The sequence below is a fragment of the Drosophila hydei genome, unplaced genomic scaffold (genome assembly GCF_003285905.1).
Source record: "Drosophila hydei strain 15085-1641.00,03,60 unplaced genomic scaffold, DhydRS2 tig00000283-arrow-arrow-pilon, whole genome shotgun sequence".
Classification (NCBI taxonomy): domain Eukaryota; kingdom Metazoa; phylum Arthropoda; class Insecta; order Diptera; family Drosophilidae; genus Drosophila; species Drosophila hydei.
This window is the reverse complement of record NW_022045702.1, coordinates 596,949-741,127: the sequence shown is the minus strand read 5'-3', so window position 1 is coordinate 741,127 and position 144,179 is coordinate 596,949. Positions and strand designations below refer to the sequence as shown.

The 144,179-nt window shown below is 37.9% G+C and overlaps 3 protein-coding genes across 4 annotated transcripts in view; 2 read left to right on the top strand and 1 right to left on the bottom strand.

Annotated features, from left to right (window-relative positions):
* Positions 1-8,740, top strand: part of LOC111600486 (protein bric-a-brac 2) — a 38,051-nt gene extending 29,311 nt beyond the window's left edge. The window contains exons 3-5 of one of the 2 annotated variants that reach the window (XM_023316613.2): positions 6,019-6,085; positions 6,214-6,641; positions 7,404-8,740. In XM_023316613.2, the coding sequence (XP_023172381.1) occupies positions 6,019-6,085; positions 6,214-6,641; positions 7,404-8,393 (1,485 nt within the window). In that variant the 3' untranslated portion in view covers positions 8,394-8,740. Of the gene's footprint in view, positions 1-6,018; positions 6,086-6,210; positions 6,642-7,403 lie in introns of both variants that reach the window. The other variant, XM_023316612.2, reaches the window with a different exon arrangement.
* A 58,387-nt stretch (positions 8,741-67,127) lies between these two features.
* LOC111591921 (protein bric-a-brac 1) lies at positions 67,128-139,872 on the top strand. The gene is made up of 5 exons (XM_030223761.1): positions 67,128-68,691; positions 68,746-68,934; positions 137,705-137,762; positions 137,855-138,282; positions 138,750-139,872. The coding sequence occupies exons 1-5, from the start codon at positions 67,405-67,407 to the stop codon at positions 139,815-139,817; spliced, it is 3,030 nt and encodes a 1,009-aa protein (XP_030079621.1). The 5' UTR covers positions 67,128-67,404; the 3' UTR covers positions 139,818-139,872.
* A 2,666-nt stretch (positions 139,873-142,538) lies between these two features.
* Positions 142,539-143,606, bottom strand: LOC111591935 (oxysterol-binding protein-related protein 11). Its single transcript, XM_023303874.2, has 3 exons — positions 143,321-143,606; positions 142,869-143,265; positions 142,539-142,812 (listed from the first exon to the last, which is right to left on the bottom strand). Exons 1-3 carry the CDS (start codon positions 143,406-143,408, stop codon positions 142,605-142,607), a joined length of 693 nt encoding a protein of 230 aa, XP_023159642.1. The 5' UTR covers positions 143,409-143,606; the 3' UTR covers positions 142,539-142,604.
* Positions 143,607-144,179: the final 573 nt, after the last annotated feature.

The following is a 144,179-nucleotide window of genomic DNA, read 5'->3' as shown; positions in this document are numbered from 1 at the left end:
ACGACTAGGAAATACCCTGTAGCATAAGCTGCTCTAAATACAAGTAAATCAATGAGATATGAGATATGAGATATGAGATATGAGATATGAGATATGAGATATGAGATATGAGATATGAGATATGAGATATGAGATATGAGATATGAGATATGAGATATGAGATATGAGATATGAGATATGAGATATGAGATATGAGATATGAGATATGAGATATGAGATATGAGATATGAGATATGAGATATGAGATATGAGATATGAGATATGAGATATGAGATATGAGATATGAGATATGAGATATGAGATATGAGATATGAGATATGAGATATGAGATATGAGATATGGTATATCAAATATCACTTACAAGATCTCAGATATCTCAGACATCAGACATGAGTAATGAATCAGATTTAGTCGATTCGATTTTCGAGTTTCATATGCACATCGTGTCGTATCTGAATAGCTTTGTCTATATTATATTATCTACGAATACTACCCTTAGCTTCGCCATTTCAGTAACCTGTTTTGACGCTGCCAAACATTTCTCAACTATTATTCCCTTTAGCCCTTGTGTTCGAGTGCGAGTTCCTTTAGCGAAGGGTTCGCAGCTTGACTTGCATAAGGGTTTCCAGTATATGTCGTGGTATTTATATATATATATATATATTATTTTTTTTTTGGGCTTGGCCCTTTGTAAGCTGCCCCCATTTGAATGTTTTATTGTAATTTGAGTTGTTCGGTTGTTCGGTTTTGTCGGCTGCTGGTTAGTTGGCAACAACAACAACAACAACACCTGCCACACCTCAATGCGCGCTCCACTCAACACTTGCTGTATAATTATTTATTGCATTTAAATTATTGTTGCATGGTGTTGTTCTTGTTGTTGTTGTAGCAAACAAAATGAAACGAAACTTTCATTGCGCGCGCTACGAGACAGACGTGAAGTGTAGTGTTGTGTGTGTGTGTGTGTGTGTGTGTGTGTGTGTAGGAGCTGCATGCACTCGCACTTGATTTTATGATTACTACAATTATTGTTGCCATTGTTGTTGTGTTCGTAGTTGTTGTAACAATTGTTGTTGCCGCTGCATTAACTGCTGACACATTGCGTTCAAGTCCAGCTCCTTTCGCAGAAATTGCCACTGCAATTGTTTTTGCCGTCTTCTCTGGCATTTCCATACAACAAATGCAAGAAATAACATATATATATATATATATAGATACATATATTTTATTTGTATATAGAGTGAGTCGCATACAACGCACCTACAAAATATTTCCCTCTGGCAGCTCCTTCTTTTGCGGCTTCGCCCTCAGCGCGAAATGTGTTTTTCACATTATTTCATGAATAATGCATTTGGCTAATATGCATATTTTATGTGAAATTCGTGCAATAAAATACTATTAAATATTTAGTTGTTGGCAACGCCAACTGCTGTTGCTGTAGCTGCTGCTGGTGCTGCCGGTGCTGCTAGCATTGCCACCAACGTGGCCTCTGCTGCCACCAAAGGAGTTTCATAGTTAAGCAAAGAACTTGCATACCTAACGAAAGATGAGCCCGAACGGTTTTTTGTTTTTGGTCAACAGCTGTTTGAGCAATGCCAAACAATGAGAGATAACAGATACAATAACAACTAATCGATAGAGGTATATAAATGATAGCTGCAGAGCAAGACTAAGATATAGATAAATTAAGAAATTCGGAAATGAATGAATAAATGAAAATAAAAATGTATTGAATGAGGAAACTTTGGATTGAATAAAAGAAAGATAGACTTATAAATAGTAAAAAAATATTTGCTATATAAATATATATTTCTTTCCATTTATCTTATCGATAGAGTATTAGATAATTGGATAGATAGAGATCGATTGATAAATAGATAGATTGATAGATACATAAGTATACAGACAGATATAGATAGACAACAGATAGATAGATATGTAGAAGGATAGATAGATAGATTGATAGATAGACAGATATAAGGATAGATAAATAGATAGAAGGATAGATAGATAGATAGATAGATAGACATATAGATAGACATATAGATAGATGGATAGTTAAGGGATGTACAGATACATGGGAACTATAAACAGTATAAAAATATCGATGGATAGGAGTTTATTTCCTTCAGTTCATACTTAATTTTCGAAATAAGGTTGCTAAGACTTTTTCTAAATATATACTCAAATTCTTGAAATACTTTATTTTATTTCATTTTTTTTATTTATTTTATTTCCTCTACTTTAAATAAAATTAAAATAAAATCTTATTGATTTTGAGGCATTTGTGTGTTTTTTGGTATTTTGGCCCACTGTGCGATGACTGTGTGGTGCGACAAGCTGAAGCACTTTAGAGCGAACTAGGAAGTAAGGTCCTTGAGGATGTTGGGGACTTTGTCGCGTATGCGCAGGCAGAGGAGTTGCCATTTAAATTAATTATTTATTATGCCAAGCATTGCTTCTTATAAAATTAATGAATGGCATGAGCGCAAAAACTATAAAACCGGGCGCGGATAAAAGACGCGACAGTCGGGCGAGCGACAAGGAGACAGACAACTTGTAGAGGGGGCGAGCAGCCAAATGAGAGGGGGCGTGTGCGTGCGGTTGGTTGAGTAATATAAATAAATGAATGAATGAATGAGCGTCGAAAGCAGCAGCAGCAGCAGATAGAGAGGCATAAGAAACGTGGAGGACGGCATGTCTGGAAGGAGATGGCCATATCTAGTAGTTGGCAGTAGTAGTAGTGAAGGCTAAAAAGCAGCAGGCGCACAGCACACGCAGCCAGGGCCGAAAAAGGAAGCTCAAGAAATGGCCAAGAGCAGAAGGCAAAGCAGGTGGTGCGACTGTTCCTTAAGAGCGAGAGAGAATGTGAGAGAGAGTGTGTTTGTGCGGATTGTGGTTGCAGACAAGAGAAATAACAAACTTGAGACGCCGCTGTCGCTGCTGGCGTCGCAGCTGACGTCGCTGCAGCAGTAAAAGCACGAATCGAAAATGAATAATAAATAAAGTGTTATATAATATAAGAAATATAGTCTGCTAGCAAGCTAGAGTGAGAGAGAGAGGCTAAAGGGGAACGGTGTGGGTGCGTGTGGCAAGAGGAAGCAACAAACTACAGCGAAAAGTTCTAAGGCAACAAATAAGGAAGAGGTGGGAGAGGACACCGCGACGCGTCTGTAGTTTATAGTGTAAGCCCTTCCTTCCACCCACAAATGCTATTGCTATTGCTATCTGTGATGTATGAAGGGCTGAATGGGCATGGTAGTTGGTGGGCGGGTGGCTGGCTGACTGGCACTGGGTTTTCGGGGGCTGGTGTTGAGTTTATGTGCTCGCTTGAAAAATAAAATTAAAATTGCATTAGGAATCCAACGGGTTTTTATGGCCGCGTGGTTGGGGCGTGGCAGACGCAACTTGAAGGCTGTTGAAAGACGTGTGTGTATGTGTGTGTGTGTGTGTGTTAGTTAGGATTTAAGTGCAAGGGATTGATAAGCCCACTCTATACGTGCCATATATTTATATATATATCTGCCAAAATCAATAAAAAAAAATTAAAAGGAAAAATAGAATAAAAAATAATAATTTCTTTTTATAGAAATTTTGTAGCGCATAAAGTTAATTAAATAAATTATTATGTGAATGGGGCGTGTGCACACGATGAGTAATTGGCAAGAACAAGAAGACGATGAGCCGCAGCAGCAGCGGCAGCAAAGCAAACGTTGACGTCGACGTCGACAGCGAAGCGCCGCAAATTAAATTAAATGAGTTGAAAGAAAGTTGAATGCGCGCACGCTTCAAAATTGTTGTTGTTTTTTGCTATAGTCAGAGCTGCTGTTGTTGTTATTGCTGCTGCTGCTGCTGGCGGGAAATTGAAAATTTAATTAATTAAACATTTTTGAGCACAGCAGCAGCAGCAGCGGCAGCGGCAGCTATATTTTATTATATTGTATGTCGTATGTATTGTGCCGAGGCGAGTCTTATAATTGTTAGACGTGACTTGGCTAAGTGAGGGGGATGAATGCTTAGATAGCTGGGGGATGGGGTTATATAGCTATGAAGGGGGAGAGGGTTAAAAGGTCGTCATAATGCATTGGCAAAATGACTGGCGAAATGTACAATGTAGAAGTGACTAATGGCTGCCCTCGTTGTAAACAATTATATGAATTGATATGTGAGTCTTGGAAGAACTAGTGTGAATAATTCGAATTATCTTGCACATGCTATCCAAGTAAACTTAGTTATATACAGTTAAATTATTATGATCATATTCATTTCAATCATCATCATCATTATTATTATTATCATAGGATTTAATGTTGTCTTCACAATACTTTTTTTTTGGTTACTTGCTTCCAATTGTTTTTATCATTATCATTGTCATTGACATCGTCTTTAGGATCACCATCATTACGATTTTTAATCCACATCATTTTCATTGACCAGTATCATCATGATTCCCTAATATTAATAACATTATTAGCAAACATTTTAGTCATCATATTGAGGTTCTACTCTCTTCGCTTTAACGTATCCGCCTCTCACTACACCCCACTGCACAGCCATTACAAAATATGAAATGCATTAAGACAATGTATAATAACTCGTAAATACATTTATTCATTCTGCAACCGATCTCCCAACCCTTTCGTGCCTAGTTAGCTGGCTGCCTGGATGCCTAGCTAGCTGCCATGCCAGAGCCTAATTACGTGTTTTACATAACTCCCGACAATTTTTGTTACTGGTCCGGGCCAATTCTCATTAAAAGTGGAGCAACAACAAGTTGCGCCGACTGCCCTGACGCTTTGCCATTAACAAAATGCTTAACATAAAAAAGCATTTTTAACGCCATTTTGCGCTCGTGGCGCGGAGGCCTTTGGGGGCCAGCGCGACGTGCCGCGTAGTCTAGTGTAGAAGAAAAAAATTGTGAAAAAATTCTACTGACTTTTCAATTTCAATTATTCATACATTTTATGACCTTTTTCCTTAACATGCAGAGGCTAACAGTCTAACAAATCCAATCCAAACATGGCCCAAAACCCGTTTCAAATATTTAAGACTTGCACTTCCAGACACACACATATATATATATATATAGATTTATATATAACTATATACATATAGATATGTATTAGTATATGCTGTTGCACATAATTTGTATAGCGCTCTTGCCTGTTGGCCATATAAAATGCATGGCTCTGTGCAGTTGGGGCTCCGCTGACGGCTGACGAGCTGTTGGCCGGCCTGAAAAACTAAAGATATGGGCGGCGCTACGGCCTGGTCAGCGTTAGCCAGTGCATCCTGTAGAAGGTGCAACCGTTTTTTTTTCTCGCGAAATTAACGACGGCTTTGCCTTCATTTATTTAACACTTGACGTTTTGTTTTTTCTAGCTTTGTGCTTTTATTAATAAATATTAAGAGCTGTTGCAATTGCCTGTGCCTCAAGTTGCGCTTTGGTTGGCGCTCATTTTATGGCTACACTGGCAAAAAAAAATTGTTTTTTTTTTATTTTTTTTTAGTTCACTTTGCTGTCTTATTCAAAAGCCTTTTATTTGGATATCTTTAATCTGTAATACCAAAAAGCTACACTCAGCGAAAGTTTGGTCAAAAGGAAGTTCTTTGTGAGCGACTTCCTCTACTCGCCCATTGATTAATTTTGGCTTGAGTGTAGTCAAGATAGAGTCATAGCGGATGGGAGAGCGGGCGGTATACATATCTAATAATAGCAATAAATAAATAGCTGTTGTTGGGCCATAAAAATGCTGAAGACAAAAGCGGCAGCAAATCGTTGTGCTAGCCAAGTTTGTATACTAATTCGCATTGGCGTTTGCATACCAAAGCGCTTTGGGCCCAGCATTTATGGCATTAATAAACTTTTATGGCCAACATTTTCGCAAGTCGCTGCTCTGCGGTCGCTGCCTTTGTCAACGGCAACGCCGTCGTACAGTACAGTGAAACATACTGTAAACCTTTGAAAAAGTAAACGACAATTTTGCTTATCTTCCGCTTCTCCTTCTCCCGTTGCAGGCCAAAATGATTGAGACGAGCGGACATGCCTGGATGGGCGCACCGGCAACAGGCGCATCTGTGGCGGGTAAGTCAAAGAGCGATAGAGAAAGGGCGTGAGGGAGGGAGGGAGAGCTGCCGTCGTGCAAACCAATTAGCATAGTCCGGAACAGGGCAACTAAGTTTTTGTATATGTTTTTGCCTTTTCTCCAGCAGACAGCTATCAATACCAGTTGCAGTCCATGTGGCAAAAGTGCTGGAACACTAACCAACAGAATCTGGTGCAACAGCTGCGCTTTCGTGAGCGCGGCCCACTCAAGTCCTGGCGCCCGGAAGCCATGGCCGAGGCCATATTTAGCGTCCTAAAGGAGGGCCTGTCGCTGTCGCAAGCGGCTCGCAAATACGATATACCCTATCCGACATTCGTGCTCTATGCGAATCGCGTGCACAATATGCTGGGACCCTCGCTCGACGGCGGCAGCGATCCGCGGCCCAAGGCACGCGGCCGACCTCAACGCATTCTGCTGGGCATGTGGCCCGACGAGCTCATACGCAGCGTCATCAAGGCGGTTGTCTTTCGCGACTATCGCGAGATCAAGGAGGACATTAACGCGCATCCCTATGCCAATGGACAGTCGCATGGCGTAAGTTGTCAAGAATACCTCAAATATTTCTGGTATATTAATAGATTAAAGCGCTATAATAAAGGACAATCAATGAGTATTATAGAAAATTCAGCAATTTCTTTATAAAATCCACAAAAGTATCTGTTCTTCGAGCTACTATTTAGAAATTTGTCTGCTTTTTGCTGAAATTTCCTTAGAAATTCTGCGTCGTTTAAACTACATATTTTGAGCCACATTAGAAGACTTCAAAAAAAGAAATAGATTTTTAGACTCAGTCTTATAGAACTATCATATGATAAGACAACTTGTTGTTGATCTAAGCTTATAAATATATCAAAGGTAAGCTAAGACTACAGCGCTTTCAGTTTGATTGAGATATTTTTTTATTATACGAAAATCATGATTTTTATCGAAGACTTCTACGATAGCTGTAGCTTGCAGCGATAGTTTCTATATCAAATTTAAGCAAAATTTTATTAATATAGCCAGCTACACATCTAGTTTGCATATAAGCTGACGATTATCTATATGTTACATAAATACAGTTCGTTAATCGTGAAGATCAAACAAGATAAAACAGAAAACTAGAAAATTAATATATGCGATTGTTACAAGCTCGTCTAAGGGCCATCAAGATATCTTGAACAAACTTTTACACACAAAATTTAGCTTTCGATATTTATATTTACCTGAACTATCGCTATCGATATTTACACGAGCTTCAATCGATCTTAACGCACTTTCTTCCCAATTTCTCTTCACCTTCTATTCGACTTATAGTCGCACTATGGCAGCAACTCGGCAGCTGCTGCCAATGGATATCACAGCGCAGCCGTCAAGATGGCACCGCCCGATGGCAGCAATCCGCTGAGCACCATGACAGAGACGCTGCGACGTCAGATACTTTCCCAACAGCAGCAGCAACAACAACATCAGCAGCAACAACATCAACAATCGCCGCACATGCAGTCGATGAACATGTACAAGTCGCCAGCCTACTTGCAGCGTTCAGAGATCGAGGATCAGGTGTCGGCGGCAGCAGCTGTGGCAGCAGCCAAACATCAGCAGAACGAGCGACGCGGCTCCGAAAATCTGCCCGATCTGAGCGCATTGGGTCTGATGGGCTTGCCTGGCTTGAATGTGATGCCCACGCAACAGCAGTCGGGCGGGCACCAGCGCAGCGGACCGGGCAATGGAGGCAGTGCCGGTGGCGCCATGCATCCCAATGCGGCCAGCTATGCTCGTGAGTTGTCGCGCGAGCGAGAGCGTGAACGAGAGCGAGAGCGCGAGATGTCGCGAGATCGCGAGCTGAAGGAGGCAATGCATGCCCGACAGTATGGGAATCATTCGCGCGGTTCGAACTCTTCGGCGGGCAGCAAGTCGGCGGCATCGAGTCGTCCCGGTGCCGCTGCCTCACCCTACTCCGCGCACTATGCCAAGCACGCCAAGGAGCATCCCAGCTATGCGTATAACAAGCGCTTTCTCGAAAGTCTGCCAGCGGGCATAGACTTCGAGGCAATAGCAAATGGCCTGCTCCAGAAGTCGGTGAACAAAAGTCCGCGCTTCGAGGACTTTTTTCCCGGCCAGGATATGAGTGAACTGTTTGCCAGTGCTGATAGCAGCGCCGGCTCTGGCGCTGGCTCAGCGGCGGCGGCAGCAGCAGCAGCTGCAGCAGCGGCTGCCTATGCGCCGGCGGGCATGCGTGAATCGCCGCTGATGAAAATCAAATTGGAGCAGCAGCAGGCCGCTGAGCTGCCGCATGAGGATTGAGTGGAGAAGATGCGGCCAGGCCGCTGGGTTGGCGCTTTTGAAGAGGCCAACTGTAATCAATTTGGACTGCTATTTTAAAATGCCCCCAACAAAAAAAAACCACCCCCACCCCCTTAATGTTTAGGTTATTTTAACGAGGTTCCAAAGACCGAGTTTTGAGAATGCTTGCAACATAGGCTTAAGGCACTAGAATTATAAAACGGTACGAGTATTAACGTTACCCCACCACCAGCCCCAACACACACACGCAAACACACCGACACATACACATGCACTTCAGAACTTTCCTGTAAGGATAAGATCTCGCCTATTATTTATTTATGCATTTCGTATGCGCCTTATTTTCTTTGCCACTAAAAAAAGAAGAAGAAAAACAGTTAATCCAATTGTTTAACATTTAAATATATATATAAATATATATATATAAAATAACATATATATAATTACTTGATACAATTAACAGTTACAATTAGAGACTTGTGCATTTCTTAAATGTAGTTTAGAGTTTAGTTTAGCCACACGCACACACATGCGCACACCCGCACACAGACACACTCATAAATATTCATATTACGCATACGCAATGTTGTCTTTCAAGTAATTAGATTATAGTACATATTATATATATACACATAATAAACACAGCCACACACACACACACACAGACAGCAATTGTATTTCCAAATGTAAATGTAAATAATGTACAAATTTCCATAGCTATAGGGTATATACAAACTGTAACGGACTTAGTCTTAGGCACGCACAACTTTTCTCTATATTGTAATAATCCCCCGAAAATTAATTAAAGTAAATAAAGCAAAGTCCCCGATAAGTAAATAGATATATAGATATTATAGATATGAGTATGCGTATGGTATGTGTGCTAATTTTATGTAATACAAACACACACACACACACAGGCACACCAAATCCCAGTGAGAGGACACACACACACACAAACATACACAGCTATTTAAATGCATATGTATTTGTAAGATGTTCTTAATGAGTGAATTATCCATTAACAAATAATGAGCGTAATGCATAATTCATTATTATTATTATTATTAATTATTATTATTATTATTATTTTAGTTAAACCTAAATTATATGCAACTGAAACAGAAATAAAAGTGAAGAAGTAAATGTAAAAAAATAATTTATCTTATGTGATTTTATTTGCTTGGCTGGGCATGGAAATAAATTGCAAATAGAATTGGAAAGGGTATTCAAGTAGTACTAATTTAGACAGTATATAAAATTGATAAATGAAAGAAGTTCTGTATATAAATAGAAACTTAATTAAGTATGCTTAAAAGCTGAGAAGAAATAAAAGCCTGACTTCTAAGCTCATAGATAAAACAAAGATTCGACAGACTTAAACATGACTATATATCAGTTGAGTATTATATGCTGACTAAAGCGATATATATAAAGCTTGAGGAATTCTTCTAAAAGTTATAAATAAATTGCCACAAAAGAATTGCAAAACTTAGGCCCCTAAGCTCATACAGAGATAGATAGACACGTCTTTGAACAAAGATTAAGATTAATTATATAATTTATAGCGTCAGATATTACTGTTTTAGCTTTGAAGGTGGATTAGATTTACTATAATATACCTTATTTTCGCGAGCAGAAATTGAAAGAAACTGTTAAATTATTGCTATAGTGAGCGCCTACTTCTCAGTAGCTTATGATGTTAGAAGAGTTTGTATGGAGACAGCACATAGATGAGGACGACGAGTTGGAAAACTGATTGATAGAGAGGCAAAAAGAGCGAAAGAGAGAGATGCCGAAAGACGGATAACAAAACAGACAGAGACAAAACGAAAGAATGAGAGAAAAAAGAAAGTGAAAGACAGACAGAAAGACGAGAGGGCGAGGGAACTAAACAGAAAAAAATGAGAGAGAGAGTCCGAACGAGGTGGACAATAAAGAAAGCAATATATAGAGAAAGAAATAAAAAAGTTAAGTAGAGTGAGAGAGAGGGAAGGAGAGTGAGAGACAGAGAGAGAGAGAGACAGGCAAAAAGTAAGGGAAAAGAGACAGATTAAGAGTATCAGAGAAAGATGGAGAAAAAAAAAGAAAAAGGGACAGAGTGAAGCAAAATGTTTGAAACAAAAAAAATAATACGAACTTTAAAAGAAATTAGTCTCAGTGCCTCAAGTATGCCTTAGCAAATTAGAGAATGTAACGAAAAAAGACGAACGTGATATATGGAGAGAGCGGGAGACAAAGGCAGAGTATGAGCAAGCATACTGTTCTCCAACTCTGTCCCTCCCAACTCCTAGAGTAGCCAAGCAGATAGTTGAGAGGCAACATAATGAAGAGATTGTTAGGTATCACGCTCTAGTAGCTCTGCTAGCAAATTATATGAGCTGCCAAGTTAATAAGCAGTCTGCCCAACTGTTGCAGCCAAAGTTAAAAATCTACCAAAATTACAAGCAACAGGCAGCTGGCACAACAAACAAGTTAAACAGCTGCCAACAGGCGCCGCCCAGCAACATTCAAGGTCAAGTGCCAAGTGAAAGGGATGTCAAAGTTGTTGTTGCCGTTGATGGTGAAAGAAAACACTTACTTTGGCACTTAACAGCTTAACACATCAGTTTACACGAATGCAAAACTCGACTCGAGCAGCTGCAGCTGCTATGGGGGGAGTGGCCAGAGCCAAACCAAAGCCAAGGGCCAAGAGCGAAAGCCATAGCAAAGCGGGCGCTTAGCCAACTCGAAGGGGATGCTGAAGATAGAGCCATAGGGAGACGACCCTCAGAGTGTGCTGCCGTCATGACAAACGTTCAACTGTAATGCTCAAGGTCATTTGGGCCAGGCCGCAGTCAAAAGGAGCTCTCTTGTCCAGGAAGCAGACATTGCGGCGGAAGCAGCCAGCACCCTGTGCAGCATGCACAAGGCAGGCCAGGACTGACTGGTTGGCTGGCTGGCTTGCTGACTGGCTGGCTGGCTGGCTGGCTGGCTGGCTGGCTGGTCGGCCATGAATGGCAAGTGGCTTTCATCTTGCGAGAAGACACCCACAGCAGCAGCAGCAGTAGCAGCAGCAACATCAGAGCGAACAGCAACAACAACAACAGCAGACTGGGCAATAAGGACAATAATCGCCTGGCAAAAGGGTCCTCGGTCAGCCTTGAATGGGAGGCGAGGTGAAGGCGAGAAACGAGGCGACCCACAAACAACTTCCTTCTGGCCAAAAGGACTGCATCTGATTGCCTTCAGTTGGCTGACGTCCTTGCCAGCAATGCGGCTGTGGTTGAGCACAGGCTGCCTGTTGATGTCTATGTGTGTGCCCGCTGTATGCGTGTGTGTGTGTGTGAGTCTGTCTGAAGTTAAGCACTTGCGGCTGCTTCAAGCCCAAATTCCCGGCTGCCTCTCAGACAACGAGGAGGACAACGACAACGACGAGGACAAGGACAAGGACGTTAAGCAACGAGCAACCACTGCTGCCGCTGCTGCTGCTCTTGCTATCCATCTTGACAAGTGGCTTGAGCATGTGTGTGTGTGACAACATGTGTGTGTGTCTGTGTGTGTTTTGGCTTAACTGTTTGCGACGGACAGACTTTTGGCTTTTGGGGTTGGGTGCAAAGATGGCGACGTTTGTTCGGAGAAATTACAGATAATTTGTTAAATATGGCACAGAGTAAGTGCAGTAAAAGAGGGGGCCAAGTGAAAGTGCATACAGTGTGGGGTGAAGGAGAGACAGAGAGAGAGAGCGTGAGAGACAGAGGGAAAAAGAGAAGTAGCCAGGCTAAGCTACCACATGCCACACCACATGCCAAAAGCAAAGTGAAGTCAACTTGAATTGAGTCCGCGTCGAGAGTCGAGACATTTTGCCAGACAACTCTAGCTGTGTGTGTGCCCGTCTCTCTCCCTGTGTGTATCTGTGTGTGTGCGAGACGGCATTCCTCAAGGTTGTTGCTTGCGACATGATTTCAATTTTATTTTAGCTGCATGCCTGTGTGCGAGCAAGTATGTGTGTGTGTGTGTGTGTGTGTGTGTGTGCGTGAGTGTCTGTCAGTGTCTTCTATTAAAGAAATTTAACCTAGCTTGTGTGCTTCGCTCTCTTTTTCGCACACACGCCTAGCTCCATCTCGCTCTGGCATTGGGCTGCACAGCAGGAAGCTGTTGATTTGTCGTGTAATGTGGCAACATTATTTGCTTGATTGCTTTATTTTACGCAAAAGGTGTTTGTGGCTTGACACCCATACACACACTCACACACACATACACTCATGCAAATTTCAGCTATGAACATCTTGTGAATGTTTTTGCTTGAGCAAATGTTTGCCTGTCGAAAATTTGTGTGCTTATTTATTGGCTCACTTATAGACTGGCTGGATGTCTCGACTGCCACGCCCCCTTTCATGCTGGCCTCCTCTAGTGTGTGTGCGTCTCTTGGCCAAGTGCATTTTGGGCAAATCTAAATGGCAAAGAAAATATTTTGTGTAAATAGCCTTTCGATTCATCTGCAATTGCATAAGAAACTGCATTTTGAGATTTATGGCCAAATACACTTGTGGCTTGGCTTTTTGGTCAGCACACACACACACACAAGTTACCACACTTGTGGCAACGTGTGAAAGTGTGAATATTCCTTAAGGATGCTTTTGCTTGCATAATTGCATGTGATTTATTGAGTTTACAGCCGGCTTGAGGTGAACTCAACTCAACGCCTAGACTAGGCAAATACCAAATGCAGATTCACATCGAAAGTGAAATTCCTTACAAATCTTGCTGCAATCCTGATGCAATTCTGTTGGCACTTAAATAAATTTATCAAACGTGTGGCAAAATTATTTAAAGTCTCTGCATAACTTAGATAAGTCAAATTAGACATGAATTGTTTGCCATTTGCTGCCTGAGCAAAGTCTTTAATTGTTTGCCAAAAACAAGACAGTATGGGTTCAGCATGGGGCAGCTTTAGTAGCTGGATATGCTGAGTTGCAAGCTGGGTGAGCTGATATTTGGTGTCTTGCTGCTTGCTTTGAAGTTGTTCCTGCGTTGCTTCTGCTTGAAGAGATTTTAAGTGAAATTAAATTGATTTTACTTACTTTAAAATCTATAAGCTGTCTGATGCTTCGTATAGAAGCCTAAGCTATTTCTTTCTTAATATATTTTGCTTAATTTTAACTCTAAGCTTTCATAATTTTGCTGCCATATGCTGCGTAGTTTGACCTTTAATATGCTGCCTATGCAGCTTCTTTCTTAAGAGCTTTTGCTTACTTTTAGATCTATAAGCTGCTTCCGGCCTTGACCTCTCGATAGCAGCCTTTGCTGCCTTTTCCTTTAGATTTTTCATAGGTGCAACGCAATTGACTTTGCTTACTTTCAAATCTATATAATGTCATAGCTTTTCTAGATTGATTAGTCTTAATCACATTTGCATAAAAATATTTCCCTTACTCATTTACGAAACTTTCTTTATAAATGCTTCAATTTCATCTTTAATTCTTTGTATATGTCAAACTAGCATTCAAGGTTATATAAGCTTGCTAAGCAGACTAAGGAGTTTGATAAAAGATTTCTTGATAAATCATAACAAATTCTTATAACTTTGCCCAAACTGTGAATCATGATGCACACCGTTTTCATCGTGATTTGTCAGCCTCATTAATAAAGATTTTAAATTTCTCAAAAATGATCTTTTTTCACAATTTCTTTATATATTCAATGTATTTTAACAAATTTTATTATTTGATGTTCATTCTCGTAAGCATTTTATTAATTTTCACACTCAGGAATCTTTTCGTTTTCGTCTTCTCACCATAGGCAATAAAAACCCAAGTATTATTTAGATATTTTTTATTGTTGGCTTTAAATCTTCGTACTTTGCTGAGAATTGTTTTGTTGCAGCATTTGTCGAGCTGCTTATCAAATCTTTTTTAATTTCTTAATTGTTTATGAATTTCTTGCCTCTTTTTTTATGTATTTTATGGCTTAAAGGCAAAAGTAATTCGCTGAGCTGTTGAAAAATAACAAAAAATTTAGTCAGTTCTGTAGAAACTTCAAGAACTACACAGCAAACAAATAAACAAAACTTGGGCAGGGACCAACACACACAGACACACACACACACACACTAACGTATACAAGCACAATATTTTAATTAAAAATTCAATTTTAATCAATGCATTAGCAAAATGTCTCGCTCTCAGCTCTTGGCTGGCAACGGAAACAGTAACGAGCTATGTCCCAGGGATCGTTGCTAAAGGGGCAAGGGATGAGCAGGAGCAGCAGCAGTGCCACAATCCACTGCAATAGCACAAGGCAGCAAAAACACAAGTTTTATGCGACGTCGAGTTTGAGAGCATTGAAAAATAATAAAAAATCGCAGCAACAAAAAACGTCTGTTGTATATATGGTTATACAACAACAACAACAACAACAGCAGCAGCAGCAGCAGCATCACGAATAAAAAGTTGCGCCACTCCAAACCAATATTGAAGGAAAAAATCTATGGAAAGTAGCCAGAGAACCAGAGCAAGGGTCATAAGTGAGCGCCTCCTGCAGCTATGTGTGGCCACACTAATACATGCCAATATATGCATATATATAAATATATATATATTTAGAAATGTATATACACATGGTCGCATGTCTGTAAAATGTGTTGCATTTTTATTATAACTTGAAAACCGTTGATAACTCCGCCTATTTCTAACGAATGTTACGTATACGTTACGTATACGTAATGCTGAAGTAGTCGAGTATGGCAAAAAAATAAATAAAAAACCAGGAAAAAATAGAAAAAATATAGAGAAACGAAAACGAGAATGAGCATGAGAACGAGTGCAGAAAAAAAACATCGAATCGAAACGAACGCAGCGTATAGAGGAATATCGAGTATAGAGAATACATTCGATTGAATTTAATATGCATGCATACAATGGCACACACACTCACACACACACACACGCTCAGACAGAGACATGCAAATATGGATGAGGTGGTGTTTGGCTCGACTCGAATTGAAGCTGGAATATTGGCGACTCCTCGCACACACAACCTCCTTTTGAGGCTAGGAGTCGGTATCAGAGCAGGCAGCTAGGCCGTGATTGTGTGTGTGTGCAGCTGCAGAGTTTTGTGCGGGCAACTTGACGGAGTGAAGGTGGTGCTGGGCAGCCACATACATGAGCAGCACCCACTCTCGCAGCAACAGCAGCATCAAATAGCAGCTACGGCAGCAGCGGCTTAGCCAAAGAGCAAGCAGAAGAAAGGCAGAAATACAGGCGACATTGCAAACATTTCGACTGCACCCACTTTTAGGCAACTTTCGAGGCGCTACAGCGTTACAAATCGTAAATAAATAGTTGAAGGTGGCCTAAAGATGAGATAAATGCATTACTATAATAATATCATAAATCAACTGAGATTTGCGAGATAAGCAGTGAGACGTAAGATGAGATTCTTGGATTAGTGCTTGAATATAAATTTTAATAATATATTTAATATATTTATTTTATATTTAAAGGAAGCAAAAATATGTTAATTAGTTTAATTATTGATATATATATATATCTATTAGATCCACTATCAAATTTCGTCCAGTGCAGTTTATCAATAGACGACGCATAAAAGGGGTGCCACCGGACGCTCGAATGTTGTTTTCTCGTCAGCGTGGACAAAGTTGTTTTTGGGGAAGGCAAATTCGACGAGGTCCTATGCCTGTGCCTCAGTCGATACCTGCTGGCTAAGTGCAGCAGCCAGAATAGACACACACATGCACAGGGAGCAGAGGACACATTGATGCAAAAGCATCAAAAGCCGCACCCGCTCAACAACAGCAACAACGTGCAGAAGAACAAGAGCTATTGGAGTGGGTAGAAGCACAACGGCAAGGGAGCCGCAGCTGTCCGTAGTAATAGCCATAGCGACGCGGCCTGTTGATGACGACAACGACGACGACGACAACGACGCCGATGACGACGACGATGGCCGATGGCAGAGAAATGACGACGAGATGGCAACGACTACAACTACGAGGCGAGCAACAACAACAATGACGATGACGACGATGGCGACGCCGAATTCAGTTCCGGATGCGTAGCGTGCGGGTGGGTAGGCAGCTGGGAGTTGGAGTTCTACATGTTCGCAACGGGCACATAACTTTTGGGGGCTAGTGTGTGTGTGATAGGCGCAGAGCGTTGCCCATTTGCAAAATTTCTAATATGTAAAATGTTCAATAGAGAAAACTATGTATGGGCCACAGGACGAGAGATGTGGGAGATGAGCAACTGGGTGGCAAGTGGCAGGCAAGCCGAAATACAGGCGCAGGCACAGCAACATGGCAAAAACAAACTAAAAACGATATATGGCCGCACACACATACATCATGTGTCTGTGTGCGTGTGTGTAGATTGAAAAGTATGGCAAAGAAAATGCCGCCAAAGGCGAGGCACTGCAGAGGCGAGCATTGAAAAATTTGCTGCACGGGCTGAATGTACGCACATAAGGCGGCTGCAGTTGCATGCATATAGATGAGTGTGGTGTGTGTGTGGGTGTAAGTGTGAGTATATGTAACAAGAAAGCAGAGTTGTGTAGCGAAGAGCCGAAGTGTGCACATGCTAACAACTGAATCGAAGATTCGCTAGAAGTTTCGACAGGCATCTGGAAAACAAAAGAGTTCTTCCGACAAGAACTTAGATTTAAAGTTTACTGGGCAACTATATGATGGAGCTTTTTTCATATTAATAACATATTTGTAATTTGCATAGGCTGTTCGCAGATTCTGCAATATTTTTTTTAAGTTTAACTTGTTAAATATTTTATTAACTCTCTTTCATTGTAATAAAATTTGGATGAGATTTGCTCAATATCATATTTGCTATATATCATCTTCTAAAAATCTTTAAAAATGGTATATAAAAAATTAATAGATTTTTAATTTATTATATTTATATAGCATAGTAGTTAAGTATAAGTATGCAATTTTATCAAAAAACATTTTATGAAATAAAATTTATTTACTTTTAGTTTGTTATTTCTTGGTTTAGAGTCTTAGTTTTTATTATTTCATATATTGATATTAAAAAAGGTTAAATTAAATATTTAAAAAAAATACTTTCAATGCATTATGCTTAAATTCACTTAGTACAGTTGGCATATGCCTATAATATAGTCATTTTATATTGATAAGATTGTCTTTTTATAGAAACAATAACAAGTGTAGTTAAGATTTCTGAACAGAGAGATAAGTTTTATCGACTACAAGTCGACTGATGTCTGCTTTATGTTATAGTAAGCTAATCCGAAGAAATTTAAAGAGAGAGAGAGTGCTAACTAGCTGGTAGGCATAGAAAGAAATAAACAGGCTTGTCTATAGCGACTCTAGAGTACATTTATTAATATAATTTATAATTATAATTTAAAATTATAATTTATTAATATATATATATTAATATATATATATATATATTATTATATATTATTATTAATATAATTTATAATTATAATTTAAAATTATAATTTATTAATATATATATTTATATATACCCACATCAACTAATGACACATCGGGCATCAAAACATATATACCCCATGCAAAGTGCCATAAAAATTGGTTGCTACGAAAATTGAGCTGCAGGCGCCCCTGCGCCGGGAAGGCGGCTGGGCCAGCTGGTGAGATGACAAAAACCTAATCACCCATTCGTCATATCACCTTAGTTGCATTAATGCTACAGGCTTCGTCGAACAAGCTGTGTAAAGCAGCGTGGGCTGGGGGCGTGGCTAGGCATAAGATTTCGCAGCGCGTGTGTTGAGCAGCGATAACGAGCAGCGGCAACTGCCTTTGATCGATGGGCTCAAATGCGTGGCTAATGTCAGATCTGGCGGCGACCAGCATTTCAATTAGGCAATGAAAGAGACGAGAGTAAGAGCGAGAGCGAGAGCGAGAGCGAGAGCGAGAGACGGCGAGCTGCAGGTGCAGCATTACTTTGGCCCGGCGCTGGCCAGGACATCAGTCGAGCGCACGCACACTGCGCAATAATTGAGTTTTCATCAAAGTGCAATCAGGCGAAATTTTGCACACCGAGCGCGTTCTTAACTAAAAGCCTGGCCAAGGATGAGCACCAGGATGAGCTAAAGGACAGCAAATTGAAGGCCCTGTGTGCTGCTAGCTTGCAGCATTTGCAACGTGAGCATGCACCAAATGCACCGCTATAAATTTACCAAAGTGGAGAACGAGCAAGAGAGGCGCATCGACTGCAGCAAGTGGAAGGCGCCGAAATGGTGGCATAAAATAAAATTTAATTAGAAACGTAGCCATAGGAGCAAACATAGCACAGCAGATGAGCTAGAGAGAGAGAGAGAGGGAGAGAGTGGATGCTGTTGATGGATCCTCGGCTATGAAATATTTTTGGCCAGCAGCAACAACAATGCATGTGCAACACAAACTGCAGGCAAAAGGCGCAAAGTCCGAGCTGCTGCAGTTTTTGGCCAACGCATGACCAACGAGGGAGGTGTGCTTGTGTGTGTGTGTGTGCGTTGGCGTGTGTGTAGTATATGAGCGCGACTGCTCTAGGCGTGGCAGACACACGCACACAACACACGAAACTTTCAAATTCGAACCAAGTCGCAGGCTTTTGACAAGATGAAAACTGCGTGGCAGGAGGCCAGTTGAGTTGCATGGAAGTCGGGGAGGCTCTAGCCTATGTACTATCGAATGTGTAGAAGAAGATGAAGCTGCAGAAGAAGTTGATAGGCAAACCACGAAACTAAATTGCAATGGTGGACTTTGGGGGCCAGTTAACGACGAGATGAGCTGCGCTGCGCCGTGATGCGTTGCAACACAACGCGACGCGACTCTCAAGGCGTGCGAAAAAGATAGCGCACTTTTCTGCGCAGCAGCCAAATGGATCAGGATGCCACTGAGGAGCAGCATATGAGCAAAAGATGCATTTCGCTGATACAACCCATGAGGCGTCCAGCAAGCCGCGGAGACAGCGCGTACATAAAGCGGGGCTGAGCAGACGATGCATGTATATGAGAGACATATGTGAAGAAAAATATGCCAATTTGTCTACCCTAGGCTAGGACCAGGGCCAGGGTAGGCTAGATGAGAGCTTGTGGAAGATTAGAATGAAATTAGATAGACCGATTCGTTCGTTATGGAAATACATAATTTTATTTATATTTTACTATTTTATTTTATTTTTATTTTTAATTTTTTTTTTTTTTTTTTTTTTTTTTTTTATTGCAGCGTATTGTCTTAGACTCTATAGCGCATTTAGCTCTAAACCTTATCTAATGGGAGGGCAGATATGCAAATAATTCTGTGCTTATTGCTATTATCTCAAGTAGTTCTAAGATTATCTAGTGGATGCAATCTCTTAAGTCTTCGCCTGTTGTTTATAGCTAGGTTGCTTGCGAGATGGTTAGGATGCGCTGCAAGTCTGTCCGCGTATCTTGAACTGTGTCGCCCAATGAGTTCAGCGACTGTGGGAATTGCTAAATCTATTTTATTTAGACTACGAACGAAATAAGCCGAGAAATTCTTTAAGTCATGTATGCTCCATTTGTTATCAAAGTTTATCAATTAACACATTTATAAACTGAAGATTATGGAACGAGATTGAAATCAATGCAACAAATCAAAGTTGATAGATGAGTCTGTATTATCTCTCTGCGTTGATATCTTGCTAAACATTTTAGGCACTCAGCAGCATTATATAAAGTAGACGGTTTGATTAAGAAAGAAAGAGAAGAGCATTTAATAAAAAACTCATTCTTCAAGCATTTCTGATAAATCACTTTATCAGTGAAATTATAAATACAAAATGTTATCAATATAATATAATAAATATAATATATATATATACAAAGATTTCTCTACAAGAAATATAGCGTTATTCCCTAAATCCCAAGACAATTATATAGTAATCTGATCTAACAGATTTTTACTAGATGCCAACTACAAGACAAATTCAATATTTGTAGATAGTTGTTAAACAGTTGAGAAAGTCAATCAAGTAAATCACAGCTGAAATTGTTATCAAATCTTTCATTCATCTGCTAGACTATATATTCACTTTTATGTACCTCTTGATTTCCCTTTGATCTCTCTTGCCATTTTTAATTAGAATCGAGAAATCCGCAGTCAAATGCAATTTAGATATAGAAACAACGTCAAACAGTGACACAGTAGTTGCTTTTTATTGAAATTGATTTGGCCAATGCATAAATTGAAGAAATCGTTTCTAATTACAATATATCTTTCAGTCCAAGAGCTATATGGGTGCCTGGCAGCAGGACAATAGGGTTATCCTTGTGCTACACCTCTCTTTCACTATCCATCTCTCTCTCTCTCTTTCTGCCTCGATTATATTTTTCACTTTGCTTTCGTTGGGGGTTGTCGCTTTTGCATAAATAACTCTAAGTAAATTTTGAACACACACACATATGCAAAAGAAGGAAACGAATAGGTGTAGTCGCTTAAGCATAGTATATACGATTCCATACTATATGTATATGTATATAAATTGCCAGCTTTCTTTCTTCATCTGCTTCCTCTGCCATTCCTTGCGTTATTTTTTTTTTTGCGCGCGCTCGAATTGTTTTTTGCTGCGTTCATCACGTCTATTGGCCCATCTATTTTGTTACACCACACACACACATGTATAGTAGGTAACTGTAACGCCCACTTTCCTATAGTTTCGCCATATGTAAAGCTGTGAGTTTGTGTGTGAAATATACTTTTTCAATATTTCATGGTTCTGCTTAAGTCCAAATATATGGTCAACTATATCTTGAGAGATATACGATAAAAAACGTCGACAAAAGGAAAATTGAATATGAAAAAACTTTCAGTGTTGTATAATGGCAAAGTTTGTTTAGGCGCGCATACACGAAAAGCACATACGTTTAGTAATTGCTTTAGAAATCTGTTAGAAATTGGTTTTACTTTAAAATTCTGTTGAAGTTTTACTAATGCACTTTTCTATGCAGTGTTGTGTAACGATAAAATATTTGTAGCTAATTTATAAACTGCGAAATATTATAATAATTACTGAAGCTGTGTTAAACACTAATTATATGCAGTGTTGCAAAACGTTGCAAAAGGCTGGAGAGATAGAATTTTGTTGTAGATTGAGGCTGGGTTTGTTGTACGTGGCAGTTCTGGCGCCTACATTTAGTGTTGTATAACGTAAAAGTTTTCTAAAACCAGGTCATATATGTATGGAACTCATTTTAACTTTATAGTAAATTATATTATTGTAAACATTTTTTAGATGAATTTTAATAAATTAAATTTTTATATTTTATAATGTTATATTGCACCAAATTGTTAGAACTAGTTTAGTTATTCAAGCTGTTCCATAAAAATATTACCAATTTGTGTATAAGTAAAAAATTTTGACGAAAGCGTACCTTGAAAATCTCTTGAATTTTAAGTTCCTTTGAGATTATTTTAGTTACTTCCATATTGAAAATTTACTTTTCTATGCATATTACCCGGCCTTGTCCGGCACAAGTTTATTGTTTTATAGTATATGAAAATTTAGTTGTTACTATAAGTCATTTTACAGGTTTGTTGAAGACTGCAGAGGTAAAAACCAGTTTGCAACGCACCCTCATTACACTCAACGTAATTGTCTGAGCCTCTGTAAAAGTTTTGAATTTTTTTAAATTTATTTTTAGTTTTATTTTGCTTTTACGTCGTCACTTTTGGGCCCTGTGGGCAACTGAAAGTAATGGATGTTTCAGAAGAAAAAAACTAGCATGCAGTTGGCAATTAAGTGCGTGCGCCCCCAAGCAACTAACCCTGCACCACACTTGCAGCAAGTGCACCAGCGGCACCACCTGCACCACTCTCAGTCGCTTGACACTGGTAATTTGATATTAGCAGCGCCTTTGGCCAAGTCACAAACCGTTGCCACTCACAAAAGCCCAATTATGCCGAGGCTTTTACGGCAAAGGATCAAGCAAAGACGCAGCGAGAGAGAGAGAGAAAGCAAGAGAGAGAGAGTAGATAAACAGGAGCTGCAGCATTTTAGAAAATGAAGCAATGGAGGCAAAGGAGGCGGCGAAGTGCACCAATTACCTGTCATGTCAATCCATAAAAATCCATTTGCTTTGCTTAGCTGCCAATGCTCCATTTGTTGTTGTTGTTGTTGTAGTTGCCGTCGAGGTGTGACAAATGCACTCAAGAAGCAGCCAGGTGGAGGCTGCAGGCAAAGCTTATAGCTCACAACTCACATCTAACATCTCACAGCTCGCAGCTCTTCTGAGCTCTCTCAGCTCGTAAAGCATTTCACGCAACGCTGCAGCTTTCAATGGAAATTTGCTTTCCCTTTGATGCGCAGCCTTCAACTAAATAACAGTGACACTGGGCATGGGGGCTAGGGGAGTGGTTACCGAGTCGGGAAAACAATTTTCTTGCCTACAATTTTCTTTTTCTTCTTTGACTTCGCTGTTTTTTTTTTGTCTTTTTGCATGTGTGTGTGTGGCATAACTTACAACATGGCAGCTCAGACATTGACATAAAGCCTGCCTCCTGCTCAGGACACATCATGTGGCAGGTCCGAGAGCTGCAGGCATGCGTGTGTAAAGAGGGTGACCAAGCACATACACACACACTCGCACTCCCGCTCGCCACAGTAGCCAACGCTGATGTATGTATATAAAAAGTAAAAACTAAAAAATGTATATAAAAAAGTTTCAATAAAAAGTAAAAGAAAATGCAAGTAAAAGGCAAACATAGAACCAATGTCGCAGTTTGAGAAGAGACTAAAACACACACACACACACACACACACACACACACTCACACTCGCACCCAACCAAGGCGCGACGTGCTTCGATTGGTCCAGCTGCTGGCATATTCAAAGCCTTTTGGATAGCTGTGCGTGTGAGTCTGTCTCTGTGTGTGTTGCTGCCTTTTACACACACCCACACACACACACACACATTTCCGCACCCACATGCTAATGACTTTTTTGTTATGCCTTTTATTTGGGATATACTTCAGGCTGAGGCTTTTAGCTGCGCGCAGCTTTGTCGCATGCAAATTCATTTAGTTGACTATCCATCATGCTTGAAAAACTGAAGCCTCGCAACACGGGTTCACGGACCTCCTACTCCGCCTGCCGCTCCTGTTGTTACTGCTTCAGCTTCGCCAGCCAAAAGTCCATTCACACAGCATAAGCAAAAATTTCGCATTATCTAGCCATATGCAGCAGCAGCAAAAAGAAAAAAAAATAAAAGAAAAAAATAAAGAAAAAATCAAGCAAGCAGGCAACAGCTAATAATAATATATTATAATAATTTGGATGCTGAAAATATCGTATGATTGCGGCCTGCTACACGACACGACTTCTAACAGCAGCTCGAAAAAAATAAGAAATAAAAAAATGCCAGGCAGATAGCCAGCAGCAGCAGCAGCAGCAGCAAAAGCAGCAGAAGCCGAAGCGAGAGGCTGCCATCGATCAACGTTGGGGTCTACGGCTCTGGCTCCTGCGCAGCGCCGGCGCAACGCCCCGAAAAAAATGAGAAAAAAATTAGGAAACGCAGTGCACCTGGATCAACATGACTGCGCAATACTCGTTCAGTTTAAGGTAAAAGCTAAACTATGTAGAGAAAGTTGTTTTTTGAGAACTTTGAAATGTGTCAACTGTTCAAGATTTTGTTCAAGATATGGATGTAAGTCAATTTATAATGTTTCAGCTTTAATATCATTAAAATGTTGACAATGGAAAATTGATGTCTTGGTAAATACAACAATTTTCTTATGTAACTTCAGCTGTATTAAAATTTCTGTCTATAGATTATGGAAAATCCAGAATTTTCCTATTTTCTTACGTCATGTGAAGATGACTTTATAAAAATATACCTTCATATTTATTTATATATACCTTTTTATTATTAATATCATTCTATTAAATCTTAACAGTCAAAGATAGACTTGATTTAATACTAGATTGAGGAGAGATACAAATAATGGCTTCTTTACTTTTATTTAAAAAAAAATGAACTGATTTGCTAATTTATTTAAGTTACATTACTATATTATAATATTTATTAGTTGCAGTTGAATATCTAAAATAATATTTCGATATGCAATACTTCAGCTGTGATAAAAATTGTAAAAAATGAGCTCATTTCACTTGTAGCTTTGCTGCCTTATAGATATTTTTAGCCATATAATTATATAATTTCATAATTATACAATTTGAATAGATTTTTCTTGTAGACTTCATACAGTAACATTTACAGATTTATGACACAGCTCTGCTGCCCATAGCTACATTATCTTAACAGACTCCTTCAGTTAACTAGCGGCAAGCAAACACAACAAAAACTAATATAACCTCATTTAAATTTTTGAACGCGCATAAAAAGAAGGAGGAGAAGAAGCAGCAGCAGCAACAGCAGCATCAACAGCAGCAGCAGAAACTGGACTACTGTTTGACTGAGCGGAGCCTGCAAATGAGCTGCCGTTCAAGTCATCTTTTGCAGTCGCAGCCACGGTCAGACGGCTTCTGTTGTACGCAGTAATTTTGCTGGGGCATGCAGCAGACCCAACTCCTCCTCAACTGACTCCTTAACCCGCTGCAACGGCCACAGGTAGGCAGCAGCCAGGTACGGCCTTTGTTTTGCTTTGGCGCGCCAGCAACTGCTTATTACCATTAATTTTGAATTGTTTTTCGTGATCTTAACGATTGCCGCGATTTGCAGCTTAAGAAAAGGCAGCAAACAAAAAAAAAACTTCGAAGAGAAGCAACAGGCAACAAAAAATTATGAAAATATATATTTGTGCGCCGTGTGTGTGTGCGTGTGTGTGTGTGCAAGCGAATCTGCCGCAGCAACTCGTGAGCTCCACTCAGCAGCTGCTTTGCATGCCACATTTCAATATTTTATCTGTTGCTCAACACAATTTGAGCACTCGCACAAAAGTCTCAACTTAAATAAATTTCGAATAAATACAAATGTTACCTAAATGAAGAAGATGCTTGAAATTTGTGGGCAAATAAATAATGAATAGATAAAAAGTTTATTTTTTATAAAAAAAACTAATTGAATTGTGAGAAACTTACACAAATGAGACGATCTTTGGGCTTATTCACAATAAATTGTTATTTCCTTTTCATATTCATCTGGAATTGAGAAAAGAAAACATATTTAGAATATAAAAACATTGAACAAATTATATTTAGTTTATTTTTTCCATTTTAAGCAGTGCTCAAAGCTAGCTTAAGATGAATCGTTTTCGATTATCACATTTATTTTGCTATTTAGAGACAATAAGATCAAACTATTCTCGCAATTTTTTTTCCGACTATTTTTACTTTTACTGCAATCATTTTTGCTAACATTTTCACAATTTTGTTTTAAAAATTTAAATAGTTTATTTATTGCCCTTTTGCAGGTTGTATTTATTTTATTAAAATATTTTGTTTCTCATATATTCATTTTTTAAAAAAATTTCGATATCATGAATCGCGTATTTTGACTTGAAATCAAAATTCGATGATTTCTAAACAAAAAAATATAAAATTGTTAACAAAGAATTATAAAAATTAAAATTAAAAATATAAATAGTAAGCAAATAAATTATAAAATTAAATATAAAAATAAAATAATATTTTTGTATTTTTTTTATGAAAGCTTGAAACAATGTTCACTTTGAAAGTTTTTAATATCGAACGTTCTTTACATTAAAAATCTCATAGTCTGGCCAAAGCCGCAAACATTTTAATTAATATTAATATTAGAACAAAGTTCAATTTTGTTTATAAATTTTAACTAATTTTCTGTTCTCTATTATTTATACATTGATCACATTTATATTTTGAATCTTATACAAATTATTTTAAATGAAATATTAGCTTTATGAAAAATTAAATATGAGCTTCAATGTCTCTAGCGGGCAAAGTCTTTGAGTAAGATTCCAAGTGCTTATATTATTCATGTTAAATAGACTTGTAAGTTAAGCAGGTGCTGCAGTCTACGAATCTTGCAGAATCTTACAATGAATACATTTCTACTTCTCCTCTTCCCACTTGAAATTGTAGTTTCGACTTTATGCGATCCTTTCAACACATTTTGCATAATTCTGCAGCTCGTATTCAAATTGCAATACAAAATTTCTCTCTCCTTCTCTCTCTCTCTCTATAATTTACTCACCGTTTGCATGCGAGGCGACTGCCCCCGACCCACGTTTCATGTGTGATTGTAATGGCTTCGTTTTGGTTTTTATGAGTTTCTTAAGAATTATTTTGTGTGTGTTTCTTTTTCTTGGTTGTGTGTAATTACAGTAATGCGAGCAACGGAAAGGCAAATGCAAAAAACATTAAAAAAGAAAAAACGAAAAAGAAAAAGAAAAACGAATCTCAAATTGAACGATCCGCAGCGATCGAAACTCGCAGTGGGCATCGGCGCTCATTAAGAAATGAATGCAAAAGTTTGCGCGTTTTTTTTTCTTCTGTTTTTTGTTTTGTTGCAAATTATCATGCAGCCGATTACACTGCAACAAAAAAGAGTAGCAAGTGCTGCATTGGCGTAAAAATTGGTCAGCAATTTGAGAGGCCGACGGCAGCGGCAAAGGCGGCGGGGCAAAATGCGTTTTCAATTTAATATTTATTATCGACAATATTACGAGAGTCCAGGCATATAAGTAATGCAGGCGACGTCCAATGCGGCGTATGCTCTATTTGAGCTATTGAATATTCATGCTGGCAGTATGGCTGCAGCCACCCAAGCCACCCAAACCACCCGAACCGCCCGATCCGCCCGATACCCCGACTATTTCGTCCAAAATGCAGTTTGTTATATAACACACATAATTATAGGCAAATCGAGGCAACGAATTCTCGCCACGCACACTGAGCGCTCGCGCGCCCCTAATGCAAACGAGGTGGAGGACGACCACTCACACCCACTCTCAACCATCCTGGCACCCCGGCACCCATCTATGCAGCGGGCACTTATGTGGCATTTGCAGCATTTGCTGCTGTTGCCCCGTTCGAGGCCGAGGCGCACTGCGCACACGAAGCATAGCTGAAAGAGGCGTGGCAGCAGGGGGCGGCAAGAGGCGAGTGCCGTGTGTTTGGGGGCGTTCGGAATACCCACCCAACCCATGCTGTCGACCCTCTGCTGTGGTCGCTTCTAGGGGCTGTGGGTGGACGAGCTCTACAGCATTTCTAAGTATGACTATTATATTGCACACACACACACAAAATATATATAGATGTGTCCGTGTGTGTGTGTGTGTTTGGTTGTACATAGCTATGCGTATGCGTGTTGACCATTATACATGATTTCGCCTATGCATGTGTGTGTGTGTGTTTGTTGTTTTTGTAGATGTTTGCTGCAGCTGCAGTTGCTGTTGCTGTTGCTGGGAGTCCGAGCTCCATTCCGTCCGTCCCGATGAGATCGTTGTGTGACACTGAAGAGGATTTTCAATTCAACAAAACGATTTGATGTACATTAGAAACAGTGGATTAAAATAAATACGTGAGTGAAATGTAGAGTATTAAGGAAATTACATTTATCTCTTTAAGTCAAATGGAAATTTGAGTTGAAGGCTAAAAGACCCAAACAGACTCAGACAAATTGTTAGAATGGAGTGTGTGTGGATACATATCTGACTTGATTTGGGCTGTCAAATCAGTACTTTAGTCTATGAATCTTTAAGTAAGGTAATTACTCAATCAATCAATTAGTTTTCCTCTGTCTGTTACTCAACTTATATGTTTGACTGTCATTCAATCAATTTATCAGTTAGGCAGCCAGTCAATCAGTTATTTACTGTATTTATTAATAAGTTATTCAGTAAGCCAGCTAATAAATCAAGCATTTAAACGATTATTTAGATAATCAATTGGTCAATCACGCCGTAAGCCAGTCAGTCAGTCAGACATTCTGTAATATATCCCATCAATCAGTCACTAATTCTAATGTACAACGTCTTCGTCCGTCAATTGATTGTGGCTAAGTCATACAGCCTGTCAGTCAGTCAATCAATAATCAGTCAATCAATCAATAAGCCATCATATCAGTGCGTCAATCAATCAATCAGGCACTCACAAAGTCTGTAATTTCTTAAAAAAGTTGACAGTTATTCCGCAGTAAGACTTTAAGTCCCTCAATCAATGTCAATCAATCAATCAACCAAGAAGTTAACAAATAATTGCGTATATCTATCATTCAACCATAAAAATAAAAGTACATAAGTTTTAGGTACATCAATCAGTGTCAATCAATCCATCAATTAATAAGTCAATCAACTATTAAAATCACCTGTAGTTAAGTCATGAATTTACCAGTGCGTTTTCAACATTTAGTTGGCGATTCAGTCAATATGACTATCATTCAATCAATCAAGTTCTCATAAAGAGAACATGTTTTATAAAAAAACTCTCGAATGCCTGCATATCTGACATATCTAGTCTCTATCACATACTTACATTCATTCATAGATAATAACTAAAACATATCGCAACCACTGTAAAGTACCATAAGAATACCGTTATATGGCTATCGCTCTAATGCAGATGGCAGCACCTCGGGAAAAACTGCAAATCGGGCATTATAATTGAAGAGAGCATTAGAGAACTAGCTAAAACCGAAACAGAACACAAAAACCGAGTGATAAATAACACACGTGAGAGAGCGAGAGAGAGAGAGCTAGTCTGGGAGTGAGATGTGGTTTTTAGCTGTCTAACGGTAACAGCGGAACAGTGGGCAGAAAACGCACATTAAGTTTTCTGCCAAGCGCATTGTTCGACCCACCTTTGTTGCTGCTGTTGTTGTTGTTGCTCTGCCTGCATATGGTGGCAAAGAAAGCGCAGCAGAAGCAGCTACAGGGATGCAGGATGCAGGATGCAGCACACACACACGGAGCCGCACACAAACATCAACAGGCGAATCAAAGTCAGCGCATCATCGATATAGCTGCAGCGGCAATGGACGCTGGTCAAAAGCAGCAACAGCAGCAGCAGCAGCAGCAGTCGGGGCTCCACTGCAACTGCAACTGCAAAGAGGAAGAAGACATACAGGATGCGTGCGTGTGTGTGGGTGAAAGGGCGGGGGCGCTGGGGCAAAGAGGTGCACTGCACTGGTCTCCACGTAGCAGCAGAAATTGGATGCGTGTGCAAAATGCAATGCATTTTCTAACACAGCGACGCGAGATGCAGATGCAGATGCAAATGCAAACGGGGCACAGGCACACACGCACACATGCAAGCCGTCTGGTTGGGTGTTAGGAGTTGCAGCCAGAGTTTGGGCTGTCGGCTAGGGTAGCAACGTTTTTGTGATTTATTTTTAATTGAAATTCTAGAATGCGTGCAAAATACGCATGCAAAGTGTCTGGGGCACCTAGAAAACTTTCAACCGGATGTGCCAGTGTGTGTGTGAGCGTGTGTATCGGTGTTTGTGTGTACGCACATAGAGGCCTCGAGGCCAGCAGGCGTAAATTGCATAGGCCAGGCACAGCGAGAGCGGCTGGGGTAGGGACAGCAGCAGGCAGGCAGGCAATGGGTGCTGCGTATTTTTGGGACAGAAATTGTGCGTGTGCACGAGAGTCCTGTTCAAAGTCAACGTTGTCGTTGTTGCTGTTGCTGGTTAGCCCAGCGTCAACGTCGCCGTCGCCGTCGCCATTGTTGTTGCTGTAACGTTGGCCAGCGCCGAAAATTTTCTACAAAAACAAAAATCGGAATTAATTTTGTTTTAGAGAAAATTTGTGCAGTCGCATGTGGGCTGCGAAAGGAGCGCCTAAAAATAGAGAGAGAGAGAGAGAGAGAGAGAGAGAGACAGCAAGAGAGAGGTTGGGCGTGCATATATGTGGGCATGGCTGCATATTTGCTGATAATAATTAAGTGCAGACTAGGCCCATAAAGCGCAGCAGCACCCTGTACAGTGGGCCACAGGACAATGGACGCAGCAACGAATTTGGTGCGGTATCGATAATGAGCCATTGGCTTACATATGTATGTAGCTGTGTGTGTGTGTGTGTGTGTGTGCATGCATGTGTGTGTTGCAAGCTTGTGGCTGTGCACAATTTGTGCTTTGAACTAGAAAACATTTCTTTTTGACGTTAAGTTTCAAATTTGCTTGAATGCAAAAAATGCAGCTCAAGCATGGAATTTGAAGAAGAGAAATATTTATCAAGTTAAGTACAAACACTTCTTATATTATGCTACACAATTGCTGCAGCTTAAGTTTAAGTCTTAAACTTAGCATTCTTAGCTACTTTGAACTTGAGCTTTAATATTTTATGTATCAAATGTGCTTGGAGTAAGGAAGCAGCTCAATAAGTGTTTAAGCTGCAGCTCATAGTTTCAATACTTGAGTGGGTTATACTATATATAATACTATAAGTAAGAATTCATAAATTTTTATTTTTCTGTATAACCGAAACAAACTAAAATGCTTAAGCCACGAAGCTGTTAATTCTTGAAGTGTCTTAAAAGCTTAGCCAATTGCTTTTATAAGTCCAAGATTTACTGTTAATATTATTAAATTAATTATTAATCTAAGCAAGAAAAAAAACTAACTAAAATCTAGTTAAGTTCTGCTTAAATTGGTTGCAGTATTTGAAGCGTTTCTCATTTGCCTAGGTTGAGGTAAGCAAATGTTATGCATTGAAATTTGCTGCTGCTCCAACTACTTTTTCTTGTTCTAGCTGTTGTTGTGCTGGACAGTTGCTCCCCAACATCAACGTCAACGTCGCCATCGTCGTCGTCGTCGTCGACGTTGTCGTCAACATCGTCATCGATAACTGCGTTGGCTGCGAGGACTGCCACACAGAAAACTTGCAGCGACTTTTCTCTATAGTTAAGAACTGGCAGGGGCTTGATGTGTGTGCCTCTTGGCATGAGTATGTGTATGTGTGCGTGTGTGTGTCTGTGTGTATGCACACCACTTGGACTCACACAAGTTTTGGGTTTTAGGCCTGGCCACGTTGTGCAAATGTGCAAGCTGGCATCCGTTGCTGCCATTTTGAAAGATTTTTGTTTTCGTTTTCCCCATGCACTCTGCCTGCAAGCAGACACACACACACACGTACACAGTCGCCCACACACACATATATGTCATATATACATAGGCACGCACGTTTGGCCAGGAAACGGAAACGAAAATTCTGCGAAAAACAACAACAGCAACAACAACAACAATGGACATGTTGGCAAGAAGCAACGTAGCCTGCCTGAGCTGCAGGCAAGGCTGTGCCACAGGAAAAGCAAAAATAACGGCGCAGCAAACAGCGCTGATGAGCAATGGGCAATGGGCAACGTGCAACATGCAACGGACAGCGGGCAAGCGCATGTGAGCGTACTGCAAAACAATCTCTTGCACAGTGGGACAAACTATTTGTGCTTACTTAGCCAACTGAATCAATCAACTAACAGCTCTAATATGGCTTAAAAGAAAATTTTCTAATTTTTACAAAATTTATTAACTTTTAATTGAATAAAGAATTCTGCAAAATAATTGTAAGATATGGGGAATTTGATCAAAAGATTGAGTGTAATTTAGAATTCAATAAATATATAAAATTTAAATTATTCTTAAGTTATTTAATAATATAAATTTAAGCTATAGTATTTTTCAGATGTGTAGTGATATCTCTACGGCCACATGCTTCACTCTATTGTCCGTTAACTGGATTTCAAACTGATAACAAACTCAAGTTTGTCTTAAGTTCCGAAAGGACAGTCACAAAAATAATTCAAATAAAATTCAACTCAAAAAGTTTTTACTCAGATTTCACATTGCAAATTTGCAAATAAATAGAAATTTTACAAATTTAAAAAATAAGAATTTTGAGCTAATTTCTCATCTCATTTCTAAATTTTCCCTGGTGAAAACTGATACCAGGGAAAATTTCAATTAAATAAAAACAATTTTTGCTCCATTTCTTATACAATTCTCCGAGTGTTTGCATTAATATTTAAGCTCATATTTATTATGATCAACCAGAAGCTACATAAATTATACATGAAATCAGAAAAATATTCATGAAATCAACCACAATCCATATATATTCAATATTCAGTATAAGAAACTACAAACTCGCCCGCGTATGAAAGGCTTCGACGTCTTCTTGCCGCATGCAGCGATTGAAAAGCCTTTTTTGCCGAAATTTCATTCGCCGCCTTTTTGCGGCGCTGCAGATGCCAAACTTGCTGCACGTTGAGGCTGCAGTAGAAGAAGGTGGGCATACGACGCTGGACACTGGGTGCGTATTGGGTGGCGACGTTGCCAAATTGCCGATGACTGCGGCGGCCGCCATTTTGTGACTTGGCGGAAACGCACAAAAACCACGCAGGAGACGACCTCACTATGTATGTGCGAGTGGATGTGTGTGTGTGCATGTGTGTGAGCTGCCGCTCGGAGGTGTCCAAAATCGTCGAACGTGGCCCCGAAATGCCATTACCGCCACCTTAACGATGTGCCGTTGCTTTTTGTTATTCCACTGACCAGCAGCAAGATGGACTGTGCGTGTGTGTGTTGATGGGTGTGTGTGTGTGTGTGTTTGTGCTTCGTTTCGTTTCTGCACATTTGCATTTTACGAATATCCTTGCGCATTAGAAGCCGACCAGACGCAGCCTCGAGAGCTGCTCGCACGAAAGGAACGAGTCGAAACTTTCTGCAGCTGATATGCGGCTAGAGTCGGAGATGGAAGCATGGGCTTGTAGTGCACAGTCCGCAGTCCGCAGTCCACAGTCCAGGCCGCTGTCCGTAGTCCCTATCCGTATCCGTGTTGGCTCGCTCACACACTCAGCAGAAGGACGCGCGCGCGCGCTTTCATTTCATTTGCCAGCACCCAAAAGTTGTTGTGCCTTCTACTTTTGGGGCAGCTTCTCGACGGCTATGGCAATGGCAACGGCTAACGCATTTTTCGCCAGAACATTGACGAACGGCCATTACCCCACACACACCCACCCACACACACACAGTGAGAAGGAGTATAAGCTTGCTGGCATTTTGAATTTCAAATTCAGCAGCAACTTTACACACACACACACATGGTCATCTAATGTCCATGTTGGCTGCCTTTGCCTTGTGCGTCGTATTCGTTGGCAAACCGCCCAAACCACTCATCCACCCACTCGCATAGTCCTGGTCATCGTCGTCGTCGTCGGCCGCGCCTTTTTGTGCGAAAATGTTCAACTTTTTCGCAACAGTAAAGATTTTTGGTTGGCTGACGCAGCCAATCTCCAACGAGCAGGCGTCATGCTGTGTGTGTGTGTGTGGGTGGTTGTTACACACACACAGCTACACGCACATATATATATAAATATATATATATATATCTAACTCTTTATATATAGATATAGCCATGGCAACGTCCTAAGCACAAGTGTCGACTATAAAATGTGCGTTCGCCTCCTGCTGCTGTTGCGGCGGCTGGTGCCGTGCGAGGCCCACATGGCGTATGCGTTATTTATGCATAGTGTATGTGGCCGGCGCACAGGATGAAGTGCAAACAATTATTTATGTGGCCGAGCCCATACATAATCCATTAAGAGACTTCAAATGAAATTTGCGCATTACGCAACTTAATCACAAAATTGAAATCGAACCAAACAACAAAAAGTATTTTTCAATTTCGGATTTTTTCCACAGTTAAATATGCTTCAAACATTTATGATTGCTGTTCACTGTGAGCTTAAAATATTGTATTAATTAAATTGTTCAAGGAATAGCGATAGAGTGATGCTTCAACTTACGAATTATTTATTTGCCGCCAATCGAACTCGAATTGCATAGAAATGTTTTTACTTTGCCTAGTTTACTGAAAGCCTCAGGTGTCATTTGTACCTGATTTCTATATTTATGCACCTTGCTGCTCGATTATATTTTATGTAAATAAATCAATGAAACCTTTAACAAAATGCCAAGCCTAGCGTTAAATTAGTTGCGCCTTAATTGACTCATTAAAAAGTGAATAAATCAAAAAATACTTAAACTAAGTGTGAAACAGGTATATTACTCTAAGTATTAAGAAGCAGAAAATATGTGGAGCGTAACGATTTAGATACACTAAGCTGCTCTTAACTCAATCAAGTGCTGTTTAGCTCTAGCTGGAAATAAGTATAGCCAGGCGAAGCATTAATTAGAAGGTACATTTTGCAGGTGGACTGGGACTTTCGACTCAAGTGCCTGAACGAGAAGAAAAGGGAAAAGGAGATCTAGACAGAGAGAGAGAAAGAGGAAAACTTTTAAAGTGGAAACGAGGTGTGTAATAAATATAAAATAGACTGCAAATTTTTTAATTTATTTAATGATCTTTTCCATGGCAGAAAGTTTTTCAAACATGATCATGCTAGTAGCAAAAAGTAATATCTAGCTAGGTAGGAGAAAATTATACCCAGTGCTAACCAGCAAGTCGGTAGTACCTAGTACATAACACTTACTTTCTGTGACGTGGTACCTAGTACTTAAAATCTAGTATCTAATCTCTTTTATCTGGCAGATAGTACCTAGTACCTAGTACCTAGTAACTAATACCTACTATCTAACATTCGTAGTTTGTAGCTGGTATCTTGTAATGTGTTTCTTGTACCTAGCATCTTGTAACGAGCACATTGTACCTTCTACATTGTAGCTAGTACCTTGTACCTTGTAGCTAGTACCTTGTACCGCGTAGCTAGTACCTTGCATCTCGTAGCTAGTTCCTTGTACCTTGTAGCTAGTACCTTGCACCTCGTAGCTTGTACCTTGTACCTCGTAGCTAGTACCTTGTACCTCGTAGCTAGTACCTTATACCTTGTACCTCGTAGGTAGTAGTTTGTACCTCGTAGCTAGTACCTTGTAGCTAGTACCTTGCACATTGTAGCTAGTACCTTGTACCTCGTAGCTTGTAGCTAGTACCTCGTAGCTTGTACCTTGCACGTCGTAGCTTGTAGCTAGTACCTTGTACCGTGTAGCTAGTACCTTGTACCTTGTACATTGTTCGTAGTATCTTGTACATAGTATGTTGACCCTAGTACCTAGTACTTGGTACCTAGCAGTTAGCATCTAGCACTCTATTACTCTAGTATAAAATACGTTGAATCTAGTACTGTTTACCTAGTATCGAGTATATATTACATTGTATATAGTACTGTGTACAATTAGATAACACGCTGTATATAGCTACTTAGTACTGCAGAGTACCTAAGGCCTACACAGTTGCTAGTTCTTAGCACCTAGAGCTGTTTAACACCAATAAACAGCCAAGTAATTCTTCGGATCTACCCTCACATTTCACTTGCTGAGTACCTACTGTCTAGAATATGGTACATTGGATATTTCTTTTAGCGCTGGCAGTATCTGGAGTCTAGTTACCAATGCTAAATAGCTATTATGTAATCCCACACCAAATACCTTGTTAAACAGCTGCGCTATACTATTCAACAGCGAATCGGTCTAAGCTGTAAGACATCTACAAGGACAGATTAAGGTATAATTGTCATCTATAAAAGATTTTCGGCTTCTCTTTTGAGAATTTCTTGACTTAGAATTTCTTATTTATTTATTCGATTAATTAAGGTTCAGCCAGCTTATAGCCAATTTAAGTTATCATATATCTTTTGTAATTAAAAATTTCATTGAAAGCACTAGCTTCCTCAGCCTCTCATTCTATCTCTGTCTTTTCATTCTATCTCTGTCTTTGCTGCAGAAAGAGGTGAAACAGTTTAAACACCTACAGCTTATGGCCAGCTGACAAACAGCAGAACTTGAATATCAACATTGCCTGTTGCTAATGCATCATAATAAATATATATATTTTATGCATATTTACATTTCTCTCTCTCTGGGGCTCTGTTCTCGTTGGCTTGTTTTGCACCTCATCGATGGATGTGGCAGAGTCATCGACACACGAGAACTAAAAAGACTGTAAGTAAAGGCAATTAATTAATTTGTTTACATTTGTGCAAATGCCACAAGAAGTAGGAAGTCGTTGCAAGATCAGACGCAGATGCAACACAAGCAACAGCAACAACAACAACAACAACTGACATGCATTGACCGGCAAAGCGTGCAGTAAAACATTTTCAATGGAACTGCTGCAGAAAGAGGAGCGAGAGAAAGAGGGAAAGAGGCAACTGGTCTCTGGTCTCTCGAAGTCTGCGTTTGTTGCTGCTGCTGCCACAGAGGGGCAAATAATTAACTGCAAGAATGCAATACGAGCAATGCGAAGTTGCAGCAACTGTTGTTGCTGCTGCTGCTGCGGCTGCTGTTTGTTATTATTTTTAATATTAAATTGCAATTGCTTCGTTGATTTAATAAAAACGAGCAACAAAGCCAACGCCTGTGCAATAAATGTGGCAGCCACCATCGGCAGCAGCAACAACAGTAAACAGCACGTTGCAATTTTAATGACCAAAAAGAAGCAGAAGCAGAAGTAGAAGCTGAAGCCGCATCGAACGCTGATCGCTGATTGCCGATCGCTGATCGTTGACTCGCAGATGTCTGCCCCAATATGTGGCAGATATACATATATATACTTTTACAATGTTTAGCTAAAGCAAACAACAGAACTTAAGCAAACAAAGCAAGACATTGCACTCTCTATCCTCCTTCTCCTTGTCCCTCTCTCTTTCTCTTTCCATCCCCCTTGGCTGCCACAAGCTTGTGGCACATAAATTTTGGCGACTGCACAAAATAAACTAAACACTAAATAAAATATTTTATTATGTTGCAGCGGCAACCAGTTTCGTTTGTTGTTGTCGCCACACATTGTTGCATGCCCCTTGCCATACCCGCGCGTCGTCTTCATAAACAACTGTCAACGCTTTTTACATTATGCGCACTATTTTATTTATCAATTTGCAATTCCATAAATTTCATTTCAGCCTTTACTTTTTATTGATATTTCTGCGTTATAAGGAAGTTAACCGCAAGAGTGTCTTGTGGCACATGCAGCACATGCGGCACGCACCGCCGTTCATTGACACACGCGTGCAACGGATATCATTTAGACGCGTCAAATGTATTTCGTTTTATTTTTCTTTTTTCTTTCATAATATTCATAAGCCAAAGCTGTCTGAGGTTTGATTGGTCTTTAATTAAATGACAAAATATGTGCGGAGTGTAAACAACTTGCAACAAATACAAACTTGCAACAACAGCAACGACTTGTGACAGCTGTGACAGCATGAATTATGCCACTAATTGAGACAAACATGGCCAAAGAGCTAAACAAACTTTGATTTGTATATCATGTGGGCAGAACCACTTCAAAATCAGCCTCGACTTCAGCTTTCAACTTCAGTTCTCAGCTTCAGCTTCAAAGTCGAGGCAACAGTGCAACACGGATCAACTCTCTGCCACAACATTTGGGTTAATGTAACAACAACAACGACAACAGCGAACGCCTCGAAAAGCAGATGCAGAAAAAAATAAATACAATTTGCAAGCGAGACAACATTCGATTTGTTAACCGTTATTAACTTGGCCAGTTAAGTTCTTTGCATTTGGCAACATCTTACAACAAATTGCTGCGATTAAATGCGACAATACACTGACAAATATGTCTATCAATCAACTGATCGATAACGCTATAACATCCGACTTAAAAATAAATTATTATTAAATTCTACTTAGCAATTTAATATATTAAAGAGCTTTAGCTTTAATGTTATCGATCAGCTAATCGATATCAATTGAAACTTGTTTTCAATTGAAATATCTAATGCTGCCCAAGTCACATGTAATTATTTAGTATTTTGGTTGTTTAATTTTAATTTTTAATTTAAGTTATCGATAACATTCAAAATCATTTGAATATTCTAAATATTATTAAGGTATTTGGAGTTATATTTGAGTTGATTGAAATTTACTTATACTACATTTCACTATTAAAAGAGGATGCTTAAACTAGGTCTGATAATCAAAATGCTAATATCAACAAGTTTATCGATAACATAAAGATTATTTAAAGCTTTGATAATAATTGCAACAACATGTGCTCTATGAACTCACTATAACTAGATAATCAAAAATGAAAATATTTCTCAAATTTTTCAATATTGATATATTTATCGATAACACTTGTATTAGCCCAAAGAAAGATAAATTAAATGAGAATTGCTTCAGTTCATATAAACATAACAAAATAATCGATAAAAATAGCTGTCAATTTATATATTATTATTAATGGAAGTTATCGATAATAGCAATTATGTACCTAAAGCTTAAGGAATTTATTAGTGTTCTGTTTGAATGGAAGATGTACAATGAGATACAGAATATATTAATATTTTAACATCATTTTAATATCGATAAGTTTATCGATAACAGCATAAAAGTTGGGTTCATTTTTAAAATGTTTCAGATAGCATTTCTTCAATCGATCGTTTTTTATCTTCTACTAAATGTTTTCTGTACACAGTCATTAAAATTCCATGCACATTCTCTTCATTAACTTTTTGGTATGATTCTTTCTATTTTTGGAGTAAGTATTTACCCTCGAAGTATTGTATTATTATTGTACTTTTGTCGTTATCTCATTTCAGTTGTTGCTGCTGCTGCGTACTTTGGTTGGTTTTTATTCGTTGCTTTTGCTTTTGTTTCTGTTTTTGTTTTTGTATTTTCATATCATATCAGAAACGCATGGCAAGCAATTAAAACAAGTTTATTTTACAACAATATAATTACTAATTATTATTATTATCATCGAACGTGCAGGTTATCAATATCAGCGGCGCGTCGGCAAATGGAAACTTAACATAAAACGGACAAAAAAAATAACAATATTTCTGGGCGAGGAGAGGGCGGAGAGCCTAACAAACGCAACAAGTTTCAATTATGTGTAGAAAAAGGCAAAAACAAAAAAGAAGAAGATAGAGAACTAGAAATAAAGGTGAGACAGAGCTAAAACACTTTCGTAAGAAATGTTGTTGTTCCAATTGTTGATGTTGCTGTTGTTGTTGTTGTGGTAATAATTAATTGACTATTTGTTGCGTTTGTCGTGCGCTCAAGTGCCGCCTTCTGGCCTTTGTTGCAGGTAAGAGGACGGGAGCGCCACGGCGTGACAAATGCCTACCACATCACGTTATATTATTAAATTGTAATTTTATTTATTTTAAGTGAAAGATATGATAACAGCTCCAACTTGTTGTCCATTGCTGATGAGCACTTGACGCTCCAACACTTTAAACTTAGTCAAAGGCTGCCGCCAAGTACCTGAGCGTAGAGGGGAGTTGTGTCGGCCAGGGGGGCGTGGCTGCCACTCGACGACAAGTTGCTGTTGCTGCGTTAGCTGCATTTCTATAAAGCCATCTACTTTATATTTGTCTAAACTTAACTGGGTAACGGTATTTTGTCTGCTAAATGGAAATCAGGCAAGAAAGAGAGGGAAAGAGATGTTGCTGTCTGCTCTTAGCTCAACAAGTTGCTGCAACATTGTTGCCAAGAGTCTGGCAAAAAAAAAAAACAAAAACTAGAACAAACGCATTGCCAAGTAGATAGCAGACGAAGAGAGGCAGCGTGTTAGAAGAAGAGAGAATCTGTTTTGGCCTTGCATAAGCTCTCAGACAAAGTGGTTTTACATCCAGTTTAATAAGAGACGCTTCAATTAGTTAAGCACGACTTTCGTTCTAAACACATCCAGTCAGACGATGAAAAGTCTTTGCTTAAACCATTTAAATGTATATTTATGTAAGCTGTCTGAAGATCATAGCATAGATAAGGCCCATAAAGCAAATAGTTATTAACTAAACTGTTAAGTAAACTACTTATTTAAAGCTGCTTTTAAGTAAGCCAAATCATTTTGATACAGGTGTTTCGAGCACGAAAATCAGCTGAGGAATTTTGGATATCAGAAAAGATTCTCAGCTAAGGATTGAAAGAGAAGAATATGTTTTAGATAATGAATTTTTAATTTTAAATTTTGATGGGAATGAAAAAGGGAAGGAAGAGTTTACTGAAAAGCTGAAGGAATAAAATAATAATGATAAAACTATAGGAAAAATGATCTGAGACGGAAAAAAGAAGCGTCAATCAAGAAAGGGTAATTGAAGTAAAAGAAAACTTCCTTAAGAATTTTAGAGTTATGCGATCTGCGATCAATTATTATTATTTATTTTTTAGATTTTTAAAGCAAGGAAGGCATAACAAAGACTGAGAGATTAAGAGCGGGTATAAGGCAGCTGATCCGTAAATTCAACAATGAGAAGAGAGAACTTTCGGACAGCCCAACAATCTCCTTTCGTATTTTCAATCAGCAGTTGAGAATATAGAAACTTATTCTTGATTGCACGACATTAAATATAATTAATATTATTATTATTTACAGTCAAAACAAAGTTGAAAGTTCAAATGCATTTGAAAACTTTGTTATTTCAGCGAATTCGATAAACTTTATATGACATAATATTTGATGCAGACCGTGGCCGTTCCGCTAGACAACATTGTAAGCAGTTACACTTGCAGCAGTTGGATTGTTGAGACTGAAGGCAAATAGCGAGCGAGTGGGTCATAATCGTTGGCATAAAAAAGTGTAAACCGGAAATGACATGAATAAAATGCGCGACTATTTGCTCTTAACATAATTTCGTGTGGCGAAATCTCTAGAGTGGGAGTCGGCTGCTCAGAGAGAGGGAGAGAGCGGAAGAGAGGATGGGTGAGTGGTCGGCCACCCACATGCGAATTATATCAATATATAGTTGCAATAATGACCTCAGTCGTTGCAGTCGCTGCCCAATTGGGGCAGCTGCACTTGCCGTCCCCTGCTCTACCGATCCAACCATTCGCCGAATGCCCATTGCCCGTTGCCCATTTTCATTTTCATTTCCATTTTCGCGCAACTACAAGTATATGGAAGTACAACTCCAGATGCGGGCAGAACTTCGCCCCCTCTAGAGCCCCGCCTGCCCCCTTCAGTCCCGTTGCGTCCATAACATCCGAGAGTTTATTACGTCTGCACTTGGGTTTATTTGCTTTTACTGCGCCTTTGCCGCAGCGATTTGTTCTTTCGATTTATGGTTGGGGCTGATGCGAGGGGCGTAGATGGAAGGGGGTCGAGAGAGTGGTGGGGTATAGGAGCGTAGGGGCATAGGGAAGGGAATTGCAACGGGGCGAACATCATTATTATCGTGCGGCAACATGATGATTATTTGTGGCAACATTGTTGCCTGCAACAGCGCCTGCGAGCGTGCGCAAAAGAGCGTATAAAACGTATAAATAAAAGAATTCAAATAAAATTTTTAATAAACGAGTTGCCATTAAATTTATACATTAACTATAATTTTTATAGTTGGCGACTTTGTTTTCTATACGACGACGGCGACGGAGACGACAAAAGCTAACAAGAGCTGAAGCAAGTGGAAGGCGCAGAGGAAGAAGGGAAGTTCAGCTTTAACGATCCGCTTCACATATTTTTTGACTTCATTGTATTGCTCGGCTTTATTATTATTTCTTTAGCTTCTTCTTGCTCTTTTACTTCTTTTTCTTTTTTTTTTTTTTGTATAATTGTGTTTAGAATTCAGAGAGCTGCGAACGAAATGTTTGTATAAAATACCCTTGAACACATTATTAAACAACTCGTGAGATCTTAAAAGCTTGCTCGTTCGGTTTTCAATATTGAATATTGATTATTTATTGAATATTTATCTTTTTGATTCGCTACTTTGTATGCTGTTGCGATGCTTGGCCAAGAATTAAAGGAGAGGGTTTTTAATCAATATTGAAGAGGCGATTAGTGCAATTGTTTGTTTTGCAATGAGAGTACATATGATATTAGTTCGACTTGATAGGCTTTACCAATAGCATTGAGCAAAGAAAGATCGATTGGGATATTTTTGAGAGCGTAGGGGGAGAAGGTCAGGTAAATGTCATTACAGTTTTAAAGAGCAGAGCAAGGCCAATAGATAATAGAATGATTACAGCTTAGCAACAGTACCTAAGCTAAGATAGCGAAGTCTGCTGGAGAACGGGAGGCTCTTGAGGCTGTACAGACAAGCTGCTCATATTTTGCTTGTCAAACCTTGACACTTGGTTGATTGGTAATAATCAATAAATACCTTTACAAAGTTGAGCTTATTGAAAATTTATTACCCAGCTCACAATATTATATACCAGAAATGCATACAAGAGCGATCTGTGCTATAAAAACTATATGATATAATGAGACAATTTCTTCAATTTTATTGTATTGCAACAGAAGCTCTCAAATTGAAGTACTAGGTACTACTATATTATTATATTATATTATTATATTAATTTATTATATAAACTTATATTAAACCGAAATTTATTCTTACATTTCATAACATAATATTAATGCTTAATATTAATATTAAGCAATAATATATCTCACCAAAATATTTCTTTTATATATTTAGCATTACCTTAGTTCTACTTCACATATTCTTTAGAGTCAAGCAAGTGCCTAAGATTCTCGTCTCACGCATAGCTTTATACTTTCTGACTTACATATAGCCAACGCTTGTAATATCATAAAATATAACAATATTATTCAACGTATTTCTGCTTCAGATATTTGTTTCTGCATTCCGTTTTTTTTGCCAAATACAACAAAAATTAATGAATCAGCAAATTTTTATTTTTTTGTTTATATAATTAATGGAAAAGTGTGTATATATATACATGCATTAAAATATATATATATATATATATCTATATATATATATATGTATATATATATGCATATAGTTTCCGTGCTATTCGTTGACAAGCTGGCAACTGTTTGTCCTCTGCATCTGGTTGTTCGCTTTGATCTTCAATAAATGTTGAGCAAACAAATCAAAAATTCGAAAGACTTCAGCGTGTTGCATTTTTACAACAACAACAACAACAGCAGCAGCAACAAAAATAACAGTACCAACATCAAAAAAGCAACAACAAGAACACATTGGCAACTGCAACTGAAAAATTGAAAATTGTGGAACTCAAGAGGCAGAGGCAGAGGCAGCGTTTGGTAATTGTTTATTTGTTTGCCTTGCTGTAACTTTGTGTGTGTGTGTGTGCGCTTGGCAACATGTTGACGCTGACTTTGACGTCGGCGGCGTTGGCGGCGCTCCTTTGAGCAGAGAGTAAAAGAAAAGAAAAGAAAAAAAAACAAAACAATCTTGACAGAAATTTATAATTAAACAAATGCGGCGGTGTTGAAAAATTATTTTCCATTGCTTTTAACAGCGCATTTTCTTTAAATTTTCCAACTGTCTTGCGCCGCAACAACAACTTCTTCTGCTGCTTCTTCTTCTCATGTGGAATATTTATATAAACAACAGCAACTTAATTTTGTGGTGATGAATGTTGGCCGACGTTTGTTGCCGCCTGCCGTTGTTGTTGCTGTTGTTGGTAATTGAGTTGTTGCTAGAGTTGTTGATCTAGCAACTGTTGTTGTTGTTGGTGTTGCTGCTGCCGTTGTAGTTGTCTTCGAGTCGGCGCTGATTAAAGCCCGCGCCGCACATTGTTTAGTTTTATTTTATATTTTTTTCTAACTTGACTTTTTGTTTATATAGAAAACTGCCTTCACTCTAAATCAACATACCCTAAGACCATTGCTAAAGGGTATAAAAGTTATAATGTTTGTAGGCACACAAGAATCGCTTCAAATAAAACTTGGAATTACTTTACTTAAGAAAAATAATCAAACTGAAATGGGTTAAGCTGACAAATCGAGAAGCGAATGCGAAGTAGAATGAAATCGGTTTACTTTTGACATAGTTAAGAGGGTTAGAAAGAGGCGGGGAGTGTAACAGCCATTTGCTTGAATACATCATATATAATATAAGAATAGTCTATAGTCTAGAAACAATCAGAAGAAATCGAAAATGTTTCAACTTTGAGCTTCGCTTGAAGTTCCGGGTGTATGCCTAGTCGAGCATTGCCTTACTTGCTCTACTTTGCTTGCTTGTATTTTATAATTTATATTTAAATCCTATTTTGTTCTGATATATCTGATGATTTTCTAAAGCAAACAAGAGTCGCATCTTTTTTGTTTTTGTTGGCGGCCCGAAATCAAAGAGCAAAACTTGTGAATTTTCGAAAATTGCATTTTGCATCATTAACAACGCATTTGTCAAATGCATATGAATTGTTGTGCGTGTGTGTGCATGTGTGTGTGCTTGTGCGTGTGTTAATGACATGCTCACAAATTCAAATTAACATTTTGCCAGCAAATGCAGGCGACAAACGTTGCAGCTGTATGCGTGCAACATGCTGCAAACAGTTGCTGCCAGAAATATGCGCACAGGCAAATCAAGATTGGACTGGAGTAGACCTATGAGTAAGAAGATGTAAACTTATAAACTAATAGAAGAGATATTGAAGCGAGCGAGATCTATAAGTTAGAAGTGAGAAAGATACGATTTAAATAAGAAATCTATTAAGTTGTGAACAAATCAATTTAATATGATTACATTTTTTGAAAATTTGCTAATTTTTCATTACATTTTCAAAAGCTGTTGATGAATGATGAAAAAATATTTTCAAAATTGTTAAAATTTCTTTTTTGGGAAGCGACTTCATCTGCTTATGAAGTACATTATGGAGATCTTGTGCTCTGCAAATTACTGCAATAAATATTTAACAGTTCTCTTTATGAAATATTTATATAGCTGTTGTCGATCAAAAATTCTCTATTTTAAAAATCTCTTCAACCATTCTCTATATCACTCTTTGCTATGGTCAAATCTATTAAGCTTAAGTTCTTCATAGTTCCAGAACTTAAGATGTAAATAAAAATAAAATTATAGCAAAAATGAATACAAATTTAAATAAATATTCACAGGCGTCTACTGCTCGCACGCACTGTAGATACATTTGTCATTTTTGATCGAGCATCAAGCAAACAATTTAACATACGACGCGCCCACAATGAAAGAGTGGGTGCTAGGGGGTTGCAAGTGACAGAGCGAGAGAGAGAGAGAGAGAGGCGAGAGTGCGACGCTAGCTGGACACATTCAAAAATGCTGAGCACATTGCACTCGTCGCTGGACAATACTAAAAATCACATCAGAAATGCAACAATAAACGCAAAAACTACACAACAACGACGACGACGATGGCAATGACAATGATGATGATGAAAATGATGCAGATGATGATGATGATGACGACGAGGCTGGCGACGACATGCCACAAACACAGAGAGGGAGAGCGAGAGAGCAGCAAACAGCTATAGGCGAGTAGTCACAATTTGAATCCTAGTGCGTTTTTGCACCTCCCACGCGGCCCGTTTGTAATGCATTCGACATGCATGAACAACGAGCATGACAACAACAACAACAACAACAACAACACATAAAAGGGTGTACAAGTATTTGAGAAGTGTACACACAACTTTTGTACTTGAACTTCCTTAATAGAATTTTTGAATACGCAAAAACACTTTCAAAGAATATAAATAATGACCATTTGAATTATCATCAGTGTTGCTGTTGTGGGAGTCTCTGTTAGGCCCAAGACTCAAACCCCACACATGCGACAACAATGGGTAAAAACAAAAGCGTTTGCCAACTGCATTGTTTGCCAAGCAAAAGAAATTGAAGAGCTGTAGCTACTGCTATGGCTGCCTCTGGCTGCTGCCAGCTCCGGCTGAAGCCGTTGCAGCAGCTACACCTGTGCCAGAGCCTTGATAATGCAGCTGATGACAATTGTCGTTACGGGTAGCTCAGCTATGTATGTTAAAAGAGATCAAAGATAACAAATTTACGACTACCGAAACAGCTACAACACTTCTAGCCACAAACTAGGGGCAGCTGAGCAGGGGGCGGCCTCGTCAGAAACGGGTGCCGCCTGGAATTTAAGCATTAGCAAATGACAAATGTAGAACATGAAGCTTGAAGTGAAATAAAATTTGAAGCTAACTTAAGAGATTATGAGAAAATTTGTTGTGATATTTGAAAAATTTTAGTTTGAAAGAAAATTGAAATGTTTTGAATGTTCGAAGACAGTAGAGCAGAAAATTTAATATGAATAGCGTTAGAAGAAAGTTCAAAATAGAGAGATTCTGATATGGAAGAGTTAGCAGATGTGCAGAAGTTGTTGATAAATAGATATATTTGGTATCATAAAGGGTTGTCATAAAGGTTTCATATATGCTACGTTTCTCCGAATCTCTTGCTAAGATAATGTAAGAAATTTTATATATATGGAACTAAGAAATCATTCACTAGATAAACAAATTTTCATATTATTATTATTATACATGCCATATTCTATGAATCACTTGGCAAATATTAATGACAACATATTTAAGTTATATAAAAAAATAATATATGATGTAGACAACACTTCATATTCCCAAAAAAAATTCGGAATATAAAAATATTTTATTTATATAAAACAAATCTTCATACAAAAAAAAAACTTTGTTCATTCGAATCTTCTACCTCAAAATCTAATGCAAAATGTCATATTGAAGGGAATTTTCGTAATGCTGGTTAACGAGCAGCTCTGCCGCCCGCTCCGCAAGATATGGCCAATGTATCCCATTTTGAACCACCAAAAAATAAATCATAAATCGAAGCCACAATGGAGCCGGCACCAAAAAGGCAAACAAACCAATGAGGGGCGACGCGCGCTGGCCGCCCAAATATGCATTGACAATTAAAAGGCAACCCGGACAGAGCACGAAATAGAGGGAGAGCGAAAGAGAGAGAGAGAGTGAGTAAGAGAGAGAGAATGCATGAGCCTATCATTATTTTGTGTTAGGCGCTGGAGACAGAGACGGAGACGCAGCCCTTTTGCATTTTGCAAACATACGCAAATTACGCATACGCCAAGGGGTCCACAGCAACGGGGAGATAAGCAGAGACACACACACACACACACACTCACACACAATGATATATTTTAGTTTTGTAGAATTTTGTTGTTGCAGTTGTTGTCGTCATCAACGAAGCGAAGACAATATCTGTATATCTGTGCAGGCAGGCGAGGCAGGAAGAGGGAGACACAGACACACACATGGAGGTCAGAGTTCGCAGTGCCTTATGTGTGGGGGAGTAAGTAGATTCTGTTGCTAGCAATATCCGCATTAGATTACATGCGTTGTTGCTATGGCAAAGCGCTCGCGCTGATAGAACGGACAAGCAGCATCAATGACGACCGAATTTGTTGACGTTGATTTCCTCTTGGTTTTTACGGCCCGACTCGAGATCCCTGTCCTATGCATATGAAATTTCGAAAACTAAACGAAACGAAACGAAATGAAACGAATTCAAATGAAAAACTCAACTAAAAAGAATTGCATAAGAAATTAAATTCGAAAATTGTGATAATAAAACGCATAGCTGCAAACTCTATCTAATTTATTCAACAGGCCGCAAAGGATGTGGCTATACGGGCTATACATAGGCATATATATATACAAATCTATATGTGTACTGAGAGAAAAGATTGCCTAGAAATGTGCTAAATGTATGCTCAAAATTTATGTACTAAAACGAAGGCAACTTATGAAAAAGTTTATACTTAAGAAATTGTTTGAAGTTTCTCATCTCTAAGATCTGACTTAAAAAATAATGCTTTTTAAGCTCTACAGAATTCTTTATTTTAAAGTAAAAAATCTATTAAGAGGAACATTTGTAAACATCTTCAAAAAAGTCGAAAAATCTAGATAGCGTTAAGTTTTATGAGAAAATATTTGACTTAGATTTAAATGTTTTTATGAAAATATGTAAAACGACTCGAAGCTAAAGTAAAAAAAAAATAATAAAATAACATTAATCTTCGTTTAAGTTAAGGTAAATTATTTATAGCTTAACAAGCTGAATGCGAAAAATATACAATATGAACTCGAACTTGATCAAAGTCAGTTGAATAACAAAAATAATTTCTTAGGAATTTTACTAAAAAAAAAAACAAAAAATCTAGCCAACTCTGAATTCTCAATGCAACCACATATACTACTACTTCTATCTTCTTTTTATCATATAAATATATGCTATACAATATATATAAATATACTATTTACTAACGCACTTCTTATGCCCGCTTCATTAAGTTTCATTCAGTTTCCTTGCCTTTCTGCTTAAAGCTTCAAGCTTTCGCTGTATGCAAAGCCCCTAGACCCATATCCCACTGCCTATCAACAGTACTTCAATCAAATATTTATTTCACACAGCTTCGATGCAGCCATTTTTCGCTCAGTGCATGTGCGTACAGATGAAGCAACACGTTTGGTTTTGATTTCTGTGCGAGCGCTTTTATGTTGAACAAAACAAATTAATAGAATTGTTAAATGCGAGCGGCAAATGTGGCCAGTGAAGAGGTGCAGCAACAGCAGAGCCGGAGCTAGGGAGGGGCGGGAGCAGCTAACATGCAACATAACGTGAAGTGCTACGGATTTGGATCTGTTTCTGTTTCGCATTCTGACTGCGTGCTGCATACAAAAAGTGCAGACAATGCGATTAGTTGTCGTTGCAGCAGTTGCTGAAGTTATTGGCAGCAGCAGCAGCAGCTGCAGAAGGGTGCGAGGGTCTGTGTGTGTGTGGGAGTGTGTAGGCTTGGTGTTGCGACGGGCAACGCACACGCAAAAACCAAATGACGAATGACATTTTATTACGGCACCCAAAGGGTAGCACGTATAGAACTATGCAGGAGTGTCATCTGTGTGTTTGTGTCTCTGTGTGTGTGCGTGTGTGCCTCGACAGAACTCATCTTGTATGCAAACTCAAAACTCAAAAATTCGTAGACAAAAGAGTATATACGCCCAGGAGGTGCAGCCAGGACCGCAACAGGACCTGTACGACAGAGCCTGCCAGCCTGGCCGACTGACTGACGGCTAATGCTCGGACGGTTGTTGATGAATTGGGCCTAGCTAAAGTTGCAGCAGGAGACGGCAGGCACCTCGCGCAGCCAGGCAACTAGCAGCTCCAGTCAGCCAGCCAGGCCCAGGCCGAAGCCCAAGCCCAAGTTAAATAAATATGAGTTCAATTTTCATTTTTGGGACAACGAGAGGGCCGAGCAAAGGCAGGACTGACGCCTAGGCAACAGCACAGGGCAACGTTGATTTTATTGGCGGTTTACTGACCTGCGCCAACGGCAACAGCAACAGCAGCAGCAGCACTACGAACAGTTGCAGCCACATTGCGCATACGACACGTTGGCTGTCAACTGCGTAAACTCATTTTCAATTTTTGAGCTTGAGCTGTCTGTGTGTGACTGTGTGTTACATACTTACAGTCACACACACACATACACACACACCCACACTTTATTTGAATAGTAATCAAACAAAACTTTACATAAGCAGCTAAGGCAACTGCGCAACTGTTTTAAATATTGTTAAAGAGAGTTGAGAAAAAAAATATAAAGAAGCTGCAACAATTACCAAAGCGAGCAGATCTCATAAATGGATAGTAAAGGTTCATTGCGGCGCCATATTTCCGGTTGCCAAATGGCCAACAGAGAGATGCAGCCAAGCAAATGAAACTTGGCCAAAAATTTGCTGCAGCAGCAGCAGCAGCAACAACAAAAAAACGCCAACGAACAATTACCAAACAGCATTTCCTTGAACATATTTATTAAACCTGTCCAAGGGGAAAATGCATCAACACACATACACACCCACACACACACGCACACCTAGGCATATGCTTTGGAACACAATAACAATGCGAAGACAATTTCAAATGAAGCCAATTGCTACTGCAAAAATGTTTTGCTGCAGCAGCAGCAGCAACAACAACAACATATAATGTTTAGCTTTAGTTACAGCAGGGGCGAGCGGGGGCGTGGCCTAGCTTGGCGGGGAGCTCAAGACAATCGCGTAAGAAAGACATTATTGCCAGTCGGCCAGCAAAAGAGAAAGAAGAGCTTTTTGCAACCAAAACGAACTTGTTAGCGAAACTCATATACCCTTACAGCTATGTGTAGGAGGTATTTACTATTTTGCTACTTCAATGTCCTCTTCATTTCACTTTTTTCCTCTCATAGTTTTGCGTTGTCTCTGTTTATCTTTTCCTTCAACTTTTTCTCGCTCTTCTCTCCATGTTTCTTATTTTCTCTATTTTTATCTTTCTTTCTCTCATTCTTTCTTTCTGTTTAGCTTTCTAGGTCTCTCTCTTTACTGGGTATTAGTCTTAATTTTGCTACTTCAATTTCCTCTTCATTTCGCATTTTTCTTTCACATTTTATCTTTTTCTTTGACTTTTTCTCGCTCTTCTCTCCATGTTTCTTATTTTCTCTATTACTATCTTTCATTCTCTCATTCTTTCTTTCTGTTTAGCTTTCTAGGTCTCTCTCAATATTTTTCTAACTCTCTTTTCCTTCGTGTACTTCTTAATAAGATTCCTTTGCTATTCCTTTCCTTTACTAATTTCTTCTCTCATTCTTTCACTCGTTTTTTACTTATCTCTCTTTCTCTCTCTACATTTCTCTATCTTTCTTTCCCTTCCTCTTACAACTCTCTTTCAATACTTGTCTTTCTCTCCCTCTCAGTTCCTGTTTCTCTCTGTCCATCTCACATCCTTTTACTGCCTCTCACTATCTTTTTCCCTCTCTCCCTCCGCACTCTCTCTCTCTCTCTCTCTCTTTCACCCTCTCTCCTCTCTCTCTCTCTTTCACCCTCTCTCCCTCTCACTGCTCTACAACATCTCACCTCTACCAGTCAACACTTTGTTAGAGTATCATAAATTGCATAGATAAATGGAAAATCTGCGTTGCAGTTGCAATTGTTGTTGTTATTGTTGTAGCTACTACTGGCCACAGTAGTCGCCACTTGTATGGCTCCTAGAGAGTGGAGCGGAGCATCAGTAGTAAGCCGCAGCAGTAGCAGCTACTGCCGCCCGGTGGTTTTTTTTTTTTATAATTTTTTGGCGGTGCACGTTTTCTCATAGTGCCGCCGACGCGTCGTGTTTCATCGTGGGCGATTCGAAGCCAATCCGGGCGGGCGGCAGCAGCCGCAGCAACAACAGCAATGGGGAGCAGCAGCAACCCACCAGAGACAACTATTTTGGCTGCTACTGTGGCAGCAGCAGCAGCAGCAGCCGCAGCAGTTGTTGTTGTAGCTACTTTGCATGCCTCGTTGGCCACGTTGTTGTTGTTGTTGCAACAACTTCTTCAGCTACATCTGAAGACGTTGCCTGTGTGTGCATTGCTGCAACTTGTTGCCGTTCAACAATTGTTCAAAATTCGAGCTACCGGTGGTGGGCCAGCATCTTGCCCCAACCCACCGCCCGCCCCGCCTTGTTGCCCCTTGCCACAAACATGCAAAATATGTGTAATTGTTTGTTATAAGTTGCTGCAAAGCGACTCACAAAATGTGGCCCATTGTTTTGTGAATGATTTGTTGTTGTTTCTGGCCGTGTCTGTCTGTCCCTTTGGTCTGTCGACCGTCAGCATTTATTGTTTATATTTCGCATATTATGGAAAACGACGCTGTAATTGTTGGCATCGTTTGCCATCATCATCATCTTCTGCTGCCGCTTCTTCTTTGCTCAACTTTAACTTTTGTCGGCGCACTCATATGTTGCAGCTCTCGTTGCACACAATGTTGATTATACCCTGTAAATATGCGTATTGGCTAAGGCAGCTCATAGGAGTTCTGTTAACCTTTGTATGTTCTTATCTAATATTGTTTAAGCTAATCCGGAAGGTCTGTCTTCATAAGTCCATTCGGATTCTATATCTATACAACTCTCTCTATCTTTCTCTACCTCTCTTCGTTGTCTCCTCCTTTCTTAGTTATTTCCTCATCATATCGCCTTTTGTATCAGTCTCTCTGTCAGTTGTCTTTTTACTCTTTTCCATCATTCCGCTCTGTTCTGTTTGCAGTTCTAATCGATTCTCGGTATCATGAAATTCTTCTCCTTCCATACATGAATAAAGTCTCCGTTAATCTCTCTCTCTCACTACCTTTAGCTGCCTGTCTCTCTCTCTATATATTTTTCCGTCTCTCTCTATCCCTCTGTCCAGGTAGATATTAAGACATAGAAAAGCTGACACTCTCCTCTGACCACTCACTTTTTCCCCTCATTGTCTTCTTCTAATTTCCCCTCAGGACAATTGTTCGCCCTTCTATTTGATTCTCCAGACTTTAGAGAATATGAGTTATTTAAACATACGCATATTGTCTCTGTTTTTGTCTGTCTATCGCTGTCTTAACATTTCTTTACATCATTTTATCCCTTCTTGTTCTTCTTTGTCATTTATTATTATTTAACACTATTTAAAAAAATTTAATTTTCAGTTTACCTTCATCTCTCTCTCCATCTGATTCTGTGTTATTGTATATGAAATCCAGCTCAAACTAATTTTGATTTTTAAAGTGCCCATAATCGATAACTTATCGATATTCAATTCAAGTTTCTTTTAATACAACTTGATTCTAAAAGTTTTAGATGCAAATCTATCTCCAAACAGCTCTCTACAGGGTATCTGCTAGTCGCAACCACGACGTCATTCCCTTCCCTTTTCATGACTTGTTGTACAATTTGATAGTTGCAAGTTACAGCGTTCGCTTAATCGCTGATGTTTATTATACTCTGTACTTTATACTTTATAATACTCGTATATATCGCTTAACCACATTTGCATAGCCTTTGTTCTTAAAGCCAATAAGTTGTTGCTGTTGCCCTTGCTGCTCCTGTTGCTGCTGTTGTTGCTGTTGCTGTGGCTCTGCTCGTTGTTTTCAATTTGAACAGTTCAAAACTCAAACCTGAGCCCAGTTTTCATATTAAAATTTCGCTTTGCAAATAAATCAATGGACAATATTAAGCAAAAAATTTGATATTAAAAATAAAAATAAAGATGAATGTCACGTTAGGGTTGCTGCCTGCAGCAGAGTTGCCACCACTTAGCTAAAAATGAATTCAAACAAATTCTCATTAATTTTGTATTTGTTTCTTTTTTTATTTTTGTTTTGCTTGTATTATTCACGTGTTTTGCAACCCTGTGCAAAAGAGTTTTAGATTTTTAAAATTTTGTTTTTTAAATCCTAAAAAATAATAATTGATGCCTTTGCCTTGGTTTGGGCGTCAAGTGTATATATATGTGCTGCGTCGTTGATTTTATTTGATTTATTTTTAATGTTTTGTCAAAGCAACAGCGAGCTCTCTGTCTCACCCCACCTCAGTCTCCCTCACTTCGTCTCCTTGTGTTTTGTCTGCTGGGGTTTGAGGCATTGAAAGTGTTCTCGCTGCCCTTTTGCATGGCGCCAACAAATCAAACAGAAAAACGCATGCAGCTCACACCCACGCACACACACACACACACATACACTGCCACACTGCCACACACGTGCACCATGCTGCCCACTCTTCATCAACGCCTCCCGCTGAAAATCAACTAAAAATTCGCGAATTTTTCCGCCGACTCTCGGCTGCCGCTGCTGCTGCTGGACAACTGCTACGTGCCTCACACTGCGCATTTAATTTTTTAACATTTTGCATATTATTTTGTTTGCAACGCAGTGGCAGTTGCCGCCATCCCTGCCTCCCCCAGCTGCTGCCAACCCCGCTCCGTTGCTGTGTGTCAAACATGCCATTTATATGCGAGAGGCTGTTGCAATGGCTTGTTAGGGCTGGAGCAAGGGTTGCCCATTGTAGGTTTCGAGGGGGGGATGGCGGAGCCACGTTGAAGGATTTCAGAAAACATTTGCCAAAAAATTTTTTATCAAAGCCTTCAGCTTCAGCAGCAGCAGCAGCAGCGACGCATTGTACGTGGCTGCTGTCCGGGAAATTTGAAACTCAATAGACAAAAAAAGTCGACAAGCAATAGAAAAAGAATATATATACACATATAGACAAGCACGACACACACACACACACACGCACACAGTTCTCTCTGTCTCTATATAGATGCTTGATTTTTACTGCACTCAGCTTGAAGCCTTGCCTCATCCTAGATCCTCCTCCAGTCAGCTTCTGTCTGCAATTCGAGGCAGTTTTATTTTTTGCCCGCATGCGTCGCACTGCGTTTCCCAACACTGGCTGCTGCCGCGCGTCCACTGTGCCTTCGGGCAATAAAAACTAAGCACAAAAAACGCATTTGGTAGACAAACACAAAAAAATAAACGAGAATAAAAATCGGACTGCCGATAAAGGATAACAGGCCAGGGTAGCTGCTCAAAGAGCAAAGCTTTTGGTTACAATTACATGATTTTGTCAGAGCTCCCAGTCTCCAACTCGCTCTCTTTCTCATTCTCTGCTGTGTGTGCAACGAAATGTTGCACGAAATGTTGCAACCCAAAGTCAAATGGATTGCGAAAGACTGACGCATAAGTGCAACATTAGCCCAAGTAGATCTTTGCTTATATTTCAAATGGCCAGAAACAAAGTAGCTGCACAATTTTCTAGAAAATTGACAACATTTGCCAGCAGTGATAAAAGAAATCACTCGCCTCGAAGACTCGCCAAGCCATTGGGAGATAGCTCCAAAGCTGAACATTTCTGACATCTTATTTATAACTATTTGCTATTGAAATTTCACTCGTTTGAATCTGATTAAAGAGTTTTACTTTGCAGCAAGTTTCAGAACTGTTCGTTAGTTAAGCTCAGTTGATCAGCTCTTTCTCTTTGCTAACAGCTACGAGTATCCTTTACTCCTTAGCTAACTTTTTGCAGCAGAAGAGCTACTTTATGCTTAAAGTGAACATAGTTACAATCTGTACTTAGCTATAATAGCTGTCATAATGAACAGCATGCATCATTTAGCTGCACTCAAAAATATATTAGACTCTCATTTTTATAAGCTAGGATCTATTTAGCTATCTAATTATTTATATCTAATATTTATTTGATTTGAGTCTAATAAATATGAAAATATCGATCACTAATTGCTGATAATAATCCCAAGAAGTAGCAGCAGAATTTGCTTTATCATATCATATACAACTCACAGTCTCTCAGTAAGTAGTCGCACCAAGCATGGCATGGTCTTGGTACTTATAATAAAGAAGACTCACATTGCCTTCTAATTTCGGTGCAACACATCAAAACAAGACTTTTAACTAATTTGCAAAGAGTAAAGACTCAAGACAGCTGCTTTTTGACTACTTTGAACTATAGAAAAGTCATCATAAAGTTTTCATTCTGAGCCTAAAATCTAGATTACAAATTCTCTTGCTTTTCTGTATGAAAGAAGTTTCAGTTGTGGAACAGTCAGCTCAACATATTGAGAATTGTCTAATATATTAGAAGCTGCTCTTCTAAGGTAAGCTCAAACAGCAGCAAACACTACTGAATACTGCCATCGCTCAACTTATTCTTTCATTTATTATTTATGCCTTTGACAAAATGCTGGCGCTTGTTGCCTGCTTCTTGTCAAATTTGTTGCATGTTTCTGTGGTTAGCCGCACTTGAATGCGAGTCTGCGATTTGCCAAATGTTTGTTTGTTTAGATTTGAATGGGCACAGACACGCACGCACACACACACACACACACGAAATGAGCATAGGCTCTTGCTGGGTAACGTGTTCTATATAGCATCAATGTTATTTGACTTAATCAGCCGTCGACTGTGCGCTAATTAATTGCGCTGTTGCTGCAGCACCAATTGCTGTTGTTGTTTTTGTTCTCATTGTGGCCAACAATTAAAGCCAAATACAACCACAGTCAAACACACACACACACACACAATAGTTGTATAAAAAAGGTGCAGCAGCAACAGTTTAATCACTAACTGAAATGCAAATGAAACGTTTTGCAGCAACAACAATTGCAACTGCAACGGCAATGCCTATGATAAAGTTACCAAATGCGCTATCAGCACTCGATTTTTGTCCATTGATGACTATAAAAAAGGGGGGCGTGGCAGAGGCCGAAGGTGGGGACGCCAACAATTGGCCATGGGCAATTGGCAGCTATTGCTGCTGCTGCAGTTGTTGTTGTTGCCCACCCACCTGCAACATGCACTATTGACACGTGCAACATGCTGTTAACAACAGCAACAACAACAACAACAATGACAGCTATGGGCGTGTGAGTGAGTGTGTGTGGGCGCCAGCAACACTTTCGCTTTCAAACGCATTTCGCGTGAAACGCGAGAAAAAAAAACAGGCGACAGCAACAACAACAGCGTGTGGCTGCAGCATGTTAAGTGGTGTGTATAGGTGTTTGTTTATGTGTGTGCTGCAGCAAAACGCATTGCTGCCTGCAATTGCAACAGCAACAACAACAGCAGCAACCACATGACAGCAACACTTTTTATGCGCTTTTGTGCCGCTGTGTGCATGTATGTGTGTGTGTGTGTGCGTGTGTGTGAGTGTGTATTTGTGCGTTGATGTATGAACTTTTCACACACGATTTGTGCAGCAGCACGCTGTCAGCAGCATTAAATTGCAGCAGCAAATGGGTGTTGCTGTTGTTAGTGCTGCTGCTGCTGCTGCTGTTGTTGCTTTTGCTGTTGCTGTTCGCCTTTTGTAGTGACATTTAATAGCCACAAACTGCTAATAGTTGTCACGTGCGGCCAATTTCCATTCATAAAATTGCAATTGCAACAGCAGTGGAGCCACATGTTGCTGCTGCACAGCACGAGGCCAATATTAAGCAGCAGCCACAGCAGCAACTGCAACAGGTGACTTCCAAATAAAAGCCAAACACAAATAAATACAAAAAATAAAAGTTAAAACCTAGACACAACGCCCCACCAAACTGATTGCAGCTGCATTTTACTGACTTTGGCAACATTGCCCGCCCACAATGGGTAATAGGCTTAAAACATATTTTCATTTCAATTGCATTTGAAAGAATTTGATGGCGAGACATCAATAATTCATAGCTGCAGAAATATTTTATGGCTCAGCCAATAACAACTGCAATTTGATGGAATATTCACATAAATATATAAAACTGAAAATATTTATAAGCAATCTACTTAATTACTGCATTTTTTTATAAGTTTGCAAATTGAAAATGTTTTTTATTTTTATATGTGACTCAAAATAGTTAAAGTAACTAGAATAAGAATTTATTTAAATATAAATATGATTTATTTATAGAGCATTATACGATCAGTTTTATCAAACTAGTTTGTTGCTATTTACCATTATTTTTTACATAATCAAAACATAAACTTAAATATTTATATAATTTTAACAATTTTTTTTTTTTGACATTTTTGACAGACAAAGCATTAAGCCTGAAATAATAAAAATATTAAAAATATATCAAAAAAATTTTTACAATTTTGTGAGTCGGCATTTCTATATGGAATATATATATTATATGATTATATGATTATATGATATAAAAATAGCAAAGTTCTACTGGAAATAGAAGGCAATGCTGCTAAGACTATGCCCATCATAAACTTATAAATTTTAAAAGTTCACTAAAGTAAATTGAATAGCTAAAATTCAGATTTGCAGTTTATAGTTTATAATCAACTGAGCCTATAGACAGAAAAGTGTTTGACTAAGGCTGATTCAAATGAAAGTATCCGACTAGGAAATATCCCGAATGCATTTAGGCCTCCAAATAAGATTGGCTCAATGGAAGTATCCGACGAGTTGATAGCCTGAACTCTGCTGTTTTCATAATTCTAAGCATCTGTAGGCAGAATTAGATGGAAAATAAAGAAGACAAAAAATCACTTTCATTAAAGAAATGTTAAAAATCACTCAATCAAATGATACAATGACAATATCCAAAGACAAAAACCTAAATACTAATTTCAATGCCTTTAGATTTCTTTGAGTTGAGCTACAAATACCAAAGCATCCCATATCGATAATAGTTAGAAGAGTTAAGATTAGATAACATAGTGAGTGTGGCATACAGGCTTATATATTTAACATTTTATTTTATTTCTTATTATATATATTACATTATTTTATTTTACCTTCCCAACTAAGAACTTAGGTAGAAAGCATTGCTATAACACGTGACGAGCTCAAACTGATCAAAGGCTCTGAGCTAACTTTTATTTGGAAAGAAAGCATTGACAATGTCTAATAAATGCATATTAATACAACTATATATCTACATGCAACATGTGCCATAAACGTGGCATAAACGTCAGTTAAGCCACATTCTCATACCTGCAATTGTGGCCATAAAAATCTGATCACAAAAGCCACAATTTGCGGTCAATTGGGTTTTCGGTCGCAACAATCAACTCGATGCGTGCCACAATGTTGCACATGCAACAAAAATGCATCAACAGCAACAGCAACAACAACAACCATGTGGCTAAACTGTATAAAGGCCCAAAAGGCAATTTTTATTTTGATTTTGATTTTCATATCAAATTTTTTTTCTCTATTTTTTTGCTGTTTGATTTTCAATTTTACGCTGCATTTTCACACTTCAACGATGGCGCCGGCAACTGTAGTCGAGGCGACAGCCCGTTGCGCTGCATAAAAAGTGCAACAATTCAAGTGACCAACGCGAGGGGCGTAGGGGGGCGTGGCAATGTGCCTACTGCAAAAATTCATGCAAAAATCGGCAAAATCCAAAAAAGAAAAGTGAAAAAAAAGGAAAATCGCGAAACGTGGGAAAAAACGTAACAACAACCGCAAAGGGTCGGCTTGGGCAACGGGGTGGTGGAGTGGCAGGGGTTCAAGTGCAGCGCGTCGATTGAAATCCCTAATAATCGCGCTGAATGCACTTGCCACACACGTCGGACACAAACCTAAAAAAGTGAAGAGAAAGGAGGCGCCACAAATGCGAGAGCTGGACGAAAAAAATGCAAAAATGCGCAGCGAAGCGCAGTCAAAAATGGACGCAGCCCGAAGGAGAGTGGGCGTGGCAGGCAACACCTACATGCTGCATGACCTTCGTGGAGCATGGTGCATGGAGCATGGCAGGACATTGATATGCAACGTGCGGATAATCGCGGCCAGTGCAATCAAAGTGCAACAAAAAGTGGCAGGGGCCAGTCGCTTGTGCATGTGTGTGTAAGTTATTTTTTTTCGGCCAACTGTTGCACGCAAACAGGACACGGCCGGCTGGCTGGCTGGCGGGCTAGCTGGACTGCAGTGTATGTATGGGGCAGGGGCAGTCGCATAATTCGCTGACCTTGACGCGTGTGCCGCATGCTGCACAAACGAAAAACGTTGCAACATTATCAAGTGTGTGTGCGTGGGTGTGTGTGGGTGGCTGGCTGGCTGGGTGTGTATTTTTTTGTGCACCGAAATGCACTTTGGCTGGCTGCAACAAAACGAACGTGGCACTGCCTCTTTTTTCGCTGCCATTGACAACGTGCAACATGGGCTGCATTTGGGGGCAGGCAGTGAGTGTTGCGTGCGTGGCCCATTAAACAAACGCGACGCGTGCCCCCGTCAATGGCCGCGCGCGTTTTCTACTTTTTTAAATTTTTTTCCTTTTGCTTTTGCAGCTGTTGTTGCAACGCGTCGTTTTGGCTGCTGGCAGCGCAGTCGGCGTTTTGCGGCATGCAACGTTTCATTCATGCGTTTGCCAAACACACGCACACGTGCATGCCTCTGTGTGTGCCATTCATTCAGTTTTTCGTGGTGCATGTTTCAGCGGCTCATTCATCCACTTGCAACGCAATGCTGCATGCAACAGCCGCTTATCAATTCGATTTCAATTTTTTCCATTTTGTCATTTTTTGATTTTTTTTTCGCTGCCATTTGATGTGTGTCACACGTAAATTGGGGCAAGAATCTATGTGCAACATGGAAAAATTCAATTTTTTATAAATGTTTTTATTTTGGCTTCTTTCTGAATATTTCAATAGCTGATAATTGCAGCTATTGTTGAAAGGAATTGATATATGCATATATTTTTTTAAATATATTTTTCTAAGCCATAAAAAACTTTAATTGATTGTGAATGGCAAAATAATCAAGCTTATTGCTAAATAAATTAATTTTGCTAGTTTTTTAGAGAATTGTTTAGGGCATGTAGAGGGGACAATGGATGTGGCTCAAATATATGTACTATATGTGGCTTAACTTTACTTTAATAATGATTTAGGCATAAGCTAAATTAAATTAAAATTAAAAAATGTTATAAAATATTTTACATTTTCTTTTTGATTTTGAAGAACTTCAAAAAATAAAAGAAATTACATTTAAAATGTTTTTGTCGTTAGTTTTATTATTTATTATATATTTTTTATTTTTATTATATATTTTTTATATTATTACTAATTTACAGAGAGATATTTTCAATTTGAAATTAATTTAATTTTAGTTGACAAAAAGTTTTGTATGGCAAAATTTTGTTATAAATGAGAACAAATTTAAACTTTCCCGCATTAGCCAAAACATTGATAGATTACTAAATACATATATTTTTATAGGAGTTGCTAAGAACAATCATCGTGAGATTGTTAATTTTTTGTGTTTGTTGATCTTCGTATTGATTGCTCTCAGTAAGCTGATAAAGACAATAATTGATAGACAATAGTCCATAAAGAATAACCGATAAACCAGAGCATATTTGCTATTTGTAGTTCGTTCTGGCTAGTATAAAAATATATTTTTTATGTGTTTATCATATTTGCACACTATATTTAATTTAGTATTTAATATTTTACAATTTCTATATTTTACATTTAATACATCTTCAAATGTAGACAACGTTTTTGATATTTCCTCAAGTGCTGAAATCCTTCAGCTCAACTCTTACCTTTCTTGACTCTCAATAACAATTAAAGCTGCCGTTGCACACGTTGTCTAATCCCGCTGCACAGCAACAACAACAACAATAACGACGATGACAATAGCTAATTGACTTCAAAGCCCGTTGTCTGCCCGCCCCTTTAGCTGCCTGCCCCATTTTACTTTTCTACATATTTTTTGCTTTGCTTATTATAAACGCGCTTTCTGCCGCACAGCAATCGCCGCCTTCTCCACTATTTTCTACAGCAACAATTAAAAACAATTCCTTGAAATCTAAATCAAGCGCCGACCCCAACCCGCAACCTCTGCCATAAACTCCATCCAGTGCTATCCTAATTCACAAAAGATGCCAAAAGATTTGCGCAGCTCCTTCAAAGATTTTTGTTCATTTTCTTCTGTTTCAGGTTTCATTTGTTGTTTTTGTTTTTGTTTTTCTTTTTAATATTTTGCAGTCATTGTGAATGTTTTAATTAGTCTGCGGCTGGCTTTGTGGCAGCAACTGCCTTGACAATTTTTCAATCAGTGCAACATACACACTGCCACGCCCCCTCCGCCGTGCATTACTTTCTTATTATAAGCTGAAGCTGGCGTTTTGAAATGATTCTTGAATTTGCTTCGATTTTAAAGTGTTTTGCAACAGCCGGAGCAGCAGCTGCGCCTCACATATGCCCCGTGCTGTCAACTAATCCGCAACAAAGAGTAGATGACCCTCAAACCCCTCGGCACCGCCACCATGCCCCACGCGCCTTCCAGACCGCAGCGCAGGCAACTAACAATAACAGACGTCGCACTGGACGTCGGCGAACGTGCAACAACAAACGACAGTTGCTGTCGATGTTGTTACAAATACAACAACAGCAGCAGCAGCGAAATAGAACAAGTTAGCGAACAACTGCTGATGGTGACAGACTAACAGATATCCTGTAAGCGTCTTGATTGTGTCTTTATTTCAAATTAAACTTATTAGAGTAAAAAATTCTTTGTTTAAACTATTTTCTATTTCAGCCATTTTCTAAATGCAAGGAAAGCTTCATATGCATTACTCAAGCTCGTGAACTCACTAAGGACTTCTAGATTGAATTTTTCAAGAGATATTTTCAGAGATATTTCAAAGTTAAGTGCTTAAAAAACCTTTAAAAAATGTTAGACTAATAAAAAAATTAACTTTATTCTCATATTCATAATTCTAAATTTTACAATTTCAGGTAGTCAACTCTCTCAGACGTAGAGCAAACAAACAATGCTGCTATCGATATTTATCGATATTGAAAAAAATTAAAAGGAGCAGTTACAGGTATATCAGAGATCAGATATATATAGATATAGAAGAAACTAGATCTAAGCTTCTCTTATATCAGGGATTAGCTCTATATACAAATAAAATAATCCACAAGATCTAAGCATCTCTTGTTTGCATTAAGCCAATTGCTGATCAGTAATATCAATAGATCTGAACTCCAACCTGGCTTCGACTGCCACCTAAGCCAAGCTGCAATAAGCCCTCGTTAAATAACTTCTCAATTATTACAGGGTATTAGAAAAAATAGCATAGAATGTATTTGCCAGCGTCTGCACTTGACGGCCACATAGGCGTGGCAGCCAAAGCCATCAGGCGGCAGATGGGGGCGTAGGCTGTTGCGGAGGCGTTCATTTGTATATAAATGCGAGTAGAGGCGAAAGCCGCCAAAGAAGCGACAATGGCCAAGTGGAAGAGCACCACAGAGAGAGAGGCAGGAGAGAGAGGCGAGTGAGTGAGTTGGGGTAGAAGGTGCTGCAGGGCAGGCAATGCAATCAAATGGCGCAAAATTTACAAAAACTGCACACACATACATATAGACACGCACATGCAACACACAACTTGCAACGCACGCGAAAATCTTTGCCTGGGGGTCGCAGGCAGCTGGACAGGAGACAGCGAGCGAGAGAGCGAGCAGCAGAGAGGGTGACCACCATGTGGACTTTGGAGTAGAGTCCTGTGCCTGTGCCTGTGCCTGTGCCTCTGCCTGTGTTCCAGGACCTGTGCCTGGAGTACAGTTGCGTCTAAGCCAACTGGCTGGCAGGAGTTGCAGCCTCGATTGCTGGCCTCGGCTTTTGCGCGCGTTTCGTTTTGCCGCGTTAACTGTCCATCAATGCCGTGCCCCCAAGGGGGCGTGGAGGCGTAGTTGTGGAGTCTGCTGTGCTGCTGCTGCTGCTGCGTATGCTGTCTATTTGTTTGTCTGCTCTGGCCAGCTGAACTACCCTGCACCTTCCTGCTCATCTATGGCGCCCCTTTCAGCCATCGTTAGCGCTGCCTCCGTTTCGTACTTTTGCCTGCATTCGAACTTCGTTTTGGATTTATACCAACCACACACACATACTCCCTCACACACACACACACACACACTTCTCTCACACATGTTAAGCCCTTTTTCATTGCTGTGGCGCCCTCTGCGTACTCCTTCTACTTCTCCTCCTTCTCTCTAACAACTTCTCGCATTCGGTTTTCGTTTTATTGCGCTAGGCATTTTTGCATATTTGAGGCATCATCGCTCATCGCTTTTGTGCGCGTAAGCTAACTTTGTGCAACAGCACCCCTTGCCATACACCCTTGACCCTTACCCCTGCACCTGCCACCAGCCTCACCCCCTGGGCGGGTGTGCTTTCTAAGCTGCATTTGTTGTCTCTGCTATTTGGCGTTTTAATATGCGGCAATTTTTTTCTTCTTTGTGTTACGCTGTTGCCCCCTCGCCCACTGGCATCCAAGCAGCTGGCTTTACTTGTATACAGTTTGGTCACCTTCACACACACACGCACACATTTTATTTGTTTGTTTGCCTGTTCGTTCAGTCGTGTGTGCCGCAAGCCTCTCAAATCGAGCAGCGCCTCTTTGCCACGCCATGGCCGCCCCCCTTAGTACTGGCCCACATCTCCTGCCAGCTCGCTGTCTGTTTGCCTCTTTGCCGTCCGTTGTCGTCTTTTGCAAACCTCCATCGCAGCGCATCACATCGCATCGCATCGTATCGCATCGCAGCGGCTGTCGCCTTGTCGCACAGCCTTTCAACATGACCGCCCTCCCTGCCCCCAGCTGCCCAGTTTATATGTCCTGTCCAGCATCCGCATTCGCGTCATCGTTTTGCTCGTCAGCAGCAACAGCGGCGGTCGTCGTCAACAGTTAAATACATAAATTTTCGTATAAACGCGTTTTGTGTCTCACGAACCCCGAAAAAGCTATTTGCCACATTTCTCTACAATTGCGTACAACAATAACAACAGCAACGAGGAACAGGCAACGCATTGCATTTGCAACAAAGTGCGTGCTTTGCTGCGTTTTTAGTATGGCAACCAAATTTTTGCATTGCAACACTGCTGCACAGTGGCACGAATCGATGTAGAAGATTCTGATATAAAATGCAAGAAATTTTATTGGACTGAATGAAAGACGTGACAGATAGTGGAATGCAATTGAATGAATGACAGATTATTTAGAGTTTCTATAAATAAATAAAATAAAATACAAAATAAAACTTACAAAATACTAACATGAGTTGAATGGCATCGAAGTTTTACCTGAAATAAAAAAGAAGATTAAGGATGAAATCTTTTAATAATGCATATGATTTAGTATTTATCAAATTAATTATTATATATTAATAATTGTAATATATATACAAATTTACAAACAATATATCACAATATATATTTTATTTATAATAATAAAATATATATGTATTTTTAAAAGCAGAAAATGAGAATAATAATGACAAATTAATAAAGTTAATTTTTAAGAAAAGTAATTACATAAACATATTTATAAACATTTACAATAATTTTTATTATCGTATAAAATTTGAAGAGCTGTTCAAATATATTCAATATATATTAATATTAAAAATGTATTTAGCTGATAGAAAAATTTAAAAAAATTAATAAAAATTATTTAAATAATATTAATAATAAATAAATATATATTCATACAAAATAAAAAAAAAATAAAAAAATATAATTAATATATAAAATTTATAATAATAAATAAATATATTCATATAAGCCTTATAAAATCATTTAATGCATCACCTTTGGCAAAGCTTCTCATTCCTTATAAAATAGCACATTAAAATCAGTGAATATATCAATAAATGCCAACTTTGCTTAAAAAGAATCCCTACATAAACAACAATTAATATTAATATTAAGACGAAGCTTCCCAAAATAACTATTAAAAAATTTACAATTCAGATGTTCTCGTAAAACTAATGCAAACAGCTGCTGTGAAATATCTGCCAAAAAATCTATTTAAGAATTTATTCCCCGATCGTTAAGGATCATATATTAAGCGTATTTTTTTATTTATTTGCTGTTGCGTTATTTAGTGTTATTTATAATAATGTAGTCAACCGCCATTTGCTAGTTGCAAAAAAATTGTTTTTTTTTTTTCTTTTTGCATAATTTATGACTGGCTGGAGCTGAGCCGCAGCTGGCTGTCTCGCTTTAATACACTGCACGCTGGCAGCATCATTTGTCTCGCTCACGCAATTTAGCAATTTTGCCTGTGTGCGTTGAGCTCTTTGTATTTTTCTTTATTTTATACATTTAATGCCAAAAACAATAATCAAAATACAAGTGCAAGACTCAGATATACACACATGCATAGAGAAACACGCAACTGCTTACACACACACGTGCATATCGTTTGACCAGTCTCCAGTGACAGCCCCGCAGTGTGGGCAGTTCCAAAGGCGAGCGAGCGAGAAAAAAAGCAACAACAGACAAAGGCAGGCCAGAAGGAAAAAACGAAAAACGTCGCTCAAACTGCAGGTGCAATGCCTGCATTCGCACACCCCACCAACCCATGCGCTGCCTCTCGCTTCCACAAGCTAGACTGACTGGCTGCCTGACTTAGTGTTCGTGTCTTTGCCAAAGAGAAGTGCACAAGCAGAGCGCTCGGCAGCACATGGCGCGTCTCTTAAAAACAAAAGAGCGTCAAAAGATTGCGGCGAATTGGTGAGAGCGCAACCGAGTGCTGCAGCTCAAAATTGAGCAGAAGCAACAGAGCAGCAGCAGAGGCAGCAGAAATACAAACGGAACTAATTAATGAACAATCTTTGCTGCTGCTGGTGCTGGTGCTGCTGCTGCGACGGTGACGGCGACGGCGGCTTCTGTCAAGTTTTTTTCTTCTTAAGCTTGTCGCCGCGCCAAGAATGTGCAAGAAAGAGAGGGGTATATATATGTAAAAAGCGTTAGTTTTATGAATAAGATAATTGCTTAAATTATAATTTATATTATTTATTTAAATTATTTTTAATTAACTTTTAGCTCTTATCCATGCCATTGCTTGCAGCAAGTAGTGTGAACTGTTTGCTGCATTTACTCACGCACTTACTCACACACACACACACACATGCACCTGCACATGCACACACGCATGCTTAACTATTAGGTGCCCCCCTTCGCACGCATTGCCGAAAATGCAGCGCGTTTGTCTCATCTCTTGAGCTAACGGCACAACGGCAGTTGCCGCTGTTTTTGGGGGGTTGCGCGGCGTTGGCTGTGTGTGGGAGAGCGAACCAGCGCCGAAGTCGCTCGCGAGCGAACTTCGCCTCGTCTCGCCAAGCGCATTCGTCGTCGGCGGCGCTTCGTTTTCGTTTTGCCGAGTAAAGGAATTTTGTACGTTTGCCGGCATTTGTTTTATCGCCGCACGCCGCTCGCCGCACGCCGCTTGCCGTTTGTCGCCTGCGACGCTCTTTTGCACTATTTTCGCTGCGCTCCTTTGCCTTGAAAACTGCAACTGCAATATTTGCTGGCTGCGACGTCGACAACGCCACACTATTTACGACTTGGGGGTCTCGCGGCTGACGTCGCGACGACGACTCAGCGAATTCGCATTCGCAACTCTCGACGCGACGGCAACTACAACAACAACAGCAGCAGCAGCAGCTACTAGCAGCAGCAGCGCCTCTGCGTTTTCGTAGCCCCAATCGACGTCGTCGTCGTCTGCTGCTGCTGCTGCCTGCCTGCTGCCCGTTAAGTTTGTTTTGAGTTTTTCCGTATCAAAATGTGCAAAACGTTTTCAGTCTAATTCAGACGCTCGTGCTGAAAAGACTTTTTATTGGGGGCACGTTCCGTTGCCAAAAATAACGACGAGACGCCAAAAACGAAAAAGCCGCCACACGCACACACATACACACACATTCACACATACGAGTTGTTAATAAAACAACAACATATTTTAAGCTAATTTCAAAAATATTAAAAAAAATTTTAAATTAAAAAAAATTAATAAAAAATTTTTTCAAAATAAAATTGAAAATGCGCGTAAAATAAGACACACACACATACACACATAGACTGTCACTCACACATACACACACGTAGTCACGTGTACGTTAATTACGCGACTAAAACGCGAGCGCGATAAACAACGCGTCGTCTCGTTGCAGTGTTTGACCCACACACACACGCACACACAACACATACAGCCACATGCATTCACGCACACACATGCATACAGCTAAACAGTTACATTTCGCTTTGCCGCTCGATCAATAGACACTCTCTCTCTCTCGCTCTCAATTTTTGGAGCTTACAAAATGGCGTCAACGGAGACGCCAACGTCGCGGCCAAGCAACGATCGCAGCAACAGCAGCAGCAGCAGCAACGTCGCCACCGCTGCCGCTGCGCAAACAGACAGCGAAACGTACGCTACGGAGCAGGCGCAAGCGGCGCAGCGACAGCGCAGTGGCGGCGGCGGCAGCAATTCGCCTACATCGCAAAAGGATAAACCAAAGGCCGTTAGCCCGCCGTTAACAACACCGCCGAGCGCTAGCGGTGCCGCCGATGTCGACGTCAGCGGCGCTGCCAACGCGGGCAGCTCATCGCCCAGCTCCAGTGCGACGACGACCACGACGCCGCTACAACAACAACAGCAGCACCAGGCGCTGCCGCAGCAATTCTGTCTGCGCTGGAACAACTACCAATCCAATTTGACCACGATCTTCGATCAGCTGTTGCAAAACGAATCCTTCGTGGACGTAACGCTCGCCTGCGACGGGCGCTCGATCAAGGCACACAAAATGGTGCTCTCCGCCTGCTCGCCGTATTTCCAAACGCTGCTCGCCGAAACGCCCTGCCAGCATCCAATTGTCATAATGCGGGACGTCAGCTGGTGCGACCTCAAGGCCATCGTGGAGTTTATGTATCGCGGCGAAATCAACGTAAGTCAAGATCAAATCGGTCCGCTGCTGCGCATTGCCGAGCTGCTAAAAGTGCGCGGCCTCGCCGACGTCACTCAAATGGAAGAGGTCAATTCTGCAGTTGCGGCAGCGGCAGCGACCGCCTGCTCGTCGCCCGCTCAGCTGTCGCCCAAAACTCCGGTGGAGCGCGAGTCGAGCGAGGAGCTGCTCTCCTTTATACAGCCAGAGAAAAAGTTGCGGTCCAGCGACTGGGATTGCGGCGAGCTGCGTCTTTCGCCACAGCAGCAGCACCACCAGCAGCAGCAGCAGAGCCGCAATGTGCGCAAGCGTCGCTGGCCCTCGGCCGATGCCATATTCCAAGCGCCTGCGAGTCCATTGAGCAGTCTGATCGCCGCTGAGCGACTGGAGCAGGAGCAGAAGGAGCGAGAGAGACAGCGCGATTGTGGGCTATTGACGCCGCCGCCCAAGCAACTGGGCGCTGGCAGCGGCAGCTTAACGCCGCGTCGCTTGACGCCCGCGGCGCAAGCACTGGAAACGGCGCTGCATGGAATGGAAATGCCCTCACCTGCAACGACGCCAGCGCCAGCCGCAGTAGCAGCAGCGGCGGCGGCGGCGGCAGCAAGTCGTTGCCCACGCGCGCTGCCCAGTCCACAGCAACAGCAGCAGCAACACCTCCATCATCTACAGCAGCAACAGCAACAGCAGCAGCATCACATCTCCACTTCCGCTTCCGCTGAGTCGCGTTTTCCGCTCGGCTCTGCCGCGGCCATGGCCGCTGCCGCCATGGAGCTAAGCGTCGCTGCAGCCGAGCCGCGACTGCCACCACCACCGCCGCACCATCATAGCGGACCCTCCAGCTCTGCTTCGCTAGCGGACGATATGGAGATCAAACCCGGCATAGCGGAGATGATACGCGAGGAAGAGCGGGTAAGTGCACATAGACTCTCTTTGAACGTTCTCTTAGGCCAGTTCATTCACAAACGCGATCTGCTTAGCGCGCTCTCTCTTTAGCAGAAGCAGCAGCAGCCGCGTGTGCTTACGCTCACGTGTCAAGCATTTCGCTCTCACCGCTCTCGTGCTCTCTGTTTTGTTTTGATTTACGTTTCGCGATCTTCATTTTGTTTCGGCGACTTTTTGCCGACGGCATTTCGCCGCGTGACGTCATAATAGCCGCAGCAGCAGCAGCAACAGCTACCGTGGAATGTTGTTGTTCGCTGCGCTCATGATTGACAGCATTCACGTGCTGCACGTCGTCGCCGGCGTCGTGGCTGCTGCCGCGCTGCCTCCGCCGTCGCTGCTGCCGCCTCTGCCACAGCAACTGCCTCTGTTCATTGTTGTTGCCGGCCACGTCTTCTGCTCGCGATCGTTGAAAGCATTTTAAACATTTTTCGCCTTGTCGTAGGTTCCATGCGATGCTTCCTCCTTGTGTCCGAACATTAATTGATTGTTAAATATGAATGCGAATCTGAATATTCATTCATACGAGTTTGTGTTTGGCAATTAAGAAAATCCAGTGTTGGAAAACGCATGTTTACTATATATTATGATGCGATACAGATGCTAACAAATTTATAGGAAGTTGAATATAAATTGGCATTAAAACACTTCAGTGTTGTATTACGCTGTATGAAAGCAAGTACTCTGAAAATAGTGTTAAATAGTGTTAAAAGTTGTAATCTCTTTATAAACTAAAAATGCTGAATTAGCCTAACAGATCAAATTAAAATCTTGCTAAAATAAAATAGAGAGTTGAGTGTTGAGTAATATCTAAAACATGTATTTTATGTATTTATAAAAATTGATTGAAACTGTCCTTTTTTTTTGCTATAAATAAGCTTAAAAATATGAGTTAGATATGAAATATTTTTCAGTAGGTCTTTTCCAACCTACATTTATATTTCCAGATAAAGCTCTGTTAGTTTTTAGATAGTTAAAACCTTTTTAAACGAGTAGTTTAAAGAAGATATTTCTATCTCTATAACCGAGTCGGAGTTATGTCAGAATCGTCTTGAGTCACTTTTATAACATCACGTTGTATGTATATAGTATGTATAAATGGAATACCCTAATAAAATATGTCAAAAGTTAAATAGATATTTTCATTCTTATCCAATGAGTTAACGTATTGCATTAGAATTCCTTTTTATACTTTTACTGACATAATAAAGAACTAAAAACCTGTTCATAAATCATTTGAAATTATTTATTTTAAATGGTTTGTTATCCACTTTTTTTCTGTTTTCTCCTTCTTCTTCTTATCCCCATCAAACTTATCCAAAGAGTTTACGCGCCTGCATCAGAGTTGTCCATAAACTGGTTTTCAGATACGATCTGTTGGTGCAATCATGTCAACGGTTCTCTCTCGCTACACAGTCGACGCGCCTTGCGACTAGCGTTCCATCAACATTAAGCCGCATCGCAGAATTCGCACTTTAATAAAGAATTTTTATTTATTTATCTAATAGACGTCGACGAACCCGAAGCGTCTGCCCAACTCTCACACTGATTTGAGCATTCACATTCGATTTGTGCTCGCTGGAATGCGATATTTGTTTGTCTCTGCACGCGGATCTCCCTTTGGGCTGGGACAGATCACAGCCATGACCAGAGTTGCCAGCCATTCGTTCGTTCGTTCGCTTGTTCTTGTTTATTGTCGCTTTCGAGTGCATTAATCAAATAAACCAAAGGCTGGCTCGATCGCTTCACTCGCTTCTCGAGCGCATTAGCATGCTCATATGTTCGAATTCGAAATCGTTTGTTTATCTCATTTAATATTTTGATACCCTGCAGCTTATGAATATGGGAGTGTAGGGTATATTGAAGCTGAGGCAATGATTGTGGCAGGCTAATTGGAGGATACTATAAGGTGGACCGTGAGAAAGAGCAATTGAAGGCTCGATAAGTTTCGATTTTTTATGAACTAAATTTGTGAATTTATATGTATAAATCAGATCCGGAAATATAAATAATAGTATATAGATTTTTAGTTACTGATATAGTCTTCTCAGGCATAGTAAAGAGCATTACTATTAATGCTGATGCCCCTGGAAAATTTATAACAAAATTTAAAATTTTTTAACAAATTAAAAACTTGAGTACATCTACTGTTATATTATATTTTTAGGTATATTATAATTTTATTCTTATAGAAATTTATTTAAAAAGTATTCCAAAGTCTGAGCTAAAAGTCTCTATAAATAAATATTTTATAGAGCATCTGCAAGTCGTTCAAATTCGGACTATTCAGTTTGTCTATCTGTCTGCGTTCCCGTTTGCTTGTTAGCGTATCTCTTTCTCTCTCTCTCTCTCTCTTTGGCTTACCCTCTCTTCCACTCTATGCCTCTCTCACGCTCTCTCTCGTGTATTTCTTCAATAAATATTTTGTTTTTATGCATTTTTAAATATTTTTTTTAACGCTGACCGCGGGCTTTGATTTTGTTCGTTGCTGTTGTTGTTATTTGTATTTTTATGTGCTTAGAAATTCTTTGGAAATGCATCGGCAGCAACAACAACAACAACAACAACAACAGCTACATCTGCATCTGCATCTGCATCTTTTGTTTTGTTTGCCTTGGTATTAGTGCTGGCCATGTTTATGCTTTCCTGCTGTTTGCCTAACCAATTCTTATGCCACTTGTTGTTGTTGTTGTTGTTGTTCCTCGTGCGTTTATTTACACATTTCATTTATTAAAAATCGCTGCCACGTCCCCTACCCCTTCACCTGCTTCAACACCCCGCTGATCTGTCGGAAAATGCTCATATATAACTAATAAGAACGTTGCACTCGAGCTGCATCGACTGCATAATACCCGCTTCATTTATTACCTAATATTTTTGCATTTTCCAAGCATAATATAATGTAAAGAACCAGCTGCAGAACAGATCAACGCTGATTCATCTTGGAAGCTAGATAAATCTTGCTCTAGAGCTGTGGAAGATATATATCAAGATAACACTTCATTGCTATATAAATATATATCAAATTTAAAAAAAAGGAAATCTTCACCTTATAGGTTATTAGACAACCAATATACCCGCTTTGCACTGCCCGAAGCAAGTATAAAAATCAAATATTGACAGGCGGCATCCGCTTCTATAGTTGCCTCTCTATATGCAAAATAATCAATTCCCATATGCAGCTCGTCTTAAATACTTTTAATACGTTTCGTTTTTTTCCCATTTATTTACAAGCTGTTGTTTCTCCTTGTGGCATGCCACACACATAAGCAGCTAAAGCCGATAAGTGTCAGCCTTTGTCTCCCGATCGGTCGATCTTTCTGCTTCGCTTTCCGTTGATTAATTGCACTTTTATAATATTTCTCATTTTCTTGGCCTTTTGTTGAAAATCAACTTTGTTTTTTTTTATATTTTCTTTTATTTATTTTGTTTTCGGCTTCTTCATCGTCTTCTTCTGGTTCATATTTTATTGCTGCTGCTGCGACTGCTGCTGCATTTTATGCGTGCATCATTAGAGGTAATATTTTATTTTTATTATTCTCTCAGGTTCAGTGAACTCCAGTCGAGCAGATCTCAGCTATATATATATATATATATATATTTATATATATATATATGTAGTTGTAGGTGATGCGGGTTAATTAATCTTTAATTGAATTATGTTGAGATAGCAAATAAGATTAAGAGTAAGAGTGCTTTTATTGGGAGTGCACAACTTCTAGATACCTTCCTTACTTTATTCATAATATTGCCTATAGCTGTGGGCATATTGGAGGGTTTTGAAGAGAGGTGTTCTTTATAATTGTGAATAATTTATGGAAAAACTAAATAGTAAATTTGTTGAATGTCGCTCTTAAAACGCGTTTGATGTGCTTGAATAACTTAAGTTTTATGTAAAATTTTATAGATTTGATGGAAATTGATAGACATCGATATTTATCGATGGTTTGTAACAAACTTGAGAGTAACTGTGTAAAATTGCAGTCTCTGATTCTTCTAGATATATGACACGCATGTCGGCCGTTGACTCTACAACTCTACAAGGGATTATTAGAAAAAATTGCAAAAATTAATTATACCCTGTTTATTCATTAGCACAGAATACTTAAATGAAATTTTTCACATAAATTTATATAGTCATATATCTATATTTTTATTAATTTATCACTAAAACAACTTCAAAATAATTGTAAAATGCTTAACAAAATTATGCCTTAAAATAGAGTGGAAGAAATGAATTAATAAAATGCTGCCTTTCAATAATTTACAAAAAGTATCTGTTAAGCACTTTCGTTTTCGACCTTAGCCATTATCGAAAGTCAAAAAAAGAAGAAAAGACAGATAAGTATATGAAGCTCTGGGCAATTGGTTAGCTGTCGAATTACACTACCAAACTACCAACGAAAAAAAAATATATTACGCACGCATATCCTTAAACTCAGTTGGAGTTGCTGAATATAATAAGCGAGTTGTAGCTGACAAAAAAACTTGTGTAGACAAATTACCTCAGAGAGGAGGGGGAGCATCCAACAACAACAAGCAAACGTGCCACATTCAAGCTACTTCATACACACACACACACGCAGAGGAAGGTGTAGGAAAAAAAAACAGGCAGGCAGCAATCAAAAAGGCAACAACCAGAGCAAAAGCAGCAGCAGCAGCCGGCAACAAAATGTGTGGCATGCATAAAAATTGAAAAAGATGCAACTCACAAAAAACGAAAGAAAAATGAGAAGAAGGTGCATTTGAATTGTGTGTGTGCGTGTGTGACTGTATCTGTATCTGTGTAGGTGCGCAAAGGAAGCCAACAAGCCACTTAACCCAATCGACAAAAGTCATTACACTCGTCACTCTCGGCAGAGCCAAGCGACCCTGCCATCCCCTAGCCTACCTTTGCCCCGAGTCTGTGGCACAAACGGACGACGCTTCCGCTGGGCGTCGACGTCGACTGCGCCTGATCTTTTGCCTGTGTTAAATTGGCCTCAAGTGGCGGCAGAGCTAACGTCGAGACTCGTTTCAGTGTCTCCCTCTCTCTCTCTCTGTCTGTCTGTCTGTCTCTCTGTGTGTGTGTGAATAAAATAATATAAATAATACAATTTATTACAAGCGCAGCGTGTGTTTCTTCTAATGTATATGTATCTGAAAGATACAATATCTTGGAGCTGTATCTGTGCCTCGCTGCATCTGCTGCTCATCGCTATTGTATACAACAGCTCAATGCACATTGCTGCTTAATGAAAAATAAATAAATAACATAAAAATGAAGAAATATATACAAAAAAAGAACAAAATAACATCGAGTAGAAGATGAAGCAGCAATGGAAAAGACGACGAAGAAGAAGTGGAAAACGAAAAAATAGAACAAACTGCGGCCGCAGCGCATAAAAATAAGAGCAAATATAAATTGTATAATCCGCTTTGATGTATCGCCTTCTGTTTTATATTATTCAGGCATATTTTATTATGCTCTATCTATAAGGCGGAGTCTTATGGACTTAAGAAGCCATAAGTAACGTATTTTGTTTAAAGTATATTAATTATTCAATACAGTTTAGATGCATAAGCAACATAAGTTAGAGTTCTTAGCTGCCTAGCCATGTACTAAAGAATATAAACAAGTTGTTCTGTTTCACTATGCTATAAGAAATAGGCTTACAACGAAGTTATACGCAAGAAAGTTCTTCTGAGAGTAAGAGCTTGTACATAAATTAGTATAGGACAAATCGGTTTTAGGTTTATCTAACTGAGTGTACTTAGAAAACTGCGCTCTTGCTGCAGATAGCTTTTAGGTGCTGCAAATATTTCTTCTTATTTATTTAGTATGCCTACAAGATTAATATAAATAAGTCGAACTACCTAAATAAGCTCTGCTTATGGATATTTTTTTGAAACTTGATAAGGATAATTTTTAAGGCTATAAGGCAAACAGAAACTGGTGTCTGTCTGAGTAAACTATGAGAACTAAAACTCTTAACTAATTAAAATTTTGTCAAAATTTCTTCATGTTGTGGCATTTATATCAGCTGATCGTTGCTCGATCTGTTATGTATTTTATATAGTAATACTCTTATATATATGTGCTTTTATAAGCACATATGACCTCGTATGACTTAAGTATGTCATACAATTGACTGCATCAGCTATAATCAATTTTCATTTTTGGTATCACAAATACTCAATTCACTTATTTATATATTTGAGTCAATTTACACATTTCAAATGCATTCACCTGATTTAGCTATTAAGAATAAAAGAGTTGATCCCAAATATAATTATTTTTAATCTTTAATTGAATCAGCATCGAAAATTTCACAGAACTAAAATTTCAAATTTCAAATTTTATTTTTATTTTTGTTCAACATTTTGATTGCGTTATTCGCTTGCCATTATTTATATATAAATCGTAGGGTATTAAATGTTCTTTCATTTCAATGCCATGCCAAGTTGTTTATACATTTGGAGCCGCAGCCCCAAACATAATTGAAGTAATTTTACATTTTACGTCTTTTAGCAGATATTCAGATACAGCTATAGCTACAGCTGCAGATACATTAATTTAGTTGCCAATTCTATAAACATTTAATTTAAAAGGAAAATCCTATAAAAAATAGCCAACGAAATTGCTTGTGTTTATACATATATATACAAAAACCAGATATGGAGCGGGCACAAAATGAGCGTAATTTTATTTTTTATTTGCTTTGCTAAGCTAAATAAAGATATATTATTATATCTATATATATATAAGAATATATATATGTTGCAGCTGCTGCAGTAACGCTCGTAGATACACGTTGATTAATCTATAAAAATAAATTTGTATCTGTTGGAGAGCTGTGCTACGGCCCCTTCTGCATATTCTAATCGGATTTAGTTTTGCCTGGGCTTCATTTATTTTATTTATTTTTATGCTTGTAATGCGGCATAAATAATTTATGCAGATAAATAACCCAAAACCAAAAGCAAAGCCAAAGCCAGAGTCAGCTCCAAGGGGCGCCCCAGCCGCCAGACCAAGAGAGCGAGAGACTGACGGAGTGAGAGAAAGGGAGAGCGGGAGAAGAGGATATGAGGAGGCCCAAGCAATGCCATCATAAAGCAAAACAACAAACTAAGAGGAAGGGAAGAAGCGGGAAGCGGGCATGGTGGCAGCGGCGAGGGGCATGGGGCATGGGGCATGCTGCAAGAACGACTCAAAATTCAGAAAGGGTTGGGCGGCAATCAAATCTTGCTCGTATGTGTGTCTATATGTTTATGTATATATACATATATCCTTCTAAAAATATTTATTTATTTATTTTCTCAACCCACGCACACATACACACACACAGACATTTATTTGTAACGTTGTATAAATTTATTATATTGCATTAGTTGTAAGTCAGCCTCCGCACTCATGCCAAGAATTCTGCCTGAGTGGAGTGTCTTGGCTTGTTGTTGCTGTTGTTGTTGTTGTTTCTCTTTGCGTGCGTGGGCAGGGGGTAGCCGCATTTATATGGCCACAAGAAGTTGGAGATACAGCCCGGAGTCTGAGGCCCTGCCACAAGCGCGCAAAAAGGTGCGTAAAGAAAATAGCTTATTATAAATTACGGTAAAAAATATAATAAAATAAAGCAATGAAAAAAAAACAACATTGAACAGCTAAAAAGAGCCCGAAGTAAAACACAGGCTACAAAAGGAGCACATAAAGTTTAGCTAACAAACTAGACCACAGCATATATAGTTAGATATTTGTTGATATGCAAGAGGCGAGGTCTAGATTGCTAGCGCGGCACTCACAACCTCATAGAAGAATGATATGATATATAATTATATATTTTTCTGCTTTAACCATAACTCTTTTGAGACTCTTTTGACTAGAATTATAAAAGTTTACTTCAATCGGAATAGTTGGAAAGCTTATCTAAAGAGGTGCTCTGACTTATTCAAAGTTTAGATAAAGCAAGTTTCAACAACTTAACTACAGAACAAGTCAACTTCACTTCATAGATTACGCTAAATACATTAAAATTGCTGATCAATGAAACGATATATCACTGATATAAGATTAATAAAAATCGGATATTGCAGCACACAAAATATTAAAATTAATTTAACAGAAGAACAGAGAGTCTCTTTGCTTGGCTTTTTTCAATAATATTTTAAGATACAATTTTGTAGCGCTGGCAAATGTATCTGATACTGAAAAATCACTTGGGCAGGTTTTTCGCGCGTTGCGCAGTGCAACAAACTAAAGACAAATATTTACAATGAGCAGCCGATTAATCACAGAGTCTGCGAGCGGAGGAGATGACGAGGGCGAACAGAGCGGAGGGGGCAGAGTATTAAATAAATAAATTAATGGCAGAGAGCTATGGCAGGCAACGAGGACAGCGACAACAAAAGATACTTTTCGTTCTGTCTGTGTGCATGTGTGTATGTGTGTATCTTAAAGATGCAAGTTTTTTTTTGTAAGTTGGCTTTTGTCTTTGTGCAGGCAGAGCTGGCTTTGTGACTGTGCGCGCGCCTTGCAAACATATCGGCAAAAATAAATTAATTAAAAATGCACGCAGGCAGAGCGGGCGCTGAGGCGTCGCCCAAGTGGGCGTACTGCGAGAGAGATACATTTTATTTATTTATTTTTTTTTTATTTTTAATGAATTTTTATATATTTGCTGTTTTATGTATCTGTGCTCTGATTGAAAGTTGCGCAGCTGTGAGTCAATGCGAGTCAACAAACGTTTTTTTTTTTATAATTACATTTATTTATTTACAATAATTGCGTGCTGTATATATTTATTATAGCGCACACTCGTGATAGCCATCGGAAATCGATTGTTGCTTGCAAAACAACATTGTTCTCTATTTATTTTTTATTGTCGTCAGCGATAAGATATCATTAATGCGATTGGGTAATCTATAGCTGCACAGCAAATTAATGTAAAATAATAGAAAAAAAAACATACAAATAATGGTATAGAAATACATGCATATATATATATATTTATATATATATATATATATATATAAATAAACTAAAATTGAGTTCACGATTGATTGGGCCGCGCTGATATAGCTTATCGTGTCCTAAAAAAAATGATTTCGTAAATCTAAGATCATAAATGTAATCTAAAGATACGCAGCTAGCCGTTAGAGATATTAGAGATAATAGCTACAGTTATAGGTATTGAGATACTTTTGATTGGCACAGTTTCAAAATGCAATGTAAAGTTACACATACTTAGATACTTTTGTATCTGTTTCTGTTTCATTATCTGTATCTGTATCTTTATCGTCTGCCTTACGCTGTCGTACGCTTTTGGCTATTCGCGCCATGTGTGTTATTGCTGTTGTTGTTCTGTGTGCCCAGCCATAACCTGCCGCAACATTGAACAACTGCGTGTAGCATCACCTTCAAATGTTAATGGCGAACTCGGTATACCCTAATATTCAGAGTCGCAAGGTAATGTCCAACTTTAATTGCAGAAACTTTTGACTGTTTTGATTGGACTGATACTTTTAGAGGTGTGAGCTAGATTCCTTAGCCAGGGTCAACTGTAGCTATACATGGAAGTCTCATTTCCTCATAATGCTCAGCACAGCTAACTTACCCCAAGGGTCAGTTAATGATTCAGCGAGAACAGCAGAAAACTTCTCATTGAAGTCGACTTTGACTTTGACGCGTTCAGTTGGACGCATGCCGGTTGCTGCCAAATGGATGAGACCCAAAGACAGGTTGGGGAAGCGAGTGGGACGGTTGGAGGGCGAAGAGTGGCGAGTGTTGCTGAGTGGTGCAGCTCTCACGCTCCACTAACAGTGCGTGGTGTTTGGTCGACGAGCTGCGTGTTAAGAACAAATCGCTGTCTGCGCCGCTTTCATTCAATTAGATACATTTGTATCTTATGACATATATTTTCACACCTTTCGCGCTTGGCTTTCAGTATAGTGGAGGCGTCATCAAAGGCAGCAGCAGCAGCAGAGGCAGCTGCTATATAAGTGAACCTGCAGTTGTGTATCCGTAAGATACATTATTATGGCTGCAATGTGCAATAAAAATAAATACGTTTTTCTTTTTGTGGATTTTTATAACATTTAACATTGTGCACAGCGCATTTTTCTCAACTTATTTATGAGTCGAGCACAAAGAATAAGAAGAACAAATATATGTACATATATATTTATGTGCCTGTGTGTGTGTGTGTGCGTGTGTTGATCTCCCTCAGCGTCGCCCGCGCTGCGTGTGTACCTACGTTTAAATTTTTTATGAGTTCGTAATAAAGTTTCAACATTTTTCATCATTAAAATAAAATATAAAGCCGAAATTATATTTTATCGTCTTTGCATCATTCTTTTTCCTTAAATACAAGGCACACACACACGCAGTCGCTTCGCTGAGATACAAAGATACAGATACAAAGTTGAAGTTATGTGCAGTGAAGTCGCAGTCGACGTCGCGGCCGTCGCAGCAATAATAATGAATATATATGGAGAAAGACAAGAAACCGCACTTTAAACGAAGACGGGGCTACTCTTGAAGAGCGAGAGGGGACGAGAGAGAGAGAGGGCAAAAATAATAAATAAAATAACACAACGAAATAAAATAAAAAAAGAGGAGATGAAGCAGTAAAGGCAGCAGCAAAGAAATATTCTTTAATTTAGACCCGCGTCTGGGGAGAATCAAAAAGGGAAAAGGGAAAACAAAAATATATATAAAAAATATATATCTATATATATATATATATATATATATATATATATATATATATATATATAAACGAAAAACGTAATATAAAATAAATATTTCAAGAGCTCCGACTTCATTGTTGTTGTTGTTGTAGTAATTTATAATATTCCTTAACGATGTGCAAAGGGCAAAAACTGCGCACACACATTGCACAGTGGAACTGATACGTCGACAGTGGGGCAAAGATAGCGATGGCCATAAAAAAAACTAAAGAAAATTAAAGTGCTTAAGGTCTGTTAAAGAGCAAACAGGTATGCGGTAATTGATATAGCCAAAGATATATTAATAGAAAAACATATATTATGCTTTCGTTAGAGATAAAAATGTGGACTCAAGTATAGATATAGATAAATATATTGATATATATTTAAATAAAGAGTTGGACTAAAGTAAATATGCATATGGATGCAAATAGATATAGATTGATATATTTACATAATTAGGATAGAGATATAGTTAAAAGTTGAAGGTTTGATAGATAATAATATCTTTCTAGATATTTGATACAGCGAAGGGTATTATAGATTAACTTGAATGTGTATAAAAGGTTCTGTATGGAGATAAAGTAGTTTATATATATATATTTTTATATATATATATATATATACATCTATAGATTAAAATACAGTTGAAGATAAATACACATAGATATAGTTACAGATAAAGGTACAAAATACGCAGTTTTATTTTCTTAAGATTAAAGAGATAAAGATATACATTAAGATAACAGAAATAGAGTTATAAAAAACTAGATAAAAAGAAAATAAGACACAAAAATACAAGCTGTATATATATATATATATATATATATATATATATTGACATCTAAAATATTCCTAAAACAATCTCCAGTAAAAACTAGAAAAAATCAATCAAGTTTTTATCTTTAACCTAAACGATATTGATTACTATTGACATTTTAGTATTAGACAACTCGAAAACTATTTATCTTCAGAAAAAATATTTATCTTAATAGAGATTGATGTTGACAGCTATTTATCTATATATAAACCTGCTTACAAAGTATTCAATTTCCTATCTATACAATTTATTTAATCGCAATTAGTTGAGGTGCTGACAAATTATTAACTTAATGCGCATTTGACATTGGCATTGCAAAGTTTTAATTGTTTTTTCTTTTTTTTTTGTGCTAAACCAGCAACAACTAGTTCACAATTTAGCAAAGTCATGTGTCCACTGTGAATCTTAATACATTTTATTATACTTATTTTTGTTTTTATTGTCGAGCTGTTGTTTAAAGATATAACATATATATATATATATATATATATATATATAAATATGTATATATGTATATATAAATATGTATATGTGTGCATGTATGTGTATGTATATATATATATATATTTATGCGCAGCTGTTAAGGAAATGATTTTCGAAAATTGAAGTTTATGACGTTGAATGGAATGAATGTTCCATGAGTCCATGTGTGTGTGTCTGTCTGTATGTGCGTGTGTGTGTTAATATACAACCATTTATATTAATATTGTAAACAATAATTTTTAAAGCTGTTAACTTAAGTTCTGTGCCGCGGCGCATTGAACTTTGAACATGTATTCCTCACTCAAACATACTCTACACACACAGGTACACACACACATACTCACACAGAGGCATCTTAACACGTATTTACTTGTAGGTTTGCTTGGCTTTGAGTTTAATTTGGCTTAATTGCGTGCAAGTCGCTGCCGCTGCCTTGGCTCGTATCTCATTATCAGGCAGCGACGTCGACGTTGGCGTCGTGCGATTAATCAAATCAAACGAAATCAAATCAAAGGCGATTTAGCTAGCGCACATGAACTGAAGTATCTGCCAGAGTCGAGGCAGGGCTACGTATATAAAAAAAAACTTGGGATCTGGTTAGGAGGAGCTCGGTGTGTGTGTGTGTGTGTGGAGTGAAGCTATGACAAAGCATTTTTAAGCCATTTGATTGACTGACGTTAAAATATTCACGTGCAGCGATTTTAATCGCTAGCAAAACGGGCGCAGTGCAACTTTTTTTCTTCTTTCTCGTACCTATACCCTGTAACAGTCAAGTGGTGCTGGTGGGGTGTGCTAGGAAGAGATATTACTGAGCAAAAAGTTGTTAACCAAGAAATCTTCAATTAAATTAGTAAAAATGTAATTGATTAATTTTTTTGAATAATTAGAATCATTGAGAAATTTATTGATAAATCGAATTTACTATTCGATAAACGATAAATTGTAGTATTTTAGCAAAGAAGGCGGATTGGGAATCCAGAGGTATATTATGTTGAAAATAAATGAGGGGTTTGTTCTTTTTATTTCTCTTATTGCGTTTGGTGTTCATGAACCAAATGCAGAAATTAGAGTCGCAACATCGATAAACGACATAAAATCGATGAAAATATGGAAATCTGCTTAAACTTGTTAATTTAAGGAGGTTAAAGATACTATAGAATAGCTATAATATTATGGTCGACTGTTAAAGTTAATATTAATCGCTTTTTATACTCTGAGTGCAGAGCTAAGAAGAATCTGTTGTGCTTTATACAGGGTACATTCAAGTCGATCACTTTGGGCATCAACTTGCTTCCTTGTTGTTTTTTGCGCGCCTCATTTTTTTACAGCTCTTCAAATCGCAATGCGAAAGAAAAAAATAATTATTATTAAAAACATATGAGTGTGCGTGTGTGTGTGCGTGTGTATCTATGAGTGTGAGTTTAACATACAAAAAAAAAAGAAAATATAAATGAGTGCAGATGCAGGCGCAACAACGTTGTCGTTGTCGTTGTCATAGTTGTTGTTGCCTTTGGCTGCATTTCTTCAAGCTTTTGTTGTTGTTGCTGCTGTTGCTGTTGCTGTTGTTGCATTTGTTGTTGTTGCATTGCCTGAAGGCTTGCTCTGTATTGGGGATTAATGAATTTGATATAATGACATTTTAGATTGCATCTGCATAACATTTAATTGTGTTTGCCTGTCAGACAGCATTTCGCATTTCGCATTTTGAATTTCGCTGCAAACGCATTTTGTGCTTTGTCATTTAGACTAAAAAAAAGTTGTGTACCCTTCGCTTATTGGGGGAGTGCTGACAGTGGTTTGGGCCGGGTTGGTCCTATCGATTTTGGTGGGCACCCAAAAAGAACCTTTTCACAATTTTCCATATGCAAATGGCAATATAATGGAAGTAACTTAGAAAATAGTTCATGCCCAAGACCTAGTTTCTAAATAATAATGGTTTTCCTATTTTTTTTCGAGTGTATGCGTTCCAATTAAAAACCGTAAATGCCGATTGAGTGTGTTGGCGTGTGTGTGTGTGTGTGTTTGCCTAATTTGCCAATTAACTTAATGGGCATTTATTATTTAGCAATAAAATATGCAAAGCAATTGCTGAAATGTGGCACAGACAACGCAACTGAGCAACTGAACTGCACAGAACTCAGTTAACTGTTGTACGTATTACCACAAAGAGCAACAAATAATACGTAAAATACTAACAACTACAACAACAGCAGTAACAACAACAACAGCGACAACAACCACCTGGCATAATAACTTTTGCAAAATGACAGCCAACAAACTGCTGCAAAGCCACACAGCATTAAAAGCAACGCACTTTATATACTCTATAGATAGCAAGTGCTTGGCGTACACTTGGCGAAAAAAGGTAGTGTGAAAGCTAGAGAGAGAATTGTATGTTTTGGAGGGCTGCTCTAAGATTCAAGTTTAAGAGTAAAAAAAAATTTATTTTTTTAAATTTTATTTTACTAAATGAAGCAACCTAAAGAATTTTTTAAAATCAAATATAATATCTTAAGCTGTTTTAGTAGATGTATATCTAAATATATCATCATTCTATATTTTTATTTTTATTTTTATATTTATATTTCCACTCATAAAAATTATTTTAATAAATTTGAAAAGAAGAGTTCAAATTTCAGTTAAATTTAATTTTACATAGTTAGCTAGGTTATTCTCATATTAAGTTATTAGAATTTGTATTTATATTTTTAAGTCTATGTAATTTACATATAACATTAATTTTTAATTTTAATTTTAATATTTTACCAAATGCTATAATTAATATTTAAAATATTTATTTGCCAATTGCCTGGCTTAGCTAATCAACTCTTATTGGCAATAAATATATAAAGACAAAAGCTGCTGCGACGACGTTGCGAGTTTTGTTTCGACTTTGCAGCGCGATGCCGCGGACAAAACATAATTTACTTTCGGCTGCATAAACAATGCAATAAAATAAAAGAACCGATGCGAAGCCGTAGCAGAGGCAAAGAGAAAGAGCAAGAGAAGCAGTAAATAAAATATATGGCATTGGAATAAAATATTTGTAACAAAAATAAACGCAGCCCAGCTCAGTGGCTGGCCAAGACGTCAGAGACGGTGGCCAGGCGGCGTTAGGACCACGAATTGAATGCGAATCGCGAATCGCAGTCGAAGTCGAAGTCGAAGTAGAGTTGAGACTTGGCTCACACAAATTGGCCCAAGTCGAGGCAGAGGCGGCATCGGTACTCAGTTATTAGGCGCAATCAAAATGAGCAGGAATTCAGAAATTATTATCCATAAGCAGGGGGGCAAAGAAGAGAGAGACAAGACGCAAGGCTGAGGGGGAAGAGAGAGAGGATAAGTCGAAGGGTGCGGCATTCAAGGTGCAGGACACGGCTTGCCGCGGCTATTGGTCCGCAATTTTCGATCTGCCGTGCGATTTGTTTTGTGAATAAAACTTTTTCAAATATGTTTGTGGCTGAAGCTGCAGCTGTAGATGTTGCAGTTGCCGCTGGAGTTGTATCTGTATCTGTATCTTTCGCTGTGCTTTGTATCTCTTGACGTTGCTGCACAAAACTTTTTCTAGCTACCTTTTGATGCTGGCTTAAAGTGCGAAGTGGGCATATAAGTTGACTTAAAGGTTTTGTTTATCTGTGCGTCTCTATCTGTATCTGTATATGTATCTGTATCTTTATATGTGTCTGTATCTGTATCTCTTAATCTATCTCTAGCTATATCTCTAGCCTATCTCTAGCTCTAGCTCCAGCTCTAGCTCTAGCTTTAACTCCAGCTCTAACACTATCTGTATCTCTATGTGTCTGTATCTGTATATCTCAATCTATCTCTATCTCTAGGTCTAGCTCTGGTTCTAGCTCTAGCTCTAGTTCTATTTGTAGCTTTAGGCCCACTTCTAGCTCTAGCTCTAAATCTCAGCCTGCTTCAAGCTTTTCTTCAACTTTGAACGAGCATTGCTCAATCGTTTCTTACCAATTTCTTTTTTGTGCTTTGGCTCGATATACAAACAAAATAGACATGAGCCAATAAATTTCGTAGCTGCTGCTGCTGGTGCTGCTTGTGTTTCTTTTCGTTCTATATTTTTATTTTTCTTTTTAATATTTTATAAATTATTACTTTTGCGCAATTGCTTGTTATTTTAAATATGTATTTGGCTGCTGCTGCTGCCGCCACCGCCGCCCGCATTTTTATTGCATTTAGTTTTTGGGAAAAATTTTTATTTATGCGCTTATAAAATAAATTACGCATACGTTGAACGTGCGCACTTTTTGGAGAAACTTTGTTGTTGTTGCTGGTGCTGGGTGGGTCGGTGGCATGCCTCAAATAGTTTGCGCATAATTTTCAAGCGCATTAAATTTTATATGCGCTTTTTTTTACGACTTACTTATACTTATATTTTATTTATTATGTTTTTGCAATGGAAAATTGAGTATGCCGAAATTGCAATGAAAAATTATGAGCACAATTTATGGCAGGCGCCATATTACCAAGGAAATAACAAACCCATTTATATGTAGACACACACTCACACACGGAGCTAAAGATAAATAAGCTAACAAGGTTAGCTGCTCTCGTTGTAACATTCTTAATGCATAATTGTGAGCTAATAAACCATAGACTTGAAATAAATGTAGCATGGACTCTACTCTCTTGTCTGTTTTTCGTTGGTTTTGTTGCGTTCATAAATCTATATAAGCCAAAACATTGACAAGCAATAAAAATTTTCCATTAAAGGCTGAAAACAGAGAAACAAACTTAACTAAATAGCATACACAGCTTGCGAGAGTTACGTATAAATATGCCTAGATACAAATAAAATGTGTTAAAACAAAGAATATGTCGGAAGGCAAGGACTGACAGCTAAATACCCATTAAAATATGCAGCAATAAAAAATAATAAAATAAAAACTAGGCATAGTTGTGAGCTGCAAAATAAAATATGTTTATATTTAAATAATTTAATATTTATTTTTTAATAATTTTAATCTATATAATTCTATATAAATTATTGTTTTACAAACACTCAAAGGAAAAATTTGCAAACCGCATAAAAAATATTTCAACTACAAAAAAAAGAAAGTAATTTAAACACTTTAATTTATTTTCATTTTATTTTCTTATTTTTTTTTTTCAATAAAAAAAATATAATAACTTTTCGAAATGTTTTAAAAAATTTTAATTACAAATAAAATTTTTTTATTTACAAATAAATGCAAATAAAACTTAGAATATTTGAGATCTATTAGCTAAATCTCAAGTGTTTCTAAAATCTACGAAGCAACGCACTCGCTCAACTCTTTTTATGACTACAGGGTATATGAGTAAAGAGTCAAGTAAATATTGTAAACGGCTTAGAGAAGACGTTAACTGGAACTCATTGAATAGACTTTCCGTCTCTCTCCCCTTTCTCTATCTCTCGCATCTCTCTCTTTCTCTCTCCCATCGTCACCAAGCCTAAGCCTTTGCCATTTGTTTGTGCAGCGTTTAGTTTGCCTGCGACTTGGCTGGGTAAATATTTGAGGCTTAAAAAAAAGGAGAAACTTAAAGTTATTATCTAAATAGAGTGAGATGTAAATATTGGAGCTAGTGTAATGGCTAAGCTCCTATAACGGCACAGCTGTAGAGTGAGAGGCAGGGAACGTCAATGGCCTGTTACACACATATCTATATATATATTTATATATGCCTATCATCTATATAGATATATATTATTTTCGTAACGTCTCGCACACGTTCGACCCATTAATAAAACGACAAAAGTTACGAATTTCAAATTATTATTATAACAATAACATTATTGACATTGTTATTATTATAATGGCCCGGGCTCGACTTGGTTCAGTTTTCGTTTTGGTTTTGGCTTTGGCTTTGGCTTTGGTTTTAGCTGTCGCACAGGGGCAAGTCGTAAAAGCTAAAGCAAATACAATTTGAATTTGTTTGCTGTCCATGCGAATGTCTGTTCCCGCCAACCCTCTCCCGCACTCTCTTAGACTCGCGCTGTATCTCTGTTTGGATTTCCAATATAAGTCTGTAGATAATAATTATTTATATTTATAACTAAATGCATAAAGTTTTATTGCTCAGTTTGCTAGCGACAAAGTCGTCAACAAAACTGCGCATAAAAACAAATTACAATACATTTCCCCTAACCACTTGGATATATTTATATAAATATATATAAAAGATGTATATATATGTATATAGACATCTATATTCAGTTGAATTGCTCAATATATATTTTATTAGAAACACATTTGGGTTTTTTGTTTTCTACTTTTGTGGTACTATAAAGTTGGCAAGTTTTATGCCTAATGGAAATACTCTTACTATTGAGTATATTTATTTTTATATAGGGGAATCGTATTGTAACTTCTTTGTAGTCAGAATTCAATGACTGAAATATATAAAGCAAATATATTTTTTTGCTTGTAAATTGTATTGGACTGTTACTTAGTCAGAGGACTAGATCTTATATAAATATATATTCCAAAAGATACATAAATATAAAGCTATGCGCCAAGCGGATTCATAGCTTTAGTTTTAAGCCTTGTTTAATTACAATCTTAACACTGGACATCTTCTGCTCAGAGCTTCACTCTGAACTCCTAAATCTGTCCCATCATTATATATTTATAAATTATAAGAAATTCTACATATAAGTTGTATAACATGATTTATAGTTATATAACAGTTCTCTGTAATTTCTAACAAGCGTTCCATGTCTATATTCTATTAGAATAGCGTTATTATATATTACTGTGCTCTACACTATAATAGTTGCAGTTTAAATAAATTATTTTAATTAAAGTTTCAGTTAATAATTGTTGCAATTGCTTTTATAATATGTTGCACTTCCCGTTGTTGCTGCAACAAACTTAAGTTATTCATCAACTGCTGACATTAGCATCTTTATAGTGCCTCAATCTCTTCAGCTACATCAATTAGACAAATACCAAGCTGCAGCACTGGAACCCTGCCTCTAGCAGCCCCCCGCCTACTATGTAGGCCAACTGTGTGTGATTTTTTTTTCTTGCCGCTTTCTCGCCCAATGCTGCAACACATAAAAATCAGCAACAAAGTTGCGACTCATAAAAAATTGCGCACAAATAAAAAAAAAAAAACAAAAACAAAAGCAACAAAAAAATGGCTTGAAATAAAATTTATATGAATAACAAAAACAACAGCAGCAGCAACAACAGCCAGATGAAGCAAGCAGAAGAACAGTTTACTGCTCTGTATATATAGTAAAGTAAAGTATATATGTGTATAGCAAGTGCTTGGGCGAATGCAACGTGTTTGTTGCAATGAGCAACGTGCAGAGCGCAGCGTGCAACGTGCGTCCGGCATAAAAATTGTGTTTATGCGTGTTTGGTAATTTTATAAAAGTTAAATTAGTTTTAAGACCATAAATTGTGCGCCTCTCCCTTGGCCCCACTTCTTGCCACTCCTCCCCTCTCGGCCCCCTCTGGCTGCCATTTTAACTTTTATTACTTTTAATATAAAAAAAGCTGGCGCTGTTGCAAATGGGCTAAGGCTGCAGCCAGCTGTAAAAACTGCACACGCTGCCATAAAAACGTTGCAAGCAGCAAGCAACAGCAAGCAGCAGCCAGCAGTGGCAGCAGCAGCACATGTTGCACGGCAACATTGGCCCAGCAGCAACATTGCAGCTTGCAGCTAACAGCAACAGCAGCGGCAGCAGCAGCAGCAGCACCAGCAACAGCAATCGCACCAGCAGTCGTAAAACGCGGCAGTTGCAAGCGTTTTGTTCTGTTAGTGCCACACAATGTTGCAAGCACTTATTGCGCCTTATTATTACATTTTAATGATTAATTCTAATGATATGCGACATGAAAATGAAATGGCAATCAATAAAATCGGCCATTCGACTGCTCGCTTTCCTCTTTCATCTGCCTCTTAAGTATTTTTTTGTTTTGTGTGGCGCCACGACCAGCATGCGGCACATAAAAACAAAAAAAAAAACAAGAAAATCATTGCCTCAAGTTAATTGTGGCAGTTATTTGTTGTTTTTGTTATTTTTTATATATTCGTAGAGCAGCAACATTGTTGCAAGCGGCAGTTGCAAGTTGCATTTGACGCTTTTACGAGCGCATTTTTATATGCTTACTTAGTTGATTAAGGGCGTGGCCGGAGCGGGGCAGAGGTTTAGATTTTGCGCAACAACAACACCAACAACAACAATGGCGTGCTAATGCCCCCAATGAGTTTTATGGCCGCAACAAACAACAAAAACTAGTTGAAGAAAAGTTGTATGTGCACAAATATTTTTATTACACCTATTCTAAGACACACACACACACATATATAAATATATATATATTATATGATATCTATCCCTAACATTCATTTATAGCTTATACATTTTTGTTATTTATTACCTTACTACAATAAAAAAGAGCTAGCAGCAAAAAAATAAAAAGTAAAATAAATAAAGGGTAGCCACAGTAAAGGAATAGCTTCATATAAGGGCTTAAGATATAACAGATATATAAAAAAGGACAACTTTTTACATTTACAAAATATTCAAAACATGCAACAACGAAACGACGCTCGCTTTACTTAATTTCAAGTAAAACCCAAATATAATTCATTAAAAAATGCAAATATTCAAACGAAAATCAAACTGATTTTACAGCTATAAACTTTACCTAAAAAACAATAAACGCAACTGTACTTTTTGACAGCTAGGCAATAATTTATATAAGTGCGCCGTTTGGTTATCTATCAAATACAGGTCTAGAGCCATTGGCATATATAATAGATACATTTCGTCAAAACGGAAGCAATTAACATTTCCTCATAACAGCATGTAATTAAAATTATAATAAGATGCTTTGCCAAAGATAAAAAATACAAAAAAAGAAAAAGAAAAAACAAACGTGTGAGAGATAAATTTGTAGAAAAAAGATACAAAAAAAAGTGTATGTATGTATATCTAACTATTGAACTCTACGGCGCTGACTGCAGCGGTAAACAAACAGAGCAATTGCTGTTGGGGCAAGGCGGGCGGCGCAGACAATTATTACGAAGCATTTTCTACAAAATAGCGGCGATAAATTTCAATATCTCAACGCAGACGTCGCTGCACGTCGGTAGAAATGGAAAAATAATAACAATAATAACTAAAAACTACTTGAGCAACAGATACGCAGATACAGATACAAATGCGACGCATCAGATAAAAAGATATGACGGCAACAAAAACGAAAATAAAAAATGCTGTAATTAAATTCGAGTGTTGTTGCTTTCGTTGTTGTTGTTGTCGTTGTCGCTTCATTTAAACAAATACAAAAAGTACACACACGCAAAAAATATACATTCTTCTAGTTAAAGATACAGATACATCAGAAAATATCTTTAACTAAGTACCACGCTTTAGTTCCACTGTTGTTGCTTCTGTTTTTTGTTTCTTATTGTATTTAATTTTATTTCCACATGTCAGGCATGAAACTAAAGTAGGCTAATTGTTTCTGTTGTAGGAGAGTGTAGCACTGTATCTTTAAGAGATGCAGATATAGACAGACACAACAAATTTGTTGTTCTTGCTCATTTATTTGCTTCATTATATGGTTATTATATGGCTGTTGGCTGTGGCCTTCTTAGAACTAACGTACAACGAAAACTAATATTATGCAGCATGTTGCACAGATACAGATACATATGGAGATACAGCTACAGCTACAGCTACATATAGAAATACATACACAGATAGAGATACAGATACATCTACAGCTACAGCTGGAGCAAGTTACATTTGGCGTAATTAATGCTAGAAATCCAGACCTGCGGAGCCATCATAAAAAGAAACAAGTAAGAAGCGCTCGAGTAGGAAGTGATTGACTAGAAGATACTGTTGAGAGCTTATATCTATTGTTATAACTAATATCTGACGATATGGATCAAAGCACAAGTTTCTTTCTGAGACAGGAAAGTATCTATAAAGCTGAAGTAATCAAGATTTGTATATACTTTCGAAGAGCCTAACAGAGATGTGCTCCAATCGACATCTATCTTAATAGTATTGTAGTTCTTATAGGTACTCAGAGACAGTCCAACATGGAACATGGAACATTGCTCAAGAATGTATCTACTCTGTGCTCGGCGACGCCTGCAACAATATACCCGATCTACCCCCTTTCAATGGGTGCAGTGTATAAAAATAAGCTAGAGCGAGAGAGCTAAGCAAATTGTTGTAATATTTAATTGAATTTTTTGTTGCTTCCAAAGCCGCTTTTGGCCGCTTCATTTGCCTGCCATTAGAAGATACATTAGAAAAGATACAACAATTTTTTCTTTTCCATTTTATAATAATAAAATGCATAAGTGCAGTGTCGGCAAACGAATTGATGTGAACAACAAAAAAAAATGTTGTTTAATGTTTACTTCAACTTCGTTTTGATGTGTGAGAGGGAGGCGCAGGCCAAGAGGTTGGAGCACACACATTTTTCATGTGCCACATGTGCTGTAATTTATAAAATGCATCTAAATGCAATTAAGTAAAGCATAAAAGTAAATTACAAACAAATGCGGAAGAAGCTGCTGGCGGAGGCTGTAAAAAACTAAGAAAAGTGAAAGAAAACCCAAAAGCCGATTTTATTATTAAAGAAAAATTATATATATATATATATATATATATATATATATATTTGTATATATGTGACTTACAAATTAAAGCAGCTGGCTTCGACTCCATCTGCAGACAGACAGACAGTTGCAGATGGCAGCGACGCAGCTTTATTATTTTTAGATAAATATCTTTCGATTTCATTTCCCATTTGCTGCTGCAATTATTTATTTACTTTATTTTGTTTGTTGCTCTTGTTGTTGCTGTCGTTGTTGTTGTTGTAGCTTTTCTGTAATTTATTTTTAATGCCTGGGCAACTCTTTTGGCAAGCGCATCTGACTATTTATTATGTCGGCCTGCTTGAAGTTAAAGATACAGCTGGTGTGTGTATGTATGTAGATAGAGATTGAATGAGTGAGTGCAGCGTAACGTTAATTAAGTGTGTGTGCCACAAAATGTGGCAGCTATGCTGATTCAGCACGAAAATCAAAACTTGTAAGAATTAATAAATTTTAATTATAATAAATTTTACAATAAAACATTTATTTAAAGATGCATTTGAAGAGTTATTAAGATGACTATAAAAACGAATTAAGTTGCCTTGAAGGTAGAGGTAGCGGAAGAGTGAGCTTGCTCCTGTTTAAATCTATTCCAATATATTTATCTTCATTAAGTCTTTCTAGGCCAGACAAGTTGCTATTCTTAAACTATATCAAAGTTTGCAATATATTTTCCCACTCTTAAAATCAACTCAATTGATTTTCACAGTTCAAAGCAATTCATATGCTACCAGCTTAATTACAAGTTAATAAAAGTATTTTTAGCTATTCAAAAATAACTTCAACGACTTTTTCACACCTCTCTCTTGAGCAGCGTCAATATATATGTATAAATATTTATTTATACCATTGCGCTGACTCAATCTGTGAATTATGGCTGACATCATCTATGCCAGCAGCTGGCAAAAATGCAACTAAACTAAAGTAAATTAGGCGCTGAGCACATATTTGATTTACTTACTTGCATTTAATATTCGAATGAATAACGAATGCCAGTCGGCCGGCCGAGGCCATGGCAAATATATATGGCCATAAATGTCAGCGACGTCACAAATTGGCTAAAAAGCCAGCAACAATTCAAAGCGACGAACTAGGCAGAAGGGGCTTCAAAATGCATGGCTCAGTTTTGGGGCGGGTGGGAGAGAGGATGGAGGCATTTGAGGGTCCAATGGCCGGTACGTCGACAAGTTGAAACGTCGAAAGCAATTAAAAATGTAGAAAATTCAATCGGAAAAATCTAATTCGATTTCTATGCCGCGTTTTGCCAATGGATGTCGAACCGGGGCTGCACACGGAATGGCACTGGAATGTTGCACACACACAACCAGAAAGAGAAAGAGACAGAGACAGAGAGCAAGAAAGAGAGGGGACAACTCATACTAATGCATAGAAAAGCAATAACTGCCAGCTTGTGTATAGGCCAAGAAGAAATATGAACATCGCAACATTTTTCTTGTCTCACTCAACAAAAAAAAGAACGTAAAAAATATGTAGAAAAGAAATGGAAAACAGAAAAGAAAATACAACAAAAAAGACAAAAACTGACGCCTGGCGCTATATTTAGAAATATAAATACTAATGAAATTATATGGCAGCGGGAACGGCATATATCCTGCCTGACTCCAGCGACACAGAACAACCAAAGCAAAAGTGCCAATAATAACATTTTAAGCGGGGAAATTACAAAATTTTACAGCCCACGTTTTGGGCTTGAGCGGAGCAATAAAAAAAGAAGAATTAATAATAAAATGAGAAAAAAGGCAATTACAATGCTTGCAGTTGAGATACTGTTTTAACTCGGCTGGGATAAGATTGAGATAGCAAATAAATATGTATGAGATATAAAGTCTAGAGTTATTCTTAAGAAAAAGTCAGAAATATAATTCAAGTTTCAATAATTAAATCTTAATCTATGTTCATAAATTTATAGATAGAATTATGGTTTCAAGGATACATTTGCTAACATGAAAAGAGCGACGTTAGGCTAGCTACAGAGACTTAGATTTGTGGACGATAAAATGTATAAATGGCCTAATTTTTATTAATATACTTTTCCTAAGCTTATAACAGATTCAGCTACCGCATATTTCAGTTATCCAAGCCGCATAGCATTTACAAACAGCTATGCTTAAATACATTTCTATCTTTATCTCAGCTTAAGCTGTTTAAATAATTGTATCTATTAGCCTTACAGACGGGGGCCCAGGCACCATTAATTTTCTTTGAAGTGTGCAACAGCGAGTCGTCGTCGTCGTCGTCGTCGTCGTCTGTGCGTTTTGTGTTTCATTAACACTTTTTGGTCGAAAGGTGCATAAAAAGGCGGCACAGCATTGCTTCTTCTTCTCCCAGCTCCAAAGCAAACTCTTCCTCCCCCTTCTCTCTCCCGCCCTCTTGCCAGCTAGGCATGTGTTGTAGCTTTACAAATGAATACGTCTGGCTGGCCGCCGGTTGCCTAAAGAGATGAGATGCACCCAGAACTCATGCACAACAAATACACAAACGGGCCTCCATCTGTGTGTGAGTATATGGATTTAGCTGTAGGGCCCCGTCATGGTCAAAGGAAAAAAGCTCAACGAATGTAACGTTGCGCCTGTTATTGGCAACTGCCACGCATGAGAGTGTGTGCGTGTGTGTGTGAATGTGTGTGTGTGTGTGTCTGCGCCGACTATTTGAACATGACCAACAGCTATTGCCCAGCCTACATACGACTCTCTGCTCCTTTGCTGGAGCAACAGAGACTCGAGCTGCATATGCCGCATGGCTTGCACCTAATATGCAAACACACACACCCACACACACACACACACACACACAATCATACACGCACAGACGCCAAAGCAGACGCAGACGCAGCGCAGGAGGGGACATAGAGGACATGGTGTGGCTGGGGCCTACCTAACCATATCGAGCCGTGTGTCTGTTGCGGTCGCCGTTAGCAACGCGTTTTCTCTATAACTGCACGCAGACACAGACATACCATATATTATATATATATATATATACATATCTATATAGATATATATATATATATAGTACGTTAGGAAAATGCATTTATCTCTGCGCCTAGGCTTAGGCGCTGCTGCTGTTGTCTGTGTGCCGTTAGCTCGGTTTTTGGCAGGCGCGCAGCGTTAAAAATTTTATTCAGATTTCAACGTGGGGCACCGGAGAGGCAGCGGAGCTCAAGCAGTAAAATGTAGAATGTAGAATGTAGTCATCTGTCTGGAGTACATAGAGGCACACACACACACGCACACACAGACACAGAGGCACGCACACATTTGGACGCAGTGCAACTTCGCATTGCGTATACGCAGGATGTGCGCGAGTGCACATTGTGCGCCCATAACTATGCAGCAATATTTTTACATCTTTGCATACACACAGAGACACTTGGCATGCACACACACATTGAAAGCAGCTTTAATTGACGCCTGGCCACTTTACAACTATTTTGACGCGCAAATTGCAGTCGAAATGCAACTTGAGCTGACGAAAATTTGTGCGGCGCCCAATTATGCAAAAGGGGCGCATTCAAAAGGGCCTGGCTGCCAACACAGCTCGTTGCAAAGCGTAAATTAATGAACACTGGCGCCAAAACAACAACAATAATAACAACAGGAACAGCTTATAACAACAACACGTACAACACTTGCAACAATAATAACAAATCGTTGGCCAGGTCGATAGTAATTGCCAAAGCAAATAATGCAGCGCACAAGTCAGCTGACTGCCCCGCCCACCGCTACTGCCATCACCCGTATATATTTATATATATAAAGATGTGTATGTATATGTATGTGTAAGTGTAATCTACAATTCACTTTTGCAATATGTAAATGATTTCAATGGAAAGCACAGCCACAGAGACCCCAGGCACAGCAGACCCAACGAACCCAACTAAATTCAAAAAAAAAAAAAAAATAGAGAAAAACTCTAGAGCAAAGAAAACTAATAACAAATTACGACAAACGACCAAAGCAAAGAAGAACAAGCCAGGCAAAGTTAGTTCAAAATCAAAACGAATTCACAAATACACTAAGCCTAAATATATATATATATATATATATATTAAGCTACCTTGGAACATATATTTCAGAAGAGTTCTCAAAAACTCTTTTACGAGAATTCAGTGTCCTTTTAGCATATATTATAGCTAAAAATTTGTTCAGATTTTCCAATTCCTAATAACACTTTCAAACTTGATTGATAGATAACATTCTGTTGATCTTTTCAGATCAATAGTTATAATTTCTTGAAGAATATTTTAAATTTAACTTGATCAATCAATATATAAATATTTAATATATATATTTAATTTTTATATGACAACCCAAGTAAAAAAATAAAAACGTTTTCTTTGAGCCACAACAACTCTAAACGTATAATCAATCTTCGTCTTATACAATAATCCAACTTAGCCACTTAGCTACCTTTCTATTTAACAAAACATATTTAATAAAAAACGAAATGAACTTGGTGTCAGGGTATACGACATGAGTGCAAAGTCAAATGAGCTGGCAGCAAATGCAAAATGCGCGAGAAATATGGAAAAACACAAACTGAAGAAGTGAGAAGAGAAGAAGTGGCCGAAGCAGCAGAGGGAGCGACAGAGCGAGAAAGAGAAAAATTAATTCATATCCGGTACATGATTATACACCAAAACTCTAAGAAATCTATAATCTCTGTGTGTGTATGTGGATGCAATTTGTAATTTGTAATTCTCATTTCGCGCTGGCTACAACACAACTAATTGGGTGTTTGGGAGGCAGCGATTGCACGTCAAAAGGGGGGCGTGGTAAAGTGAAAGAAAAAAATTGACTAAATGTACATGCATACAAATTTACTTATATATAAATATATATATATATAGATATATATATAGATGAAATATGCAAATCGTAAATCTCAAATAAGCCACAGCATTTGGCTCAGTTACAGTTGTAGCTGGAAGTTGACAACCCTTAAACGGGGGCAAAAGAAAAACCGCCACCAAACGTACTCCAAGGGCTTTTCTATACATCAAAATATAAAATATATAATATATATTTATATAATCACACAACTTGCATGCAGATGGCTGAGAGATCTACGATATACGCCACAATCAAAAACAAGGGGGCGCCACTTCACGTTGGCTGCCACACACACAATCATACAGACAAAAGTATTTACATATATTTATAATTTAAATGTATTCCATATCTCATCAGCAGAGCGCAAAGTGCGTGCCTTGATAATGCAGCAAGTTGAGTCAACCCGTTTTGCTTTTCCCTGCAACAGGAACCCAATCAACTTGCCACAGTTGGCACACCAATTGTTGCGAACTGATAATTACGTAGAGATTCTTTGTTGGCGATACCAAAACAGGGTAGCAGCCGGCATGGGCTATGGCAAACAGGACGTAATTGAAGCATGTCATTTATATCTTTATACGATGCCTTGCTAACTGAGGGTAGTTAGAAGAAATGTAATATAAAAGTTACGGAATTTGAGTGCCCACATACTTAATTTTAGAGCTCTACCTTTTGAAGTCTCTGGTAAGTGGTAAGAGGTGGGACATGGCTCAAAGGTGGGAACGGCAGAAGTAGATGAAAGAAGCTATTTTATGGGGAAAGTTAGGGAACTACAGTGAAATAAAATAAGAGATGGGAGCACATATATTTTGATATGCACATAGATATATCATCACATAGAAAATGTAGTACTTGAGGTAAACTAGATGAGACTGGCAAATAGAGACATGAGCTTGGCTAATAATATATAGAAGTATAAGTATAGATTGCATGGATTATATATAAATAGATCTTAAAACTTCTAATAGCTTTCCTTAGAATGTTGACACAAGCATTGTTTTCTTCAGAGAAAATATTATTCTTTATATGTATATTATTTATATTATTTCACTTTACAGCTTCACTTTAAACACTGAACTCAAAAAAAATTAAGAGCCCAAACACTGAAAGCAAAATGAAAAAATTAAGAAGAGATCAAAATCAACAGATTAAAAACGAATGCGTATATAATATACAATTAAGATATATTTATATAATTTACTTAACTTAGCTTCAATTCAAATAAATATTGAATATTTTGGATCGTTTACACGAAGACTTAACTTGAGTTGAATATATGCAAAACTTATTTTATTTACTAATCTAAGTCGACTTTAGGCTAAATGCAGATTGACTGTGTTGAAAACTAGCATTCGTGGAAAATTTTATTTCTTAAATCTACCGCAATTGCTTACTAAAGTGAAGCATAAAAATATTTTATATATATTTTATATTTATGTATCTATATATTTCTTATCTGCAGCTCAGCCAAGACTTAACCTTAAATGAACTTCTTAGCAAGTGCATTCACCCACACGCACACTGCGCTCAGCCATAATTCATAATATAATAATTCAACTAAAACAAAATGAAATTGTTTACCCCAACAATAACAAAGAACAAACGATAAAAAGAAAAACTGTGTGTGCAGCAGCATCTGACAAAACTTTTTCACACGTTGAAGGGCAGGTTTAACCCCAAAAAAAGAAAAGAAGAAAAGAAAAGCGCAGCCAAAGCAGCTGATAAAATCGATGCGACCGACTCGAAAGGCGGACAAATAGCAACCTGCCCCCAACTTTTATTAAATCCAGCGCGAAAATCCAAAGTAGTTTTTTCATCCTTATTCTTTTTTTTTTTTTTTGATGCGTGCAGCTGCATTTCGCGTGCTGCTGCTGCAGTTTTTCTACGGCCACAAAAATGCAGTTGAATGCGAAGACTGCGCCAGTGCCAGGCGCGCAGAAAAAACAGCTGCAAGTCGCCCTCCAATGTAATGCAGCGCAATCATCTTCGAGGTCGACCCAAGCAAAAATGCAGTCTCGGTCTCCGTCTCGGTCTCGGTCTCGGTCTCAATTTCAGCATGATTCTCTTCAGCCCGCCACGCCTCAAGCCCTTGCCGCGGACCTGCACTGCGTACCCACACACTTCTATACAGACGCAATCGCAGTCGCAGTCGAAGTCTCGAACAGAAAGTCGCCGAAGATGTTTCGACTTAAGAAAAGCGCGCGCAAAATTTAGCGACTGCTTTCACTGTGTGTCTGTCTGTGTGTCTGTCTGTGTGTGTATAGTGCTGTGTGTAGTTTGTGTATGAATGAAACTGTGTTTAGCAGCAGTATATGACGCCATCGTCTGAAGTTTTAGTTTGAGTTTTCCTTTTAAATAGCTCTCGGTTTTTTGGCTCGAGGGCTGCCCTCTTGCTTTTGACGCACTTGCAGCTCAACAATTACAACAACAACAACAACAACATTGAACATAGCCACAAGAACAACAGCAACAACAACGGACTATACTTAATTTGTTTAGTTGACTTTCGTCATCAGTTTGACGGGGTACCGTCTGATAAGTTTATTAATTTGTATACCCTGTAAGGCGAACTTATAGAGAGAAATTGAACTAGAAATAGTAACTGAGAAATATTATATAGAAAATAAAAACATATATAATATATAAATTAATATATATTAAATATATAGATATACCATGGAACTTCAGACTGCCCTTTTCTGTTCACTCTGTATATTTTTGCTGTCATTTTGAACACTTTGTACTTCTAGGGTATCTGCTCGTCACTTGTATTGGCCCCACTTTGTGGCATAGTTTGACTTGTGCTTCTTTGGCGCTATTATTTGACTCTCAACTACCCTTCGTAAATGGATTTATTCATGAACAAAGTTGTTGTTGTTGTTGTAGCTTGTTGTGCGTGTGCAGCAAGTTGTGCGTTATGTGTTCTTGTTCTTGTTGTTGCTGTGGTTGTTGTTGCCCTATACAAATAATCAATAAATCTAATTCAATTATTATTATAATTATATTTTGAACATTCATAGACATTTGTATAAGGCTGACTAAGCATTTTCTTGGTAAATAACATATAATAATATTATGAGCATGCACACTCACACACACGCACAGACACACGCACATATATATGCACACAGATACATACAACCAAAGGCTGAGTGACACCCTCGTTAATTATTCAAAAGCCAGGCACCCACTCGCAGGATTCACGAACCTAACCAAGGCCCACTAATAGTTCCCCCTCTCGAAGTTTGTCTGGCCGTGTGTGTATGTGTGTGTGTCTACATAGATAACGCATGTAAAATAACGGCTGTTGTTGTTGTTGGTATTGGTACAAAATTCATTAGTCCGCATAATGAATAAACATAAAGACAAATAAAATTATTCCAATTAAAATAAATTGCGCAGCAATATTAAAATAAATTCCCATTTCAAGGCAATCGTCCGCAACTGATGACGCCGCATCTAATTAAGGGCAAAACATGCGGGACTCACATACACATAGATCTATAGAATTAAGCGGATATATAAATATCTTTACATATACTCGTATATTTATGTGAATTGTCTTAAGGGCGGTAAACCATAAAAATACTATGTTGAAGTCAGCGGCTTTGTTGTCTGAGTTCGAACTGATTATTATCGGTTATGTTTACCTCTATGATCTTATTTCAAATTTTGTTTATTTTGTATATGATTTACATTAGCTGTTCTCTATTTACTCACTACACTTCCAATCCCATTTCCAGATTCCTGCTGAAACACTATTTCAACTAATACTCATTTAACTAATCGTAACTCAAACAAAACTCGACTTCTTAGCGCAACTAATTATATATTTTATCAACTAAGCCAACTGCTGGACTAAAGCTTGCTTCAATTGTTCTTTATTTCAAAAACTTCTAATTCCAATTTTAAATATTTCTTTATTGAAACCATTTTTCAACCCTGCTTCCATGCTCAAAATCCCTTCGTAAATACCACTTAGTTTATCAAATTCAATTTATTTCTATTCTATACACCAGTTCATTCAACTAAAGTCGTTTCCATTCAATGTAAGCTCTACGTTCCTATTCCGGGTTCAAACTGCGCATTTGGTTCGCTTCTGCTGGCAAATGTCATGCCACAACAAAGTGTTGTTCTTTAAGTGCTCTTGCACATCAAAATGGAGCAAATATTTTATTGTAATTATGCACCTGCAGGCAATGGCTCCACCCGCTTTCTCCGCCTATCCCGTAGCCCCCCTTTGGACAATTAAACTTTTACAGCGCCAGGCATTTGCCAGTTTCTTCAACTTCTAATGCTGCCCCATCTGCAGTCACAGCTATAAAACTGACTTTGTTGCTGAATTATATTTAATTAAATTTTATTGCACGCCGTCTTCATTAAAGTATAAAAAGCTGTATACGAATGTGTGTGCTTCTGTATGTTGCATGTTGCAGCTGCACTTGCTGCTTGGGCGGCCGCTTTTGGGGCTTGTCTTTTAATGCTTGCAACAAAATATTCCTATTGTAAATACAGCAAGTTAAGGCCCCAACTAAACTCCCCCCGCTTCTTTCGCTCTCCTACTTTATCTATCCTTCAGCTACTCTTCCTCTTGCCCGTCCACATATTCATCCTGTTGCCGCTGCTCAGCTCTGCTGCATCATCATCGCAGCCGTCGTCTTGGCGGCCATAAAAGCATTTCTAGCTTGTTTAATGTTTATTTTATAGTTTAAGTTTGCATTTATTTGGTCTTTTAGTTTTTATACGCAGTCGATGCCAAAGAAAAAAAAAAGAACAAAATGCACACAAAGTAAAGCAAAAATATAGAATGAAACTGATGTGACTAGAGATACCCTATAATAACAGAATATAACTTCGACTAAAGTTGAATCTGAAGTGGCTCTGAGATATATAATAATATGTATATATTTATGAAAGCCTTAATTGAAATCGATAATTCAACCATAAAATATTCTATTGATCCCAAAATATATATATGACTATTAATAATTATCTGTTAAAGCTTCTAATTTGATTTAAGCGACAAAAGCTCTTTGCTTTCTTTCAATGCCTAAATTGAATTTGCCTAATTGATTTTCGTTTGATTTCACTTTTTGATTTGTTTTGTTGCACCGGCACCAATAACACAAACAAATGCAACAATAACTAAAGCCAACAAATAACTAAAATAACAACAGCTAGAACATTCCAAGCTGCATTGTCGAAATGACTTTGGCGTTGCCTATGGCTAGCAATTAACTATTTGCGTTGAAAGAAATCAACGGAAGCCGTTTATTTGCTCAGCCTTAATTACATCAAACAATTACAGCCCAAAAAAAAAAATACACAAACAAATATACAAAATACAACTATATATATTTTTTTTTTATATATATGGTAAATAGTCGAGAGCAACCCCTTAAAAACAGACAAGTCGCGTAGTTCAAATAACAATAACGAACCGAGAAACAACAACTAAAATGACACTGAGGAAAATTTGGGGGAAAAAAGTTTATTCTTTTTCAACTTAATTTTAACATGAGAACAAACCCCACGCTCTCATTTAACAGACATAACTATAAACATTATACACATGTTTAAGTTAATTATATTGCAAGAGCAAGATTAACAGACAAATGCCAAATGAAATGGGCAGCAAATAGACTGACAGATACCCTGTAATAAATATATATATAAATTAAATATATATATAAATTTGTTGTTGTCTTTTTTGACTATCAATAGGGCCATAAACACGTTCAGAGTTTTAATATTTGCCATTATATGTATCTTTTTATATTACTATTGACTAAACTCATGACTTATATGTAAAGAAACTGCAATCAACATTTCTCAACTCTAACTTTCAACTTAAACTCCCACAATTGTAGCTATTTCAGTGCCTAAGTCCACAAATTCTAGTTCCAACTATCTGACAGATGTCGCTCTAGATGTTTTGTATATACCAAATACTCAATGTTTCTGCGCAGGGTATATGAAGTGCAGCTTGTCAACTGACAGACTAAATACACTTTTAAAGGTTTTTTTCTATTCATTGCTTTCCACAAATTACAATAAATTATTAAGCATGCCACACGGCGCTGTATCATTATTTATATTCACGAATAGATTGCAGTTCCTCGTCGGCGTGCCGCATTTTCCTTCATGTTTTTTTGTCAAGTCCATTTTTATTTACCTTTTTTTTTATTATTGTATTAAATATTGTATTTGCGCTGTCTGGCGCGCATTTGGCTTAAATATTTCGTGTCAAACAGACATTTGACATAAATTTTATGTTTGCATTTAAATACGAACAAACACAGATACATAAATGTGATCAGGCAGGCAACAAGGCATTTATATAAAAAAAAATGAAACGAACAAAATAAATACTATAAAATATTAAAAGAAATTGCGACACGATAAAAAGAGTAAACCTTTAATACGTTAAGCACAAACATGACAGGCTTGAAAAGCGTGGATAAAATTAAATTTAAAATGAAACAGAATTGAGAAAATTTCTTAGTTGGAAATGTTCGGCTAGAAGACGCTAGTTCTTTACTTAGCAGCAGCAGATAAGTGAATTCCAATATCTGAATCCTTTTTATCTACATTTATTCTACATTCAAATTTTATTTAGATTATAAAATATTTCTAAATTTCTTTTTAAAAAATTATAAAATTTTTTTGATTATTGAGGTCCTTTAAAAGTTTTTTTTCGTATTTTTAAATCTGCTTTATTCATGATCTCTCGCATTTGCATGCGTTATCTTCATTTCGATTCTACAACCAGAAACTCTTTTAATATTTGCAAAATACATTTTAAGTCCCCCTTGATATAGCTTATAATAATAATGTGCATTGCCTGCAACACTTTTCGCCCAACTGCTTAGCTGTTTTCCACCCTCAGCCTTAACTTAATTTATGATCAGCTTTTGCATTTGCATTTACTTATATATACATATATATATATACATATATATATATATATATATATGTATGTATCTCAAATAATTTATATTGAGTGGTTTCAACAGTGTATGCTAAAATTAAATTTCCTTTAACAGCGTCTGCACATTTCTAAACCGAGAGCGGCAAAGAAAAAAGTGTTTCGCAACTGTGGCGACTGCGGCAATGGCTGCATATAAATTATTAGCAGTCATAAATATGCCATAATGTCATTTATTATATACGTTTTATATGTATATATATAATTTTATATATATATATATAATATAATTTTTTTTGTGTGCGCCACATTTTCTTTGGCTTGGCTCTCTCGCCCGCATGGGGAAAAACGCAGAAAACTTTTATTGCCAAGTTTAATGAAAAATTATAAAAGGCGACGGCGCTGGCATCGACTCTGACGTCGCCGACGACGGCGACAGCGACAGCGACGGCGACTGCGACAGCGACGTCTTCTGTCTGCGCGCTTAATATTCAAATTCAAATACTCGCCACATAGTTCACCTTGCAGCCCCGCTGCCGCTGCCCTCGCACCCAGCCACGCCTACTTCTGCACTGTCTCGACCCTTCTGTGTGCCCTCAGCTGAACTCAGCTGCTTTGTCTGCCCCCCATTTTGTAGTGGGTATTATTTAAATTATAAATTATTGAATATTTGCCGCGCATTGTCGTAGCCAAGCGCGCCCCCCAGTTTCATTATTATATTATATATATATATATATATAATATATATATATATATATAAGTATTAATATTAGATGTTGCCACCATTGCGAAATTTCTCATTGTTAGAGAATACATTGAATGGGTGCCCAAATAATTAAGTTCTTACAGTCGACTTTTGATACTCTTACTATAAGTTTTACTTTTATTGTTGTAGAAGTTGTTCTTAACACAGTTGTTTGCCTGTTTTGAGAGAGCATCGCTATTGTTGTTAGTATAGAATATGTAGTGGATCTGTTATTCTAGTGCTTAAAGTCAAGTTTTTCATATGTTCCCAATGATCTTCAAATTAAGTCTTCAATATTATTGTCGAAAATTCTTAAGATTCCTTAAGTTTCTGAGAGAGAAGCAAAACCATCACACTTTTTACAATATATTTACATATTCTCCATTCATTTAGTATGGTAGAATTTAGTTCTTTTTTTCTAATAATATGCATTTAACTTTAGCTTAAATTTATATAAATTTATTTAAATATTTTTATTTTTTTTTATATTTTTTATAATTAAATTTAACGCTTTCATTTTTGTAATTATTATTTTAATATAAAAATATTATTGATATTAACTTATTGCTATGTTTCTTGCATTGTGCTAATATAAAACCCATCATATTTTATGGATTCCTTTTTACCCTTGTTTCCATTCTCTTATATATTTTGTACGATTTTTATTTTATTATTTTCTGGTCGAGGGTATTTTGGCTTCGTTGAAGTCACGTTTTCTTATTTTATTTTCATATTTATTTCGTCGTTTTTTTTCTCCTTTTCATATTTAAATAATAAATTAAGCCCAGGCAACAAGCAGGACTCAGCATTGTGAGTACTGCGTACTGTGTCGCACTTTTGGACTACTCGGTCGGTCGGGTGGTAGCTGCTATACTCGTATCTGTATAATCAGGGGTTGATTTCTGTGTTTTTATGTATTTGCATTATTAATAAATTCCTTGCTATATAATTTTTCTCTCTCTCGGTGTGTGTGTATTTTTTAAGCCTGGGCAGGCGTTCGCGTTCGCATTCGCGTTCACATTTCTCTTTTTATATTTATTTTATAAATTGCATAAATTGATGAAATATGAGGCCTTGGCCCGGGGTAGCAGAGGTAGAGGCATCGTGGCAAGTAGTGGGGGCTGCTTTGTGTCTGCTCTTGTTGCATCTGGACAATGTTTTGTTTGGACACTCAAGCTTTTCACTTTTAATTAAAAAGCAATGACACTGGCTGCGTTTGTATGTTGTGATGTTGTTGGTCCTAGTGGTGGTGGTGGTATTTTTTTTTTTGGGTGGTGGCATAATCAAAAGTGGAAATTGACATAAATTGATTTTATCGCTGCAGATTTAATGACAACGAAACACTTGCACACCCCGCCCTGCTCTCTGCCCACTGCTCTCTGCCCTCTAGCCAATGCAATTTTTGTAATGAAAATGTTTAAACGCATAAAAATCGCCATTGCCAATGGCCAAGAGAGTCGCGTCGAGTCGAGTCGAGTCGATTCGAGCCGAGCTGAGCCGGGCCGTGTCCTGCTAGGGCCAAGGATTTTTATGCACTGCTGTCGCATTTTCGCGTTTACATTGTAAACTGGCTGACAAGCCAGTGGAATGAAGACGATAGGAGGCGGGGCTATACGGGCGCGCCCAAACGGAAACCAACCAGCCCTGAGTCATAGCTACGCGACTTGCACTTGGACTTGGGCCTGGGCTTGTCTGCCAGTAGGTGGCTGAGTCCTTAAAATGTCAGTTGCTGCACATGTGTGAGAGTATGTGTCTGTGTGTGTGTGTGCAGTTGGCAAAAACGCAAATATTTTATTGCGTTTCAGACTTGAGTAGTTCTGTTGTAAATTTTACTGTTTTACGGCTCTTGAATTGTGCTTACCTTCCAATGGCTATGGTGGCCAAGCAAGTCGGCGACATGAACATGACTGCATTCTATCTAAATATATATTTATATATGTATGTATACAGTAGCGTAGACCTTAATAAGTGTTATTCTGCTATTCACTTAACCAACAGTTCTCATAGATTAGAGTCAAGCACTTCCACCTACCTCTCTCTCCCCCTCTTCTCAAGGGAAATTGCTGAAGCAATTGAAAAGGATTTTTTTCAGCAGATCAACCGATAAGCCAGAACCTTACATGCAATCACATATATATATATACTTAGTGTGGAACATCTTATACTCTAGTATAGTATTTTATTTTATTTTCTTTTCTAATAAATTACTAAAAGCAGCTAAAGTAGCTAAGTATTAAGAACAGAGCATTGATCGTCAGACAGTCAGTTAGCCAATTAAACAATCTGTCGAAATATAGGAAATATTCTTGCCTTTAGCATTGCACTGATTATTGGCAATTCAAGCAGTTCAAAAGTTCATCAATAAGTAAATTAAATAAAAAATATAGAAATATAGATACAGCATACATCACATTCAGTCATCATCAATCATTCACACAGTTCGTCAGTCAGAATAAAAAGTTCCTAGCATACATCAAACTATGTAGCAGTCAAATATATACAATTATCATTCGACCTATGCCCTGATAGACATTCAATCAATCAGTCAGTCCATCAATTAATAAACAAGGGTTTAAGTTACATGTCCAGCCCTGCACTTCTCATACAAATGTCTGCAGTAAATGCATACAATAATTGAGAACAATTGGGAAAGTTAAATCTAGTTAAATGCTTGAAGTACATTGGCTAAGCTGTCATTTAATCAGCACTTAAATGTAATCTTATCACATATCATTATCATTTACAGTTAGAGGCTCAAATGTTTTGTGTTTGTTGCCAGCTTTATTGATTCAATTAAGCGTTCGAATTATTTCACATGATAATTATAAGAAACAATGGCATTTCTTACATTGCAACCATCATCAAACCATAAGTAATTTGTGTGTTCATGTGTGTGTGTGCCAAAATGTACATTAAATTGAACACAGACATAGAGAATCAAACACATACACACGCTCAAGCACACACAGACACACACACACAGTTGCGTGTAATAATCGACACGTGCATGCCACATAAATATTGAAGACATTTTAAAGTTTAATACGGCACTTAGGCACGAATTAGCATACAAAGTGAATTAATTACGAGTGTTATACAATTAAGTAAATTTCATTATATTGAATTTTTAAAATTGTTTCACTGCACCGAACGTAATTGGAAACACAAATATGTATAATTACCCACACACACACATGCAGACACTGGTACAATTATAGATATAAATGTTACGCATACAACACGCACTTTCGTCTCTGTTGACTTGCTACAAATAAATACTTTCATTGAGGTCGCAATGTCATCAAATATATATAAATAAATGTGTATAAAAAAAAAAACAAATTTTTATAGATTTATGTAGAGCTGGGTTTACCAACTACCTTAAATTTTTGATTGCTTACGAACAGACAAATTATAAAATAAATTTCTTTATCTGTGTGATGAGAGCAAGATTACAAGATGATCCGTGAAAGTAGATTTTTATCGATATTAACAAAATGAGACTAGTTATAATATAACTGGTTAGAGTGTTCTTGACCAAATGATATTAACAAACAAGATAAATCTTAAAGGTTTTATACATTTAGATAACAAAATGAATTTTAAGCAATATATGATATGATGAATACATTTTGCTTTGAATTTTACTAGGATTTTTTTGTAAAATATATTGATTACGTATAATGACAAAGAATGCATAGAACATTTTAAATCTGCTAGTGAAATTTATGTAAATGTAGTTAACAAGACTGTATTTACAAACTGTAATAAATGATCATTTCTTCTGTGACCTACTTATATACTCTTCTACTGACACTTTAAAAAAAATCCTAACAATTGCTTAATGCACCATTGCCTCTCTATGTCCTTTGCCATTTAGTCCTACGCACAGGGATCAAATTATAATTTATTTTTATATTATAAAAAATGAGACAACATTTGGCCCTTTTTGTGTTTTTTGTTTTTATATTTCAGTGCCAGCCACGCATCCTGCAAAAAGTGTCTTATAATTAATATGCCGTCGTCGCCATTTTATCTTTTTATTTGACATTTTACTGTACTAGGTACTTATAATTATATTTATTTTGAATTTAAGCGCATTTTAAATCCAAAGTAGACGACGAAAGCCAGCTACAATAATAAAAACAACAACAGCGATGGGGCAATTTAGATGACAAAATTATATATTTAGTGCTTCTGCCTACTCTACCCGCCAGCCATGCTCCTCTTGGACGCCCTTTTGTACCGCTGGCTCCCCCCTCCACCTCCCAACGAATCGAAGCGACCTCGACTAGAAAACCGTTGCGCTGTCTCTTTTTCTATGTATTGTAAATGTAATCAAAAATATCGATCGGTTTTATGCAAATTGACTGCGCGTTGCCCAACACCCAACACCCAGTGCTCTATGGCCCCATCCGGCCCCCTCGCCACACACCCTGCAGCTCCCTGTCGTCTTGTCTTGTCCCGTTTTTATTATAATTTTTTTTCTATTTCTATTTATGCTATAATTTAGCAAGAAAATGGCGACGAAATCATAAAATTACATTATAATAAGCAACTACGCGCGCGACCTGATTGTGAATGCTGCACTAGCAGTTACCCAGGCATTTGCCATTTCTAATATTGTATGCATGAAGGTGTTACGTCTAGAATATCTGAAAGTAGTAGAAAGGGTAACCTTTAAGATTTGGCGCTTTGCTGGACTTTTAAAAAAAAACTAAAAAAATATGTCATAATATAAGATTTCAAAATATTATAATTTTTATATGTTTATATTTATTAGCTTAGAAATATTCAGTGATTTCCAATTATTAAGTTTTTTTCCTTATCATTATTAATGGTTTTTAAGCCTTATTTATTTTGATCACACTTAATCAATGCCTACTGTACTTATTTGACTTTCATTCCATAGAGATTTTGTTTCATTCTCTTCGCCTTTTTTGCTTTACAATTAAATTGCATTTTTTTCTTGTTGTTGTTGTTGGCAGGGTGGCCGCGTTTTACAATTTAATATTTTTTGTTGCTTTGGTCACCTTTGCAGTGGCTTTGTTCTGGCTGCTTTCAATTGTTGTTGTTGTTGTTGTTAGCTTGGCTGCATTTCTAGTTGATTGGAATTCAATTAATTTTATTTGCTTTACTCTGCAATTTCCTTAGCATTTTTTTATTATGCTTGTATTTATTGGCACACACACAGACCGCAAAAACTACAGTTAAATTGACTCCCTTTTTTTGTTGCCCTTCGCATTGTCAGCGGGTAGCTTTTATTTTTGCTTTGCATTTGTCGCCAATTTAGTAAATAATAAAAAAAAACTGAATAGAAGTCACTCACTGCAGTTCGCACTTAGCCGCTGCTCTCCTTCTCCTTCTACTTCTTTTTGCATTTTTGCGGACACTTTGCGGCTGGGTCAGTGTTCAACATTTGTTTGCACTGACTTATTGCGAGCGTGAATTAGTTGCAGCCCGCCCAAGCAGTGGCCACATTGATTTGACTGCCGCGCCATGCGGCGTATACGTAATCTGCATTACTCACTGCGCAACGACAATATTTAATTGTATTTCATTTATAACAATTTGTGTAAAGAATAAAAGCGAAAGAACAAAAAAACAAAACGAAGTTTAACTGGCTGCCAGCTAACGCTGAACTCAACAGAAAGAAGGAAGTCCAAGTCAGAATATCTTGTTCAGCAGACAGTTGGCTGAATACCCTAGCTTTTGGATTTGTGCAAGGCTAAAGGAAGTCTGAAGTCTATAAGTAGTAGAGCTTCCATCTTAACTGACTATAGTACATTTTAGGCTCATCCGCTTCAAAACTATTTTTCACTTTAAATAGCAGCTAAAGCCGTCAACAAATGAGCTAAGCCCACTTGTAGAGTGTGTTTGTTAACAATGGTTAGCTGGTTAGCCCGGTTAGCCAGGCTCAGACTCAGTGCTCATATATATGTATAACGAGGGCCAACTGTGTCCTCGGCCATAAAAGTAAATTAATTTAGTTGAAAGCTGTAAAGTTAAAGCGTTTGTTCACAGCTTTTTACTTTAGCCCTGCTTCGTTTTTTTTTTTTTGCCACAGTTCTTGGCTCGTGGAGAATGACGCCATGGCCGTGGCCATGGCTATGGCTGTGGCATAGATTTTTTATTTTCGTATGCTGGCAGTTGATTTAAACTTTTGTTTAACGCCGTGTCATATGACAGAAAGGCTTTGTTATTGTTATTGTTGCATACGAGAGAGACTGTCGAATGTTGTGTGCACGTGTGCCGCAGGAAGCGAACAATCAAGTGTCATTAAGTCTCTAACATAATTTGCATAAATAAACACAAGTAAAAACTATATAAATATAAATATATCTAAGTCTATATATATATACAATATAATTGCTGCTGTGATTTTAATCACATGTGAAAAAAGCTAGCACATTTTATTGTTTAGTTTTCAACGCAAATAAATTACATTTGCATATAAATAAATTTAAAAAAAAAATATGCCAACTCAAATGCAAAGCAGCATTTAAAAGTTCAATTCATGGCAGTTCAGACGAAATTGTTAAAAAAAAAAATAGCACTAACTACTAATAACAATTTCCGGCGCATAATGCAAATGACTTTTCTCAACAACAACAACAATATAAAACAACTTTTCTTTGCATTGACTTACGAGGCTTTTGTCAGCGCCAACAAAAATAATTGCATACAAAATGTGTGTGCGATTTATTTGAGAAATAACTACAGCAGCAAAAAATTGTAATGAAATTAAAGCAGCAGCAGCAGCAACAACAACAGCAGCAGCAGCAGTTGCAGTTGCATCACATCCTCAGCTTTGCTAAGTAGAAATTATAATGCAACAATAAAAAGACAACAAAAGACCGAACGAGCGAACGAATGAGTGAAGCATTACACAAAAAATAATAATAAATAAATATGCAACTGCAGCAACAACAACAGCAGCAGCAGCAGCAGCAACATTTAAAATTGCTCCAATCAAGAGTGAACGACTAGAAGATGCCTTGTTTATAGATCTAAAACATGCATATGAACTTTGAATCACCCTTCGACGCGATTCTCATGAATTCAATTAAGGTCAAAACATACAGAGGTTGACTGAGAAAGATAGCAAATAAGACAAAGAGCCTTATTGAACTAGAGATTGAGCAACAAGAAGCAGGAGCAATTAAGCCAGCAAAAGAAAAGAAAAACGAGCAGGCAAGCGGAGGATTATGCAAAAGAAAAAATAGTATGGAAATGAAAGAGATGTGAGTAGAGATTGAGTAACAAAGAAGCCGAATGAAACCAAAAGCAAAATTAAAAGGGAAAGGGAAGGGGAATGGGAAAGAGAGAGGAGAAAAACTAGGACAATAGAGCAAATAAAAGACATGCAAGCTGGTGAGAAGGTAAGCGAATGATAAATTACTATATAGACAAGAATCAGCTCCAGCAGATAGCTATAGTGATAATACCCCCCTTAGTTATCTTAAAGATAAGCAGGGTATAGAAACAAGAGAGACCTCAACACTCGGTTAGCAACAATGATGATTATGATGATGACGATGACGAATGTTGCAGCTCGATTGCCGCCTCCTCGGCTATAATTATGATAGTGGGGCAAGAGGGCAGATCGAGCGGGCAGAGCAGACAGGTTGGGGAGCTCGAGTAGTAGCAGCAGCAGCAGCAGCAGCAGACAACAAAACAGCAGCAAGTATTACACATATAATTTAAATTTAGTTTAATTGTTATTCTCCGGTGCACAAGCGAGCAACTGTTGCTGCTTGCACTTTGCTGCTGCTGCTGATGGCAACAAGAAATAAAAACTAAAAGCAAAAAAAATATGTACTTAAAATAAAAGACACAACGACATGACAATTGCAATTCAAAATGAAAATGAAAATGGAAATGAAAACATACAAATGCTAATTAGCCCGCGTACCACATGCGAAAAATTAAATAGGTGCAATTAAACATCCGCTAAATAATCAAATTTTCAAATGTCGACAAATGCTGTTGGGACATGCTAGGGCGGCGGTGTAGCAGGGGGCGTGGGCACAAAACAATTAGGCGCACAAGACGCAGCAGACAGTGCCAGCAATAAATTTACGTACACACACACAGACAGACAGACAACACAAGTAATTTATACATAAAGAAAATATGTTTAAGCATTACAATTGAACTCAATTTTAATTTGTATAAAAAAAAATTTAGTCGGAAATGTTTTAAAGGAAAATATATTATTAGCCCAATGAATCAACAATGATAAATATTTTTGAAAAATATTATTTATGCGCTCCGAAAAACATTTCTGTTTGGATATATTTCATATTTGACAGAGCGAATATTTATTTATAATTGAACTAAATTTTAGAATATTCTGAAAGAAATGTTTTTAGAGAAAATATTTAAAAATGTTTTAAGCTTTTACATATATTTGTATGTTATTATACAATTTGATTCGAAAATCTTATGTTCAATTATATATATCTGAAGTTTATTATATATTTAAAATTCTCTATAAAGATGATGTTCTCTTTGCATAGAATTTATGATGGCAGGCAGCAAGCACGTAGCTTATTATGACATATGCCACAGCTGTGCTGGATAAAAAGTGATAGAAAGTATTCAATCATAAACTGAATGGAATGGGGCAGAAAGAGTTTTTCAAATACCCTGTATTAGACAACGTTTTCAATAATATCTTTTACATTTGGTCAGGTACATATCAGCCAAATAAAATAATAAAATATATTCATAATTTATTTGATTGGTATTGGAATGTATTTCATTTCCAATATATTTATAATATAGTTTTTATAAATATTGCAAACAAAAGATTATTGTTAAGACTTTTGACATTCCTTCAAAATATTCCAAAGATACAGAGTGAAAAAATAAAATATCATTTTTACTTATATACTTTATATTATAAAATTTTATTATAAAATTGTATTTTAGTACTATACAACTATATATAATTAGCATTATCTCGATATGAGTGGTTTATGAATATGTATTTTACTATTAACTGCCTTGGAAATAGAGTTTTAAAAAATTCATTGAATCATTGAGTCCACCCATTATTTGCGTGGTATTTTATATTATTATTTTTTGATACCTATTGTATTAGTTTTTGAAAAGGGTTTTATTCAAACTATGTAATTTAAACACTCGCACACATACACACAGATTCATAACAGTGTGAGCCGGATAAACTCTAGTGAATCAGTCGTAAAAATTCTAACGTTAGCAACAATGTTGCCAAGACCCAGTCAAGAGCCAAGTGCAGCAGCCAGCGCAATAAAATTTACAACCACTGTGGGTGGTGCGAATGCTGGTGCAGCTGGTGGTGCGGCCAGTGGGGCAGCAAGTTCTGGGCAGGTGCAGTTGCAGCCGTAAAAGCCGTCTGCCATATAAAGTGCAACGCCTTCGAGCCATAAAAATGTAGACAGCAATGTATTTTTTGGGCACTTTATGTATTTAACTTGCGCATGCTAATAATATAAATATCCTACATATATATATACATATTTATATATATATGTTTATATATATTTATTTAATAAACATTGTTGCCTGCTGCCAAATTGCATTATTTGTATCGAACGCTTTGCCTCGCTTCAAATTTGATTAAGCAGCCCACTCGAGTGTTCAAAAGAACTCTCGGCTCGACACGCCCACCCATCGTTTTGGGCGGCTGGCGCAGAGGCGTGGTTAGTGGGCGTGCTCTTGTAAAAGTCATCGATACTTTTGCGCAATCAGCGCAATTTCTTGCGACGTCACAGAATGAAAATCAGCCGCAGTCGAGGCTGAAAATCAAATTTAATATTATTATTATGATTCACTTGTGCCTTTCCTGACAAGAGCTGCCAAGGACTTCCCAGCTCCCTGTTGCCAGCTCGTAGCTCCCAGTTCCCAGTTCCCAGTTGCCCAGACGCTCTGGCGGTGATTGACTTGACTCGACGCGACTTGAGACTCAGTCATGTGCGCTCGCCAAGTGTATGAAAAAAGGTGTCATCCCCATGCCTAATATCTGGCACTGTTTGTGCCCCTGCCCCCGACACGCCCATACGCCCACATGCTGAACTAACTAGGGTGGTGTCTCGGGCGTGTTGCATTACACTTGATTATATATTCCAACATATTCACGGCTCAATAGATCGACCAGAGCAGTCGTCATGGCCGGGGCGGCACTTTGTTTCTCTCTTTCTCTCTCTCTGTGTGTGTGCGTGTGTGATTGTGTGTGCGTGTGTCGATTTCCTGTGCGAAGGCTCAAAGTTATTTTGATACCCTGTGCTCATTGAAAAACAATTAGGTTAGGGTATGTTGACTAAGACAAGCCGATTTCTTGCATGTATTCATTATTATTTGGATTTACTTTTCGATGTTGTTTGTGTTCATATTTTTTATATACCCTGTAATTACAGAATAAACATTATATTAGGAATACACGAAAGCACAGATGCAAAATATTTTACGAATATATTTATTAGATCTATTGATCTGTATCCAACCATCCTACAACCATTTGGGAACTTTTCCAGCGTAACCCTTAGTCGATGCAAGCCCATCCTTACTAAGTTCATGTCGTTTTTTTATGCTATATATGAAAATAATAAGTGAAAATATGCATGTTTGGTTTTAGCGCACAATTGCGCACGTAAGCCCCCTTTAAAACCAGAGCTAGGACGAGGGCAACAGCGTGGAGGGTGAGGACGTAGGCGTGTCGAGGCAGGAAAGGGTATCTGGTTTTCGATTTTCTAATGCTTTGTGGTTAGAGTTGTACTCCTTTGAGGGGTAGGAGCAGGCATTGCTTCAATAGGGGAGCAGCCTGTACGCTTTTGCATTTCTTATTGAGTCTTACGTGAAGCGAAGCCTTTTACAATTTTACAAATGTTAATAAAATGTCCAACTTTACTGGCCACGATCCAGGCTAATTTACGATAATTTGTTGCCGTAATTAACAGCTAGAAAATGTGGAGCAATCAATGTACATTTCACATTTTACCAGGCGACTCGTAAAAACCCATTTGCCAAACATAAATCAAAAGTCTGCTGCAACGACGGCGACAAAACGTCAAACTCACTCTCAGTTAATAAGCCAAGCCACCAAGGCACAAAAGCAAGGAAATGCTTAAGAAGTAAAGAAAAAACCAAACTCAACCAAGAACTTGCAACAAGAATTGTGTGGCATACGCAAAAAGTGACACAATATTTTCTAGCAGCAACGACTGCAGAAGTTAGCCCAAAGTGCTCAAAAGAAGTTCGAGAAGGTGGGCAAAAATAAATGGCTAAGGAAGCGCAGTAAGAATATAAATAAACGAAATACAAGTATTATGTAATCTGTAATCTGGCAGAAAAACTGCTTTGCTTTAGAAGCGAATTCTTTTCTTAAATAATTTGAACTGGTTAATAAGGATATTTTAGGTAATTATAATGTTGAAAGTAGAAGATATTTAAATAATAATGAAATTGGTAATGATAATGCAAATGCTGCAAATTATGAGAATAAGATGATATTAATACAAATTACATAAAAATGTAAGAACAATTAAGGAAATGACAATGATTTTGATTGAGAAAATGATAATGAAAGAAAATGTTGGCAATGAACATGATAATGATATCGTGGATGAGGTAGATGAAAATGATTTATGCATCAGTCAGATCGTCACTGTGACGCGGTGTGTCCAGTGGTATTTGCTGCACAAAGACTACGAAATGTCATCTCTCACTTACTGCCTCTCACCTTGGAAGCTGCAGCTCTTGTAAATGCCCTAGTTGAGTACAAATTGTATAAATTGTAAATCTATATTCACATATATATAAGATGCAATTCTGATTTATTGATCAGTCTAACAAATCTCTATGCTACTCACATCTAATGGACAGAACAATCAGAAGTATTCATGATCATTTTTTGCTGATTTGATGAAGTAGCTTAACCAGTCCATAGAACTATCATTGTAACAACATATGCTCTAGTCAAGCTTTTTAATTAATACAAGCACATATTGCTTTATCCAGCTACATATATGTAAAGCCAACAATATGAAGAACTCATAAAGCAAATCTTACATCTGCATACATGATGTATCACCACACTGACTTTTAATGCAAATATCAAACATCAACACATTGTTTTCAAACGCTACATACAAACATATCAGGGCAAGGCCGATGCAAAATGAAAACTGTAAAACATTTTCCACTTGCAGCTGTGTCGACAATGTTTTCCCATTGCCAGCGAGTGAGTGCCTGTGTGTGTGTGTTGGTGTGGGTGGGTGTGCGTGTGTGTTGGATTTTTACATTTTTAGATTTTAACATTTTATATTGCACGTCATTACAGACAATTAAATGCAAAGTAGTTTCCTGCACTTGCTTTTCCAAGCGAGCGTCCAGCTCCTCCAGCTGCCACACCCGCACCCTGCCCCCATTTCCCCTGTTGCCACAACAGACGCCCACGTCAAACGGACAATGCAAAAAAAAAGGAAAAAGTTGAGAAGTTAAATGCCGACACATCGTGGTGTGTAGCAACAACAACAACAACAACAACAACAACGGCCACAACGACGACAACTACAACAACAATATGAAGGCATTCATTCATATGTGGCACAACAAACAACAACAACAGCACAGCGAGTGATTATTGCCGCAACAGAGCACATAACACATGTTGTTGTAGTTTTTTTTCTTGTTGCTGTTTTTATGCCCAGCACTCATTAAAATGCATGAATAGCGGGTATATTGACTTGATGAAAAGGTGTGGCAGAAACTGAACTTACTTAGTATACAAATTTTAATATAATAACTAGATTTAGTACAAGTATAGCTTTTTCCACGAACTTTGCAGACAAATTCTTAACATTGATCCTAAGCGCTCACAGCCTGTCAAGCACACTCTTTCAGTCTGCTTATTCTCAGCATGCTCTTTTTATGCTAAGATATCGCAGTTGCATCGCTTAAATAACTCTACACAACAGTGTTTTGGGTATCTCGTAGTCAGTCACGCTCTCATCATTACTTGATTTTTTACTTACTTTTTTATGTTGCTTTCCTCAGCTGGCGCTTTGCAGTTTTTGTTGCCACTGCTGCTGCTACAAACGGCATATATACATATATAAATATATATCTATATATATATATATATTGTAAAACCCGTATGCAGATAAATATCAGAGGGAGCGGAGGCATTGGAGCACATTTTAAGCTGGCAATTGCTGGCCGCAAGCGTCGCTTTCTTTGGCCCCTCTCTCGTTCTCGCTCTGCGACGCTTTGTCCGCTTTGCTCTACGCAATTCACTTTGGCCTACCTACTACTTCCGCCACACAGCCGCTTGAATGAGACTGCAATTTATGCCACTTGCCACTTGCCGCAGCTCACCGTTTGCCGCTTGCGACATTGCCACTTTATTATTATAATACGAAACAAAAACAAAGACAACAACAAAAAAGTTTTAGTTGTTATTTTACTTAGCAAATGGTGTTGCGGCTGCCGCTAAAAACTGGTGCAGATTTCCTGCATTTTCTTCAATTTGGTGTCTTAACGGTTCAGCAATTGTTTGAATTTTGCATTAGAATTAAGTGCAAGACGATTTGAACTGATTTTATTTAAGGCCAAAGTGCAGACTAGTCACAGATAGTTCATATTAATATTGTTTTTTTTTTTTTATTAGAGAACGAGGTCAATGCATCATTTGCGAGGGTTAACTACATATTTCCTTGTATGCACTAGAATGATATCTGTTTAGCAGTCCATGAATGAAATATTTCTTAATTTCTTTAAGCATTAATGATAAGTTAAGATTCTCAACTTTCATAAGAACAGCCGATCTTTTCAACAGTTCGTATTATTCATATGAACACCTTAACAGCTCCAGAAAATAACTCACGAACAGTTCAACAAAGTGAAACGTTCACAAGTCATTAAAGAGCTAACCAAAAATTATCCTTGATGACTCTATGAACTAGATCATTCACAGATCATTTATTGAGTTTAGTAGTTGATTTTAATAACTCGTAATATGAACAGTTTAACTCAATGAAACGTCTAGTTCATAAACAAGTTCGTTTACTAATCACTGATTAATCATCTACTTTAAATAAACCAAACTAAGTCAATGCATATCTAAATTAATCTAATCAAAGGCAGCTTTAATCATCATGATGTGTAGTGAAAAACCTTTAAATCACACACAAATTAGGCAACAGAAATTTACTTAATCAAAAATCCGTAAACAATTTCAATTAATTACACTTCAAAATGCTTAACAAATTGCATTAAAATCTGCCACAATCGTTGATAAATTGCCTTAATATAAAAGCCAGCCAAAATCAAAGCTCAGCGAAAAACAAAAACAAAAAACAATTGAGAGAGCAATTAGCTAAATGTGCGCAAAAAAAGGCATTAGATTACACAAAAATTAATAAAGTGTGCAACAAAAAACTAGAAACATGCAACAAATTATGTTTGCGCATTTGACAAATTGACACGCAAAAAAACATTAAAAATGCATAACATAAAACACGAATTGGCTGAAAGGCGAAACAACAACAAAAAAATATAATTTAACAGCTAAATAAATGGTTTGCTGTGCGTATGTCTGTGTGTGGGTGTGTGTGTAATTGTGTTTGTGGTGAATGAAGTGTCGGCGCAGTAAATCAACAAATTAAAATATTGCATTTGAGCCACAAAAAAAAAGGAGCGTGAAAAAGCGTATACAAAAGCGCGCAACAAGTGTCCGAGTGTTTGAGTGTGTGTGTGTGTGTGCGTGTGGGTGTCAATGGCAAAGGTCCGGCAACATGTTGCGCTTGTGCTGAAAAGCCACAAAAACCCGGAAACCACAAATAATTGTGGTGTAACAACAACAGCAACAACAGCTGCTTTTACGGTGTTGTTGTTGTTGTTGTTGTTGCTATTATTATTGTTGCTGTTGCTGCTGCCGTTGTTGTTGCATTGCGTAACACTTGACTAGGCTCGACACAAAATACGCACGCACACATATTTGGCAAAAATATGCCCCCGAAATCAACGCAAACAGATTTTACCAAGGCAGCAGCAAAACGAAGAAGGCAGCAGCTCAAGTTGCTACGGCAACAGCAGCAACCAAAAAGTGCCGCAAGTTTAAGTAGCGGGGGTCGGGCATGACTGAGGAAACGGAAAAAGGAAAATCAGCAGACAGCAGACAGCAGACAGCAGCCAGTGGCAGCTGCAGCTTGAGCTGGAGCTATGCTTCTTCTCGTCTGCTTGCCTGGCACAACTTACAGTCGCACAAACACACGCAAAATCACAACAGTTGTGTGTGCATGTATGTGTGTGGCAGGCAGCAACAATCAACCCAACACGCACACACACATTTACCCCAAAAAGTATGCTACATGCTGTCTGCTTGGCTGTCTCGCTCTTGCTTCATCTGCCACTTACTCTTTTTCTCCCTCTCTCTTTTTTTGCTGTTGTCGCCTTGGCTTGTAGCTCAAGGTCAAGTACAAGCCACCCCAAACAAAAAATAAAATCCGAGAGCAAGTGCCACAAACTGCTGCGGCAGACGCACAGCCCGGCCCAAAAGACTTGTCCAAATAAAATAAAAAAAAGGCAAAAACTCAACACCCAACTTTTAACCCACGCTACAGCTAACCCACAAAAAAGAAAGCAAGCGAAAGACAAGAATTGTGCACAACTGACAGATACCCTGCATGCAAGAATACTTACAGAAAGTAATTAATGTTTGAGCTGAGAATGCTTTATACCAAATCTGATATCCTTAGTCTTAGATATATGCTTAGGAGCTATCCTCTTTGAAGATATCCCAACAAAATATCATATGTAATTGAAATTTCAGTAGGCTATATACCCTCTTGCAGCACTGCGCAATGGGCATAATAGCCACCCAGTTGGCATCCTGAGGCGGCACTTTGCCAAACATTTTTCGTTTGCGTTTACTTTCTGCCACTTGTGTCTAATGTGGCAACTTGCCCCTTGCCACAACACACCCTCTTTTCCTTAACAGCCTTTTTTGTTTTTTTTTTTGGGCGTGTTGACATGATGTTTTCATGGATATTTTTGCGCTTTTATTGTCTGTGATTTTTCCACCCAAAAATAAAAATAAAAACAAAAAGGAGCTGTCAGTCTCGGCTTTGCCCTTTGCTCGGTTCCTTTTTTGTTTTTGTTTTTGTTTGTGTGGTTGCTGGCACTTGTTGCGCCTCTGCTGCCTGCAAGCTTTAAAAGTCAAGTGAGCGCAAAAGTGGCAGCCAGCATAACTGGCCGCTGCACAAAGGAGAGAACAGCAGCAGCTGGGGCAACTGGCATGCTGCAAGGACATTTGCATGTGGCTGAGACACTGCTGCAGCAGCTGAGGCAACTGAGTAGCACATACACACACAAATACACATTTATATGTATATATGTATTTGCTTGTACAGACTTAAGCAACAGCCAGCGGGCAACATTTTCCATTGCATACTTTTGCGGGCGCACATTTGTGGCACATTTGCCTGGGCGACCAGAAACAGCAAAACCAGGCACGCCAGCTGCTGTCTTCGTGTGTGTGTGCGTTGTGCTGCTGTGCTCAAGTGTGCGCTTAAGTGTGCGGTTTCATGGCTAGTTAAGCGTCTGTTTCAAGCACCGCAACAACAATTTTCTAGGCATGACCGCCCGAAGACAGCAACAACAAAACTTAAGACCAAAGATGCAATTTGAAGTGGTTAATACACAGTTATATATTAGAGTAAGTAAATTAAAAATAGAACAGGCTCCATTAAGCTTACCTTAAAGCATCTTCTGCTCGAGACATATAAATTTATAATTGTATATTTACTTTTCACTTCAAGAATAAACACTGAGTCCTGAAAGCAAAAAGAATAAAATATTTAAAATAACAATTAAAAACATTTAACAAACTCGGAATCTACTTATAATTCAATTGTCTGTATTTTAATACTTTAAATAAATTTAAACTATTTTTAAGATATTTTCCTATTACTACAAAGTTCTTTTGACAATCTTTTTTAATCAATAATAAACTTTTCATGCTTGGCAACTTTTGTTTAAAGCTCTCAAATCAAGATGAGGGCACACGAAAACAAACTCGACATTTTAATCAGGCAAATGTATATACTATACACATATCTATATATATAGATATATATGTTTTTTAAGATATGCATGCATATGCTAAAAAGTATGTGTCATGCATTATGCTTTTGTATCAATGATAATTATTTGTCTGATGTTGCTCTCGCTGCTTCTTGTTTTTGTTGTTGTTGTCCTCGCTGGCTGCACACACAAAAGGAATCAAACAAAACTTTGTGCCTTTGTCTAACGAAACAGGTATGGGTGTTGTGTGTGTGTGTGTGTCAAATTAAAAGTGTGAAGCAGATGCGGCAGCAAGACAAAGGTGCCAAAAGGTTGATGTCTGTTGCCACCTACAAGCCCCGCCCAACGATTTTTTTTTTATATACTTGTAGCTAACGCGTGAGCGAGCTTTTCCCTTTACTTTTGTTCAGCAACAACACACACACACACCTACACACTGGCAAAACTTATGCATATGAAACAAAAGCGGGCGCAAAATAATAATCATCAGCGCGGATATGTATAAGAGACTCCTAACACTCAGCTAAAATAAAAACAGAAAATAAAAGAAAATGAACAGAATAAATTCGAAGAAAAATTTGAAAAGTAAACTCAAAGCAACATTTATGGAAAGTCGTAAAAAAAAGTTCCTGAATTGAAGGTGAAAATTGAAGCTGTAGGAAAATCCGTATATGAATATATACTTAATATACTCTGTTATTTAATTTTGAAATTTAAATTGAGAAAAAAATAATACTATTTTGTTTTTACTTTTTTATTATTATTTTAAGAGAATAAAAGAAATAGTTCGAAATTAGATTTCAAGCATCTCGTAACTTAACATTTTAAAATTATTTTTTTAATAAATAAATTTAATTTATTTATTAACTATTTTGTATCATCTGTGATACACTAAAATCGAATACGTTTTTTTTTATTATTACAATTATAAACACGCTCAGACCTACGCTTAAGCTTAATAAACCCTCATTTATCGCTGTAATTGTTATTTATTATTAATTTGGAATTGTTTTGGCAAAACGCATTAAAAGCATATTGCTGTTAACAGTTATTAGAATGGACAGGCACATCAACCGAAGTTGGCTACAAAATAAACAAATTATATTATAGACAAACTCAACTAAAAACTAACCAGAACCAGACCAGATAACGCGTGAGAGAGGTAGATAGAAATGAAGTGCCATCAATTTATTATAAATTAGTTGTCCAGCAACTGATTTATGCTTTTTTGCAACAATTTAGAGTGTGTATGGGTGTCTGTGTGTGTGTTTGTAGTTTAGATCTGTTGTGTGTTGCGGCTGTTCAATATTTTATTAATCGTATGTTATCAATCAAATGCCAACAAGCAGAGCGACGCACATAATAGACGGTTTAAGCTGGAAGGAGACAGGCAAGCACGCACACACACACGCACACATAGGTTTGCTGGCACACATGGCGTATGCGTAATGCGCAAATCAAAATCACTAATTTGGAGCCACAGGACAATTCGCAGGACTTGGCAGGAGTCGGACATGCGGCTACTTAGCCACGCAAATTCGATTTGTATGCCTGAGTTTGTCTACAGGCTTTGCCACACACTCAAGATGGTGGCACAAAGCGCCTTTGAGCCAGCAGAAAGGACAGCATGGGCCAGACACGACAGGCGCAGGATGCAGACAGGATGCAGGCAGGCAATAGGTTGTAGGCTGCAGGTTGACAACCATTTGTAGCTCCTGCTGCTGCTGCTGTTGTTGCCGCTGCAGTTGCTGTTGCCGTTGCTGATGCTGCGTGGGCTGCGGCTAGTGTCAGTTATTAACGCAATTAATTCAATCATTATTGAATCATGCAATGCGCAAATGCAAAACACGATAATCAGCGCACAGATAATGTTAATGATAATTATGATGATAATGATAATGTGGATGCTACTTGTGCTGCTTCATTATCGTGTGTCTCGCTGTGTCCCGTCCCTTGTGTGTGTTTGTCCTGCTGCATGCCAATGCACATATTTGTCATGTCAAATCGCAACCAAAGTGTTACGTCAAAATCAACCACGCCCCCTTCAAAAACGGCCCACTCAAATGCCGCCTACTCGCCCGCCTATCATTTGGCAACATTTTCATTAAATATGCCCAAAGTGAAGTTACCCATTCCCAGTGACAGTTTATCAAATGCATTGCACAGAGCCCAAACCTGCACCCTCTCTAACTGACTCCCTCCTCTCTCTCGCTCTCTCTTCCCAACACTGAACTCCCTGCCCGTTTCTGCCTCTCAATCAACTCATTTTATCCCATTGGCTGTTGGGGCACATAACACAAATTAACTCTGAAATTGCTTCACTCATATCAACGACACAAAAATTTAATAACCAGCGCAGGGATATAAACAGCAGATATTTCTCATTCTCTTTTACGATTTGGACTCTTTGGACACTATAGACAGCCCTCTGCTAGGAAATCAGTTCTTAGTTGCTAGAAGCCTTGATGACTGTGATCTTTAAGCTGTATACTAAGCATCTATCATAGCTTTTTAGCCAACATTCAATAGATCACAAACTGTCTTAGGGTATTTCGCTAGTCGTGCCACTCTAGAGTAGTACTCGGACTAAAGAACTCTTAAATTCAATATCTTACAGCCTAAATATAGGCAATGTTTTCTACTGCCAAAGCCTACACACACACACACACACACTCTGTTACAAACCTCCTCCTGAAATTATTCAGTACGCGCTCACTCGTTAGGCAAGAGCCACGCCTCCTACCATTAGCGTTTATGGAATTTTTAAATAACATTTTTGACACTCGCACAAAAATGCAAAAAACGTGCAACTTTTGACGCCAACGCTCGCGCGGGTCGAGCCTGCGGCACGTTGCAGTTGCCTTACGCTGTTATTATTTGTGTTATTTTGCAATAATTGCATTCCCCAATAAGGCAGTCGGCAATAAACATAGGTATTTCTATATATATACATATATATAAATATATATGCACACATATTTTTTGCAGACTCGACTTGCAGCAGGCAAAGGCAATTACTCATGCTGGAAATCAATTTGTTGTTTACATAATTGTAAAAAATGTTTTTCAATAAACAAATTATTTGATTATTATGGCCGCCAATTAAAAAGAGGAGCGAAAAAAAATGAAGCAGGATCTGAATATTACAATTGTATTGAGCCCGCCGCAACAGCAGCAGTAGCAGCAGATGCCGAAACAGCGGCAACAACAGCAACAATTGTTGCTGGATGCAACAACAGAAATAAAGATCAAGCGACAATTGTGGCACGCAAACATATGCTGGTGCTGTTGCTGTTGCTGTTGCAGTTGCAACTGTGGCATTCTGACCGCCAACTGGCAGGATAAAAGCGGTTGTAGCTGTTGTTGTTGCTTTTGTGCTCCGGTAAATGCTGCCAGTCGCTTTTGAGCCCCCGCCTTCACTTGTTTTTTTGTGTCGGATGTGCGAGGCGTTGCGACGCGTTGCGGCTTGAAATATTTAATTGCCTTGTATTGCGGTTGAATGCGACGCGTATTAAAAATATTTACCCACAAGCGACATACACACGCACACCCACCCACACACAAATACGCAGTCAGACAGCTGCTCATCCAGTTGAAACTGAGGTGTCTGAGTGTTTGCGTTTTTCACACCATTGTTGAGACCATTGTCAATGCAACTCGAATCGTTCAATAAAGCCCATCCAATGCAGACCAAAAGATATTGACGTTGTTTTATCTCGGCCGCAGAAAACTTTGAAGAATTTAAAACGAAGTCAGTCAAATGAATTGCTTCCACTATAAAACTTTCTTTAAGCAGAGAAGCCTTGGAGTAATCCTTGCTTTTTGTTCTTTACAAAATTTGTTAGCTATAGAATATATAGAAGCTGAGCTCAAGCAGATTGTTATATAATTGTCTGAAAAACAGCAAGAAAACTTTTTTAAATAAATATAAAAATTTTATACTGAATTTTAAAGAATACTCAGACAAATATTTTTTTAAAAGATGATTTAACACGAGAAAAATCTATGAGTAACCAATTTGGTTTTTAGTGCAACAAATTTTTAATCAGCCCTGCTTAAAAACTAACATTTGTTAGTTCTATATTTATAGAAGCTGAGTTTCCTTTATTTGAAATACAAATTTATGTGACCAAGCCCAAGTTATCTATCAAAAGTATCTTCAGAGTCTCTAAAGATCAAACAAGTTTTAGTTTTAGACTTTACTTTTTTGAAACATTAAAATCAATGAGTTTCGTTAATTATAAAAAAGTTTGTGCAAAATATCACCTGATATTTAAAGCTTTAAAGCTCTAACACTTAAACAGCTTATTAAAATTGGATCTCTCACAATTGAAAAGTATTTTTAATACACTTTCATAATTGCATTCCTTTTTTTGTATTTTTTTTCTTTTCGATAGACTTGAAATAATAAACCTAAATTTAAATTAATTGCCTTCTGCTGCATGCATATTTAATAAACTGCTTCCAGTTTGTTGATACGCGTATATTTTTATTTCGACTGTATTATCTGTACAACACATTATGATAATATTGACTGGGCTACCAACTAGCGCATGCATTGAACGTACAAACAACACGTCATGTTGCTCATTATTTTTAAATCGAAGTTTAATTTTTATGAAGTCACGATTATGGAAATACGCCAAGCCAATAGCCGATATCCACCCCCTTCGCTGCTCCGCACCTCCTTCCACCTGACAGCGCTGCTGTTGCTATTAAATTATTTTCATTTGGTTTGTTGTTGTATTTTTTTACAGACCGTTAATATTGAATTTTAATTTGTAAGCCTCGCCAGGTCAAACTGTTTGTGTGTGTGTGCGCTTGAGTGTGTATGTGTGTGTCTTTGAGCTGTGACAGATTGCGCGGCGTATATCTCTGCCTACGCCGCCTGAGCCCCGCAGCCATGCCAGCCAGTACAACAGTAAGTTGTCAATTAAATTTGGCCAGCCGCATCAAGCTGAGCCTCAGTTGCTGCCGCTGCTGCTGGCTCAGTCACCGCCGCAGTCAACGGAGCAGCTGCTGCTACTGCTGGTCAGGCGTCACTCCGATCGGGCCGTTTGCTTAATTTATATGTATCGCCCATGTAATTGTCAATATGCCAATAAGCTCTGTGTGGCTCTATATAAATATATATATATATATGTATGCCTTCATCTATATATATATATAAATAAAAATGAAGAGAGGTAAATGCAAATGGAAGAGTTCGTTCCGTTCCGAGATTGAACAGTTTGTTTGTTGCGACTTTATTGAATGCAGACAAATCAATTGGAAAGCCCAGATGGATGCTGCCTCAGGGCTGAGCACACAACTAAATGACAACTGTTATGTGAAGTAAGCTGATAGATTAACTGACTGATTGATGATTTATGCGAGCCTTATACTGTAGCAACTGGTAAGTTGCTTAAAATGAATTAGCCAATAATCAACCTCAAGATTATAGAAGCTAAATAGGGTTTTCTGATATATATAAAAATAAGCTGAATGATTATTTGATTGACTGACTGATGATAAGTGCTAATACTGAAATGTGATTTTACTTCTTGCTTCTAACATAAATTGTATTTGTCTATATGCAGCTTACTAAGCTTCTAGCTTCTATAGAGTTATAGGTTCAATAGTTCTCTCTAACCAGAAACTCGCCTGTATTGCCTAAGATATTATATTTATTATCCAACTCTACTGCAATATGTCTGCTGTTTCTTTCAATCCCTGAATTATTTTGACCTTTTACGCAGCCCTGACAGATGTTGCAATAACAACAACGATAATAATAATAAGTTACGCATACGCAACGTGTTGGACGTAAGTAGCTCAAAAGTGTTAAGGATTCAATTAAAGGGATACAAACACACACACACACACGCATATACACACACATAAATATACATATTGAGAGATGGGAAACAAAAGAGCCGCAACTCTGTAATTCGATTATGGATTTTCCGCCATATTAATGCGAAATATTTGCAGCGCAGTCAAAATGAAAGCAACAGCAGACACACACACATATATATATCCATACATATATATATATATATATATTGAGAGAGCGACCATAATGGCAACACAAATTATAAATTACGCGACAGATGAAATGTCAATGCGTTGACGCTTACTTATTGCATTTATTTAATTAAATAAGGCAAAAATAAAAATAAAAAAAAAAAAACAAAAATATAAGCAACTTTAAAGGCAAAAAACCCTGGTAAAAATATCTACCTTCGGCACCCTTATAATAGCCAAGTCGACTCCACTCAATGCAAATTTTCCACATGTCAGTTATACAAATAGAAATGCACTTGCCAACGCTACGTTTTTGGCTTTGGCCGTGCTCTATAACTAAAGCTAAAAACTTAAATATGCAACAGGAAATATACGCCAATCAAGTGCCAATCTTGAAGCCTGACGGCAACAGCAACAACAACAACTATAACAAATGTCTTTAAAATAGAACGAAATGTTGAACGGCGCTTTTAGCGTAACGTCTTATGACCTAAAAAAGAAAAGCTACTGAACTAACTCAACCAGCCCAGGCCAGCAACAGAAACAACTAACCCAACTAACCAGCCAGCAAAACGGCCATAAACTCTGGCCTATAACAACAACAACAAGAACAATAATAGTTACAATAACAACAATAGCATTTGGCTAGCATAGTATGCTGCTTACAGCGTTTGCCACTTTTACTATGCAAAATACTTTTGCCTGCCTCTTGCATAGATTAACAACAAAAAAGCAAGTAGTCGGCAGTATTCGACTAGAAGATACCGCGCTGACCTGTTGTTGTAATATAATCTTATGTGAAAAGATATGTGCAGAGACAAAAAATGGTTAAATGTGCCAAGGCATAAATTTCCCTTTTCACACTTGATATTTGTGTGTACTGAAGAGACAGACAGCGTAAGCTGTTTATCCTGACTAACTATGTATCTAGATATATCTGTTCCACTTATTCATCAGTCTATTGCATACACATTAACACAAACATTACACCCTTAATTTGCATTTTTATGGATGCAGGGTATGAAAGTAAAAAAAACCGTTTTCCGTCTGGCGAAAATGATATTTGAGGGCTGAGGCATAACATAAAGATATATATATATATTTTTTGTGTTCAATTAGATCAAAGAGTAAGATATAAATCATACGATATTTGGGCAAATCTAATAACAAAAACATTTGACTTGTTTAGTGATAGTGAATATAAAATGTGAGAAATTCAGAAAGGGCTTAGGCAAAGTGAAGTCAAACTTTGTTTTCTATGCAATTTTAATTTTTGGAGAATTTATTCATAATTTTTATATAATATATTTAGTTGAAAATAAATAAATTTCAATACAATATATCAATAATATATCTAAAATCTAAAATAAAAATAATTTTTCAAAAAACGAAACCTTTCAAAAATTGCTTTTATTGAACTGAACTAAAGACTCTTCTAATATTTAATATAAAATATTCGTACTTTATTGATGCTTCTTCATAGATTGGATACAATGTTTCGATTTTTATTTAACAAACGAAACAATTGAATATTTGTATTCTTTGACAAATCACAAGTGCCTTTTCAATTCAGCTCAGTGAAATTGTCTCTGTTTGCATTTGACAATTGCAGCTGCCAGCACTTGCTAGCTTGTTTTTACAAAATGTACATTTGGCTGGGCTTAAATAATTGATTACATTTTATTGCTCAACACGGCAACAACGGCAAACAACGACAACAAACAAAATTGAGACTGAAATGCGGCTTGTCATGCTGTCTGCCACAAGCAAAATTTTCGCCATAATATGCCACAAAACTGCAGCAAGAGGCAGCTAAGTGTCTGTCGTGTTGCAAGCCCCCCGCATCACTGCCCCGCCGCATGCCACACCTTGAATAATACATAATGAATTGAAATATAGTACATAATACTCATTTTGTTCGGGGCAGGGTTAGAGTCACTCAACTCTTACACGAGGGAATCATCTTGAATGAAATCTTAACTTAAATTTGGCTTGCAGACGCCACCAAAATGCTGTGCGCGGCTTAATTGTTTTTCATATTTTAATGCCATAACTTTTGGGGCAGACAACCCCCAAGAAGGCAGGCGCTGCTTCCTCCCACTTCCCCCACACTTATTTTTTGATGTGCGTTCATAAAATTTAAAATTAAATTTGGCTACGTTTCAACGGAGCAACGCAGACATTCGCCATTTTTTATCACACAAAGAGAGAGAGAAAATGAAAGGGAGCAATAGAGAGAGAGAGAAAGAATTAGAGGTCTGGGCTTGAGCTAAAATAATCTAAGCAAGTAGCCAAGCAGTTAACTACAAGCTACAAGAAAATGGCCAAGCTAAGAATGTATTATGCAAACTTCAACACAACTTCTTTTATTTGAAACATAATTAAGCATAAATTAAGTAAGAAATTTAGCTTTTTATATGTAGAAGTTACTACACGAATAAAGAAAGGACTTCCTGCTGAAGAAGGAATAAACTTTTTTTATCTTCGAAATGTGGACTTAAATAAATTTAATTCGAAATCTAAATGCTTTAAAGGAAATCCTTGTATACCCTTTACCCATTTTGAAGTAGGGAATTAAGAGTATAATGATTTTTCGAAAATGTAACGTATATATATTCTTGATTAGGGCAACCTGTCTCATCTGTCTGTAGATAACTTCATTTTGTTTCTTGACTAGAGCACTCGTAATATGTCCTTGTCTGTTAATCCCATAAATATTACTCGAAATATTCTTCATAAATTATTTATATTTTATAGTACACCTATGCCTATGACTACAAAATAGCTTTATCTTTATATCTAGCTTAAATACATTTAGATTACAAAAAAAAATGAAGTTACTCCAGCCAAAAAAGAAACATTTCAATTTCCGCAAAAGTCTGTAAAGTCTCTTCGCTTACTCCACTTCATATATCATATTTTTTTATGATTCGTAATAGCTTAAAAACAATATGCATTGTCGATTAACACTTTACCTAACAGAGATATATGTATATATTTATATGTGTATATATATGTATAGGTATTTATTGCCTTCATTCAGTCTGTTGACCAGGCAAAAACATTTTTTTGGAATATATATAGATGTGGCCTGTTATAAATCACGAATCTTTAATAGTCTGTACACAAGGCATACAAAAAACATGAACTAAAAATATTGGAATTGATTTGGCCAGCGATTTTTACCTATACACAGATACGCACACACACACATACAGATACCAATAAACCGTTTGGTATAAAAAAATTGTTGCCTATTTTTCGGCGCACAAATTGCAGCAGACGCTTTTTTATGCGCTTTGCTGTTGGTTGTTGTGATTGTTGTTGTCAGCACATTAAAGGCGTGTCAGCCGCCCATGCAGCCAGCACGTGCCGCACATCAAACATCAGTGGAGCAGGGGCAGATGGAAAAGCGAAAAAAAGGAGAGGAATTGCAGCCACTGCCCAGCCGCGCGGTTTTTAATCTAATAAGCAATCAATGATGTGAAAAAATGACTGCCAAACCATTTTAAACGCTGCGGTGCACCACACAGCGTGCCACAAGTACCATAGAGAGAGAGAGAGAGGGAGACAGATAGGGGAACGATGCGGCAACCAGGGAATTTGCCACGTTCCCTCGCTCTTTCCATTTTTTTGTTGTACATTTTGCATTTTGTTTGCGGCGGCTTTTTGATTTTTACTTTTTTTGGCTGCACTTGCCACACAATTGTTGCATGCAGCTCGTGCAACGTGCAATGTACAAAAAAAAGAACGGGTGACAGCAAAGTGCAGACCAGTTGCCCAGTGGCTTTCATTGTTTGAGAGGGATAAAGGGTTGAGGGATGAATGGACGCATGTGTTGCATGTGGCAATATGCACATAAACTGTAAATGCCACACAATGACAGTGTGTCAATTTATTAGGTGCCACAATTTATGACGTCAACATGCAACGATATCGTTATCGTAGTCAGCAATTTCGTTCGTTTTTTTTTTACATCTTTTTGCTTTATATTTAGAATATTTTTGATATATAAATTGAATTGTTATTGAATCTGCAGCCTAATTGATAGGCAAATAAATTGATGAGTATAAAAATAGAATGAAATTTTTGGCATAAATGCTGGCTTAAAGGAATTTATTTGTTGCCAACAAATGATACCCAAAATATCTTTGCTCTTGCAAATAGATCTTACATCCACATCTGTCTTTTATTTTTTCTCAGAGTTTATGCTATAAAAATATGTTTAACAAACGTCAATTTATCTTCCGGGCTATCGCTTATAATTAGCTTAAAGCAACTTTTTTCGATTTATAACTTTGCAGCTGACAATACGCAAAAGCTTTCCAATTAAATTACAATTTCCGAAAAGTAACTTTATCTCTAAAAAAGTCAAGTTTTATCAATACGTATGTCTACTATAGGAGGTTGTGTGTGTGTGTGTCTATAGATTGCAATATTTTAAAGTTTTATTGTTTGTTATATTGAGGCTGGTCTGTAGCAGAGGCAGCAGAAGAGCCATGTCTAGGTCTAATGCGCCTATGGTCTATGCAATACTTTTTTCCTAATCGCTTTTCACAAAGTTGCCGTTGTTGGTTAGTTATGTGTGTGAAAAGTTGCGTGTGTGCGTTGCAGCTGTGCGGCGCGTTTTGAAAAGTTAACGCATTATTTTGTCGATTGATTGCTAGCAATACCCAGCCCATCCCAACTCCTTCCTCTCCCGTCGCTCTGCCATGCCACGCAGCTAATCGTTTTGCTTCATTTTAGAACGTACAACTTTTTGTTTTCTGTTTTTTTACTGTCGGTTGTATAAATTACCGCAGTTTTTTAACAAACAAACAATGATAAAAAATTAAAGTTTTGTTGTTTTGTTCTTGTTTTATTGAGTACAGAAGCTCAGCCAGATCCGTCCAATTGCTGGCAATTAGTCTGCAAAGTGCAGACAGAAAGCAACAAAACAAATTAAAGCTCATTGATTAGTTATTGTATTCGAGCTACTTTCTGATAAAAACCAAATAAAAAAAACACAAAACTTTAAGCAATTTGTTTAACGTGAATTATCGCATTTGTAAAGCAAAACAAATATTTATAATAATTTTGTATATTAATACAAATTTTATATACAGTCAAAACAGGGAAGAATGCTTTAGTAAGAAGTGCCCAACTAGGATATACCCTGAAGCCTGCTACTTTATGCAGTAGCCAAGCATGATGCACGGGAAATTAGTTATTGATAACTATATAATATAATTTATATTTATATATATATAAATTTTTATCAAATTAATATATGTATATAGGCATTCGATTGACGTCTCCATCGACTCCAATAAATAATATTTTGTATATTAATTAAATTGATTAATAATTACAGATTGATCTATTCTTCTTAATCACTTGAAAAATCATTTTCTAAACAATCTGCAGTTGAATGACCGGAACACAAAACTTATGATATTTCAGTCTGAAGCACCTAATGAATTTTTCTGTTATTAAACACACAAAAGCAACAAATCTCAGTCCATACACACCCACACACATACACATCGCATCGTTTATAATGTGCGCAACGTTTCATATTTTCATTATAAATACTTATGCATTGGCAAACAGATTGTAGTGGGCGCGGCTGTGGGGGCGGCCGTTAGGACTGCAGCACAGTTAGACGAATATATAGACCATAAGCTGTTATTGCCGATCGCACACACACACACATAGACACCCACACAGTGAACCGTCATCCATATATGAAATATAATAAAATTGTACAGGAAATGAGGAACAAATGTAGAGAAGTGCTCATGTAGGGAACGACGCGCGCGCTCTCTCTCTCTCTCTCTCACTCTCTTTCCTCGATTTTAACCATCGATGGTTTGATTATTAAATCCATGAAGTTTTTATACACACACACAAGCACACATAGCCACATGTGCATATACATATTGAAATTCACTTGATTGCAGTTTTCAAGTGAAATCGTAGCACACTTCAGAGCGCTTGTTGGGCTGCCTAAGGGTTAAGGCGGCTAAGAGGGCTCTTTTGGGGTAGGGTCTAAGGGTTAAATGGGAAAGTCGGAAATATGCCGCTTGTTGCTGCCACAGCTAACTGCTGCTGCTACTGCTGCTGCTGCATTTTGTAATTCCCGTTTCAAGTAGCAAAACGCGAGCCAAAAAACTTTTTATTTGTTGTTGCACGAATTTTAATGAAGCAGCAAGTTTTGCGACTAAATCAAATTAAAAATGTGTATGTGTGTGTGTGCGAGCGACTGAGGAAATGAGCTCGACAAAACTAATGCAAGTTTTTAGCCATGCATCCGTCTTCCAAATTCGGTTTGTCAACTGCTTGGCTTAAACATTTCAAAATGCTTTTCACGCTAATTAATTTTTGGTTACACACGAATTCCAGAAAGCACACACACACACTGACACACTCAGCCACACACACACTAACACACTCAGCCACACACAGAACACTTTGATAATTTCCTGAACAACATCCTTGAATTAGGAATTTTGACTTGTTCAATTGAGCACGCAAGCACGAATATAGATTGAGGCATGAATATAACTAAAAAAAAACATGGAAGAAGTATGTGGCAAAGGCTTTAAATATATATTCTATACATTTTTGTTCTTGAATTGTCCACACGAGTATATAGTCAAAATTTTAAATCTCTTAGACTTTAAATAACGTATAATCTTAGCTCATATTAAACGAGAGGAACAGCAAGAAACTTTACATAATTTTAAGTCTCTAGCAGAAGCCGAATCTACTCTTTTTCACTTCACGAACGAACATGCAAAGCTTTTATATTTATTTATATTTTGAAACGTATTTGACATTTTATTGCACATTTCAAAATCAAGTTAAATTTCAACATTTTATATTTTTCAAGTAATATTTTTATTATATTTCAAATATTTTTTCTATTTATTAGATTATTTTTTGCTTTTCTTATTTTTCAATTTTTATATATTTTTTATTTAATTGTTTGCCTCGTATGCGATCTATAAACATGTTTTTGGCCACATGTCGCTATTTCCTGCTGTGAATTTGGTTAAATTGCATTGCGGATGCTTTCTGGTCTGAGCAAATCAGAAAATCAGAAATTGTGGCAACAACCACCGGCTCAAGTTGTGCGACACCCCGCGGGCTAAACTAGAGCCATGCCACATGCCACACAAGTGCCGCAAAAGTGGAAGCTAAGTGGATGTACAAATTGTCGAAGAGGTTTAAGGTAGTCGAAAAGCTGGCGGTTAGAATGTTTAGCGCTTTTTACGCCCAATTGATATGAGCTTAACGCCTCAATGCTTACACAAAGAAGCAGAGACAGAGAGCGAGTGAGCAGGGGGCGCAGTAGAGGCAGAGTGAGGAGGCGAGAAAGGTATCTCAAAGGTTTCAATTGCGTTGACTGCAACGCCTTTTTCCTGGCTTCTTAACACTGGGGGCGTTCAGTAAAGGAGTTTTTTTTTATAAGTTTGTTTCGGGGTCCTGCGTAGACGTCTGTCTGCAGCTAGAAAATGGCGGAAACGCCACAAATTTTTCAATAATTTAATTTTAAAGCCACGTCAAGACGGGAGGGGACCAAAGGTTGTATAATGGTTGTTGTTGCAAGTCTAAATGCCAGCAAGCGAGACTATGGAGACTAATCACGCTAATGCGCAAGACGAACGACAGATGGCGCCGCCGCTGCATGCATGTGTGTGAGTGTGCATGCGTGTGCCTATTAGCCAGCTGCCTTCAATAATACGTACGCCAAATGCCAAATAATTTATTTATTATATGTGCAACTGACCAAAGCAGCGCAACACACACACGCACACACACACACACTTAACACATATGTATATCACACACACACACACACATTTACTGAACGAGATTTCATTACAACTCATTTGACAGTCTTGGTGCACTTCGACGCTGCCAAAATGTCATACCTGAGTGGCATGCCACGCCCCACGCACACTTTGCCCTCTCTGTTTACCTGTGCTGCAGATTAGCGCGCGACATATAGCTGCAAATGCAACTCCTGTGTGTGCGCGTGTGTGTGTGTAGAGTCAACGCGAAATTAAGCGAAATGAAGTTGACCACGTTTCGATTTTGCATCAAAGCCAAACGCAGTCGCAGCCGCTGCTTACCTCAAAGCCACGCCACCTCCTCACATCCCTTGCCACCAGCTGCCACGCCCAGCTGCACGCTCCTGCTCGCCCAGTGAGCAGTTCAGTGAGCCTGGCCCAGTGCCCCATGCATTGTTAATACAATTCGAGTCCAACGTCAATAACCAAGTGCCACGAATGGACCATTAGTTGGCCTGCCTAGTTGGATGTGCAACATTTTGTTGTTGTTGGCGTCGTTGCAGTTGCTTTGATGGCTGCAGCGTTTCTTCGCTTAGTTGCACATACACACACACACAGCTAAACGCGTTCAAATATATGTGTATGTGTGTTCTTTATATAATTATGTGGATTAGCTATATCCTATTTGAATTCCTTAATTTTCAACCGCCGTCGCCATAATAAATTTCATGAAAAATCTAGCAATTCCACTAAAAATTAATAAACAATCTATTATCTCATATTATATCTGAATATGATAGTAAAAAAGCCAAAGTATAAAATTTATATTTTGTAGCCCCTTTCAAAAACTGTACAAATATAATGTATATAATGTATATAATATAATATATATATATATATATATATATATATATATATATATATATTTCTGCACAAATTTTCCGTCGAAAATTCCAGCTCAATTTGCTTGCAAATAAAGTAATTTTACTTTAGCTTAACAAAAAATAAAAATAAACAAAATAACTACAAAAATATTGTATATAATTTACGTCATAATAAGAACGAAAATGAAATGGCTAGTTTGGAGACGTACGATTTGCATGTCTGACGTCCATAAAAGTATGCAACACAAATTTTCGGACAACAACAGAGCAAAGGAAAGCGCATTGTCTGGGCGGCTGCTATTACACACAGACTGTGTGCATATGAATGTATTTAGACGAGGAAGCAACTGAAAATGAGAAACAGGCAGCAACTTAACTGCTACTCAGCCACGCAGTCACATGGCAAACTTACAAGTAATACTTAGCCTAAATGGGCTCAAGTGGCCCCCGAGTCGGTCGGGGAATAACCACTTGATATGTTAGATGATGCGAAATTTTTATACCCTTAAACTCATTGGAAATTGCTAAGCGGGGTATATTGGCTCTTGTGAAAGTATATGTAATTGAATAATCTTAAGGCTAAAGATACTTATTACATTAACATTTGTGTTAGATATCGCTTAATTTTAACCATATCGGGAGGAATTTAATAGTTAGAGATGAAACTCGATAAACTCATCCAAATTTTCTCAATATGTTTATTTTTGTTATCTCTTACATAAATCTAACAATTACAGGGTATCATAGTACAAAGTACAGGGTAGCTCTTAATCGCGCACTTTCAACTAAAACACTCTTACTCAGTTTGTAATGAAGTTATTGACAAGCTCCTAAGCGAGCGAAAGAGAGAGAGAGAGGAAGAGAAGGGCGGTGGCAACAGCGGGCGTGGCTCACCTTCTAGTGGGCATACATAGACACGTTTAAGGATATGTGGCACAATATGCAAATGTTACTTTGTTATGCAATTAGTGAATTCAATACGAAGCACTTGGCAAACGGTACTTCGGCAAACAGACAGGTAACGGTAACTGTAACGGCAACGATAACGGTAACGTCAACGTCAACGAGGAAGAAAAGCCACTCGAACAACTCACAGGCCAAGCGCTGCAGTTAAATGTATCGTTAGCATTAGATTCGAAACTGGTTGAAAACTATTAAGAGCCGCAATTATACGACTTAATAATGCTCTGCAATGTATATACATATATAAACTGTTACTATTAAGACAACGACAATTATATGACTTAATAATGCCCTGCAATTTATGTTGAAATTAATTGTAAGCAATTTAAGTTTTAGCCTGGCTATTACTACTAGCTTCTTTGGCTATTCCATTTAATGAACTTAATAATTGTTTATGAAATACTCAATAATTTTCTGAATATTTTCTGTTATAAATAAAACTGGAACTGAGTTCTGTTGTACTTATTCAATAATTAATTTTAACTTAAGTGAAGCTTTGAAGTATTCAAGCTTTTGTTTTTAATTCATTAATTTTTTTAAGATATTTTTTTTTATTTTTTATTATTGTTTGTGTTAATATGCATATGCTTTTATATTTTTTGAAAATATTTGTATTACCTTTTTATTTACTTAAACATAAATTGTCTCATACCATTGCTGCAAGCCTATATGCCCGACCTACGCTATAAGAGCTATTTCATAAAAAAATAGGTCGATCTTCTTCTTTTGCATCAATGGCGACAGCGCATTGTGCAGCAAATAAAGATATGCAATTAATTCTCTCCCGCCATCTTCCCCTCTCTCTCTGCCTTTCTATATTTATCTATCTTCCGTTATTTTACATACGTTTCTTCTTTATTTTCGACAGGCAAAAATGATGGAAAACTCGCACGCTTGGATGGGCGCCAGTGGCTCAACTTTAGCAGGTTTGTTTAGACAATCAAAAGCTGTGAGCTTTTGCACTCACCCAGCACTTTATATTTCGTTGTATTGTATGTATCCCTCTCGAACATTCCAGCAGACAGTTATCAATATCAGCTGCAATCGATGTGGCAAAAATGCTGGAACACTAATCAAAATTTAATGCATCACATGCGGTTTCGAGAACGCGGACCGCTTAAGTCATGGCGTCCCGAAACGATGGCCGAAGCCATTTTTAGCGTACTAAAGGAAGGACTTTCCCTATCGCAAGCGGCGCGAAAATACGATATACCCTATCCGACATTTGTGCTCTACGCGAATCGGGTGCACAATATGCTCGGTCCCTCGATCGATGGAGGACCCGATTTGCGACCAAAGGGACGGGGCCGACCGCAACGCATTCTGCTGGGCATCTGGCCAGATGAGCATATCAAAGGCGTCATCAAGACGGTCGTATTTCGCGACACCAAGGACATGAAGGAAGATAGCTTAGGCGCGCATATGCCACCGTACGGTCGGCATTCGGTATGTTAAAACAAACCACTATTCACTACACAGCACGTACACTTTATCACACTTTCACTTCAAAAAAATTAAAATAAAAATTACGACGTATTCATTCAAGCGGACATTTTCATTCGCGATTAATTCGATATGGATTAATATGTGATTTCGATGCCTGCTAAGTGGTCCTTTACTTAATAATTTCATTAAGATGTTAAGTTGGCAGAAAGTATCGATACTTCTTACTGTAAGACAGCGATCTGATTGTATTGGCGACCATAGCAGATTTCGATGTCAATTAAGAAAGCTGCCTTTTGAGTAAACGTCAATCTTAACAGAACTTATCGATGCTTATTGGCGTTTTATAGCACTGATCTGTATGGCATCGATAAGCCGCAACTGGCTTCATTTGTAATTTGAATTCTGCAAGATAATGTGATAAGTTTCTCCTTGAAATAATCCACACACTAAACTGTCGACCGGGTTAGCCCGTTTTCCCTTTGCAGGACATGACGCTTAGTTATCCAGGTCAGCCGGTCGGCGGAGGAGCCGCCAGTCTCAGCGCTCTCGCCTGCCCCAATGGCATGGGCAGTGGAGGCGGAGTGGGAGGCGCTGCCAGTGGAGCGGATCAGCAGATGTCTCAGGAGCAAATGTCAGCGGTAGCAGCCGTCGCACATAATATACGCCAGCAGATGCAAATGGCCGCCGCAGCGCAGCATCAGCACGGGGAGGCGGGACCGCAACCGCCCCCACCGGGTCCGCCGGGCCTTTTCAATTTGCCGCCCCATTTGACGGGCGGAGCGGGACGGGCAAGCATATCGCCAGCATTGAGCAGCGGCTCAAATCCATCGCTGGGAGCACGGCATGCGCCCTCGCCCTGCGGTCCCGCCGGCCTCCTGCCGAATCTGCCGCCCAGCATGGCCGTTGCACTGCACCGAGATCCGGCAGCTGCTGCTCTACTCAGTCAGCAGCAGCAGCATCATCTGCAGCAGCTGCAGCTCCATCAGCAGCATCAACAGCAACAACAGCAGCAGCAACAGCAGCAGCAACAACAACACGCTTTACATCAACAGGCAGCAGCAGCTGCTGCAGCGGCGGCTGCTGCTGCTGCAGTGCAACATCCCCATCCACATCCGCATTCCCATCACATGCAGCCACACAAATCCGGTTTCGGTGCCAGTTCCATGCAGCATCAGCAGCAGCAACAGCAGCACCAGCAACAACAACAGCATCAGCAGCAGCAGCAGCAGTCGCAGATGGACAAGTCCAAGTCGAAGAGCAGTCCGCCGCGTTTGCATTCGCCGCTCGCCGAGTTGGGCTTGGAGCTGGGCTACAAGCGTGACTTTTCGCCCACACGTCTCTTTGCCGAGGACCTGGCCGAGCTGGTGGGCGCCTCCTCCACCTCCACCTCTGCCTCAACCACAGCAGCAGCGACGCCAGCAGCGGGAGGAACACCCGCGGGAGCAGCAAGCGGTGCAGTCGGCGGGGAGATGTGCGCCAGCAGCAGCAGTAGCAGCTCTATCAAAGTGGAGCCCATTACGACCAGCGGCGAGTAGAGTCCAACTGCAGCTTCAACTCTCCCAACTCAACTAAATCAATCAATCAATCAAAAGAGCAACAAATTTTCCTTTTAATTAAGCAATTGAGATTTGAGAAAAATGGAAATTTTAAAACTTTTATACATTTTATTTAAACTATATAGTATTTAATATGGAATACATATGTGTATATAAATTGAGTTATATATTATATATATTCATATATATATATATATATATATATATGTGTGTATGTGTGGATATGTATACGAGGGTGGTCTGAAAAGTTGACGAAACTAGAAGATAAAACTAAAAATTAATTTGTATAAATTTAATTGTAGTTAAAAATTAATTTATTTATATTTTAATTTTTATCGTAAGAATTTATATATTTTTAAATTTTCAAAAAATTTAAATTAGTTTTTTACATGCTTAAAAATTAGTTGAAAATAGTTAATTATAATTTAAATTATTTAAGATAAATTACAAAATTAATTTAGAATAAAATACTTATGGTAATTTAATTTAATCTTTTAATACGAAACTTAAATTATATGTGACAAAAATAATTTACCAAAATTTAAATAAATTATTTATCTAAAAAAATTTAAATATTTAAGTTAATACATATTACAAAATTAAATTATAACTTAATACATTATTTATTTAATATTTATTTATATAACTAAATATATTTAATTATTTATAAAATTTAAATTAATGAATTTATATTCTAAAATTAATTTGTTACTTTATGCTAAATTTAAATTAATATTTATATATAATATTTATATATTTATATAAAAAATTTAAATTAATAAATTTTTTTATTGTGAAATGTCCAACAAAAATAATTTATTTTAATGATATTTATTTAAATTATATAAATAATTTATTAATTTAAAAATAATAGACCACTATATATATAGACATACATATATGTATATATATATATACATAATACATACATAAGTATTTCGAACGCGCGTTCCTTGGTTTCTGTCGGTCCACTTGAATTTAATTATAATTTTAATTTAAAATACATAATGAAAAAATTAAAAATGAAAGTATTATTATGTTAATTAAATAATTAAATAGCGATCTCTTTAATTTCTTATATATATATATATAAATAAATTGAGAAACTCTAAGAAATACCCAGGAACATTCCACAAAAAACCCCACAAAACAGTTTTTCAACAACAAAATAAAAAAAATAAAACTAAAAAGTAAATAAATAATATTTAAAGAAAATACAAGTATTTAAACCCTAGCAATTGTGTGCCCAGTTTTATTTAGTTTATAAAAAATAAAGTATATGTACAAAAAATTATATGAAAATTAAATTAAAATCTAAAAACTTTTGGATGTGCATTAAAAAAATGAAAAACAAAGGAAAACTGAAAATTGAAAATATGGAAACAACTAAATTTAATGTTTAGGTCTTAAAAAACAAAAACAAAAATTCACAAAAAATGCCTTTCGGAATTAAATTCAGAGAAATTGTTAAAAATAAAATGAAAAACCAAAAAAAAAAAACGAAATTTGTAAATTTAAAATAAATTTTTTAACAAAACAAAAAAAAACTTTATACAAAACAAAATTTATAGAAAATTATGAAGAAACGAAATTTTAAAACGAAAGTTGTTGAAAATAAAAATAAAATTTCCAGGCGTCTGATAATTTACAATTTTAAAAACGTATTAATTTAAAAAAAAAATAATTTTTAACTAAAAAAATGTTTAACAATTCTTTTCTACTCTTCTAAAGTGCCTTTTCTAGCATTAATTTTAACTTAAGCTTTTTTTTATAGTTTTTTCATTAAAAAATTAATCAACAACTTTCGTCAATTAAGTTAGAAAAAGTCTGGCATATACATACATACTATATATTTTTAATAAATATATAAGTATTTTATTAAGTTATAAAAAGGGGAAAAACGTTTAGGCAAATCTTTCGGCAAAGCATTTTATATATATTTAAAAAAAATAAAAAAATCTCATTTGCAAGCACACAATAAATAAAAAAAAAACATAATAATAAACGTAAAAAATAGCAGAAAAAAATAAAGAAACTTAAAAATCAAATTTTAAATAAAATATTAAGTATTTACAGTTTATACAATAGCCATAGCCATATAGACACATATATAGATATGTGTATATATATAGGTATATATATATATATATATATGTATCTATATATGTAACGCTCATAACTAATCCCCCCAACCACCCAATAAAAAAATAGACTCTAATGTTCCCTACCTATTTGGTATATTGCGAGTATTTCAACCAAAAAAAAAATTGAAAAAAAAATTACATTAAAAAAAACCAAAATAAGTTTATAAAGCTAACCGAAAATTTCCAGGAAATATATATATATAAATATATATATATCATTATTATACGTTTTCTATAAAAAAAAACTTTAGTGCAAAACTTTATGTTCAAATTAACTTTTAAATGTCGAAATGAATGTTTCTTATTAATCGAATAACAAAAAAAACGAAAACAAGAAAAACAAAAAAAAATTGAATAAAAAAATATTTTATAAAAACAAAAATGTGGAAAATCGTTTTCGAAGGTCCAAAATAGTCCGGTTTTCTGATCAAGAATGTATTCTTTAAATATACAGCTATATGAAGCACAAGTTTCTTTAATTACTTTACTTTGGTTCCATATTTGATCTATTTCTGACTCCGTTTGAAGTTCCTATAATGATTTGGTATTTATTTAGTATTTACAGTATTTAATTTTATTGCTTTGATAACTTGATAACATAGGACAAATTAGGTTAGATCTGCTATTGCAGGGCCAAGCTGATGCTGGGCGGCGTCACCTCCTCGAGTTGGGGCTGATTGATCTCCTGATGACGTTGCAGCAGGCCAAGGCATTGATGCAGACACTGTGTGCTGGCCGTGGAAATGGCTTTCAGCAGCAAGAGATCCGGATCCGTGGGCGAGAAGGAAGCACAGTCAATGTTTTCAATGGCGCGTGCCAACGAGGCATTGCTAGAAAAAACATAGTGGAGCAGTTATTATGTCAAAGTATAGCGAGCATGGCTTACCACTGCTCGGTGAGGAATAGAGCTTGACGAGCGGCGACTAATGCATCCGAGGCAGCCAGTAGTTCGCGTGCCGGCAATGGCGAGGAATTGCTTATGTCCATAGCTTGTGTGTGGCTCTCGACGACGGCGCGCAAGCCATCGACCCATTCCTGTCGAGCACGTGCATCACTAGCACGCAGCTTCATCGTGTCTCCCGATGCACAGGCTATGGAAAAGGTGCGCGAATCCTCGTCGCTGGGATAGACCACGGCGCCGGCCAGCTGCACCTGGCCGCGCGGTGTGTTGGCCAGCACATGGGGCGACGGAGCAATGTCGTCGCCCACTGCCGACGAGTCGCACAAATAGTAGCTCAAATAGCCCGTCTTGGAGTCCACGGTAAACCAACGGAACTGCCAGCCTGCAATAGATGGGCTGCATAAACTTCGGTTTACCAGGATGCTGCTCATCCTTACCCTTCATCACATTTGTATATTTGCTTAGCTGCCCGCTGAGCGGATGACGCAGCGTTTGATTAATCATTCGATTCAAATTGCTTTCCATTTGGCTGCAGCTGGCGTCGTCGTCGTCTTGGTAACAGCGATGATGGCGGTGTTGCTGCTGCAGTGACTGTGACTGTGCCTGGGCCTGTTGCTCTGCTGGCTTGTGCTTGGATCGGCGCTTCTTCAGATGCAATGCAACTTTGATTTTACGCAGAATTTTTACAATTTGTTTATTTCCAGAAGGATTATTATAAAATTCTTATTGCAATTATGTTTGCAGTGTTGCCAGCTTGTCGAAAACAGCAGCTGATTTGCTTTGCAGTGCTGGCAGCTTTGTTTTGCTTTGAATAATGCCATATTGTCGAAAATAGCAGCTGATTTGATCAAACTAACTGGCAGCCTCCAAACGGAAACATAATTTGAATACGTTGTATACGGCTGGTCTCTCCGTTAGGGTTTCATAATTCCAATATTTTAATTACAGAAGTGGTTTAAATATCCGCCTTAAATAAAGGGATATTTTTCGGACAAAACTAACGAAAAATACGTTCACAGCTGATTTGCTTAGTCAAACACGTATTCACAGTACAAACAAATACTAACAGCATATTTGGGGCATTCTCAAGGTATTTTCAGTAACAATAACAACTGGTCACTCTTTAGAGTTTAACACTGCCATTTTGAGTTAACATCGCGAGTGAGAATTATTAACAGTGCAACAACAAAGCGAACGAAGCGCATAAATTTCGCGAAAATTTTGGTTGCTCCGCAGATTTGTTTAAACAAAAACGACCTAGTGTAAAAAAAAATGATGTAAATGATTAGAGTGTCG

Coding starts and splice junctions, on each gene's coding strand:
- LOC111591935 (XM_023303874.2), bottom strand. CDS start 143,408: ATGGAAAGCAATTTGAATCGAATGATTAATCAAACGCTGCGTCATCCG. Junction 143,266..143,320: donor ATATACAAATGTGATGAAGG/GTAAGGATGAGC, acceptor CATCTATTGCAG/GCTGGCAGTTCCGTTGGTTT. Junction 142,813..142,868: donor CTATTCCTCACCGAGCAGTG/GTAAGCCATGCT, acceptor TGTTTTTTCTAG/CAATGCCTCGTTGGCACGCG.
- LOC111591921 (XM_030223761.1), top strand. CDS start 67,405: ATGGCGTCAACGGAGACGCCAACGTCGCGGCCAAGCAACGATCGCAGC. Junction 68,935..137,704: donor TGATACGCGAGGAAGAGCGG/GTAAGTGCACAT, acceptor TATTTTCGACAG/GCAAAAATGATGGAAAACTC. Junction 137,763..137,854: donor CAGTGGCTCAACTTTAGCAG/GTTTGTTTAGAC, acceptor CGAACATTCCAG/CAGACAGTTATCAATATCAG.